General features: G+C 45.2%; 4 protein-coding genes across 7 annotated transcripts; 2 read left to right on the top strand and 2 right to left on the bottom strand.

Annotated features, from left to right (window-relative positions):
• The first annotated feature begins 29,661 nt into the window (after positions 1–29,661).
• Positions 29,662–50,905, top strand: nr2c2ap (nuclear receptor 2C2-associated protein). The gene is made up of 5 exons (XM_059638456.1): positions 29,662–29,758; positions 32,682–32,772; positions 37,818–37,923; positions 43,933–44,001; positions 44,841–50,905. The coding sequence occupies exons 1-5, from the start codon at positions 29,721–29,723 to the stop codon at positions 44,960–44,962; spliced, it is 426 nt and encodes a 141-aa protein (XP_059494439.1). The 5' UTR covers positions 29,662–29,720; the 3' UTR covers positions 44,963–50,905.
• On the bottom strand, positions 46,703–70,705 carry rfxank (regulatory factor X-associated ankyrin-containing protein). Of its 4 annotated transcripts, XM_059638453.1 has the most exons (9): positions 69,952–70,150; positions 66,237–66,587; positions 61,907–62,020; positions 57,890–57,955; positions 53,328–53,428; positions 51,732–51,857; positions 51,083–51,149; positions 48,334–48,414; positions 46,703–47,167 (listed from the first exon to the last, which is right to left on the bottom strand). In XM_059638453.1, exons 1-9 carry the CDS (start codon positions 70,070–70,072, stop codon positions 47,112–47,114), a joined length of 1,083 nt encoding a protein of 360 aa, XP_059494436.1. In that variant the 5' UTR covers positions 70,073–70,150; the 3' UTR covers positions 46,703–47,111. The 4 variants fall into 4 exon arrangements, with proteins under 4 accessions (XP_059494436.1, XP_059494438.1, XP_059494435.1 ...); XM_059638455.1 differs by lacking the exon at positions 69,952–70,150 and adding an exon at positions 70,672–70,705 and having other exon boundaries at positions 46,703–48,414; XM_059638452.1 differs by having other exon boundaries at positions 46,703–48,414; positions 69,952–70,152.
• A 145-nt stretch (positions 70,706–70,850) lies between these two features.
• ankle1 (ankyrin repeat and LEM domain containing 1) lies at positions 70,851–93,944 on the top strand. Its single transcript, XM_048560194.2, has 9 exons — positions 70,851–70,963; positions 73,386–73,538; positions 74,772–74,877; positions 78,000–78,126; positions 81,571–84,900; positions 85,814–85,976; positions 88,328–88,487; positions 90,293–90,422; positions 91,516–93,944. Exons 1-9 carry the CDS (start codon positions 70,905–70,907, stop codon positions 91,686–91,688), a joined length of 4,401 nt encoding a protein of 1,466 aa, XP_048416151.2. The 5' UTR covers positions 70,851–70,904; the 3' UTR covers positions 91,689–93,944.
• An 11,023-nt stretch (positions 93,945–104,967) lies between these two features.
• abhd8a (abhydrolase domain containing 8a) lies at positions 104,968–136,211 on the bottom strand. The gene is made up of 5 exons (XM_048559875.2): positions 135,901–136,211; positions 113,142–113,912; positions 109,629–109,799; positions 108,737–108,953; positions 104,968–106,379 (listed from the first exon to the last, which is right to left on the bottom strand). The coding sequence occupies exons 1-5, from the start codon at positions 135,903–135,905 to the stop codon at positions 106,215–106,217; spliced, it is 1,329 nt and encodes a 442-aa protein (XP_048415832.1). The 5' UTR covers positions 135,906–136,211; the 3' UTR covers positions 104,968–106,214.
• Between the last annotated feature and the right edge of the window lie 7,968 nt (positions 136,212–144,179).

The following is a 144,179-nucleotide window of genomic DNA, read 5'->3' as shown; positions in this document are numbered from 1 at the left end:
TACATCCTTTCTAGATGAGATTTTAAGCCAAGGCTCTACACACTTCAACAAATGAATTAAAAATAGTCCCAGTACCTAAACAAGAGACGAGAACGGCTTTCTTCCCAGTGAAATGATTTATCCCCTGAAATATCATCACACAAAAAAACACAACACCAGTATCTGGTCATTTTTCAAGTTTTTGTTGCATTCAAATTGGCTGTTATTCTTCCTGCATAATAATAGCAACTACACTTCAAAAAAGTGCTTAATTAGTTGCAAAGTGTTTTTAGGCTGTTCTGAAAGGCTGTAAATAAGTGTAAACCTTTCTTACTTCGTGACTCCTAACTTCTCCTTCTCATTATATGAACATTGCAATTTTATCTCATTAAAGGCAAGCTGTGTTTATACTTTCAGAATTTCTGCACCCTGGAGCTTTCATTGACTGAGTAAGCAAAGCTTGTTCTTCTGTTGTCAAAATTGAGTTTGCGGGTTGCTATATTTCTCTTGGCCCTTCTTCAAATGCCAGACAGCTGCCTTGCCCACAAAGTGCCTGGGGCATCTGCTCAGAGCTGGAGAGGAACTTTGCAGTGAGATGGGGAGACAGCCCGTCATTGTGGCGCATGTAGGTCCGAGACATGGGCAAGACAAAGAAGGTGGTTCTGTACAGTCAGATAGAGTGCCAATGCTAGATTCAAAATCTCCCCACCCCCCCAAACTCATCCCAAGACCAGACCCCCTCTCATCCTCGCCTCATTGACCTGTCCATCTTCTCTCCCACCTATCCGCTCCTCTTACCACACTGACCAATCCCCACACTACCTCCCTGCTGTCACCGCCCCTACCCCTCACTCCATTTATTTCTGAGGCCCCTTCCCATTTCTGAAGAAGGGTCCTGACCCGAAACGCCAGCTTTCCTGCTCCTCTGACGCTGCCTGGCCTGCTGTGTTCCTCCAGCTCCACGCTGTGTTATCTGTACAGTCAGATGATGGCTATCAAGGTGGCAAGGTTATCAGGGGTAGGCAGGGAGGTGGATTTGAGGTTACAATTAGATCAGCTCATGATCTTACTGAATGGCAGAGCAGGCTGAAGGAGCTGAATGCTTCCTCTGTTCCTTGTTCATATGTTTGCACATTCTACAGAAAAGCCCGGGTGTCTTGTAGAGACAAGAAACCCCATGACCTTCAAAAGGTACATAGATGAGCAGCTGCAATGGCATAACATTCAAGACCCTGGGCCAAGTGCTGAACGGTGGGATAGGTATAGCATGTCAGCACAGACTCAATGGGCCAAAGGGTCCTCTCTGAGCTGTATGAATCTGTGGCCCTGACTGTTTATCCAAATCTCATTTTCTTTATTAAAAGAAAGCTAGGCAAATAGAAAAATAACATTTTTGGAGCATCTTTCTCAACATCACTATATCCCAAAGTGCCTCATGGCTAATTAAGTATTTTTTTGCAGAGTAGTTAGTGTTGCAATGTAGAAAAGAAGCAGAAAACGTATGCACAGTGAGCTGCTGCAAACAGCAATGTGATAATGACCAGACAATTGTGTATTTTTTCTAGTGATTCATTGGTAAATATTGATCAAGAAATAACTCCGCCCTCAAATAGCCCTTTGGGATATATTCACCTAAGAAGAGAAAGGCCCTTGGTTTCATGTCTTATCTGAAAGACAGTACCTCCGACAGTGCAGATCTCCCTTAGTACTACACTGGCACTGTCTGCCAATCCTGGGCTGGATCTTTGCAGTGTTAGGTCAAAACTAGATGCTTTTAGAAATGGCAGGCAGGCCAAAACTCCTACACTATTCATGGTATTTGAAATTTACAGCAGCAGGGAGTTAGGGTGCAGGTTGTGAAGCTACTACATTCCTGACCAGTCAGTTCCATTGTTGGGGTCTTCATTTCATGCCCTCCATCGCCACCCTGTAACATCGACACAGTCGCATATTTTCTCAAGCACATGTCAGTTACAGCCCATCAGAGGACCCAGTGAGTATTGGAAAGCTATTTGTTGCTGAACTGCCTTTGCGAAGGGTGTGTTTATGGGATGTACCTATATCGGAACAGTTGATCATTATGGCTGACTAACGTATTATCTTGAAAAGTATTTCAATAAAGTTATGCCAATTCTTCTTTCTGTTGTATTTTAACTGTGCTGTAAGAATAAAAGGTGGCTTGATTAAGGCTTAGTGTTGGACCAATCAAGTCATATCTGGAACGCAGTACCTTACACTTGCATTTCAAAAAAGGTGCAGAGAATCTCCATAAACTCTTTGGGGGTTCAGGTCCAGTCCGTAACAAAGGTCAAAAGCTCATCATTGACTGTAAATCACTCGAGGGTATCCTGAGATGCTGAAAGGTGCTATCAAAATGCAAATCATTCTTTCAAACTTTACGAATCATGTAGCTGATGTACAGCCTTTTCAACATTCAATAGCACCTTCCAAACTCATGACCTCTACCATCTCGAAGAACAAGGGCAACGGATATATGGGAACACCACCACCTTCATGTTCTGTTCCAGGTCACCCACCGTCCTGACTTGGAAATATATCACCGTTCCTTCACTGTCGCTGGGTCAAAATCCTGGAACTCCCACCCCCAACGGCATTGTACGGCACATAGACTGCAGAGGTTCAAGAAGGCAGCTCACCACCATCTTCTCAAGGGCAATTAGAGATGGGGCAATAAATGGTGGGCCCAGCCAGCGATGCACACATCCCATGAATGAATGATAAAAAGTTCTGGGGCAGAATGTGCCAGCCCCTGAATGACATTGACAATGGTGAGAAAGTTGGGAGAATCATGTGAGATTGGCAATGAGGAGATTCACAATGCTGAGAGCAAAATGTCCCATCTTCCAATGAAATGTTGAACAGACTGACAAGATTTCTGCTTGTGAGCAGTGAGAGGTCTATTTGTATGCGCTAACATCCTTGTTATTACATATCTCAGCTCCCGATAAGCAGTCTCCCAATTTCCCAGCCACCAGAGACCAGACATTTTTAGTTGCCAGTATGAATACTAAAACAGGTACCACCTCACCACAAACTCCTCTAGCCTTCCATCTTGGGCATCAGGCTCCAAAATCTCAGGGCACACTCTGTAGACAATGCCCACACGGTTCCCACCTCCACCAGGATCCCCAAGGCCCCATTGGCAAAGCAGGTGCGAGTTTGTCACTGTCTAACATGATTGGGAAATTCACAGAGAAACACAGAAAATGGGTGCAGGAGTAGGCCATTTGGCCCTTCAAGTTTGGACTACCATTCAATATGATCATGGCCGATCATGCATTTTCAGTATCCCACTCCCACTTTCTCCATGTACCACTTGATCCCTTTAGGTGCAAGGGCCGCATCCAACTCCCTCTTGAATAAATCTCACAAACTGGCCCCAACAGCTTCCTGTGGGAGAGAATTCCACAGGTTCACAACTCTCGAGTGAAGGAATTCTTCATCATCTCAATCCTGAGTGGCTTACCCCTTAGATTCCTTGACAGGAACCATCCAGGATAGTTGCAGGTGGCCAATGCTCACCCGGATAAAGATGGCACCGGACACCAGAAAGCCCAGGAGGTCCCAGAAATGGTCACCTGTACTGACTGGGCACAATATGATGAGGACAGGGCAGCACAGAGACATGGCGCCTGAGTAACGAGGCATGGTTGGGAAGACAACACAAGAAAATTCACTGGGGCACATGGAGGGAAACCCTCCTACAACCCTCTCCTTAAAGGTCTTCCATCAGGCAGAAGATGAAGAAGCTTGAACACACACGCACCCACAGATTTGAGAACAGGTTCTTCCCTGCCGTTATTAGACTGATGAATGGACTCCCCCTCTCTCCCTATTTATTTCAGCACCCTCTTCCCCTCACCCTTTTCTGATGAAGGGTCTAGGCCCGAAATGTCAGCTTTTGTGCTCCTAAGATGCTGCTTGGCCTGCTGTGTTTATCCTGCTCCACACTTTCTTATCACTGGCGCCTTGCACTGGAGATGTTTTTTCCAGCCAATATTCCTTTAAATAATCTCAAGTTAAAATGGCATTTGTACCTCATGCAGAATAACTTCTATAACCCAACACCCATTGAACAAACACATACAGGCCGGCCGTAACCATTCTTAATCTCTAGTCATTGCAGCAACTTCTTTGCACAGAGGGACAAAGAAAGAGAAAGAGACATTCAGAGAGAGAAAGATGCACAGGTTGAGACCTGCAAGAATGTTGTAGTCACTGAATCCATTCTGTGTCAGTTTTAGCTGGAGAAAATTCTCCACTCTCAGAGAGACAGATAGAAGCAGAGAGAATGAGGCATGGAGAGACAGAGGGGGGCAATGTAAAGAGCTGGCTAATGATTCACTAAACAGACTGTAATGATTTAATTTTCGCTGCAGCCCCTGTTGAAGCCCCAGGGTCCTTAAGCCATTTCCGTGCTAAATTGAAATCAGTTTGACTTTCCCCTGCTCCACTCTCTGAGTAGCAGAAATATGCAAAGCCGCCAGCTGGGGCACACTGCCAGGGTGTTGGCACCAAGCCCCAGGGAGAGAGGCCGATGGTGGATCCACAGTGAAAAGAGCATCGACACTGAATTATTTTGTTCACTCAATGTGTGAGCCTTGGCTCCAGAGTTAAAAAATCCATCAATCTCAGTTTTGAAATATCAATTGACTCCTCCAGCCTCATTGAGCAGGGTCATTTTTTGGTTGCAGAAAGCTCCTGGTTTCCACAGCTTTCTGTGAGAAGAAGGAACAGAGAGGAAGATGTGAGACAACAAAGTGTGGAGCTGGATGAACACAGCAAGACAAGCAGCATCTTAAGAGCACAAAAGCTGGCGTTTCGGGCCTAGACCCTTCATCAGAAAAGCGGGATGGGGAGAGGATTCTGAAATAAATAGAGAGAGAGGGGGAGGCGGACCGAAGATGGATAGAGGAGAGTTGCAGTGGGAGAGAGATCCCCTGAGGAGGATGTGTTCTGATTTCGGCATACGCAGCTGAGAGTAAGGAAAGCGATCATCTGGGATGAGTTCTCCGGGAAAGGGAGAGTGTTGAGGAAGGAAAATGTTCACCATGCAGGAGCCAGGCAAGGACCACCTTCGACAACAAAGAAGAATATATCCACAGATTTCAAAAATTGAGATGTAAGACCATCAGTGGCATTGCAAGCTAAAGGTTTGCAATCACGAGATCCGAGTCAGGAACGGCTACCGTGGAGTTTAGACCAAGTTACAATAGCAACCCGAGATAACAAGATGTACAGCTAGATAAACACAGCAGGCCAAGCAGCATCAGAGGAGCAGGAAAGCTGACGTTTCGGGCCTACAACCTTCTTCAGAAAAGCTCCTGGTTTCCACATCGTTCTGTGAGAAGAAGGAGCAGAAAGGAAGACGTGTTTTGATTTTGGCGGAGAGAAAGGAAAGGGACCATCTGGAGTGAGTTCTCCGGGAAAGGAAGAGTGTTGAGAAAGGACATAGCAACCCTCCTGCTCTAACAGCTCCTTGCCACACATGCCCCTATCACAGCACCGCCAACTCTCTCAGTGCTCACTGAGGGCTCTGACAACTTTCAGGGCTCAAAATGGGGTTGCAGTCAGAAAGATTTTGATCCAACCTTCTCCCTGTGATATACCATCACTGAATGCACCTACTATCAACATCCTGAGGGTTACCACACATAATTGGATACCACACATAGACACAAAATTGGATCAAACAGAAGCACAAAATGAAGATCAAAAGCAGGGAATTTTTTTCTAATCTTTTGTATGAGACATTTACCTATTCCTAACTGCCCTTCAGATCTGGTGAAGGTTCTGCAGTGAGCAACTGTCCTCTTGACTCATACCCCACCCCTGCCCCCATAAAGCCTGTTCACCATTTACTAGGCACAGATTAGTAGTGTGGTGGAATATTCCACATTTTCCTGGATGATCTAAGCTCCAACAATGCTCCATAAGATGGACACCATCCAGGATAAAGTTTCTCAATTATCCAGCACTCCATCTACCACCGTCAACATTCACTCCCTCCATCATTGACACATGATGGCAGCAGTTTGTACTATCTGCATCTCAGAAACATACCAAGTGTTCTTCAAAAGCAAATTCCGAGTGCAGGAATAGCAGACGGGCAGCAGCTACATGGCAACACAACCAACTCCAGGCTACTCACCAATCTGACTTGGAAATATATCACCATTCCTCGAGTGTCACTGGATCAAAATCCTGGAATTCCCTCCCTAATGACATTGTGGGTCTGCCTGACATGAGAAGGATTGCAAATGGCTCAAGAAGGCATTTCAGTGCCACCTTCTCTAGGACAACGAGGGATGGACAATAAACAAAAACAGAAATTGCTGAAGAAACTCAGCAGCTCTGGCAGGATCTGCGGTAAGAAAGCAGAGTTAACGTTTCAAGTCTGCTGACTTTTCATTAGAACTTTTCATCAACAAATACCAGTCTCACCAGCAATAACATATCCCAAGGATGAATTTTTTAAAAAATGAATCAGACATAAAGATCAAACAGGGTGAGATTCGAAGCCTTGAGGTGATGGCAGACTGGTTGTTCTGATGACTACTCAAAAGCCGAGTTCCGGATATTGTGGTTTTAAGACCTATTCCCTAATCCTGAGCATAAACTCTAGGCTGGCACGTTTACAAACAGCTGTAAGACTGGAGATGCCACTTTTCAAAGGAGACTTAAAAGCCTTTCTGCTCTTTCATGTAGACAGGAGGTCCCTCGAATTGATGCAATTCATTGTCGTCACATGTACCTAAGTACTGTGAAAGGTTTTGTTTCTCGAGCAGGTTATAACGTACAGGTACATACAGACTTTAGGCTGCTTAGACAGAGTGGGCCGGCACGATGGCTCAGTGGTTAGCACTGCAGCCTCACAGCACCAGGGACTGGGGTTCAATTCTAGCCTCGGGAGACTGTCTGTGTGGAGTTTGCACATTCTCCCCGCGTCTGCATGGGTTTCCTCCGGGTGCTCCGGTTTCCTCCCACAGTCCAAAGATATGCAGGCTAGGTGGATCGGCCATGTTAAATTGTCCGTAGTGTTCAGGGTGTGTGGGTTATAGGGGGATGGGGTTGGGTGGGATACTTCAAGGGGCGGTGTGGACTTGTTGGGCCAAAGGGCCTGTTTCCACACTGTAGGGAATCTAATCTAATCTCACAAGATTACAGCTGCACAGGAGGTACACAAAATCAAGGTCAATATTAGATTTGAAATTAGAGAATCTATTCGGCAGTCTGATAACAACAAGAAAGGAGCTGTTCTTGAAGCTTTTGGTACATGTGCTTAAGCTTCTGTATGTTCTGCCTTACAGAAAAGGTTTTAAGAGATCATTACCGGAATGGCGAGATAACAAGGTGTAGAGCTGGATGAACACAGCAGGCCAAGCAGCATCTTAGGAGCAATAGATCCTTGATGATGTTGGCAGCCTTTCTATGGCAACGAGAGGTGTGGATGCAGTCCATGGATGGGAAGTTGGCTTCAGTGATGCTCTGGGCACAACTCTTTGTAGCTTCTTATGGTCCAGGCAGAGTAGTTGCCACACGAAGGCATTCAGCCAATATTGTGCAGAATTGGGTCTTTTCAGTCAGGGACTGGAGTTTGATATAGAACCAAACTGAGTAAGGATAACACAATCCTTCCCCTAAAGGGCATTACTGAACCAAGTGTGTTTTCAAAACAATCCAACAGACTCGTGACCACTCTTACATCAGCAGCTTTTTTAATCCGAGAGATCTTAAAAAGGATACAAATTTAGAAACTGCTATGTTCCTCTGGAATATTAGTTCAGTAATCACATAATTACTCCACAATAAACCACAGGATAATACCTGTAAATTCTAGCCTATTGGAAAGAAGGGTTAAAGTAAGGTTGTTTCAGAGATAGTAGGAACTGCAGATGCTGGAGAATCTGAGATAACAAGGTGTCGAGCTGGATGAACACAGCAGGCCGAGCAGCATCAGAAGAGCAGGAAAGCTGACGTTTCAGGCCTAGACCCTTCTTCAGAAAAAGGGTCTAGACCCAAAACATCAGCCTTCTTGGTCCTATGATGCTGCTTGGCCTGCTGTGTTCATCCAGCCCCACACCTTGTTACCTTAAAGTAAGGTTCACTGGTTGTGTGTGAGAATCAGACAGTACTGAGTGAAGAAACTGGCAAAGAAACAATAAGATAAAGTGAGGAGTTTCCTTTGAATGCAGTGAGCTGAAGCAACCAGGACTAGATATTTGGTAACAAAGTGTGAAGCTCGATGAACACAGCAGACCAAGCAGCATCTCAGGAGTACAAAGGCTGACGTTTTGGGCCCAGATCCATTATCCTAGATATTTGGTAATGAACTTGGTCAGAGAATTTGTTACATGACCCTGAAACAGCTTGGTTAGATATTTTGAACCAACCTGCGCAGATATGTTAAAAACAGCTACAGCCGGTGGGATAACAAACCGCGGGGCTGGATGAACACAGCAGGTCGAGCAGCATCTTAGGAGCACAAAAGCTTCATCAGATCTAGGCCCGAAACATCAGCTTTTGTGCTCCTGAGATGCTGCTTGGCCTGCTGTGTTCATCCAGCTCCACACTTTGTTATCTCGGATTCTCCAGCATCTGCAGTTCCCTTTAGCTCTGATACCTGGTGGGATGTTAGCTTGGCCCTTCTGAATCAGAGGTATGAACACTACTGCTGTAGCACATTTCATAGAATCCCTAGAGTATGGAAACAGTTCCTTCAGCCCAAACAGTCCACACTGAGCCTCAAAGCATCCCACCCTGCTATAGCCCACCTAATCTACACACCCCTGAACACTACGGGCAATCTAGCACGGCTGAGCCACCTGGCCTGCACATCTTTGGACTGTGGGAGGAAACCGGAGCACCCGGAGGAAACCTACGCAGACACGGGGAGAATGTGCAAACTCCACACAGACAGTCGCCCGAGGCTGGAATCGAACCCGGGTCCCTGGGGCTGTGAGGCTGCAGTGCTAATCACTGAGCCACCGTGCCACCCCAAGCCCATAAGCTTCCTGGGATCGTGAATCAACTAAAACAGTGTCAGCAGCAGATTCAGTGATAACGGGAACTGCAGATGCTGGAGAATCCAAGACAACAAAGTGTGGAGCTGGATGAACACAGCAGGCCAAGCAGCATCTCAGGAGCACAAAAGCTGACATTTCGGGCCTAGACCTCTCTGATGAAGAGTCTAGGCCTGAAACGTCAGCTTTTGTGCTCCTAAGATGCTGCTTGGCCTGCTGTGTTCATCCAGCTCCACACTTTGTTATCTTAGCAGCAGATTCAACAGCTTTCAAATTAGATGAATCCTTGAATGGGAATATTTTGTAAGGCTTGACGCCATCCCAAAGTATAGCACTTGATTGACATAGCATCCAAAAATGTTCATTCCCTCAAGTACCAGCACTCTGATGCACTGCAGAAATTCACTAAAGATCCTCAGGCAGCACCTTCCAAACCCAAAACCACTTCCATCTGGAAGGACAAGGGCAGCAGACACATGGGTACATCACCCCCTGCAAGTTCCCCTCTGAGTCACTCACCATCCTGACTTGGAAATATATCGCTGCTCCTTCACTGTCGCTGGGTTAGAATCAAGGAATCCCCTCCTAAACAGCATTGTGGGTCTACCAACACCAAATGGACTGCAGTTCAGCACAATCTTGTCTACAAAACCTGAGGACAGAAATACCCATCACCCTATACACTCCCATGAGCTCCAGCACCTCCTCCACTTTAATCCTTACACCTGGTGCCCCACAAGGCTGGGTACTCAGCCCCCTACTGTACTTCTTATACACTCACGGCTGTGCGGCCAAATTCTGCCCCTACTCCATTTACAAGTTAGCTGACCATAGATCGGATCTCAAACAACGACAAAACAGATTATAGGAAAGCGGTTGAGCGCTTAGCTGCCTGTTGTGAAGACACCAGTCTCCCCATCAATGTCAGCAAAATGAAGGAGCTGGTCACTGACCTCAGGAAGTGGAGTGGAGGGCACGCCCTTGTCTGTATCAATGCTGCTGAAGTGGAGATGATCAAGAGGGTCAAGTTGCTTGGAGCAATGATAACCTACAACCTGTCCTTGCACACCCACATCAACATGACGATCAAGAAAGCATAGCACTTTCTCAGGAGACTTCGGAAATTCAGCCTCTCCACGAGGACTCTTACCAATTTTTATAGATGCACCATAGAAAGCATCCATTTTTTACACAGAGAGTGGTTCATGCGTGGAAATGAACTGCCAGAGGAAGTGGTGAACGCAGGTACAGTTACAACATTTGAAAGGCATTTGGTTACATTCGTGAATGAGAAAGGTTTGGCAGGATATGGGCCAAATGCAGGCAATTGGGACTAGTTTACTTTGGGAACATAGTCAGCATGGACTGGTTAGACAATAGGCAATAGACAATAGGTCCTGGAGTAGGCCATTCGGCCCTTCGAGCCAGCACCACCATTCATTATGATCATGGCTGATCATCCACAATCAGTATCCTGTTCCTGCCTTATCCCCAAAACCCTTGATTCCAGTATCTTTAAGAGCTCTATCTATCTCTTTCTTGAAAGTATCCAGAGAGTTGGCCTCCACTGCCTTCTGGGGCAGAGCATTCCATATATCCACCACTCTCTGGGTGAAGAAGTGTTTCCTCAACTCTGTTCTAAATGGCCTACCCCTTATTTTTAAACTGTGTCCTCTGGTTCTGGACTCACCCATCATGGTTAGACCAAGGGTCTGTTTCTGTGCTGTATGACTCTATGACCTGCTCCTGCTGCTAACTCACATTCTAATACAGATGTTTGATCTTCAACAAGGCTTTGGAGTTGAACGTAGAGAGAAGGTTTATTGTTCAAAATATTTCCTGTACCACATCCAGAAGGATCTGTGGGACAATCGTTGCTCAAATTTGTTGTGTTTTTCTGACATACTACCTGCTAACTTTGATCATCGCCGTGGCAACACTCCCTGTGTTAGAAACCTAACACAGAGCGTGCATTGCAGGGAAGGTCTAGTGGTACCATCACTAAACTACTAATTCAGGGACCCAGGTAAGATTCTGGGTACCTAGAGTCAAATCCTGCCAAAGCTGATGGTGCAATTTGAATTCAACAAGAATCTGGAAAAATAATTGTTTAATGATGACCATGAAACCAGTGCTAATAACCAAGATGGGGGGAAAAAGCCCATCTACCTCACCTATGGCCACTTGTCTGGCCTACACGTGACTCCGGGCCCAAAGCGATGTTGACACTTAACTGGAGACAATTAGAGATTGGTAATAAATGCTGGCCCAGCCAGCAACATGCACATTCCATGACTGAGTCAGAAAAATAACTTCCACTTTCTCAGAGAAAAATTAAAAGGCCATTCAGCCGTTCTATCTGTTCCACTATTCGGTGAAAACACAGCAGTGTCTGAACTCCGCCCAGTAACTCTCATACCCTTGTGCAGCAAAACTGTCCGTGCCAGACATTAGGATATTAATTGAGTTAGCATTTGCTGAGTTTTTAGGAGAAGATTCCATGCTTTGTGTGAAGAAATATTCCCAAATGTTTTCTTTGTTCCAAATTCCGCGACCAGCAGAATTCACTCCTTTCAAACAACTGTTCACACAAAATCGCAGACTTAATCTCCAACGAGGAGATGCTTTGAAATGACACAGAATGGTACTAGTGTAAGCACATTTTTCAGGTGAAAGCCTTTGATGAATAAAATGTATTTTTGAGAACAATGTAATGGTTCTTCAGGTGTGGCAGTGCTGCCATCTGCTGGTCAGTTCCATTTTTTGATTCAATGTCAAGGTCAGTTTCAGGAATTTGAGCTTTCCCTTTGGAACTGCTCGGTGAGAAGTATTCAGGGAAGAAATTGGAAAATCGTGCAGTCCCAGCTAACCGCGAAATCAGGTTTATTTTGATTATTTCATAGGATGTGGACCTTGCTGTTCCCCATTTCTAACAGCCCTGGAGAAGGTGACGATGAGCTGACTTTGTTGAATTGCTGCAGTCCATGCTGTGCAGGTACATTTACAGCGCCACGAGGAAAGGGATTTTGACCCAGCGACAGTGAAGGAACAGCGATATATTTCCAAGTCAGGACGGTGGGTGACCTGGAACAGAACATGAAGGTGGTGGTGTTCCCATGTATCTGCTGCCCTTGTTCTTCGAGATGGTAGAGGTCATGAGTTTGGAAGGTGCTGCTGAATGTTGAAAAGGCTGTACATCAGCTACATGATTCGTAAAGTTTGAAAGAATGATTTGCATTTTGATAGCACCTTTCAGCATCTCAGGATACCCTCGAGTGATTTACAGTCAATGATGAGTTTTTGACCTTTGTTACGGACTAGACCTGAACCCCCAAAGTATTTATGGAGATTCTCTGCACCTTTTTTGAAATGCAAGTGTAAGGTACTGCGTTCCAGATACCAACTGATGTTACCATGAAAGAACAAAAACAAAGCTGCTGGAGAAGCTCAGCAGGCCTGGCAGCATCTGTGGAGGAGAAAACAGAGTTAACGTTTCGGGTCTGGTGGCCCTTCCTCAGAACTGAAGGTGGCTGGGAAAACGTCGGTTTATATACAGAAAATATGGAGGTGGGTGGAGTAGGGAGTAAATGATAGGATAGAGCCCAAAGAGAGAGAAAGACAGTTGGACAAACAAAGGAGTTGCTAATGATCAGGCTGGGAGGGTGAGTAGCTGTTAACAGGGGGCTGAAAGGAGGGGTCCCCTACCATGAAAGACTCTCCCTCTCAACCTCTTCCCTTGCCTAAGAAACAGTGATCATCGGGTTAAACCACCACTCTAATGAGACAGCAGTCCTAAGTTCTGGTAGGGCTATGGTGAATTTACCCTCACTGTGGGTTAGCAGGTATGGCTAAGTGGATAATAAAATGTGAGGCTGGATGAACACAGCAGGCCAAGCAGCATCTCAGGAGCACAAAAGCTGACGTTTCGGGCCTAGGCCTAGGCCCGAAACGTCAGCTTTTGTGCTCCTGAGATGCTGCTTGGCCTGCTGTGTTCATCCAGCCTCACATTTTATTATCTTGGAATTCTCCAGCATCTGCAGTTCCCATTATCTCTATGGCTAAGTGGATATTGCTTTCACTTCTGAATCAGAGAATTGTAGATTCGAGCCCCACTCCTGAGGTGGAGCCTTAGTGAGACCCTGTCAGGTGAAAGCAGGAAAATCTCTTGTTGTTACTCTAGGAAGAAAAACTGGTGTGGAATTGCTCAGCTGGTCATCAACCTGAAACATTAGCTCTGTTTCAAGAAGGTGGAAATGGAAATATTGAGTTCAATCATTTTAGGGCCTTATTCTCCCATTTTCTAGCCCCCTACCCCACACACCAGGCCTTGTTATCACAGTCTACCATGATACACTACCTATTGTTAATCACTAACAATCTCCATTAACAGCTATTCACCCTCCCAGACAAATCGTTATCAACTCCTTTGTCTGTCCAACTGTTCTTCTCTCTCTTTGGGCTCTATCCATACCTACCATTTACTCCCTACACCCTCCCCCCAACCTATCTTCTGCATAAAACTCAATGTCTTCCTCGCCACCATCTCTGAGGAAGAGTCACTGGACCCGAAATGTTAACTCTGATTTCTCTTCACAGATGCTGCCAGACCTGCTGAGCTTTGCCAGCAACTTCTGTTTTTGTTACTTATCGAGAAATTGATTTCCAATAGTGACTTACAGATTGCAATGGAAGACCAGGCTACATGCGTGGTTCAGCGGTTAGCACTGCTGCCTTATAGCACCAGGGACCTGGGTTCAATTCCAGCTTCAGGTGGCTGTCTGTGTGGAGGTTGCACATTCTCCTCGTGTCTGCGTGGGGTTCCTCCGGATGCTCCAATTTCCTCCCATGGTCCAAAGATGTGCAGGTTAGGTGGATTGACCATGCTAAATTGCCAATAGTGTCCAGGGATATGTAGTTTAGGTGGGTTATACGGGGGGGTAGATCTGGGCGAGATGTTCCAAAGTGGGGGCAAAGGGCCTGTTCCTACACTGTAGGGATTCTATGATCCTAGTCTTAAACCAGACCCCATAATATAATCAGGGAGTTGACAAATGGGAGACCAGATAAACAGGTTTATGGACCAAAGCCAAATCAAGGTTATATACGAAATGATGGAAACACAGGAGTGAAGTATAGCCTGTGATAATATCTGTGATTTCAAGTAGTTTATATGTAGAATAACAAATACAATGTAATGAGTTATAGACTGGAATCTGATCAAGGCGTTTCAGCTGGGGTTGGGAGAGGTTATGTATTGAATTACAGAATAACAGGAGTGAGCTACTGCCTGGAATCTAATTGAGATACCTAAGACATGTCATGCACAGAGAAGTTTGTATCAGGCTAGAGTTCTAGGCTGGAACGGTACTGCTATTTCCTGAAAAGATTATATAATGAAAGGATTTGAGATAGTACAACAGCTCGTGACTTTGCACTGAGCTTTCCTTCTCAACAACCTTCATAATAGTTAATCTTCTTCACAAGACTCCATTCTGTTAGTAGTTGAATAGCTGTGCTGGAACTAGGGCAGGTCAGTCATGGAGAGGATAAAGCTGCTTTGTGATGAGTTCTGCTAAGGAAGGATTGATCAGAAGAAGGATGGTGATCAGAAGAAGAATGGTGATTGGAAGGATGGTGATTGGAAGGATGGTGATTGGAAGGATGGTGATTGGAAGAAGGATGGTGATCAGAAGAAGAATGGTGATTGGAAGGATGGTGATTGGAAGAAGGATGGTGATTGGAAGAAGGATTGTGATTGGAAGAAGAATGGTGATTGGAAGAAGGATGGTGATTGGAAGAAGAATGGTGATTGGAAGAAGGATTGTGATTGGAAGAAGGATGGCGATTGGAAGAAGAATGGCGATTGGAAGAAGGATGGCGATTGGAAGAAGAATGGTGATTGGAAGAAGGATGGTGATTGGAAGAAGGATGGTGATTGGAAGAAGGATTGTGATTGGAAGAAGGATGGTGATTGGAAGAAGGATGGTGACTGGAAGAAGAATGGTGATTGGAAGAAGGATTGTGATTGGAAGAAGGATGGTGATTGGAAGAAGGATGGTGACTGGAAGAAGGATGGTGACTGGAAGAAGAATGGTGATTGGAAGAAGGATTGTGATTGGAAGAAGAATGGTGATTGGAAGAAGAATGGCAATCTGAATAAACAGGATGACATCATGGCACTGTTGTAAATATAGTTTCCCATCTTTTTCGTGCATTCTTCTTTTAAAATATTCCTCATTGATCAAAGGTTTGTGCTGAAAACAAACGTATGCTGAGGCTGAAATCAGGAATACAACTTGTTGCAGCCCAACTCAATTTGAAGTAAAACGAATTGCATTTTGTGTTTCTCTTTCCAATCATTGAAAGCACGCGATGGCTCAGTGGTGAGCACTGCTGCTTCACAGCACCAGGGACCCGGGTTCATCTCCCCCCCTCAGGTGCCTGTCTGCATGGAATTTGCACATTCTCCCCGTGTCTGCGTGGGTTTCCTCCGGGTGCTCCGGTTTCCTCCCACAGTCCAAAGATGTGCAGGTTAGGGTGAATTGACCATTGTGCTCAGGGGTGTGCAGGCTAGGTGGATTAGCCGTGGGAAATACAGGGTTACAGGATACGGGGTAGGGAGATGGGCACAGGTGGGATGCTCTTCAGAGGGTCGGTGTGGATCCATCTGGCTGATTGGCCTGTTCCCACAGTGGAGGGATTCAATGAAATTCTATCTTGGTGACTAAGTTCCAATTTCAGATTGGCTAACTGTGTTTAAATTCCACAGTGTGATGTGAAACCATTAGCATTAGAACAACTAAATTACGAAGACAGCAGTGCCACAGGCTCTCCCACCAAACAAATGTTCAATTCCATTCATCAAATTTCACTAAATTCTGACATTCCAGAATGGAAATTCTCCCACAAATCCATGATGAAAGTAGATCATTTCAGTGGCCACTTCAAAGCGGCTGTAATTTACTTCTCAGCGTTATCGCCATGGAAAATGTTGCCTTGGAACATGTTCAGAACTGACTCTCTGCTCTGCTGCATTTATACCAATTCTGTTCTCTGTTACAAAAGAACCTCAGATCAAAGCAAATTTTTTTTAAGTTAGCACTCGTTAAAGACTGGAATCAAAAACATCTTATCGCGCGAATAAAGGAATTGAATTGATCATTCAAGGCCTCAGGATGTTCCAAAGTGTTTCACAGCCAAAGGAGTACTTTTGTAACAATGTTATATTGTAGCAGTCAAATTGTGCACAGCAAGCTCCCACAAACAGCACTTAGTTTAATAATGCTGGTTGAGGAGTAAGCATTGGCTAGAACACAAAGGAGAGACTTTAAATAATGTTTTAGGACTTTTACCCTCCATTTGACCTCCCAAACGGGCCCGCAATAAAGTATTTCATTTGAAAAACAACATCAATTTTAATGCAGCACTCCACCCACCTCTGCATCCCAAAACCAGCCCAGCTCATCCCCGCCTGCCTAACCTGTTCTTCCTCTCACCCATCCCCTCCTCCCACCTCAAGCCGCACCTCTATTTCCTACCTACTAACCTCATCTCACCTCCTCGACCTGTCTGTCCTCCCCAGGCTGACCTATACCCTCCCTGCCTCCCTACCTATACTCTCCTCTCCACCTATCTTCTCGTCTATCCATCTTCAGTCCGCCTCCCCCTCTCTCCCTATTTATTTCAGAATCCTCTCCCCATCCCCCTCTCTGATGAAGGGTCTGGGCCCGAAATGTCAGCTTTTGTGCTTCTGAGATGCTGCTTGGCCTGCAGTGTTCATCCAGCTCCACACTTTGTTATCTCAACCAGGATACATTGTGCTCACGTCTCTGGAGTGAAACTTCAACTGTCATAGAGTCATACAGCATGGAAACAGACCCTTCAGTACAACCAGTCCATGTTGAACAAAGTCCCAGCTCCTGGCCCATATCCCTCCAAACCGTTCCTATTCATATATCCATCCAAATGCCTTTTAAATGTTGTAATTGTATCCACATCCATCATTTCCTCTGGAAGTTCATTCCACATGGGAGCCTTGCTCTGTGTAAAATATTTGCCTCTTGTGTCTTTTCTAAATCTCTCTCCTCTCACTATAAAAATGTGCCCCTCGTCTCGAAATCGCCCTTCCTGGGGAAAAAAACAACTATCATTAACTCTATCTATAACCCTCATTATTTTATCAACTTCTATAATGTCATCTCTCAACTCCCAATGCGCCAGTGAAAAACGTCCCAGCATATCCAACTTTTCTTTATAACTCAAACGTTCCGTACCAGCAACATCCTGGTAAATTTCTTCTGAGCCCTCTCCAGCTTAATAGTATCCTTCCTATAACTGGGCGACCAGAACTGGTCTTCTGACGACGACAGGAATAGTGTGACTCACTGAGCCACAGTCCATGTTGTGAGTAAACTACCCAGTGGCCCGGAGGCATACAGGTTCTGAGGTCAAAACTCATAGACTAATGGTTGGGATGTTACTGTTGACCTCAAAATCCATTGGATTAAGTGGGACAAAAGGGTGGGTGAGGGTCAGGGCAGAATTGTTCAAGATTTCTGTTACTTACCTACTGAATGAATGGTTTACTTGATTATTGTAGTTAGGTGAGGTCTACAATCAGGTGAGTGTACATTAACAGGCTTTATTAAATGTGAGCAAAGAGCTCTTTCTTCAGAAAGGGTGTACTGGCCCTGGAGGGGGTGCAGAGGAAGTTCAGCAGATTGATTTTAGAGTTGAGGGGGTTGGCTTGTATGGAGAGATCGGGTAGACTGGGAGTATACTCACTGGAATTTAGAAGAATTAGGGCTGATCTTATAGAAATATAGAAAATTACAAAATGAATAGATAATACAGAAGCAAGGAGGTTGTTTTCACTGGTGGGTGAAACTAGAACTAGAGGGCATAGCCTCAAAATAAGGGGGAGCAGATTTAAGACTGAGTTGAGGAGGAACCTCTCCACTCAAACGGTTGTGAATCTGTGGAATTCTGTGCCCAGTGAAATAGTTTGAGGCTACCTCACTGAATGTTTTAAGACAAAGGTAATTTTTTTAACAGTAAGGGAATTAAGGGTTATGGTGAGTGGGTGGGTAAGTGAAGCTGAATCCATAAAAGAGCAGCCATGACCTTATTGGCAGGGCAGGCTCGAGGGGCCAGATGGCCCACTCCTGCTCCTGGCTCTTATGTTCTTATGAACAGGTAGTAAGGGGAATAACTTCCAGAACTCTACAGCTTCAGGTTCTAGTTCTATGTCATCTGACGTCGATCCTTTTACACATTCTTAGTGCATATTCCTGGGATAAAGATGTTGTTGACTCTTTATTACAGAATTACATTGCCAACCTCATGAACAAATGTCCTGTTGTCACATCTAATGAACGCTTCCAGGTCACAATGGGGTGAATGGTCTCTTGCGACACCATAACAATTCTATGGTTCTGTGATATGAAGAACAGAGGAAGGAAATTGAGGAAGAAAATTCTAAAACAGTGTCCATACCTCCTGAAATGGGGAACAGAAGAAAACAAAGGGCAAGAATTTTTTGGAAGTCAATCAGCCTCTTGCGTCTCAGTCAGATAATGTTTATCTGTACATTAACACCATCTTGTCACACCGACTCTGTAATCTTTAATACCCTTACCTAACAAAGACCTAACAATCACACAGATTTGAGACTTTCAGTTGACCCCCCAGCCTTTTTGGCGACAGAATTCCAGGTCTCATTGTCGAAAGAAAGAGGCCAATCAGTCCATCATTTCTGTGCTTGTTCTTTGAAGTAGCTAAGCAATTATTCCCACACCCTGGCTCTTTGACTAAAGTCTTGCAAATTTAACCACAATCTGTCAAATGAAGAATTGTTTTTTAACAATATTGACTGTAATATTAAGGTCAAGCTGGCTTGCTCTAGATTTACAGACTACAACATCCAACAATTCGGCAGTATTGACCCATGACGGTAGTGAATTTAGATGCAGTGATGAACAAAGCAGTGACAAGGATTACTTTCTAATTGCAGTTTCTCAATCCTCAGCTTCTTCCTCTCCTGCAAACTCCTGTCTTCGATTGATCTACCTTTTCACCCGCACTGCCTGTGAGTTTTTCTTCAATGAAGGCAATTGAGGTCAACAATTTTTTTTCAAGACTTCCCGCAGTCAACCTGACATTTTACATGATTTTCCAGACTGCGATGCCATAGGTCCCTATCTTGCTCTTTACATAATTAACAGGTTTGAGATCTGGGGTGGGGGAGAGGTCATCTGTCTGTTTAGCCGACCTGTCCAAACATCAAGGGGACGCGTTACTATGTCTCTGGAATCAACCCTCTATATATCTGAGATAATATTATGTGAGGCTGGATGAACACAGCAGGCCAAGCAGCATCTCAGGAGCACAAAAGCTGACGTTTCGGGCCTAGACCCTTCATCAGAGAGGGGGATGGGGAGAGGGAACTGGAATAAATAGGGAGAGAGGGGGAGGCGGACCGAAGATGGAGAGTAAAGAAGATAGGTGGAGAGAGTGTAGGTGGGGAGGTAGGGAGGGGATAGGTCAGTCCAGGGAAGACGGGCAGGTCAAGGAGGTGGGATGAGGTTAGTAGGTAGATGGGGGTGCGGCTTGGGGTGGGAGGAAGGGATGGGTGAGAGGAAGAACCAGTTAGGGAGGCAGAGACAGGTTGGACTGTTTTTGGGATGCAGTGGGTTGGGGGGAAAAGCTGGGCTGGTTGTGTGGTGCAGTGGGGGGAGGGGACGAACTGGGCTGGTTTAGGGATGCAGTGGAGGAAGGGGAGATTTTGAAACTGGTGAAGTCCACATTGATACCATTAGGCTGCAGGGTTCCCAGGCGGAATATGAGTTGCTGTTCCTGCAACCTTCGGGTGGCATCATTGTGGCAGTGCAGGAGGCCCACGATGGACATGTCATCTAGAGAATGGGAGGGGGAGTGGAAATGGTTTGCGACTGGGAGGTGCAGTTGTTTGTTGCGAACTGAGCGGAGGTGTTCTGCAAAGCGATCTCCAAGCCTCCGCTTGGTTTCCCCAATGTAGAGGAAGCCACACCGGGTACAGTGGATGCAGTATACCACATTGGCAGATGTGCAGGTGAACCTCTGCTTAATGTGGAATGTCATCTTGGGGCCTGGGATAGGGGTGAGGGAGGAGGTGTGGGGGCAAGTGTAGCATTTCCTGCGGTTGCAGGGGAAGGTGCCGGGTGTGGTGGGGTTGGAGGGCAGTGTGGAGCGAACAAGGGAGTCACGGAGAGAGTGGTCTCTCCGGAAAGCAGACAGGGGTGGGGATGGAAAAATGTCTTGGGTGGTGGGGTCGGATTGTAAATGGCGAAAGTGTCGGAGGATGATGCATTGTATCCGGAGGTTGGTAGGGTGGTGTGTGAGAACGAGGGGGATCCTCTTGGGGCGGTTGTGGCGGGGGCGGGGTGTGAGGGATGTGTTGCGGGAAATACGGGAGACGCGGTCAAGGGCGTTCTCGATCACTGTCGGGGGAAAGTTGCGGTCCTTGAAGAACTTGGACCTCTGGGATGTGCGGGAGTGGAATGCCTTATGGTGGGAGCAGATGCGGCGGAGGCGGAGGAATTGGGAATAGGGGATGGAATTTTTGCAGGAGGGTGGGTGGGAGGAGGTGTATTCTAGGTAGCTGTGGGAGTCGGTGGGCTTGAAATGGACATCAGTTACAAGCTGGTTGCCTGAGATGGAGACTGAGAGATCCAGGAAGGTGAGGGATGTGCTGGAGATGGCCCAGGTGAACTGAAGGTTGGGGTGGAAGGTGTTGGTGAAGTGGATGAACTGTTCGAGCTCCTCTGGGGAGCAAGAGGCGGCGCCGATACAGTCATCAATGTACCGGAGGAAGAGGTGGGGTTTGGGGCCTGTGTAGGTGCGGAAGAGGGACTGTTCCACGTAACCTACAAAGAGGCAGGCATAGCTGGGGCCCATGTGGGTGCCCATGGCCACCCCCTTAGTCTGTAGGAAGTGGGAGGAGTCAAAAGAGAAGTTGTTGAGGGTGAGGACGAGTTCAGCTAGGCGGATGAGAGTGTCGGTGGAGGGGGACTGGTCGGGCCTGCGGGACAGGAAGAAGCGGAGGGCCTTGAGGCCATCTGCATGCGGAATGCAGGTGTATAGGGAACAGTCCCTCTTCCGGCCCTACACAGGCCCCAAACCCCACCTCTTCCTCCGGTACATTGATGACTGTATCAGCGCCGCCTCTTGCTCCCCAGAGGAGCTCGAACAGTTCATCCACTTCACCAACACCTTCCACCCCAACCTTCAGTTCACCTGGGCCATCTCCAGCACATCCCTCACCTTCCTGGACCTCTCAGTCTCCATCTCAGGCAACCAGCTTGTAACTGATGTCCATTTCAAGCCCACCGACTCCCACAGCTACCTAGAATACACCTCCTCCCACCCACCCTCCTGCAAAAATTCCATTCCCTATTCTCAATTCCTCCGCCTCCGCCGCATCTGCTCCCACGATAAGACATTCCACTCCCGCACATCCCAGATGTCCAAGTTCTTCAAGGACCGCAACTTTCCCCCCACAGTGATCGAGAACGCCCTTGACCGCGTCTCCCGTATTTCCCGCAACACATCCCTCACACCCCGTCCCCGCCACAACCGCCCCAAGAGGATCCCCCTCGTTCTCACACACCACCCCACCAACCTCCGGATACAACGCATCATCCTCCGACACTTTCGCCATTTACAATCCGACCCCACCACCCAAGACATTTTTCCATTCCCCCCCCCCCCCCCCCCCCCCCCCCCCGTCTGCTTTCCGGAGAGACCACTCTCTCCGTGACTCCCTTGTTCGCTCCACACTGCCCTCCAACCCCACCACACCCGGCACCTTCCCCTGCAACCGCAGGAAATGCTACACTTGCCCCCACACCTCCTCCCTCACCCCTATCCCAGGCCCCAAGATGACATTCCACATTAAGCAGAGGTTCACCTGCACATCTGCCAATGTGGTATACTGCATCCACTGTACCCGGTGTGGCTTCCTCTACATTGGGGAAACCAAGCGGAGGCTTGGAGATCGCTTTGCAGAACATCTCCGCTCAGTTCGCAACAAACAACTGCACCTCCCAGTCGCAAACCATTTCCACTCCCCCTCCCATTCTCTAGATGACATGTCCATCATGGGCCTCCTGCAGTGCCACAATGATGCCACCCGAAGGTTGCAGGAACAGCAACTCATACTCCGCCTGGGAACCCTGCAGCCTAATGGTATCAATGTGGACTTCACCAGTTTCAAAATCTCCCCTTCCCCTACTGCATCCCTAAACCAGCCCAGTTCGTCCCCTCCCCCCACTGCACCACACAACCAGCCCAGCTTTTCCCTCCCACCCACTGCATCCCAAAACCACTCCAACCTGTCTCTGAGATAATGGGAACTGCAGATGCTGGAGAATTCCAAGATAATAAAATGTGAGGCTGGATGAACACAGCAGGCCAAGCAGCATCTCAGGAGGACAAAAGCTGACGTTTCGGGCCTAGACCCTTCATCAGAGATGTCTCTGCCTCCCTAACCGGTTCTTCCTCTCACCCATCCCTTCCTCCCACCCCAAGCCACACCCCCATCTACCTACTAACCTCATCCCACCGCCTTGACCTGCCCGTCTTCCCTGGACTGACCTATCCCCTCCCTACCTCCCCACCTATACTCTCTCCACCTATCTTCTTTAATCTCCATCTTCGGTCTGCCTCCCCCTCTCTCCCTATTTATTCCAGTTCCCTCACCCCATCCCCCTCTCTGATGAAGGGTCTAGGCCCGAAACGTCAGCTTTTGTGCTCCTGAGATGCTGCTTGGCCTGCTGTGTTCATCCAGCCTCACATTTTATTATCTTGGAATTCTCCAGCATCTGCAGTTCCGATTACCTCTATATATCTGTCTTTTTTGTGAACCTTCTTCACCATTTTCTCATCCATCCCTTCTCCTTGTACCCTATCACAGCTGCACCACTCCTATCCAATCACTCCCCTCACCCCTTATTCAATAGCAGTTACAGCTCAGTTTGTTAACTTTCTCATCAACAACTCACAAGGAACTGGGTCCAAGTTCCGCCCTAGAAAGACAATAAAGAGCAGCAGAAGTAGGCCATTCAGCCTACTGAGCCTGTTCTGCCACTCAGTGAGGTCATGGCTGATCTAATCATCATTAACTCCACTTTCCTGCCTTTTCCGCATAAGCCTTTATTCCCTCACTGATTAAAAATCTGTCTATCCCTGCCTTGAATATACTCAATTGTACAGCCTCGACTCTAGTCAAGTATTCCACAAATCACAAATTCTACTGAATCCCCCATTATCAACATCCTGAGGGTCACCATCAGCCAGAAACTCAACTGGACTCACCACATTGACACATTGGCTACAAAAGCAAATCAGCTGCCAGGAATACTGCGGCGAGTAACTCACATCCTCACTCCGGAAAGCCTGTGCACTGTCTCCAAGGCACAAGTCAGGAGTGCGATGGAATACTCCCCTGCATGAGTTCAGCTCCAGCAACACTCAAGAAGCTTGACACTATGCAGGACAAAGCAATTCACTTGATTGGCACCACATCTACAAACATTCGCTCCCTCTACCAGCAATGCTCATTGACAGCAGATTGTACTGTCTGCAAGATGCGCTGCAGAACTTCACCAAAATCTTTAGTCAGCACCTTCCAAACCCACAACCACCTCCATCTAGAAGGACAAGGGCAGCAGATACATGGGAACACCACCCCCTGCAAGTTCCCCGCCAAGCCACTCACCATCCTGACTTGGAAATATATCACTGCTTCTTGAAAGTCGCCAGGTCAAAATACTGGAATTCCCTCCCTGAGGGCATTGTGGGGCAACCCACAGAACATGGACTGCAGCAAGTTCAAAAACGTAACTCAGCACCACCTTCTCAAGGGGGAATAACTGTTGATCCAGCCAGCGACACCCACAGCCCGTGAGTGAATAAGTAAAAAAACCTTCTGAGAGGTAAAATTCCTTCTCATCTCTGTCTTAGGTGTGCAATTCCTTACTCTGAAGTTCCATGCTCTGGTCCTAGGCTCTCACACAAGGGGAAACAAACTTTTGGTATCTACCCTGTTAAATGCACTAAGAATCTTGCATGTTCTAACTGAACACTCATTTTTTTCTGGGATTTGAGTGTCACTGGCACATTAGTATTTATTGCCCATCATTAATTGCCCGGACAGCATGCAGACCAGACCAGGAAAGGATGGCTGATTTCCTCTCCTAAAGAACTTAAGTGAACCAGATGGGGTTTCCCCCTGACAAACGTCAATGGTTTCATTGTCCTCATTTGGCTCTTAATTCCATTAAATTCTTTTAATTGTTTTAATATTCCACGATCTACAGGATTCGAACCCAGGTCCCCCGAGCAATACCTGGGTCTCTGGATTAACAATCTAGCGATAATAGCACCCAGACATCGTCTTCCCCTTTCTCGTTTACAATTTCCTCAGAGCCAGGAGTTCTGGTTCCTTCATTTCTAAATGGTAGATTTGTCTTCAATCCATTTCCATAGCAACTGCTTTGGAAAAGGAGAGCTCGCTCCATCATGTGATGTGCTGAACAATTAACAACAACATGGTGTTACTGGTTTCTGAATGGACCACACTGACTGTTTTTGTGCAAGTAGATGAAATTCCTTTAACTAATGACATGGATGCGCAAACACAAAGTGTTGGTGTTTGTGGAAAGGAGCCAAGTTTAATGGGGGTGGTGGGACCAGTTGCAAAGAAAATGCAGCCCCAGAGGCTTCCTTGCCCACTCTTTCTCTCCATCACAGCCTCATCATACCCCCTTAATTTTTTTTAATTCATCCACAGGATGAGGGCTTCCCTGACCAGGCAGCATTTATTGCCCATCGCTAATTGCCCAGAGGGCAGTTAAGAGTCAACCACGCTGCTGTGGGTCTGGAGTCACATGTAGGCCAGACCAGGTAAGGAAGGCAGTTTCCATCCCTAAAGCACATGTTCCAGATGCCTGTTCATTCTGTCCTCCCTCACCACTAATGGCCTCCTTTTTCCTTTCAACTATCCATTCAATCAGAATATCCCCATCACCTTGTTGCTCAGCTATCTATCGGCTCAACCTAAATCTTCCATCCCTCACCCTGACTCTCACACCGCCCCCAACCCTCTGGCTGATGTTAAGACAGTTGAAGACCATTAGATATAGGAACATAAATAAGCCATTCGGCCCATTGAGTCTTTTCCACAAGGCCCAACTCAGGGCTTTGTCATATTAATGTGCAGCCTTAAGCCCATCATACTCTCATGTGACCCTGACCCCACCATGACTCTGTCATGAGTCCATGTGAGTGTGGGCCCTTGGAGAATGCAGCTGGCGAAATTAGCAATGGGTAGCAGGGTAACGGCAGATAATTGAAACCAATGTCTTAGATTAGATTTAGATTTATTGTCGCATGTGTATTAAAAATATATTGAAAAGTGTTTTTCATGTGTTATTTGCAAAGTGTCACCACACTCTGGCACCATCTTAAAATACGGAATATATAATGTGGGAATTTACTGGAGTAGAGTTTTGGTCAGCACAGACCAGTTTGGGCCGAACAAGCCTGTGTGTGTGCTGTAGGACTCTATGACTCCAGAGTTCATCTTTCTCTCTTCTACTTGCTCCTCCTCCACTGATCCTTCAGTCACTGCTTCACGTCAGCTCCAATCTCTGTAGTGGACCCTAGGGTCTCTGAAACAGGCATCTGTTGACACCACAATCCTAACTGCTGTGTCTGAGCTGGAGCCATGTGCTTGGGGATGCACAGGCTTCAGTTTGGAGCCCCTGTTTAGTTTTTTTTTAGTAGAGGCATAGAGCCCTACAGCACAAAGGCGAGTTCTTCGGTCCAAACTGGTCCATATTGACCAAAATATCCATCTACGTTAACCCCACTTACCCGCATTTGGCCTGTGACTTTCTAAACCTTTCCTATCCATGCATTCATCCACATGCCCCTTAAATGTTGGTTTACGTACCCGCTTCAACCACTTCTGCTGGCAGCTCATTCCAGATGCATATTACCCTCCATGTATTCTTTCCCCTCTTAGCTTAAACTGATGCCCTCTAGTCCTCAATTCCCCAACCCTGGGAAAAAGACTCAGTACCTTCACCCAATCCAAGACTCTCATGATCTTATACACTGCTATAAGATCCTTCCGCAGTCTCTTACACTCTAAAGGAAAAAATCCTAGCTTGTCCAACCTGTCTCTATAACTCAGTCCCTTGAGCCCTGGCAACATCCTTGTAAATTTCTTCTGCATTTCCTTTCTAAAGTAAGGTGACCAAAACTGAACACAATACTCCAAGTGCAGCCTCACGTCCTGTACAACTACAAGATAACTTCCCAACTTCTATACTCAATGCCCTGACTGATGAAGGCCAGTGAGCCAAAAGCCTTCTTCACTGCCCTATCTACCTCTGATTCCACTTTCAGAGAACCATGCACCTGAACTCCAAGGTCCCTATCTTCCACTACACTCTTTCAGGCCCTACCATTCAGTATGAAACTCCTACCTTGATTTGACTTTCCCAAATGCAACACCTCACACTTATCTATATCAAACTCCATTTGCCATTTCTCGGCCCTCTTCCCCAGCTGATAAAAATCCTGCTGCAATTTCTGATAACCTTCGTCACTGTCCACAATTCTGCCTGGTTACTAATCATAATTATACATTCTCATCCGAATCATTGATAATGATAGCAAACAGCAATGGGCCCAGAGCCAGTCCCCAAGGAACACCAAGAGTCATAGGCCTCCAGTCTGACAAACATCCTTCCAGTGTTACTCTCTGCTTCCGACCCCTCTGTGTATCCAATTTGCCGGTTCTCCCTGGATTGCATGCGATCTAACTTTCCAGATCAGCCTCCCAAGTGGAACCTTGCCAAAGGTTTTAAAGGGGCTGCTTTGAATTTTTGGATGCACTTCAGCCCCAGGCCCTGATCAACGGCGTCCTGCGTGGGCGAGGGTGCTGAGTGGTTTTGAGGGCTTCCTCATGGACCTGTGCCTGAGCCAAACCCAGGTGACCGTCAGTAGGTCCAGGTGGTGGGCCATGGAGGGGATTGGGGGGTGGTCAGAGCACCCAACAACCTACCCCTCCTCCATGGTTACACCCACACCAATCCTAACTGCTTAATTCCAGATTTTCATTGATTTCAAATTCTACCATCTGCTGTGGTGGGATTTGAATCCAGGTCTCCAAAACATTATCTTGGTCTCTGGTTAAACAGTCCAATGATAATACCACCAGACCACTGTTTTCTTATCAGAATGACATTCTGATTTCATTCTGATTAGCTTCCATTAGTTTTCCTTGACCTTTTGGGTTTTCTTTTTGTTACAATGCTTTATCAGGTGCCTTCTGACCTGTGATCAGAGATAATGGGAACTGCAGATGCTGGAGAATCCAAGATAACAAAGTGTGGAGCTGGATGAACACAGCAGGCCAAGCAGCATCTTAGGAGCACAAAAGCTGACGTTTCAGGCCCAAAACATCAGCTTTTGTGCTCCTAAGATGCTGCTTGGTCTGCTGAGTTCATCCAGCTTCACACTTTGCTATCTCACCTTCTGACCTGTCTAATGTTTACTTGAAAAAAGTAGAAACCCAACTCAATCTCAATTAATTTTGCTCCACTCCTCCCTGCCCTTCCTTTCTCTTTAGATCATCAAGGCTTTGCTTGCTTTCAAACTTCAACCTTAAAAGAAAAAGAAATCAACTAGAATGAGGAAAGAAACATTACATTTTTCTTTCTACTTTTCAACTCCCTTTCTATCCCATATGTAGGCAAATTACACTAACCTTTTCTCAGTAACAAAACAAAATTCAATTTGGATTTTTTAATAGAAAAATTGAAACAACATTACAGTTAAAATTATAATTTTACTCCAAATTACCAACATATCTAAAAGCATTTTACAGTCAGTGAAGTGTTGAAATGTACACACTTGTTATGATATCAGAAATGTAGCAACCATTTGTGCACAATGGGATCTTTTAAGACGATCTGAGAATACAGACGCCACTTTGGTTTATTGTCTCATTTAAGAGGGAAGCTCCGACTGTGCAGCATTCTGTTAGAACTACATTGGAAGTATCAGGCTGGGTATTGGGCTCATGTTTCCAGAGTGAGACATCAAACCATAATGGGCTGACTGAGAGGCAAGAGTGCAATTGGTTCTTCACCCTTGCGTCAAGGTAGATCCAAGAAACATCCTAAAATTATCGTTGGGCCTTGATGCACAGTGGCTCAGTGGTTAGCAGTGTTGCCACACAGTGCCAGGGACCCAGGTTTGATTATACCCTCAGATGATTGTCTGTGTGGGTTTCCTCCGGGTGCTCCGGTTACCTCCCACAGTCCAAAGATGTAAAGGTTAGTTGGGTTGGCCATGCTAAATTGCCCGTAGTGTTCAGGGATGTGTAGATTAGGTGGCTTATAGTGGTACGAGTCTGGGTGGATTGCTCTGAAGGTCAGTGTGGACTTGTTGGGCCAAAGGGCTTGTTTCCACATGTAGAGGAATGGAGGATTTGAAAATTCAGACAATCAAGAGGTGATACACACTACACCCATCTGTAACATCCCAATTTCACCTTGTATCAACACCCAGGGGTGTTGGGGTGAAGGATTGTGGGAGAGGGGATATGGAGTGCTCCCATCTCAGGTAGTCATTGACAGTCACATGTCATTATGTCAAAGAGGAGCAGTTCTCCTTGATGTCCTGGCCAATATTTATCTCTCAATCAATTTCACCAAAAACTCAAGACATTATCAGATTCCTGTTTTTGTGATCTTACTGTGTGCAAATTGGCTATTGCATACATTATAATGGTGACTTCATTCAAAAAATATTTAATTGACTGCAAAATCCTTCAGGAATTCCTGTTGGTGCTACATCAATGCAAATTCTTTTCTGCTTGTCCCATTTTTTGAGTGACAAGATACAGAATGCACCGGTATCAGTCACATTGTCTGAGGTGTGGGCTTAATCTTGGCTAACGCTTCAGTATAAAAACTGCAGCAAGGTTTACGTGATTGATTTTTTGAAATGAAGCAAATGAACCATTTGTCCATTTACCGGGATGCAAAAGACCCCATGGCACCACTTAAAGAACAGGAACATTCTCCCTGGCGAACATCTATTCGTCAACTGCCAATACAGTGAAAATCAATTCACAGCTGTTTACCTGGAACTTGCTTGTGGAACCTTGCTGTGCACAATTAGCTCATAGCTCCGTCACCATAACAACAGTGACTATATTTTAGTGCAAGAATTGTAAGGTGCTTTAGGATGTGTTGAAACACTGTTAAACCACTCTCCGAACATAAGCTGCTAATTCATTTTGTTCTCCTCAACTACAAAACAGAATCAATAAAATCTCATTGCATCAACTATAATTGGTAATAATAGGTGGAAAATTGCATGTATATTATAAATATATTTCTAAAACGTCTTCTCAAAAACTTTAAATGGCAATATTTAGCTAACTGAGCTCCTGCACGGGTCTGTAAGTAATATTTGTATAAAGTCAGGATATAATCCCAGGTTTTGATCTTGCTCCTGTCTTGTTTGATTGACAGGCACTGCTTCGATCCGCATTACGGCGCTTGCCCAAAGTGTCGTGAAAGCGTTGCCAACACTGTCGTGAAAGGCAGCGGTAGGTTGAGTTCGTTTTCCGGCAAGATGGCGGTTTCGTTGGTGTGTGAGGAGACGGGGTCCAGGTGAGGGACCGGGAACTGGGGAAATCAGAGATAATGAAGGACCAAAGGATCGGCAGGGACCTGAGCTCAGGCCGGGAGAGCGAGGGAAGGAAAGCTGTGGCCGAAGGTCCATGTGGTTGATATGGAGAGGGTTTCTGCTGTTGCTGTGGGGCAAGGGTCTGTTGTTGACATAGATCCATGTGGTTGCTATGGAGAGGGGGTTCATGTGGTTGCTGTGGAGAGAGGGTTCATGTGGTTGCTATGGAGAGAAGGTTCATGTGGTTGCTATGGAGGGTGTAATGTGGTTGCTATGGAGAGGGGGTAATGTGGTTGCTATGGAGAGAGGGTTCATGTGGTTGCTATGGAAAGGGGTTCATGTGGTTGCTATGGAGAGGGGATCCATGTGGTTGCTATGAGTTAGGGTCCATAAGACCATAAGACATAGGAATGGAAGTAAGGCCATTCGGCCCATCAAGTCTAAAGGGAAGCTGTCATTAGTTGCTATGGGATGATTGTGGCTGCAGTGGGAAATGGGTTTCTTGATGCTAAGGGCTCAATATGGTTACTCCAGGAGGGCCTTCCTGTGGGTGGTATGGATTGGGGTTTGTGCTGTTCCTTTTGGGGAAGGGTGTATGTGGTCACCAGTGTTGGTGCTGGGATTAAGAGGACTCCAGGTTTAAATGCATAAGCACAATAGACATTTCACAACCCCTCACAGAATCAATGCACGTTATGCCTGCACCTGTTCTCCAAATGAGCAAGTCACCTAGTGCCATTCTACTGCATTCTACCTCTTAATGCTGCACATTCCTACTTTTCAAATTGCAGCCTAATTCCCTTTTGAAAGCTTTGTTTTGTTTTTTATTAATCATTCACATGAAGTGTGTGTTGCTGGTTGGCTAGCATTTATTGCCCATCCCTGGTTGCCCCTTAAGAAGGCAGTGGTTAGCTGCCTTCTTGAACCGCTGCAGCCCATGTGCTCTAGGTACACTCACAGTGCTATTGGGGAGGATGTTCCAGAGTTTTGACCCAGCAACAGTGAAGGAACGGCGATATATTTCCAAGTCAGGATGGTGTGTGACTTGGCGGGGAAGTTGCAGGTGGTGACATTCCTGTGTGTCTGCTGCCCTTGTCCTTCTAGATGATAGTGGTTATGTGAGTGGAAGGTGCTGTCTAAGGAGCCTTGGTGAATTTGTGCAGTGCATCTTGTAGATCGTGCACACTAATGTTGCCGAATGTCGGTGCCAGTCAAGTGGGCTGCTCTGTCCTGGATGTTGTCATGCTTCTTGGATGTTGTTGGGGCTGCACTCATCCAGGCAACCTGACTCTACTGCAACATCAGGCAGCATTTTCCAAACTCTAACTACTCACTGTCTGAAAAAAGTTTTTCTTTCGATCATATCATTTTTGCTTTTTTGTATGACCTTTCATACTTTGCTCTTTCACAAATAGGAACATTTTTACCCCTATCTACTCTGTTTCGACCTCTTGTAATTTTAAATACCTTGTTCAAGACCCCGCTTGGCCTTTGTTTTGCAAATCTATTTTCATAACTGAAGTCCTCATTCTGGAGCAATTATTATGGATCTTTTCTGCATTGTCTGCAAAGTCTTCACTCTTCTTAAAGATGGTGTCTAGAACCGGACACATTACTCCAGCTGGGACCAAAATAGTGTCTTAGACAGGCTCACAACAACCTCTGCTCTGGATTCTACAACTCTATAAACAAGGCTGTATACATTATTAACCACTCAACCTTTCCTTCCACCCTCAAATCAATTATGTTGCAATACATCCAGGCGTCTCTGCTCCTGTCCCCCTTCTTAGAATTGCATTCTTCATTTTATGTCAGAACCTGCCCTGCTATTCAGTACGAATATGCCTGCTGTTCAGTTTCAACTTTTTCCTCTCCTTCCTGCTCCCATATCGTTTGATTGCCTGAGAGACCACAAATCTGCCTATCTCAGCCTTAATATAAATTTAATGATGGAGCATCCACAGGATAGGAACATAAAAAATCTATTCTTCGTCCTGAGATAATAGGAACTGCAGATGCTGGAGAATCAGAGATAACAAGGTGAGGAGCTGGATGAACACAGCAAGCCATTTTCTGATGGAGGGTCTAGGCCCGAAATGTCAGCTTTCCTGTTCCTAAGATGCTGCTTGGCCTGCTGTATTCATCCAGCTCCACACCTTGTTATCTCTACTCCTCATCCTGAAATTGGCCACCAATGTTCTAGGCTCCCCAGTCAAGAAGAACAACTTCCCAGTGTCTACCCTATCAAGTACCTTCCGAATCTGAATGTTTCAATGAAGTCACCTCTTATTCTAAACTCCCGGGAGTATAGGTCCAATGCTCAACCATCTCACCTAAGAAACCAATCTAGTGAACTTTTGCTGCATTGCCTTCAAAGCAAGTATAGACTTCTTTAGATATGGAAATAAGACTGCACTGTGGTCTTACCATAACCCTATACTATCGTAGCAAGACTCCTTTACTCTTATATCCTAATCCCTTGGAATAATGATCAGTCAGTCATTTGTTTTCCTTATTACTTTCTGTATCTGCATACTAACTATCTGCATTCCTTGTATAAGTCCACCTACATCCTCATAAACATCAACAATTACAAGTTTTGCTTGTCTTAAAAAATATTTTGCCTTTTGGTTTTTATACCAAAGTGAATAACCTTGCACTTCCCCATATTAAACTCCACTTGCAACGTTGTTTCCCACTCACCTACACTCTCTCTAACTCCTTACAGCTTCTTTCAGGCAACTTCACAGCTTGCAGTTCCACCTCACTTTGTGCTGCAAAAGGACGTGATTGGCTATGAAGTGCTTTGGGATGTCGTGAGGTCATGAAAGGTGTTAGATAAATACAGACCTTCCTTTATAATTTCTGACAATTTTGTCAAGCCTGACGTCTTTTATTTGTCCACAGAGTGAGCTCAGTCCTTAACCGTGATGTGAAGCAATTTGGAAAGAAATTCTTGTTTGATCGTAATGAGGACACCTGCTGGAATTCAGATCAGGTAATAATTAGTGATGGCTCGGGAAGAGATGGAAGCCCATGGAACTGCTCTACATTGCATTGTCAATTGTAGTGAACTTAGTTTAGGAAAAATCTTGGATTTTTATGTACTATTTAAGAGCTACGAATATCCCAAACACTTTATAGCTGATCAAGAACTTCTAAAATGCAGTCATTGTTGCAACTTAGGAAAGGTGGCAGCTAATTTGCACACAGCAAGTTCCCACAAACAGCATAGCGATAATATTCAAGTAGTTGTTCCCCTGATCTTAATCGAAGGATGGAAATTGGTCAGAACACAGTATAACTGACCTGGTCTTCTTCATTGTGACTTGAGGGGACAGACTGAGCCTTTGTTTAATGTTTCTTTCGAAAGGTGGAAGAAAAATTATGTTCAACTACAATATCTAACTGCACGGCCCAGCTTATCACCCACCCCACTATTATTACCAAGCTAAGGTTTCAATCCTGGCTCAACAGAGAGTGCAAGAGGACATTTCAGGAACATACCTAAAAGGTGTCTTCTTGGTGAAATTACAACACAAGATTCAGCGCCTACCAAACATGCAATTGACAGCACTAAGTGATCCCACACAATCAGATCAAAGTTGTGCACTCGTGCCACATCCAATCATGAATCGTGATGAACAATTAAACAACTAAAAGAAGGAGGAGAAAGCTCCACAAATATCCCATTCACCTTGATGATGAGCCCAACACATAGTGCAAAAGACAAAACTGAAGCATTTGTAACTCTCTTTAGCTGGATGTGCCAAGTGGCTGATTCAGTGTGGAAAATCACCCGGATATGTCTTATCCACAAAAAGGGCAGAACAAATCCAATCCAGCCAAATGCTGGCCCATTCAGTGTTCTCTGAATCATCTGCAAAATGATGGAAGGGCTCATCAACAGTGCTATCAAGTAACACTAAAACAGCAATAATACACACACCAATGTCTAATTTCAATTCTGCCAGACACACTTAGCTCTTGCCTCATTACAGCTTTGGCCCAAATATGGACTAAACAGCTGAATCCCAAAGGTGAAATGAGGGTAACTGACCTTGATATCCAGACAGCATTTAACTGATTGTGGCAAAATTAAAGCAGTGTAAATCAGCGGGAAAACTCTCCATTGGGTCGAGTTATAACCAGCACAAAGAAGGATGGCCGCGGTTGTTGGAGGCCAAACATCTCAGCCCCAGGACTTCATAGCAGAAGTGCCTCAGTGCACTTTGTCCAATCATCTTCAGCTGCTTCATTCGTGACCTTCCCTCTGCTATAGGCTCAGAAGTGGGGATATTTGCTAATGATGCACAATATTCAGCACCAATTGCAAATCCTTAGATACTGAAGCAACAAAACCTGGACAGGATGCAAGCCTGAACTAATAAGTTGCAAATAACATTTGCACCACATACTTGCTAGGCAATGGCCATCTACAGCAAGAAACCATTAAACCATTCCATGGCATTACATCACTGAATCACCACACTCAATATCCCAGCTGTTACCATCAAACAGAAACAGAATTGGACCAGCTATAAATAAATGCTATACAATTTTAAAAATTTTATACTCAACATACAAGAGCAAGTGAGAGACGGGGAGTTACGAGATGAGTAGCTTGCCTCCTGACTGTCCAAAGCCTGTCCACTGTCTACAAAGCATAAGTCAGGAGTATCAATACTCCTCTTGTCTGGTTGAGTGCAACTCCAACAATTGCTTCACAACCTGCATGCTATGTCAGCAGTGTGTTCCATGTACCAGATGCATCTTCTAAACTCATGGTGACTGCCATCTGGAACAAAAAGGGTAGCAGATGCAAAGGAACATAGCCATCTCTAGGGTCTCCAAGACAAACACTGGCCTGACATGAGACTGTATTGTTGTTCCTTCCCTGTCACTGAACAAAATGCTAACAGGTTTACTGCACCAAGTGGACTGTAGACTCACCATCTTCTCAAGGACAATTAGAGATGAGCAATAAATGTTGGCCGAGTCATTAACAACCACATCACAGATTTAAAAAAAACAAGCTGCACTTCCTGCTTTGCATGTTGAGCTGAGAGCTGCTGGGAGAACCAAAGTGAATCTCTCTGATGTGTGACAGATAATGGGAACTGCAGATGCTGTGTTTTGTCATACTTACACAACTCCTTAGAATAAAAAATTAGGGGAGAGGTGACATAGGCGTTCAAAATTACAAAGAACATTGAAAGAACAAATAAAGACAGTTTTCAATGGTAGAATTGAATTCCTAACGTGAGCTATTGTGATTTGGAATGTTCTGTCCGAAGAAGTGTTAAAAGCAACTTCAGTGGTGAAATTTGGAAAGAAATTGGACATGTATTATTTAAAAAGATAGTAAGATTGAATGTCTATTGGGAAAATGTAGATGAATGGGACTATTTGGTTGGTAATTTTTTCCATACACCAACACAGCCCTATTCAGCCAAACTGCTTACCTTCACTATGATTTATTCTGAAGCTTGATCAGCGCTCATTGCAACTTCAGTGGCAGCCACTGAGAGGCGCATGACAGCAGCCAAGCTTCCACCCACATCAGGTCTTAACTGAAATCATATCATATCAGTGATCACACTGTAAGTAAAATAACAGAAAACGCAGAGCAGGCCAGGCAGACTCAAAAGATAAAAGGCAGGTTCATATTTTTAGCTGTGCCAATTTTCCTCAAAGTGAAAATTGAAAAATAAATGGCAAGAGAGCAACAGAATTTTTGTTCAGGTTTTTGAACCAAATTGTTACGTTTCATCAGTTTCATATGCCTGTCCAAACTGTGGCTCATATTTGGCACCCACACACATTATTTGTTTTATTTTTGCCTTTTCTGCTTTGTTCTGTTTTGAATTTAATTAGCCCTGTGACAATTCGAAAGAGCAGTCTGTTCTTCTACTAAGTGTCAAATCCCAGTTCAACACCCATCATTTGTAAGAACTACCGATGCTGGAGTCAGAGATAACACAGTGTGGAGCTGGCTGAACACAGCAGGCCAGACAGCATCAGAGGAGCAGGAAAGTTGACGTTTCGGTAAGGACCCTTCTTCAGAAATCCTGAATTTCTGAAGCAGAGTCCCAACCTGAAACATCAACTTTCCTGCTCTGATGCTGCGTGGCCTGCTGTGTTCATCCAGTTCCACACTGTTACCCGAAGAGTTGTTGGTGTGAATAAGTTTGTATGTTTGATAACTAAAGGATTGATGCGCAATATAAGGTACGGTACACATCTGAGCAACCTAGGACGGCACAACTCTGAATGCTCCTACAGTATGGCGCCGGAGGGGATACCGAGAAAGTTCACTAGGTTGATTCTGGAGTTGAGCGGTTTGGCATATGAGGAGAGATTGAGTACACTGGGACTGTACTCATTGGAATTTGGAAGAATGAGGAGGGATCTTACAGAAATCTATAAAATGATGAAGAGAGGAGGTAAGATAGAAGCTGGGAGGTTGTTTCCACTGGCAGGTGAAAACAGAACTAGGGGCTACAGTTCAAAATAAGGGGGAGCAGAGTTAGCAGAGTTGAGGAAGAAGTTCATCTCCTAAAGGGTGGTGAATCTGTGTAATTCCCTACCCAGTGGAGCAGCTCAGGCTACTTCATTGAATGTTTTTTTAAGGATTATTTTTAAACAGCAAAGGAATTAATGCTTATGGTGAGTGGGTAGTTAAGTAGAGCTGATTCCATGACCTTATAGAGTGGTGGAGCAGGCTTATTGGGCCAGATGGCCTACTCCTGCTCCCGTTTCTTACGTTCTTATGACTTGGCAGACAGAGCTTAACTCAGTAAACCAAAGGACCACACCTTCATCCTTTTATTAAACATCTATCTGTTTTTTTAAAAATTAATTTATTCAGGGAATGTTGGGTGTTGCAAGTAGAATTGGCATTTATTCCCCCTCTTTGTCACCCTTGATAAGGTACGGAAGTCTGTGATCTGAAGGAGTTTCCCCACAGTGTTGTTAGGTAAAGAATTCCAAGATTTTATTCAGCAATAGTGAAGGAATGGCAATACATGTCCAAGTTTAGAATTGTATAAATTTTAGCATTGCCTCTTCTGTCTGCCTTCCTCCACTGAATCCTGACTGTGTCAACCTAATTATGAATTAAAGCTCGAAGACAGATGGGGAACCAAATCCACATATTTGTTTAAAGCTGTTTCCCCCTAGCTATCTTACTTCGCTTCATTTGGAAGAGTTATTACATGAAGTGTCAACCATTGCCTCACTAGCTATTCTCAGGAGTTTGCAGAACCACGTCACACACCAGAAGCTTCTGCACATGTCTAGTTTGACTTTAATGTGTGGTACTGAGGGAGTGCTGCACTGGCAGAGGTGCTGTCCTTTGAAAGAGATGTTAATCTGCGATCCTGTAAAAGATCCGTCAGCAATGTTGTAAGAATAATTTTCTATCCAACATCAGCTACTGAACCAGTATGACTAAAAGCAGATTGTCTGTAATACATAAATATTGGAAGAGTAAGCCACTCAGCCCCTCAAGCCTACCCCGCCATTCAATAAAATCCTGGCAAATCTGATTACTCCACATTCCACCACAACCCTGATAACCTTTAACCCCACTGCTTTTATCAAGAATATTTCTATCTCTCCCCTAAAAGATTCAACACTCTGCTTCAGCCACTTCTTGAGGAAGAGAGTTTCAAACCATCTCAGCCTACTGTGAGGGAAGAAAAACACTCACTTTGCTGATTTTTGCATTGCTGTTCATGGTGACGTGGCGCACCCAAATTGCCTGAGATAACCAGCTGTAGAGCTGGATGAACACAGCAGGCCTGTTAGATTTTAACACTGTAAAACTATTTAATTTGCTGTGAAGTACTTTGGGACATCCTGAAAACACAAAAGACACAATAGAAATGTAAGTCTTTCTTTAACCGTTACATTTCCAGTTTGTTCTCTACCAGCTCTGCACTATTAGCTTACATTGCTCTTTCAGACTCAAACTGACCCGCCATGCATTTGTGGTTATTTTCAGTAATTCTTTCTGTGTTTTATCTCCCCTTGACACAGGGCCCCTCTCAGTGGGTGCTGCTTGAGTTCCCTCAGACCGTAAGGGTGACTGAATTACAGCTGCAATTCCAAGGTGGATTCACAGGCAGAGCATGCAGACTCGAAGGTAAATTCAGGCTGACTCAAGTAGCCACATCCCAGTCTCTCACAACTTTGAGAATCTCACAAGGCCCGTTTTCTGTCATCAGCTCATAACCTCACATCATGATATGGGGCCCTGAACAGGGATTCCTAGCAATAACACCAGTTCACCTTTTCCTTCAATCCACCTGCATTTCTAACTCAGAGTCTCTGAAGCCCAGTAAGATCCTCTGTCTATATCCTGACTCAGATCTAATATCTCAGTAGATCAATCCTTGGATTAACATGGGTATTGTTCTTTTGAAAAATCAGGATTGAGATCAAAGGCACAAAAAATTCAAGTTATGATCTGGAAGCAGATTCAGTAATAACTTTTTGGAATGTAAGTCAAATAAATACTTGATATGGCAAAATTTACACAATACTGCGGAAAGAACAGTGTGATAATTGGGTAAGATTTTCAAAGAATTGGAAAAGATATAACACATAAATGGCATCCTCCTGTGCCATGTCATTCTGTAGATGTGCACAGCTTGGTATTTAGTTTGAATTTTCTGAGGAAATTTGTCGCAGAAACGCAGAGGTTTCTTTGTTGACAGCATATCCTGGAACTTGCTGCCCATGACGTGCAGTAGGTGTTGTTGACGTGGATTTTAGTAAAGCTTCTAACAAGGGCACACCTGGCAGACTGCTCAAAAAAGTGAAAGCCAATGGCATTCAGGGTAAAGTGTTGAATTGGATCCCAAGTTGGCTTAGAAACAGGAAACAAAGAGTGATGGTCGATAGCTACCCTTGCAAATATAAAACTATTTGGAGTGGTTGTCCTCAGGGGCTGGTGTTGGGACTGGTGTTGTTTGTTTTATTCATTAATGATTTGGACTTGAACTTGGGGGGGCACAATTGGGAAATTTGCAGTCGACACAAAAACTGGCCATGTAGTGTAGAGGATGGCTGTAAGCTTCAAAATTATCTAAATGAATTGGCAGCGTGAGCAGGAAAGCAGGGGATGGAGTTCAACTCTGCTAAGTGTGAGTTAATGCATTTAGGGAGGGCAAATATTAAAAGGGAATACACAATAAGTGGGAATATACTGACAGGGGTAGATAAGTGAGAAATCTTGGTGTGAAAATGCACTGGTCCCTAAAGGTAGATAAGGTTGTCAAGAAGGTATATGGAACACTCTCTTTCATTAGCAGAGATAGAGAATACAGAAGCAGAGCTATAACGATGAAGTGAGATAACAAGGTGTAGAGCTGGATGAACACAGCAGGCCTTGTTATCATAGACTGATAACACCTTGTTATCTCAGATTCTCCAGCATCTGCAGTTCCTACTATCTCATATAACAATGAAACTGGATAAGACACTGGGAGACCATAACTGGAGTATTGTATACAATTCTGGTTGCTACATTAGAGGAAGGATGTAATTGTTTTGGAGATAATGCAGAGAAGATTTCCTAGAACGTTGCCGGGACTGGAGAATTATAGCTATGAGGAGAGATTGGAGAGGTTGGGATTGTTTTCCTTGGAACAGAAAAGGCTGAGAGGTGACATGATTGAGGTGTGCAAAATTGTGAGGGATGGAGATGAAGTAGGCAGGAGGAACCTTGTCAGAGAGTTCTCATCCCTTGGGAGAGAGTTTAAAAACCAGAGGTCATAAATTTAAGCTAAGTGGCAGAGGATTACCGGAGACGTGAGGAAAACATTTTTATGCAGAGGGTGATGAGTGTCTGGAATTCGCTGTTTTGATTGGTGGTAGAGGCAGAGACCCTAATTCTTTTTTTTAAAAAGTACCTGGACCTGAAGGTTAAGCACTGTAAGCTGCAGGGGTATGGGTCGCGTGCAGGAAGGTGAGATTAAAAAGGGCATCTCGGTATGTTTTAGTTGGTATGGATAAGATGGGCTGAATAGCCCCTGCTGTGCTGTATCATTTCTATGGTTCTGTTAGGGTGGTGCAAATGGAAATAATTGAATTTTGGAGGTAAGTTAGAGAGGAACTTGAAGAAAACAAATTTACTAGCCTACAGAGACCACGTGGTGATGATGGAACTGACTGGATTGCTCTATAGGCAGCAGATATAGTCTGAATGGGCAGAATGGCTTTGTTCTACCAATCAATTACATCACAGACCTGCAAGTTCAAAAACAGTATTGAAAGGGAGAGAGATAATGGGAACTGCAGATGCTGGAGAATCCAAGATAATAAAGTGTGAAGCTGGATGAACACAGCAGGCCAAGCAGCATCTCAGGAGCACAAAAGCTGACGTTTCGGGCCTAGACCCTTCATCAGAGAGGGGGATGGGGTGAGGGTTCTGGAATAAATAGGGAGAGAGGGGGAGGCAGACCGAAGATGGAGAGAAAAGAAGATAGGTGGAGAGAGTATAGGTGGGGAGGTAGGGAGGGGATAGGTCAGTCCAGGGAAGACGGACAGGTCAAGGAGGTGGGATGAGGTTAGTAGGTAGATGGGGGTGCGGCTTGGGGTGGGAGGAAGGGATGGGTGAGAGGAAGAACAGGTTAGGGAGGCAGAGACAGGTTGGACTGGTTTTGGGATGCAGTGGGTGGAGGGGAAGAGCTGGGCTGGTTGTGTGGTGCAATGGGGGGAGGGGACGAACTGGGCTGGTTTAGGGATGCAGTAAGGGAAAGGGAGATTTTGAAACTGGTGAAGTCAACATTGATACCATTAGGCTGCAGGGTTCCCAGGCGGAATATGAGTTGCTGTTCCTGCAACCTTCGGGTGGCATCATTGTGGCACTGCAGGAGGCCCATGATGGACATGTCACCTCCCACCCACAGCCTCCAACCTCATTGTTCCCCAACCCCGCACGGCCCGTTTCTATCTCCTTCCCAAAATCCACAAACCTGCCTGCCCTGGTCGACCCATCATCTCAGCCTGCTCCTGCCCCACCGAACTCATCTCCACCTATCTGGACTCCATTTTCTCCCCTTTGGTCCAGGAACTCCCCACCTACGTCCGTGACACCACCCAGACCCTCCACCTCCTCCAGGACTTTCAATTCCCTGGCCCCCAACACCTCATCTTCACCATGGACGTCCAGTCCCTATACACCTGCATTCCGCATGCAGATGGCCTCAAGGCCCTCCGCTTCTTCCTGTCCCACAGGCCTGACCAGTCCCCCTCCGCCGACACCCTCGTCCGCCTAGCCGAACTCGTCCTCACCCTCAACAACTTCTCTTTTGACTCTTCCCACTTCCTACAGACTAAGGGGGTGGCCATGGGCACCCGCATGGGCCCCAGCTATGCCTGCCTCTTTGTAGGTTACGTGGAACAGTCCCTCTTCCACACCTACACAGGCCCCAAACCCCACCTCTTCCTCCGGTACATTGATGACTGTATCGGCGCCACCTCTTGCTCCCCAGAGGAGCTCGAACAGTTCATCCACTTCACCAACACCTTCCACCCCAACCTTCAGTTCACCTGGGCCATCTCCAGCACATCCCTCACCTTCCTGGACCTCTCAGTCTCTATTTCAGGCCACCAGCTTGTAACTGATGTCCATTTCAAGCCCACCGACTCCCACAGTTACCTAGAATACACCTCCTCCCACCCACCCTCCTGCAAAAATTCCATCCCCTATTCCCAATTCCTCCGCCTCCGCCGCATCTGCTCCCACGATAAGACATTCCACTCCCGCACATCCCAGATGTCCAAATTCTTCAAGGACCGCAACTTTCCCCCCACAGTGATCGAGAACGCCCTTGACCGCGTCTCCCGCATTTCCCGCAACACATCCCTCTCACGCCCCGCCCCCGCCACAACCGCCCAAAGAGGATCCCCCTCGTTCTCACACACCACCTCACCAACCTCCGGATACAATGCATCATCCTCCGACACTTCCGCCATCTACAATCCGACCCCACCACCCAAGACATTTTTCCATCCCCACCCCTGTCTGCTTTCTGGAGAGACCACTCTCTCCGTGACTCCCTTGTTCGCTCCACACTGCCCTCCAACCCCACCACACCCGGCACCTTCCCCTGCAACCGCAGGAAATGCTACACTTGCCCCCACACCTCCTCCCTCACCCCATCCCAGGCCCCAAGATGACATTCCACATTAAGCAGAGGTTCACCTGCACATCTGCCAATGTGGTATACTGCATCCACTGTACCCAGTGTGGCTACCTCTACATTGGGGAAACCAAGCGGAGGCTTGGAGACCGCTTTGCAGAACACCTCCGCTCAGTTCGCAACAAAGAACTGCACCTCCCAGTCGCAAACCATTTCCACTCCCCCTCCCATTCTTTAGATGACATGTCCATCATGGGCCTCCTGCAGTGCCACAATGATGCCACCCGAAGGTTGCAGGAACAGCAACTCATATTCCGCCTGGGAACCCTGCAGCCTAATGGTATCAATGTTGACTTCACCAGTTTCAAAATCTCCCTTTCCCCTACTGCATCCCTAAACCAGCCCGGTTCGTCCCCTCCCCCCACGGCACCACACAACCAGCCCAGCTCTTCCCCTCCACCCACTGCATCCCAAAACCAGTCCAACCTGTCTCTGCCTCCCTAACCGGTTCTTCCTCTCACCCATCCCTTCCTCCCACCCCAAGCCGCACCCCCATCTACCTACTAACCTCATCCCACCTCCTTGACCTGTCTGTCTTCCCTGGACTGACCTTTCCCTTCCCTACCTCCCCACCTATACCCTCTCCACCTATCTTCTTTTCTCTCCATCTTCGGTCCGCCTCCCCCTCTCTCCCTATTTATTCCAGAACCCTCACCCCATCCCCCTCTCTGATGAAGGGTCTAGGCCCGAAACGTCAGCTTTTGTGTTCCTGAGATGCTGCTTGGCCTGCTGTGTTCATCCAGCCTCACATTTTATTATCTAGTATTGAAAGGGAGATTGGCTGTCACCCTTTGTACACCTGATGCCTTTTGCAAGAAAAATGTCCCGTTCCACAGAATCTTACACATGCACCTGAGAACACAGACATGGCTTTGTTTGAATATCTTTTTAATGAATTGTTGCTCATTATCACCTTGAATGTGTGAACTGCACTATTGGAAGAGGCCAAATCTTAAACGTTTGGAAGGGAGGTATTCGTGAAATTACTCCACAAAGGCCAGTATCCCGTCACCAAGTCATCCTTTATTTACATGTGCATGGTATGTGACACTGACCAGCAAGCACGGAGCCAACTTCTAGACTGAGCAGAACTCCTGTCACTCCAGTTTATATGTCAGCCGGGGCTCCTTGATTGGACCAGGTTAGCAGCCTCAATCAGGGAACTCATATTCTATGAGGTCTGCCTGGCTAACCTCATTATAATCACTACAGTTAGATTGGAGTCTGCCCTCATCTATTTTGTACAAATTAGAAACAGCCAGATATTGTAATTGGAAATGTAGGATCTCCGTCCGTTTACTCGAATGCAGGAAGATCCCGGTGTTTTAGTGCTGAGCTATGGATCACAAAGTTTTAGACACTGCATATGGTATTAGAATTCTCAACACCTTTAATTTGATTTGATTTATTGTAGTCACATGTACTTAAGTACAGTGAAAAGTGTCCACTGAGCAAGCTGTTGAAAATGTCAAAGTGCTAAAAGCACTTACGTGACACTTCTCGTCAACACCGAATGTCACCAAGTATTTTAAAGTGAAATTGAAATGCTTCTTGAAGTTAAGTCACTTGTAATGTAGGAAATGCAGCAACGAATTTGCACCAAGCAAACTCTGACAAACAGCAATGTGATAATGGCCAGGCACTTGTTTTAGCACTGATTGAGAGATAAGTAATGGCCAGGGCACGAAGGATACCTCCCTTGCTCTTTTGAGAATAGTGCCATTGAATCATTTACTGCCAACAGAGCAGGCAGGTGGGAGTTCTTTTTTAACGTCGCATCTGAAAGACTTCACTTCTCACAGTGTAGTAATCAAGACTTCCCCAGAGTGTCAGCCTAAAAAATTTGTTTATGCTGCAAAACTGAATAATGTTACAGTTTTCCATTGTTTTACTCATATTGCAACTAGCTCCGTGACTAAACTTACATATGTTATGTTTCTTAGGTGGAAGAAAGGGATCCAATTTGGTGAAAATAGCTGATTTCTACCCTGAAGACACAAACTGCTTACAGATATCCTTCAGAGACTTTGCGACAGTAATAGATTCTTGCAGAATGCTGTTGTATTGGATTTGTCTGTGTTATGATCTTACAATATGTGAGGACCAAGACTGTCTCTATGAGCATCATTATTTCTAAATTGGGTTACTCGGTGAGATGCCTTGCAAGTGTGAATAAGAACTTAAGAAGTGGGAGGCCTTACGGTCCTTCGAGACTGCTCCAATATTCAGTAAGATCATGACCCTTCATCTACCTCAAGTCCGCCTTCCCTGGAATTCCCCATATCTTTAGATGTTCTGGGTATCCAGAAATCAACTAATCCAAGCCTTAAGTGCATTACCAGTGAGTATCCGCAGCTCTTTGGGATAAAGAATTATAAAGATTCACAAGCCTTCCAGTAAAGAGATTCCTCATCATTTTAGTCTGAATTTGGGGCCCCATGGGTGATTCTAAAATACTGGATCATGCCTTTGTTCACTTGTCCATCCACTGTGCCCCAGGAATGCCTTTTAATTATTAAATATTTACTTTTTGTGACTATAGGAAAGCGTTTCTCTAAATTATACTACAAATAAATTATATTTTTCTTCCTGAATAACAACACATTTGCTGGAAAAGCTCAGCAGGTCTGGCAGCATGTGAAGAAAAAAATCAAAGTTAATGTTTCGGGTCCGGTGACCCTCCCTCAGAACGGAAGGATCACTGGACCCGAAGTGTTAACTCTGATTTTTTCTTCACAGATGCTGCCAGATCTGCTGAGCTTTTCCAGCAACTTTGTTATTTTTCCTGATTTACAGCATCTGCAGTTCTTTTTTCGGTTTTTATATTTTTCTTCCTTATCTGTGACTCACAGATTCTCCATCCATGAGGAATCCGTCACTGATAGATTAAAAATTATTTTTGAGGAAAGCACAGACTTCTTTGGAAGAATTGTCATCTATCATCTTGATGTTCTTGGTGAAAAATTGTCATAATGTATCTGACTACTCTTGCTGCCTGGAGAACTAGAAACCAGCTGGACCTGGGGATTCCCACACACCCCGGCAGTGCTTCATGATACGCAATCTCTAACATGATGCATTCCCTGGTCTCCGCTAATTCAACCTGAAACTTGCCTTCGATCAGTGAGAAAGGGCTGAAGAACTTTATATTAGACAACTACAGGAAACATGTCTTGATCACTGGTATTTAAAATATAAATTAGGACACATTATTGTTACAATTTATCACCTGATTTTTTTTGTTTGCCTTTGGAATCCAATGATCAGTATTCTATAAGCAGATATCCTGAGCAATAATAAGGAAATTCTGAGGCTTGTTTTGCTTTTGGATATAGGCCATTGGCCAAGAGGCTGGAGAACTCCCATACAGACAAACTGTTTGTTTCTTCGAATTGCAAAGCAAAGCAGGTGGCTATCTTGATTATCTTTGCAGACACAGTCCATTTTTAATTGCTTCTTTCAGATCGAAGAGTTGATCTTCTTTTAACCTTCCCTCATAGTTCTGTTCCCTGACAGTAGGGATTAAACATCTGGCTATTTGCATTATAACTACTTAATGAACTCACAATGAATCCTGTTAGTAAAATAGAGTTGATCTGTTTATTAAGACAATTTATATTTATAGTGACATACCTTGGGATCTGTTTGAGGCTAATTGCTGCTAGACACATTCAGAGATTGTCTGGAGATCAATTGCTGCTAGGCCTCTGCAGGGGTCAGTGAGAAGCTTAAATGTTCTGAGGCAAGTCCAAGAGCCATCATTGTCTAAGAGATCTCTGGTCAATTGCAAGACCCATCAGACTACTGCTGAGTTCTTAGAAGTACACTGCCGAGACATGAGCACTTACGTGTTTTCATTAGTTCAGACTTCTCAACATAGGTAATGTTGTTACATCTGTTAAGTCTGGAGCATTATATGAGCCTTAGCTCTTGTTTCAATTGGTAGCCCTCTCCGTGGAGTTAGAAGGTCATGGGCTGAAGCCCCACCCACAAAATGGAGACAATAGAATACAGGCTGCCTGGGCTGAGAGAGTGCTGAATTATTAGAGAGGACCATCTGACTGACCAGATGAGGTGTAAACCAAAGCCCTGTTATTCAATTGGGTGGTATTTTAAGAAGAAAAGGAGAGTAATGGGCCCTTACCAACAGAATTAGAACATAATTGACAATTATTTAAATACTGTGGGTGAGATCTTACTGTAAACAAATTGGCTCCTGCTTTTGCTTGTGCAACAACAATATCTGTGAACCACTTTGGAATATTCTAGTATTGTGAAACGTGCTAGATGAGTGTTTGAAATATTACTATACTAGTATTCTAGGGACGGGACACTGATGATCTAGAGACCCAGTCAAATCCAACAACAGCAGCTAAGAAAATTAAATTCAATAAGTAAGTAAAACTTGTAATAAAATAAGTAATGCTAATCATTTCAGATGATTGCAAAAAATATATTTAGGGAAGGAAATCAACCATCCTTGCCCAGTCTGCGCTAAGTGTGACTCCAGACTACTTGATGTAGTTGACTATTGACTGCTCTCTGAAACAACCAAGCAAGCCCCTCAGTTGGTACCAGGGATTCACAATAAATACTCAGCTTGCCAACGATACCTTTAAACTGTGAATGAATGAAACAAAAATAGATCTTTGTTTGACCTTTTGATACTGATGATAATTGACTGCACACTTTAAAAAAAATACAAGTCAGATATCTGGAAAAAAAAACTTTAATTTTTTTAAAATTAATGTCTTTACACTGTGGAGATTTACAGGCAGTCCATTCCGAAACAAACCCCCAGACTAACTTGTAAAGTTTAGTCAGATACCAGTGCCGATTTAAAGAGCAGTTTGCTAAAACAGTCACAATTACATCAGTAACCGGCCCACTCATTTGGTTTGCCATTCACTAGAAACCATCTTCAGTTGTTTCCTATGATCTTACTGTGTGTTGAATTTATTTTGGACTGAGATAGGGTGGAATGGGATAGCAACCTGTGCTGCTTCAAATGAGCTTCTTGCTGCAGAGTTCATGTAGTCTGTAGAGCAGGAGAGCCTTGACTAGTGTTTGTTCACTGGCTCTACTTCACCCTGAGGCTGGTTCCATTGCTTCCACTTCATGATCACTCTTTGTTGTTCTGAAGTAGCTTCAATACATGATTTTCAATTACTTGTTGGACTAAAACACAAATAAGAAAAGCGTGTTTTTTTTCAGAAATCATGGATAAGGACACTTACCTAGTGGTGTGATTTCATTGAGAGTGTTCGAGACAATACATCTTTAAAAATCAAAAGGGGCTTCACCCTGGCTTAGTGGTTAGCACAATTGCCTCAGCGCTAGGGACCTGGGTTTGATTCTCGACTCGGGTGACTGTCAATGCAGAGTTTGCATGTTTTTCCCATATCTGTGTAGGTTTCCTCCCACAGTCCAAAAATGTGCAGGTTAGATGGATTGGCCATTGTATAAACCCCATGCAAGGTTATGAAGGAGGGTCTGGGTGAGATGATCGTTGGATGGTTGGTGTAGATCTAATGGGGTGAATGACCTCTTGCTGCACCCTAGGGATTCTTGAAGAGATGAGGAAAGGAGAAGAAAATGAAGTTGTGGTGGACAATCATCCATGATCTTATTGAATGATCGAACAAGTTCAAGGCACTAAACTGCATACTCCTATTTGCTATGTTCTTGTGCTTTCCCTTTCCTCTGTCCTTCCTCCTCTCCTCTCTTTCTTAAAGAACTGACATAGGAACAGAAATAGACTATTCAGCTCCTTAGCAGTAATTAGCCATTAACTTTGATCAAGTCTGATTTGTTTCTTAACTCCATGGGTTGCCCACCTTGGATACCTTTGCTGAACAAAAACCCATCATCCTCAGTTTTGACATTTTCCAACTGACCCCCAGCCACTAGAGTACATTGGGCAAAGAGAGTTCTGGCATAAATCATAGCACATTTTCCATCTGGACACCAGGCCCAGCATCAACTGCCAAGCGATTCTCATAAGTGACCAATGTGTAAGTCTTGCTATTTGATGACAGTTATTGATTCGTGCCCAGCTCATTTTAGCCCCAGTGTGCTCTCACCTCACACACATCCCTCCCAAAACAGGATAGCAGGCAAATGGTAGAATTCCTGGCTGATTCAGTTTCAGCTGCACCATTGGTGGGGCATCCCAGCTGAGGGGAAAGTTAACAAACTCCCATTTCAAACCATCTCAAATGCAGGCCTCACTATGGAAAGTGAATAGCCCTGTCTGTAGAGCGTAAGTCTTCAAGAGAGAGAGAAGAAAATTTGATGGGGGAGGGGGCCACTGTCAATGAGCTGAAAGGAACAATGAGCCTTGCCTTTTTTAAAGCCCAGGGCCACAGCCAGATCCATAGGGCTGTAACCAGAGTCTGCCTCCATTGTTAAATCTGCACCTTTGGCTGTTGATTCAAAAAAACAAAACAAATATCAAAGTCAACATCAATCTAAAACCAGCCCAGCTAGCCCCTGCCTCCCTTACCATTCCTCCCATCTCAAGCCCCACCCCCAAGTCCTATCCACCAACCTCATCCCACCTCCTTGACCTGTCTGTCCTCCCTCCCTGGACCGCCCTATCCCCTCCCTAACTTCCCACCTAAATTCACCTTCACTGGCTCCAACCCCACCTCTTTGACCTGGCTATTTCCTCTCCACCAATCTTCTCTTTTATCCATCTTCTATCCACCTCCACCTCGCTCCCTATTTATTTCAGAATCCCCTTCCCGTCCCCCATTTCTGAAGAAGGGTCTTGACCCTAAACGTCAGTCTTCCTGCTCCTCTGATGCTGCTTGGCCTGCTGTGTTCATCCAGCTCCACACCTTGTTATCTGAACAAATATGCAGTTTCGGTATAATTCTCTGTAGAAGTGAGACTCTTCTTAAGTCTACATAGAATTAAGATTATGAATGGAATTGACACACTGATTTCTTTGCTAAAGGATTTCTATTCTGGGGACCTGGAGTTAATATTCAAACACTACCCAAAGAGACATTTTCCTGATTTTTTTTTAAAAGACAGTTGTTCATGATTTATCTTCTGTTGTTTGCAACAATAATCGACAGATTAATTTTCAGTTCTGGAGATACCAGGGCATCCTGGCACCCCTTTCCCAAGTGCACAGTCTATTCCTCCGCCAAGTTTCTCTGCCCTCACTGTTCCTTTCCCTGACCACTTGTGGCAAAATATTCAACTATCTTGGATTGACTCTGATGGTGTGTATTAGCAGTGTCACTTGGTTATTAATCCAAAGACCCAGGCTGATGCTGTGGGGCCAGAAATTCGAATCTCACCTGATTCAGAAACCTGATGGAGTTTAAATTCAACCTCAGCGAATAGGCCAGGACTTCTCTCAATGAAATGTAGGAGATTGAGGGGTGAGCTTATAGACATTTATAAAATCATGAGGGGCATTGATAAGGTCATTTCCCTAAGGTGGGGGATTTCAAAAGTAGAGGGCATATTTTAAAGGTGAGCAGAGAAAGCTTCGAGGAAGCCCAGCGCAGACTCCTGGCCCTGAGGTGAAGCCCAGTGCAGACTCCTGGACCTGAGGTAGCCCAGCACGGACTCCTGGCCCTGAGGAAGCCCAGCGCAGACTGCTGGCCCTGAGGTGAAGCCCAATGTGGACTCCCTACTTTAGGAGGGCTGTAATGCTTAACCTATACCTTTACTTCTTTATTTTTCCAATTTATACCAAGATTTTGTACCAAGGTATCTTTGCACCTTGCTTTATAGGGACTGTAATGCTGATCTTGTAACTATTATTTTCATCTTGCTAATTTTATACCTAAGATTTTGTACCTAGGTATCATTTTGCTGGAAATGGCAACTTTGTACACTTTTCATGTATTCCTGTACTTGCATAAATGTGACAATAAATTAATTCTAATTCTAAGATACAAAAGGGACCTAAAGGGGAACTCTTTCTCGGAGAGGGTGGTTCATGTGTGGAATTAGCTGCACAGGAGGTGGCAGCTGCAGGTACAGTTGCAACATTTTAAAGATGTTTGGACAGGTACATGAGTAGGAAGGGTTTAGATAGATATGGCTAAATACAGGGCAAGTGGGACTCGTTTGGTTTGGGAAATTTGGTCAGCATAGGCAAGTTGGACCATGCTAAATGACTGTATGACTCTATCATCAATTGGTTCACCTTTTGAGAAAGAAATCTTAGATCCTTACCCAGTCTACCCTACATATGATTCCAGATCCAAATCACTGAAAAACTGAATTGTCCTTTGAAATGGCCCAGCAAGCCATTCAGTTGAAGGGAATTTGGTTGGATGCCACAAATGTTGGCCTTTCTGACATCTCGTGAAAGAATAAATCAACTGACTTCTATCATCCTTGGTATCATCTTAGTTAAAAAGTCCACTGTTCTCTCCAAGGTTTTGACATCCTCAAGTGTGGTGCTCAGAATTATATACCAGCCGAGGTCTCAGTGGGGGAGCTCAGAAAGGTATTGTATGACTTTCTTCTTACATCAAATACCCGCTTTTTTTAAACAATGACAGGTAACCAATGTTTTCTTAACAGGCATATCTTGTCCTGCCACCTTCAAAGATTCCTAAGTCTGCATCCCAATTCCTTCTGTCCCTGTCCCCATCAAAATGGTACAATTTAGATTATATTGTCTCTCCATGATTTTCTGGCAAGCTAAGTCCCATTCCAGGACTTGTGTGAAAATCAAGGTTGACACTCCAGTGCAGCAGTAGGGGAGCACTGCACTGTTGGAGGTGACACCTTTCGGATGAAACGTTAAACCCTCTCCTGTTTGTGAGGGTGTAACGGATCCCCGGTATTCCTTGATGCTCATATTGATTACAACCACTTTTAATGTACAATCTCCATATTTCTGCAGCCATTTTGTACTCAGCATAATTCCACAAACAATAATAAAACGAGTGACAACTTCATCTGCCTTTTTATTAGAGATAGTTCCCGAAACAGGATGTGAGTGGGATACTAAGACACTCTTCTGAAAAGCACTTCAGTGAAGCATTCCCACCTCCTATTCCATGCACACTTTCAACCCACACGCACATTCCCTCCCTCTCGCTGATTCAGACTTACCTAATAGAGCTTCCACACACCGCACATGATTCCCATGCACTGCATACAGCAATGGAGTTCCACCATTCTGGGGAAAGCAGATAACTAGGTTATGAGAGGCTCAATATAAGGGGCTCTATGGAGACACATAGCTATCCCCCTTAACACAGAGGTCTCCCATTTATGGTCCAATGGGCTATCGTAGGTACATTCAAATGGAGGGTGAATGAATACACAAGGGAATAAGAAATAGAAGAATATGTTGATGGGGTTGCATGAAAAGGAGTGACAGAGCATAAACATCAACCGAATGACCTGTTGCTGTCCTTGAAAAGGTGATGCATTATTGCTAAATATATCCAACATGCATACACTTTCAGTATTCGCTCTCATGTTGTCTGTGTACCCAAGCAGTCAATTCATCAACTAGTGTAGGCTGACTTAAACAGTTTTAACAACATTTGGAATAGCCAAAGGGGTCTACAAATTTTCTATTATTTTAATTTTTACGTACAGACCCCAAAGACAGACAAGGCTCACAACACTTAACAGACTGTTGTTTAAAGGTGGAATACCACAGCAACATACTTTGCCTGTACGCCCCACAGAAATCATAACATGAAAGCCAAAGGCATAGACATCAGGCAGTCTAGCTCAGGTATAACCTCACCCAGTCATAAATGTTGACATCCACACCATGGTCAAGGAGTAGCTGGACAATATCAGTGTATCCCTGAATGCTAGCCAGAGACAGCGTGCTCTCCCGTTCCTTCGCCAGAGTGTGTGGGTCAGCGCCCTGTAACAACAGCAAGTGGGGCTCACGTCAAAGTTTCAAGTAAACCCTTCCACCCAAGACATTCTGTTTATTCACGTGGATCGGTTATGCATTGGAATTCTAATGTTGCTCTTCTTTATGTACAGTTCCATTGGGCAGTGTCTGGTTACTTACTCCACTGGTTAATCTCTGTGTCTTTGTGTCAGCCTAGCTGGTTAATTGACTCAGTATGTCAGCATCAAACCTGATCCTGTACCACCAATTTCTCAGGTATTTTGTCCAGTAGAGCTCACTGAGTTGTTTATCATTAAATACAAAAATAGAAAGTGCTGGAGAAATGAGGGATGGCACAGTGACTCAGTGGTGAGCACTGCAGCCTCACAGCAACAAGGATCTTAGTTCAACTCCATCCTCAGGTGACTGTCTGTGTTGAATTGACACATTCTCCCTGTGTCTGCATGGGTTTTCTCCAGGTGCTCCAGTTTCCTCCGACAGTCCAAAGATGTGCAGGTTAGGTGGATCAGCCATGCTAAATTGCCTGTAGGGCCCAAGGACGTGGAGACTATGGCTGCTGGACTCTGAATAAACTTGGCATCTTCATGGTCTGACCGGTTTATTGAGCTCTGCTATTTAGCAATGTTAGTGGAAGCAACAAAAGGCTGTTAATTCTATGCATTTGGCAGCTCAACAGATAGACATGGAACACAGAGAGATCCAAACCTCAGCTCTTGGGTGGTGGGGGCATCAGCAATAAGCCTGTTAGGTGTGGTTTCCCAAGGAGGGAGCTCAGCCCACTCTTGTTCCTGACCTGGGACTGTTTAATACTAACATCGCCCTACAATGGAAGATGTCCTGTCCTTCAGAAACAACAACTTGTACTTATATAGTGCATTCAATAATGTGAAAGGTCATGAGTTGCTTTACAGAAATGCTACCAAACACATTTTCACATTAGGATGCTTTTAGGGCAGAACCTTTAGGGAGTTTCTTGAAGGAGGCAGAGAGATTTAGAATGCCTATTCTAGGGTTTAGGACCTTGACAACTGATGAAACAGTCAGTGGTGGAACATTTCAATGGGTACATGAATAGAAAGGGTTTAGAGGGACATGGGCCAAATGCTGGCAAGATGGGAGTAGATTAATTTAGGACATTTGGTCAGCATGGATGAGTTGGACTGAAGGGTCTGTTTCCATGCTGTACATCTCTATAACTCTAATTAAAATCAGGAATGCTCAAGAGAACAAGGTTGGAGGAGGGCAGCAATCTCAGAGGGTTGGGGATTCAAGAGGAGAACTGCAGAGTTGGAGAAATGTTTTGGTTGGCAGGAGCAAGAGCATGTGAGACAATAGAGGGACTTAAAAACAAGGATGACAATTCTTCAATATCTCAAATTAATGAGTGCAGAATTGCACATTGTTATCATCTGCATCTCCCCAGTGCCTTTTACAAACAGCAGAATGAAGCAGTGGATAATGTTCTCTGGGTCTTACCATCTGGAGCAAGAACCTCACAACAGCCATTTCTCCAAATGCTGCTGCCCACATGAGTGGTGTGAAGCCTTGTTCATCTGCTATATTGAGCAATGAGCTCCCTGTAAAATACAGCAGATTGGGTGAGTTTGTAGCATCATTTTACAGGAAGATAGAAAACATATTCAGCCATTTGGCCCATTGAAACTGCCCATGCCATCTTTATCACCATTTTAGGTGCTGGCTCTCATGAGTAGCAATTATGATTGGAACATCAAATAATCACAACTATTTTTTATTCATTAGATGTAAGCATTACTGACTGCTATCAGTTTGAAATCACATGTAGACCAGACAAGGTAAGGGCCACCAGTTTGCCTCCTTAAATAGACCTTGATTGTTAGTTGTTGTAAACAGTATGGAATGAATTTCGAACAAAAATATACATCATATCTTAAGGGCTGCTGTCATGTGGTGGTAGTGTCCCTGCTTCTGAGCCAGGAGACCTGGGTTCAGGTCCTTTCTGCCCCAGAGGTGTGTAATAATATTTATGAACAGGTTGATAGGGAAAAATGTAATAATACACTTTCTCTCTCAAGTGCTGTTGTAATGCAGCGGTAGTGTCAATACCTCTGACCAAGAGGTTGAGATTCAAGTCCCTCCTGCTCTAAATGTGTGTTATGACAAACCTGAACAAGTTGATTCCCTAAAGGGCATTAGTGAACCAGATGAGGTTTTCCAGAAGACAACAAGGTGTGAAGCTGGATGAACACAGCAGGCCAGGCAGCATCAGAGGAGCAGGAAAGCCGACGTTTCAGATCTGGATCCTTCTTCCCGAAAATGACGAGAGTTTCATGGTCATCATTAGGTTCTTAATTTCAGATTTTTACCGAAATCAAATTCCACCATCTAGTATGATGGGATTTGAACCCAGGTCCGCAGAACATAACCTGGGTTTCAGGATTAATAGTCTTGCGAATAACACCATGAGGCCATCAGCTCCCTAAATGCAGACACAGCAAGAGAAAATAAGGAAGAGAAAGATGAAGGAGGTAATCAACCTTTTCAGAAATGGATTTGAACTTGGAAATCCTGGTCCAGAGGTAGGGACATACTATTGCACCACCAGAGCACTCAGGGAAAGGAAGCATAATTTTGTTACCAGGGATAATGAGGCACCCCAGTGAAGAACACTCCTTTCTAAAACAGTTTTAACCAACTTGTTCAGGTTTGTCATAACACATTTAGAGCAGAAGGGACATGAACCTCAGCCTCCTGGGGGAGAGGTATGGATACCAGCACTGCATTACAGTAGCACATGAGAGAGAAAGTACATTTTTGTAGTTTGTCCTAACTAACCTGTTCACAAATATTATTACACACCTTGGTGCAGATAGGATCTGAATCCAGGTCTTCTGGCTCAGAAGCAGGGACATTACCACTGCACCGAAGCAGCCCTTAAGAAAGGAAGCATAGTTTTGTTTCAAATTCATTCAATACTGTTTACAACAACTAACAATCAAGATCTATTTATGCTGTTTACAATAACATTCACAATACAATTCTCAAGAGAGGAAGTCCAACATATCCTCATAGACGTGAGAACAGAAGTAGGCCATTAAGCCCCTGTGTCTGGTGTGCTATTCAATTAGATCATGCTTGATTTGAATCTCAAATTCATCAACGCCTAGTTGCTCCTGTTGCTGAGAAATCAGAACACAAAGTGGGTCATGTGTTCCTTGGAGTCTAACGCCTTTCAATTAAAACATGGTGAGTCAAATTTCCCATTTTCTTTAAGTGTTCAAAATTTACCAATCTCAGCCTGAGATATTTTTAACAAACTGAGCAACGACAGTTCTCTGCAGTACAGAATAACAATGATAAGCAATTATCAGAGTGAAGCAATTTCTTTTCAAATGGCCTAATCTGTTATCCAGAAACTGTGAACCTCTGAGGTAACAATGTGTGGAGCTGGATGAACACAGCAGGCCAAGCAGCATCCCAGGGGCATAAAAGCTGACGTTTCAGGCCTAGACCCTTCGGATGAAAACATCAGCTTTTGTGCTCCTGAGATGCTGCCTGGCCTGCTGTGTTCATCCAGCTCCACACTTTGTTATCTCAGATTCTCCAGCATCTGCAGTTCCCATTATCATCGTGAACCTCTGGCCAGGTGAATGGTCTTTCAGGATTTTACCAAATCAAGCCCTCCAAAAATGTTACGTTTCAATGTAATCATATAAACTTTGGAGAATATATGGAGTTAGTGGCACAGTGAGAGGATTAATGTACATTTGAATTGGGTAGGATAGCATATTGATGCTATTGTTGGACCAGTAAACCTGAGGTCAGGACTAGCAATCCAGAGAATGAGTTCAGATCCCAACAGGGTTATTTAAGAATTAATACTCATCCACACAAAAAGTACTAAGTTGATATCAGTAAAAGTGATCATGGACCTATCTGATTATTGTAAATACCCAGCTGGTTGGCTGATGACTTATAAGAGAAGGAAACCTGCTGTCCTTACTGCTGCCCCACACCGACTGGAATTTTAACCCGCTTAAATGTGTATTTCAAAAAAACAAAACCCACTATCACCTGTAAGGTAGGCAATAAGTGGCAGGCTTCTCCTTGGTGTCCAGATCCCAGGAATGAATGAGAGTCTCATACAGTCATACAGCACGGAAACAGACCCTTCAGTCCAACCAGTCCATGCCGAACATAACCCCAAAATAAACCAGTCCCACCTACCTGCCCTCGGCCACCTCGCTCCAAACATGTCTTATTCATGAACTTATCTAAATGTCTTTGTAACTGTACCTGCATCCAACACTTCCTCTGGAAGATTGTTCCACATACAATCTACTCTCTGTGTGAAAAAAAAATTGTCCCCATGTCTTTTTTTAGATCTTTCTCCTCCTTAAAAATATGCTTCCTTGTCTTGAAATCTACCACCCTAGGAAAATGACTTTGCTATTCACCTTACTTATACCCCTCATTATTTTATAAACCTCTATAAGGTCACCCCTCAACCACCTATATTCCAGCCAAAAAAGTCCCTGCCTATCTAGCTTCTCCTTATAACTCAAACCCTCCATTCCTGGCAACATCCTGGTAAATCTCATCTGAGATAATAAGAGAGATAATAGGGTCTAAACTCGAAACGTCAGCTTTCTTGCTCCTCTGATGCTGTTTGGCCTGCGGTGTTCATCTAGCTGTACACCTTGTTATCTCTCCTGAACCCTCTCCAGCTTAATAATATCCTTCCTACAACAGGGAGACCAGAACTGGACACAATATTCCAGAAGAGGCCTCACCAATGTCTTCTACCACCTCAGCATAACATCCCAACTCCAATACTATGTCTTTTAGACGAGGAAACTTGCTGTTCTTACTTCAGCCCCACACCAACAAGAGTTTTAAAAACCAAAGGAACTGTGGATGCTGTAAACCTGGAACAAAAACAGAAGTTGCTGGTAAAGCTCAGCAAGTCTGGCAGCATCTGTGAAGAAAAAAATCCGAGTTAATGTTTCGGGTCCAGTAACCCTTTCTCAGATCCAATGGTGGCTGGGAAAATGTTGGCTTATATGTAAAAAATAGGGAGGGGGATGGGGTAGGGATTAAACGATAAGATTGAGTCTAGTTGGACAGACAAAGAAGTTGATAATGATCTGGCTGGGAAGATGAATAGTTGTTAATGGAGACTGTTAGTGACTAACATTAGGTAGTGTGTAATGGCAGGCTGTGTGGTAACAAGCCCTGGTGTGTGGGGTGGGGGGGCTGGGACATGGAGAGTTTAAGCCCTAAAATTATTTAACTCGACACTGAGTCCGGAGGGCTGTAGAGTCCCCAAGCGGAAAATGAGGTGTTGTTCCTCCAGCTTGCATTAAGCTCGCTGGAACACTACAGCAAGCCAGAGACAGAGATGTTGGTCAGGGAACAGAGTAGTGTGTTGAAGGGGCAGGCAACAGGTAGCTCAGGGTCTTTATTGCGAGCTGAATGTAGATGTTCTGCGAAGCGGTCATCCAGTCTATGCTTCATTTCCCCAGTGTGGAGGAGACCATATTGTGAGCAGCGAATGTAGTAGACTAGATTCTGGGAAGTACAGGTGAAGTGCTGCTTCACCTGGAAGGTACGTTTTGGCCTGTGAATAGTGGGGAGGGAGGAGGTGAATGAGCAGGGGAAGGTGCCACGGGGCTCTGGGGGAATTTTAACTCCTCTCAAATCTGCATTCCAAGAAAACCCTTTATTCATCTATGGGATGAGGGCATCACTGGCCAGGCAGCATTTATTGCCCATCCCTAATTGCCCAGAGGGCAGTTGAGAGTCAACCACATTGCTGTGGGTCTGGAGTCACATGTAGGCCAGACCAGGTAAGGATGGCAGTTTCCTTCCCTAGAGGACACTAATGAACCAGATGGGGTTTTCCAAACAATCGACAATGGATTCATGGTCAATAACCTACCATAAGTGACAGTCTTTCCCACGGTGTCCAAATCCCACAACGAACGGCATAAGAGTAGAATTTGCTCAGAACCTACACAAAGAATTTGTAACAAACCAGCTCAATTTCAATTGCTCACCTTGTTGAAGATTTGACATTAGTTGGGCCAGGTCTCCCTGAGCAGCTAGCTGGTGAATTGATAGTGCTGTAAGGAGAGCAAAGTAAACGTTTGTAATGTTGAGTACGAAATGGCAAGTGGGTTTGTTTCCAAATTTTGTAAATGGATCCGAATTGTTCTCTTCTGGAATTTTCTTCTCTCAGATTGAGGTTTCAATCCAGCCCGACTGGTAGCAGGTGTCTGATCCCTCAGATCTCCGTGGGTAACCCTGCCTGAGTCAGAGGTTCAAGAATTCAAATTCTGCTCCCAAGGCCTGAGCACAAGACTAGGCTGGCACACCATAAAGTCATACAGCACAGAAAGAACCAGTCAATGCTGACCACAATCCCAAACTAAACTAGTCCCGTTTGCCTGTGTTTGGCCCAGATCCCTCTAAACCTTTCCTATTCATGTACCTGTCCAAATATCAGTGTAGTATTGACAGATTGCTGCAATGGATGTGAGTTTGCTCGCTGAGCTGGAAGGTTAGTTTTCAGAAGTTTCGTCACCATTCTAGGTAACATCATCAGTGAGCCTCCGACGAAGCGCTGGTGTTATGTCCCGCTTTCTATTTATCTGGTTGGGTTTCCTTGGGTTGGTGATGTCATTTCCTGTGTTGGTGATGTCATTTCCTGTTCTTTTTCTCAGGGGATGGTAGAGTGGCTCCAAATCAATGTGTTTGTTGATGGAGTTCCGGTTGGAATGCCATGCTTCTAGGAATTCTCGTGCGTGTCTCTGTTTGGCTTGTCCTAGGATGGATGTGTTGTCCCAATCAAAGTAGTGTCCTTCCTCATCTGTATGTAAGGATACGAGTGATAGTGGGTCATGTCATTTTGTGGCTAGTTGATGTTCATGTATCCTGGTGGCTGGCTTCCTGCCAGTTTGTCCAATGTAGCGTTTGTCACAGTTCTTGCAAGGTATTTTGTAGATGACGTTCGTTTTATTTGTTGTCTGTATGGGGTCTTTTAAGTTCATTAGCTGCTGTTTTACTGTGTTGGTGGGTTTGTGGGCTACCCTGATGCCAAGAGGTCCAAGTAGTCTGGCAGTCATTTCGGAAATGTCTTTGATGTAGGGGAGAGTGGTTATGGTTTCTGAGCCCGTTTTGTCTGTTTGTTTGGGTTTATTGCTGAGGAATCGGCAGACTGTGTTCACCGCTGCCAATTCCTCAGCAATAAACCCAAACAAACAGACAAAACGTGCTCAGAAACCATAACCACGCTCCCCTACATCAAAGACATTTCCGAAATGACTGCCAGACTACTCGGACCCCTTGGCATCAGGGCAGCCCACAAACCCACCAACACACTAAAACAGCAGCTAATGAACTTAAAAGACCCCATACAGACAACAAATAAAACGAACGTCATCTACAAAATACCTTGCAAGAACTGTGACAAACACTACATTGGACAAACTGGCAGAAAGCTAGCCACCAGGATACATGAACATCAACTAGCCACAAAACGACATGACCCACTATCACTCGTATCCTTACATACAGATAAGGAAGGACACCACTTTGATTGGGACAACACATCCATCCTAGGACAAGCCAAACAGAGACACGCACGAGAATTCCTAGAAGCATGGCATTCCAACCGGAACTCCATCAACAAACACATTGATTTGGAGCCAATCTACCATCCCCTGAGAAAAAGAACAGGAAATGACATCACCGACACAGGAACATCACCAACCCAAAGAAACCTAACCAGATAAATAGAAAGCGGGACATAACACCAGCGCTTCGTCGGAGGCTCACTGATGATGTTACCTAGAATGGTGACGAAACGTCTGAAAACGAGACTTCCAGCTCAGCGAGCAAACTCACATCCAGAACCTCAACCTGAGCTACAAATCTTCTCAAAACTCGCTAGATTGCTGCAATGTTGGAAGCGCTGTCTTTCGACTAGGATGTTTAATAAAAAAAACACGATTTATGATCAAGAACGGACTATTTGGCCCTTCAAACTTATTCTGCCAATCAATAATGTCATGACCGATCTGGTTATGCTATCAATTACACTTTCTTGTCTGCCCTTTTTACTGTCCTCTCTATCAAAGACCTAACTCTATTAGCATCTAATAGGTTTTGGTAATAGATGTTAAATACATAGTAATTGAAAGTACTAAAATAAACAGATATTAGGTATCGATCAGTAAATTGTACTTTGTAGAGCTACATTTGTAGCACAAGGGTACTGTCCCTACCTCTCAGTCATGACATCCAGGTTCAAGATCTGCGCCCCACCCCCCCCACCCAACCAAACAGACTCCAGAGGTGTGCAATACCATCTCTAAACAAGTTGATTAGAAAATATCTCCTTGATAGGCCCAGGTAGATCTTGTGACTTAGTTGTCGTGTCCCTACCTCTGAGCCAAGAGACCTGGGTTCAAGTCCCACCTGCTCCAAGATTGTGTCTTAACATCAAGAAGGGAAGGAGGCAGAAGACAGGAAGCTGTAGGCCAGTTAGCCTAATCTCTGTCATTGGTAAGATTTTTGAGACAATTGTTAAGGTTGAGGTTGAGGAATACTTGGATGTGCACTGTAAAATAGGGTGGAGTCAACACGGCTTTTTAAAGAGGACTATGTGCCGGACAAATCTGTTAGAATTCTTTGAGGAAGTAATGAGCAAGTTAGACAAAGGAGAACCAGTGGATGTGATCTATTTGGATTTCCAGAAGGCCTTTGACAAGGTGTCACACAGGAGGTTTCTGAGTAAGATAAGAGCCCATGGTGATAGGGGCAGGTTACTAACATGGACAAAGAATTGGCTGTTTGGCAGAAGAGGGGATAAAGGGTCTTCATCGGGATGGCAGCTGGTGACTAGCAAGGTTCCACAGGGGCCCGTGCTAGGACCATAACTATTCATATTACGCATTAAAAATCTGGAAAAAGGAACTAAGGGCATTGTTGTTAAGTTTGCAGATGACACAAAGATAGGTGGAAGGACAGGAAGTGGGGAGGCTGCAGGAGGACTAAGACAAGGCTAGGAGAGTGAGCAAAGAAGTGACAGATGGAATACAATGTGGGAATGTGTCATGTTATGCACTTTGGTTGGAAGACTAAAGGCATAGACTATTTTCTAAATGGGGAAAGCCTTCAGAAACCTTAAGTGCACAGGGACTTGGGAATCCTGATTCAGGATTCTCTTCAGGTTAACCTGCAGGTTCAGTTGACATTTAGGAAGGCAAATACAATATTAGCATTCATTTCAAGAGAACTAGAATACAAGAGCAGAGATGTACTGTTGAGGCTGTATAAGGCTCTGGTCAGACCACATTTAGAATATTGTGAGCAGTTTTGGGCTGTGCATCTAAGGAAGGATGTGCTGGTGTTGGAGGGGGTCCAGAGGAGATTTACAAGAATGATCCCGGGGATGAAGGGCTTACATTTGAACAACAATTGTGAAGTCTGAGTCTGTACTTAATGGAGTTTGGATGGATGAGGAGGGAATCTTATTGAAACTTACAGAATACTGAGAGGCCTGGACAGAATGGATATGGAGAAGATGTTTCCACTAGTAGAAGCGACTAGGATATGAGGGCACATTCTCAGAGTGAAGGGAGGGCCCATTAGAACTGAGATGAAGAGAAGGTTCTTCAGCTGGATGGTAGTGATTCTGTGGAACCATCTGTGCTCAGACATATCACAAATAAGCTTGCAGGTCCTCTAACAAACCAAGCTTTGAATAATTTCAGTGGCCCAACCTCCACTGTTTTCTGGGGAAGAAAATTCCACATTTAATTGGGATCCTACCTGCTCTGACAGGCAGACATAACCGGTCTCATGAAAACATTTCAAAGAAGAGTAGGAGGACTATCTCTGTTGTCCTGGATAACATCTATTTCCCATCCAACTTTGGTACATAAAAGATATCTGAGTTATTATTGTATTGCTATTTATGGAAGCTTGCTGTGTACAAATTGGCTGCCATTTTTTGTACATTAGATCAGTGACTATGCTTCTTAATGAGTAATATAAACCAGGGTACTCACTATCCAGGTTTGCCGGGAGTGATGAGATCTCATTTCCTCGCTGCCTATTTGTGAGTGTTGTGGCGTACTTATACACAGTGCTGGATTTCTCTGGGAATGAAAGTGGTACTGGTTCTGGGGAAAGAGAAACATAGAACAGTAAAGCACAGGAACAGGCCCTTCACCCACCATGTCTACCTCAAATGTGATGCCATTCTAAACTAATCCCATCTGTTTGCGCATGGTGTATATCCTTCTATTGCCTCCTTGTTCATGTGAATGTCTAAATGCCTCTTAAACAGTGCTGTTGTATTTGCTTTTACCACCTCCCCTGACAGCACCTTCTAGGCACTTACTATCCTCTGTGTAAAGAACTTGCCTTGCACATGTCCTTTAACTTTCCCCCTCCCACCTTAAACCTATGCATGCTATTATGTGAAAAAGACTCCAACAGTCCATCCTATCCACGTCTTATTATATGCTTCTATCAGGTCACCCCCACTGCACACCACACACACCCCCGGTACTGCAGCAAAAACAATCCAAATTTGTCCAACCTCTCCATATAGCTAATAAACTCCAATCCAAGCAACGTGCTGTTAAACAAGAGATAACAAGGTGTACAGCTGGATGAACAGCATCAGAGGAGCAGGAAGGCTGATGTTTCGGGCCTCAACCCTTCTTCAGAAATTTCTGATCGCCTTCATAAACTAACTGGGCTTCTCTATATCAGAGATATGACCACTCTCTCCGTGACCCCCTTGTTCGGACCACTCTCTCCGTGACCCCCTTGTTCGGACCACTCTCTCCGTGACTCCCCTGTTCGGACCACTCTCTCCGTGACCCCCTTGTTTGGACCACTCTCTCCGTGACTCCCCTGTTCGGACCACTCTCTCCGTGACCCCCTTGTTCGGATCACTCTCTCCGTGACTCCCCTGTTCGGACCACTCTCTCCGTGACCCCCTTGTTCGGACCACTCTCTCCGTGACTCCCCTGTTCGGACCACTCTCTCCGTGACTCCCCTGTTCGGACCACTCTCTCCGTGACCCCCTTGTTCGGATCACTCTCTCCGTGACTCCCCTGTTCGGACCACTCTCTCCGTGACTCCCCTGTTCGGACCACTCTCTCCGTGACCCCCTTGTTCGGACCACTCTCTCCGTGACTCCCCTGTTCGGATCACTCTCTCCGTGACTCCCCCGTTCGGACCACTCTCTCCGTGACTCCCTTGTTCGGACCACTCTCTCCGTGACTCCCTTGTTCGGACCACTCTCTCCGTGACTCCCTTGTTCGCTCCACACTGCCCTCCAACCCCACCACACCCAGCGCCTTCCCCTGCAACCGCAGGAAGTGCTACACTTGCCCCCACACCTCCTCCCTCACCCCCATCCCAGGCCCCAAGATGACTTTCCATATTAAGCAGAGGTTCACCTGCACATCTGCCAATGTTGTATACTGTATCCATTGTACCCAGTGTGGCTCCCTCTACATTGGGGAAACCAGGCGGAAGCTTGGGACCGCTTTGCAGAACACCTCCGCTCAGTTCGCAATAAACAACTGCACCTCCCAGTCGCGAACCATTTCCACTCCCCCTCCCATTCTTCAAACGACATGTCCATCATGGGCCTCCTGCAGTGCCACAAGGATGCCACCCGAAGGTTGCAGGAGCAGCAACTCATATTCCGCTTGGGAACCCTGCAGCCCAATGGTACCAATGTGGACTTCACCAGCTTCAAAATCTCCCCTTCCCCCACTGCATCACAAAACCAGCCCAGTTCATCCCCTCCCCCCACTGCATCCCAAAACCAGCCCAGCCTGTCTCTGCCTCCCTAACCTGTTCTTCCTCTCACCCATCCCTTCCTCCCACCTCAAGCCGCACCTCCATCTCCTACCTACTAACCTCATCCCACCTCCTTGACCTGTCCGTCTTCCCTGGACTGACCTATCCCCTCCCTACCTTCCTACCTATACTCTCCTCTCCACCTATCTCTTCTCTCCATCTTCGGTCCGCCTCCCCCTCTCTCCCTATTTATTCCAGAACCCTCTCCCCATCCCCCTCTCTGATGAAGGGTCTAGGCCCGAAACGTCAGCTTTTGTGCTCCTGAGATGCTGCTTGGCCTGCTGTGTCCATGCAGCTCTGCACTTTGTTATCTGGGCTTCTCTATATGCCCTATTTCCCATTTGATGCACCAGCTACAGCCTCCACTGCTCATTAAGGAAGGAAGGGCTTTGTGTTTATAGCCATTTCCAGTGGCAGGGGGTTTGTCTAGCAGAGTACACACTTAAGATCATTGGTAAAAAGAACTAAAATGAAACTGCGATAACAGGATGTCGAGCTAGATGAACACAACAGGCCTGGCAGCATCAGAGGAGCAGGAAAGCTGATGTTTCAGGTTGGACCCTTTTTCTGAAAAAGGATACAGACCCAAAATGTCAGCTTTTGTGCTCCTGAGATGCTGCTTGGCCTGCTGTGTTCATCCAGCTCCACACTTTGTTATCTCAGATTCTCCTGCATCTGCAGTTCCGACTATCTCTGAAACGTCCTGGTAAACTTTTTTTGTACGTTCTCCAAAGCCTCCTATAGTGTGGTGTCCAGAACTGCACACAACTAGCCATAACATTTTGTACCACAGGAATATTGTTACATAAGAAATAAGAGCAGGAGTAGACCATATAGCCCCTCCCCATTAAGCAGATTTACAGCTGGCCTACCTGAACTCCACCTCCCTGCCCAACCCAATAAACCCTAAGGATTTCCTTAGGTTCCAAAAATCTATCAAGTTTTGTCTTAAATATACTTGATGCCTAAGCAGCTACTGACCTTGGGGTAGAAAATTTCTAAGATTCCCAACCCTCCGAGTGAAGAAATTTCTCCTCAACTCAGCTTCAAATAGCTGATCACTTATCCCTGGCTCTGATCACTCTGGGAAGGCAATGGCCTGATGGTATCACCCAACCATTAAGCCAGAGAGCCAGGTAATGTCTCGGAAACCCAGGTTCAAATCCGGCAGACGGTGGAATTTAAATTCAATTTCAAAAATCTGGAATTAAGAGCCTAATGATGATGATGAAACCATTATTAATTGTTGGGAAAAACCCACATGGTTCATAATGTCATTTAGGGAAGGAAACCGCTGTCCTTAGCCGGTCTGGTCTGCATGTGACTTGAAACCCACAGCATGTAAGTGACTCTTAACTGTCCTCTGGGCAATTGGGGATGGGCAATAAATGCTGCCCAGCCAGAGACGCCCACATTCCATTAGTAAATAAAAAAAACTCCATCCCTCCTCTCCAACCGGGGGAAATCATTTCAGCATGTATCCTGACAAGCTTTGGAAGAATTTTACACCTTTCAGTGAGGCTGTCTCTCATTCTTCTGAGCTCCAGACTTTTGAACGTATCAATAAAACAAAGAACTGAAGATCTGAAACAAAAACAGACTGCTGTGCTGAAGAAAGGTCACTGGACTCAAAATGTTAACTCTGTTGTCTCTCCACAGATGCTGCAGGCCTGCTGAGTTTCTCCAGCACACCCTGTTCCAGAGAACATATGCCTGCGATTAACAGGGCAGTTCTGTTATGCCAGCAATCCATCCCTGTTCCTGGATGAGAAAGGAATCGGAGTTAGCACGCTGCTGGCATCTGCCCTCACCTTGTGCCAGGTGACGAGAGGGTAAAGATGTAAGTTTATTTGCAAACCAAGCAAATGTAAAATGAGGAAAGCCTTTTTGACACAGCACTCAGCTCATCGAAGTACTTTTTAAAGGTTCCTGCCTGCCTCACCTACTATCCCAGGCAGTGCATTCCCACCACCCTCTGGATGAACAAAATCCTTAAATCCCTGCTAAACCTTATATATTTAACATCATAACCACCAGCAGCCCTGCTCAGTGGGCCCAACTAGTCTCGAGGCAATATTTATACTTTACTACAAGGTTCGTCTGACTCCTCTTCATCTTGCCCCATCAGCATATACTTCTATTCCTTTCTCCCTCAGCTTCACGTTAACCGCATCTATACTTCCAGTACTAGAAAGTTCCACATTTTAAAGATCCTCCTGAAATTGCTCTCAAGTTAATTTGTGGCCCCCTAGCTTTGGTGTTGCCTGCAAGCATCTTCCCTACCTCCATCCTCTGATAGTACACGACCTCTATCGGGTCAAACCTTGGTCTCCATTTTTCTCAAGAAATGAGCTACAGACTGTTCTAATAATTAACACGTCTCCGTTCTGATATTCCAGATGTGAACAGCCCCACTTCCTCTCATCATTTCCCAGAGCTCCTTCCTCCAACACCAAGGATAACTTGGTGAGTCCCCAAATTGGTTTTCAGCAAGCTACTTCCCACATGGCTTACCATTGTCCACTGTAGAGATCGCTTCATGGTCAGGCGTCATTTGATCCTGCTTCTGCTCTTGGGTGCTTTCAACTCGGAGTGTTATAACTTGCTGTAACTGATCGTTGACCTGCAGAGTTGCACACTTTATCTGAACAATGTTGCTTGGTGCAGCCTCTACTGCTGGTTCCTTCTTGCTAGTCTTATGTGAAAAAGTGTTCTGGTTCCTGTCGTGATCTTCATTATTGCATGGCAATGTTTCATGATGAAATCCTTCCCTGTCATTGCTTTCCACAATTCTTATGGTTCCAACCTCACCCTGGTGTCCGTTCCGTTCCTCGTCATCCATTTTGCTGTGTATCGCCTGATACACTAAACAAAGAAGCACAAAACAACAACATTCAGCAACAACATAACATGTCCACTGGTTGGTTTCTGTGTTCAGTAAGCAAGATATTCCACCCTCTCCCAATTCCGCCTCATACACCAACCATTGCTTTGGCAGTAACTGTTAGTCTGAAACTTCCATTTCAGGCATGACACAAATTAGATTGGACATACCTCCTTCATGCATCCACTTCATACATACATTGGATACCATACTGGCCTTAAGGTTGTGCATTCAGACCCTGCTGTAGAGACTTAAAAAGGAGACATGTATTTATGGAGTTAGATATGGTTCTTAGGGTTAGCATGATCAAAAGGAGTAGGGAGAAATTAGAAACAGGGGACCAAGTTGGATGATCAGCCGTCATCATATTGAATGGCAGAGCAGATTCAAAGGGCTGAGTGGCCCACTCCTGCTCCTATGTTTTATATCACATCTTTACAACCTCATAATGTCTCAAAATACATTACGGCCAATGAAGTGTCAGCTTCTTCTTAAGCAATCCGTGGGGACTGAGAATGACTTTCATCCACTCTGGAATTGGGGTCTCTGAGATAACTGAATATTTCAACAGTGAATCTGCACACCCTGCTACAGGTGGAGCAGGAGTGTCTGAACAAGTGAATGAGTGTCATGCTCAGGTTTTCACACACTCCTCTTGCTGCCCCAAGGTGTAATCACTGTGGCAATGTAGGAACTTGACAGCATAGTAGATGTGAGCACAAAGTCTATGCTAAACCTTCCAGTGCAGTCCTGGGGTAGCGCTGCATTGAAAGAGGTGCAAATCAGGCAAGGCATTGAAGAAAGGGCACTGTCTACCACATCAGGTGGATATGAAAGATCCTGTGGCACTGTTTTCGAGAATAACAGCAGAATCTCCCCAGTGTTTGATTAGATTAGATTAGATTCCCCTACAGTGTGGAAACAGGCCCTTCGGCCCAACAAGTCCACACCACCGCTTGAAGCATCCCACCCAGACCCATCCACCCATAACTCACTCAACCCTGAACACTATGGGCAATTTAGAGTGGCCAATCCACCTAGCCTGCACATCTTTGGACTGTGGGAGGAAACCAGAGCACCCGGAGGAAACCCATGCAGACACGGGGAGAATGTGCAAACTCCACACAGACAGTTGCCCAAGGCTGGAATCGAACCCGGGTCCCTGGCGCTGTGAGGCTGCAGTGCTAACCACTGAGCCACCGTGCCACCCCAGTGTTCCGGCCATATTGATTTTCCATTCCAGAAAGTGGGTTATCCAGTCAGTATCAAATTGCTATATGTGGAGAGCTTGCTGTGTGCAAACTGACTGTTGTGTTTCCTATGATAGTGTCTGGCTTTCAAACAGAACATCACTGTCTGTAAAACACTTCGGAATATCTTGAGCTTGTGAAATGCGCTATATAAATGTATATTGTTCTTATCTTTAACAGCATAGAATGTCATCATGGTTTCCTATGCAACATGCAGCTCGATTGCCCAAACAATTGTCCCTTCAAAATTTACGAAGGATTCTTGTCAATGTTGTTTTATTTTATTCCACCTCTAGCAGGTCCAGCACATTGGCCTGCACATAAAGGATGGCAAAAAAAGTTCCCATCTTTGAATTCAATTAACAGCTCTAACATTTGTATGTATGGTTACTGGAGAGCTGGTAGGTTGTCTATTCATACAAACTGTACACTAGTCCCTTACCCAGATACACTCTTGGAATGGCTGTGAGTCTGGATTCAATTTGCTAGTGGCTCCTGAAAGCATTCCAGGAGTTTTTAAACCAAAATTGAAGCATACACATCGATATTCACAATAATACATACACAGAAGCTCATAACTAATTGTTGATCTGGTTGTGTAATTGGCAGTGGGGTGATGTAAGTCCTAAACTGGTACAGACATGGGCTGTGCTGCGTATTAGACTCATGAAAGTCATTACCTGATGCAAGGGAAGAAGGTAAAAGAACCAGACACTGGGCTGATGAATAGAAAAGTTACACAGCTGAGCCCAGAAAGTCTTTCCATGCCAAGACTCGAGGGAAATTGGGCACTACATTTGGCCCTAGCAAGGGTTTTGAAAAAAAGGAAACTGCTGTGCAAATTTATGGGAAACTTGTACAGCAAGCTTCGGCCATTACGAAGTGGGCTTTTGCAATGGGTTTGAGAGGCCTCTCTGATACCACCTTAGAACCTAGTCACATCCCACCACATTGGAAGGATATGTTGCGCTTAAAGGGAGTGCAGTATAGGTTAACATAAACGATAGCTGAACTTCAGGGGTTAAGTTACAAGGAGTAGTTATACAAATAAGCCTGTTTTCCCCTCAGAATTTAGGGGGTTAAGGGGTGATCTGATCAAAATTTTCAAGATATTAACAGGAAAGGACACGGTAGATAAAGATAAGCTAAGCTATTTCCACTGGTTGGGGATTCTACAACTGGAAGGAATACTCTGAGAATTAGGGCCAGACCATTCAGGAGAGATGTTAGGAAGCACTTTTACACACTGAGGGTGGTCGAGGTTTGGAACTCTCTTTCACAAACTGCAGTTAATGCTGACAGCACAGACAGCAATGGTGAGGTAATTAATACCAGGAATGCTCACCTGGACATTGAAAAAGCACTAACACTTCAGCAGGTCAGGGCCATTGTGGGGCTGAAGGAGATTGGAAAGAGAGAAAAAGGAGAGATTTTCACACGGGAACCAGGCAGCATTTTTTCAACTTCTTTGAGGCTTTTTTTGAGGCTGAGAAACCTCAAGATCCAATCAAAAGGTCTTACCTTCTGCTTTTTCATCCACTGCCATGACTTAAGTTACTTTGTCAAAGCTGTCAGGCCTATGCTTGTTGTTCAAAGCATGATACCCAGAGCTTTCTAATCATTAAATGCAGTCTGGGAATCTCAACAGTAATACAGACATAAATCTTTAACATTGATGATTGTGTTGTAACAGTTTTCAGCAAGCAAACTCGTATGGCAACTACAGAAACTCAAAATGCATTTCCGAGTTCTAGCACTGCTGTATCTCAATACAGTATTTCAAATATAGTCAACCTTCCACAAATGTAAAATACTGCGGATGCTGAAAATCCGAAATAAACACAGAAAAATGGGAGAAACTCAGCAGGTTTGGCAGCAATTGTGAACAGAGAAACAGAGTTCACGTTTCAAGTCGGTATGACGCTACCTTAAAACTCACACTGGACCTGAAACGTTAATTCTGTTTCCCTCTCCATAGCTGCCTCCAGACCTGCTGAATTTCTCCAGCATCCTGTGTTTACATTCAAGCTTCTACCCGATACTATTCCAATTAAAGCGTTTCTCAAAATATAATCTTAAATTGCATACATAATACCTTGTAATGTAAAGAATCTTTGCAGCCTACTAAAGCGTAGAGATATAATGTAATGCCTGAACAAATTTCTCATGTACTGCAGTCGACACTTCCTACTAAAAGTGAAAGTAGCTCGAAACATCCCACAATGCAATTGAGCAGATTTTAATTTGTGATTTATTGCAAAATCATCAATACGATGTCAGATAATTTAATCCTTCCAAAAAGACCCGTACACTGGTACGCTGCACAAACCTATTTTCCCCTACTTTTCACCACCCCTTTCCTGACACCAACCAGGGGTGATGGAAGAAACCAATTGCACGGTGCTTTTAAACTACAGCCAATGCAAAACAAGCAGAGGTGGGATTTAAATAAGCTAAATTGAATAGTAAAAGAGGTCTTTGTTTGAAATAAAACCCCATTTCCTATGTGAAATCACCATTAGCTAGTTTTAGAGGCAGGTATTTATAGTATGCCAACGTGCTGTGAAATGCTTTTCCTGAAAATATCTTGTTGTTTGCTGCAACAAATGTATTTCCGGGAGTTGCTCCCAGGGACCTGTCAATCAGACACAATTAAAGTTAAATTTGGGGGGGATCTGCAGTCAAGTACTTGTCTCATCATTACAAAAGCCATTATATTCTTTATTGGATTATTACACGTTCGATATTATTTTACACTTAGTTCACATCTTTAACATGGATGTGTGTCTCATTTAACTTCGTTATTAATAATTACTTGCGTGCCTTCCTCCCTCAGCCTTTAGATAATGGTAGCGCTTGGGTCCAGCATGTGGGCGGTGCGGCGTCTTGACGGGCAGACAGAGCAGCGAATCAGCGACCGCAGTTGGGTGACGTGCATTTCGGTTGGGTGTTGTGGGAGGAATGGGCGGGACGTGTTGGTAACGCGGGAGGTGGTGGCATTTTCTGAATGGAGTTGCGGGGATAGTGGCTTTATCAGTCTGAGGGAGGATGAGCAGGGAGTTGCTGGCCAGGCATTTGTACCGGGCCATAGAGGACGAGGATGCTGTGTAAGGATGGATGCATTTATACATTTCAATGTTGCATTTTATCATGTATGTTTCATTTTAGCAAGCGCAACAAGTTAGGGCATGTTCTTCACTGGAGGCAGATGCTGATTAAGGATGCTCCTGGATGTATTTTGTTACATTTTATTGCCCACTTTCATTTCAGTAGGGGCAACAATGCTTTTGGGGATTATCCAACAAAGTTTTTTTGTCCCTTTAGGGTAAGGTGTACACAGCACAAGAGGGCTACTCTCTTAGTAGAGGGTCATCACACCTCAATGAGTGGAGAGGCTGAGAAGCATCTCCTTTTGTGCTAAGTTCAGCTTGGTATGAGAATTGAACCCACGTTTTCAGCGTTACTCTGTACTGTGAACTAGCTGTCCCTCAGGTTCAAGAACAGCTTCTTCTCTGCTTTTGTTAACTTCAAATAACGTTGATCTTGCTTTGCAGTCATAACCTTGAATGCCTTGCTCTGTCTGAGCACCCTATGGTCTGTATGTACTTGTTTGCTATGATCCACCTGCTTGCAAAACAAAGCTTTTCACTGTACTTAGGTACATGTGACTACATTAAATCAAATCAAATCCAATTAACAGAGATGACACAGTGTGAAGCTGAATGAACACAGCGAGCCAAGCAGCATCAGAGGAGCAGGAAAGCTTGATGTTTTGGGTCAGGACCCTTCTTCAGAAATTAACAGAACCCCTTCAAACTCTAACTCCTCACTTTGAGAAAAGTGTTCTTATTCCCCTCTCCTTTGCAAAACACTTTAAATCTGTACCCCCGGTACTTGGCCCTTTTACAAGTGGGAACAGTCTCTCTCTATCCACTTTGTCCAGATCCCTCATGATTTCTTTCAAATGTTCTAGTCTATCCTCCAAAGAAAATTATCCCAAATTTTCCAATCTTTCCTCATAACTGAAGTTGTCCATCCCTGGAACTATTCTTGTAAGCTGAGGGGAATCATAGAATCCTTACAGTGTGGAAATAGGCCATTCAGTCCAACAAATCCTGTGCAGAGTGTCCCACCCTGACTCATTCTGTTTGTCTAACCCACCTAGCTGGGTCAGGCAATTTAGCATGACCAATCCACCTACCCTGCACATCATTGAACTGTGGGAAGAAACTGTAGCACCTGGAGGAAACCCACGCTGACATGGGGAGAACGTGCAAACTGCACACAGATAGTCATCTGAGGATGGAATCGAATCCGGGTGCCTGGAGCTGTGAGGCAGCAATGCCAACCACTGGGCCACCGTGCTGCTACTTTAAGCACTTTTCATAAAATCCTACCATTTTACAGTTTGCTTTTGCATTTGTTTGGGAAAAAGGCAAGAACAGGATACTGATTGTGGATGATCAGCCATGATCATAATGAATGGTGGTGCTGGCTCGAAGGGCCGAATGGCCTACTCCTGCACCTATTGTCTATTGTCTAACGATGCCTGTACTTTTTATTTCATTTATAGACATTGTCCATCAATTCCTGTGTTTTTACAACTTGTTTTTGCACCAGCTTTAGAGAATGCCCATTAATTTGTCTACCTTTCTTCCAGTTCAAATGAAAAGCTCTCAACATTGACACTGTTTCTCCCTCTTCCCGCACATTGCCTACTATACTGGGCCATCTTCTGGCATCACCACAGTTGCTGATCTTTGATTTTCGATCTTGACATGACTTCCTCCCTTCCTATCTCTGTAATCTTTTCTGAGTTCCTTCACATCTGACCTCTTCAGCCAGTGATCTTAATTGCCCTGGCAATGTGACTTCAGCTTTTCCTTCGCAGATGGAAGGTAAATGTTGGTGGCAGGTGTGTATGTTTTTGGCCAGTCTGTAGTTGCCCTGGAGAAGGTGGTGATGAGCTGCCTTTTTAAACTGCTGCAGCCCAATTTGCCTGAGTACGCCCATGGTGCTGCTAGGGCTGGAGTTCCCGGTTTTTGCTTCAGTATTAAAAAGATTGTTCCAATTCAGGATGGTGTGTGACTTGAAAGGGAATGGACAACGGTGATAGCTCCATGCATCTGTTGCTACTTCTCTTCCAGATACTAAGATCTGAAATTCCCAGCCTTCCACCACTCTGCCATTCTGTCTCCTTTACAATTCTTCCTAAAACCTACCCCTTTGACTGAACCTTTGGCCACCTGCCAAAGTATCTCCTTATATGGCTTTGTGTCAAATGTTGGTAATGCTTTGTGAAGTACCTTAGGGATTTTGCTCCTTTAAAGGTGCTCTGTAAATGCAAATTATTTGTGTGTCAGGTTTCAGACTTTGCTGTAACACCTACAAATATTTAGGGTTTTAAGCTCTTAGTTTGAGGGCCTTCAGGCTAATTCCAATAATCTTCCAAAGATGTCTCCAGTCAGCATGTTGTCTGATGATGCCTTTGAGCTCATTAGATTCCATTAGTGCTTTCTGTCCTCTCAGTTCTTTAGAAAGGTGGTTGAAGGAGAGCGCTGACCCCAATCTGGTCTTACCTGATGGAGTAGCAGCTGTTCATCTAGCATCTGGGAAGGACACAGAAGGTGGAATTCGATGTTTAAAACTACTTCTTCAGCACGGGGCAAATCCGAATGTCAGGTTAGTGGCACTTTATTAGTGTGACTTAACGTGCAGATTTTTAAACAGAGGTCCTAAGTCTCAATTTTCAAAGTGCTAGTTGTTTCCCTGTCAGTAAAACGACATTTTTATAAAGTTTCCCATTGAAATGCCGTTGGGGAGTATTCTGCCACACGCCTGAATTGTGCGTTATAGATGGTGGATAGACAGTTGCGAGGCAGAGTGTGAGAGAGGGCACTTTCTCCTGTTTGTTCCAATTACAAATGCACCTCCTCAGCTCTGTAATGGAAAATCTCTACAATACAGCTGTCATATTTCTATTTAAGTTCATCATTTCCAAGCTTGTTAATTTTCACCTGATGTTTTTAATTTCCATTGTGTGAGACTTATAAGGTGGAAATCAATGTAGATGCCTGACTGGGTGGTGTAGTTTAAGGGAGGTGATGGCCTAGTGGTATTTTTACTAGACTGTTAGTCCAGAGATCCAGGTAATGTTGCTGGGACCCGGGTTCAAATCCTGGCATGACAGATGGTAGAATTTAAATTCAATAAATATCTGGAATCAGGGGTTTAATGATCACCATGAAACTGTCATTGATTGTGGGGAAAAATCCATCTGGTTGGTTAATATCATTTTGGGAAATGAAACTGCCATCCTTACCTGGCCTGGCCTACACGTGACTCTGGACCCACAGTCATGTGGTTGACACTTAACTGCCCTCTGGGCATTTAGTGACTTCTCATCCTGTTAATGAATAAAAGTAAAGTGTCAGTGACCTTTTATAAAATGCTCATTTTGATTCAGACAATTTTGTTTACTCCACCTTAGTCTCATGAAGCTAACCTGTGGTCAGCTAATTGATGTCACTAATTTAAGACTGTGTTCATTTTTAGTCCATGCAAGTCTCAGGTAGTAACATCAGATGGTGGAAACTAAAATCAACGTCCATATGTTATCACTATCATGTCACTTTGTGCAGAATTCCTCGCTGATTATGTTGGTATGTGCAGTGCAGTCCTGTTGTATATTTTAGTATTGTATGATCTGCTTCGGTGTAAATTTAGCCTTTGTTATTTGCACCATCAATGAATGGCCTGTACTCACCTGCATTTTAACCCAGTTATACAGACACTGTCCTCTAGCTGCCACTGTTGCACAGTGAAAGCCTCGTGATACTTCATTGCATTAGTGCAGACTGTGAGCAGACTAATGTGGTTGCAAAGTTTGGAAATTCTATCTTTTTCATTATGTAGATCTACAGAAGATCTCACTCCATTGCATGTAGCTGCCTCCTGGGGGTGTGTCAAGAGTTTGAAACTGTTGCTCAGGAGTGGAGCAGACCCGACTCTCCAGGACCAGGTAACTAAGTAAAGGAGCTGATCTCCGAAAACTAATTGGGCTTCTCTATATGCCCTACTTCCCATTTGATACGTCAGCTACAGCCTCCACTGCTCATTAAGGAAGGAAGGGCTTTGAGTTTATAACCATTTCCACTGGCAGGGGTTTGTTTAGCAGAGTACATACTTAAGATAATTGGCAAAAAGAACAAAAATGAAGCTGAGATAACAGGATGTAGAGCTGGATGAACACAACAGGCCAGGCAGCATCAGAGGAACAGGAAAGCTGACGTTTCAGGTCTGGACCTGTTTTCTGAAGAAGGGTCTAGACCCAAAACGTCAGCTTTCCTGCTCCTGAGATGCTGCTTGGCCTGCTATGCTCAAGCAGCTCTACACCTTGTTATCTCAGATTCTCCAGCATCTGCAGTTCCTACTATCTCTGAAATGGAATTGAAATTCTTAAATTCAGTAAATTGTTGTGATCTGAATGTGCTGCTTGAAAGAGTCACAGAAACAGAGTCGATAATAGCACACAAAAAGGCCATCCTGTCGACATTCAAGCACCTTTCTATCCTACTCCCATTTTTCTGCACTTGGCCCATTGCCTTGTCTGCTGCTTGTATTTCACAGGTCCTCATCTAAATACTTCCAAAATATCTTAAGGGTTTTTGCCTTTACCAGACAGTGAGTTCCAGATGTCCACCATTCTCTGGCTGGTAGAGATTTTCCTCCAAACTTCCTGCTCCTTTGTAACCACCTTTATCAATGTGCCCTCCTGCCTTCAAGGGTGTGTAGAAATGCATTCCAAGGACCCCCTGGTCTTCCTCTGGTCCTACCATTCATCGTGCACTCCCTTCCCAAATGGAACCACCTGTCACTTTTCCACATTGAATTCCATTTGTCACTGGCTTGTCCCTCTCAATCGTCCTTTCGTTTAAGATCCACATTATTGACAGCACCACCGAGTTTTGTGTCATCTGTCGACTTACTGACCATACGTTCTGTATTCATGCCTCGATCATTAATTGGAAGTAAATTCAGCCATTATGTTCAGAAGGGAATGAGGTAAATACTTGTTGGGAAAGGTATGCCGGGCCATGTGGAAAAGCAGTTGGCATCGGGTCAGTTTAATAGCTTGTTCGTATATCCAACCTGGAACCTCGTGCACAATTTGATTCTATAATTCTCTTGCACTTTACGTGGCTGTGGGAGGTAGGGAAAGGCCAGTCATTTCCCAGTCAATTATTTTTGATGTGCCAAATTGTTTTCATAGAATTTCAGTGTGATTATGACAGAATGATGGCACTCAGTGCAATCTGTCCACGTAATTTTATTTGAGAGCTCCATCTGGTTCATTCCACTCTCATCTCATTGAATGCCTCCAGTGTGGAAGCAGGCGATTCAGCCCATTGAATTCACTCTGACCCTCCGAACAGCATCACACCCAGACCCTTATCCTATCCCTGTAACCCTGCCTATGCCATGGCTAATCCACCTAACCTGCACATCACTGGGGCAATTTAACATGGCTAATCTACCTAACCTACAAATCTTTGGACCATGGCAGGAAACATGCAGGCAAGGGGGCGAATGTACAAACTCCATATAGACAGTCAACCAAGACTGGAATCAAACTCAGGTCTCTGGCACCGTGAGGTGGCAGTGCCGACCACTGAACGACCGTGCCACTCCATGCCTGCAAATCTATTCCTGCAAATTTTGCCTGTGCAAATAATACCCAACTGAAACTCATGACTGAATCTCGCTTTAATGTGGTGTATTCCAGATCCCATCTAATCGCTTCATAAACACAATTTTCCTCTTGTTGCTTTTGGTTCTTTCACAATTCACCTCGATCTTGTGTCCTGGGATTCTCAACCGACCACCGATGAGAAAAGTTTCATCCTATGTATCTTTCTAGACTTCTTGGGATTTTCAATGTCTCCATCAAATCTCATCAAGATTCTTAGACAGCTTGGCAGGAAGATGCAGATAGGTTGTTTCCCCTTTTAAGTATATTGTCATCATATGTGGACACATTAAAAATGGAGGTGAGGAGGAATTCCTTCTTTGAGGCTTATGAATTTGAGGTATTTTTTACTGCAGACTGCTGTTGAGGTAGGATCGTGAAGCGTGTTCAAGGCTGAGGTAAACAGGTTTTTTCACTCAGTAAGAGAATCAATGTTTATAGGGATAAGGCAGGAAAGTGGAGCTAACTATTATCAGATCAGTGATCTCATTGAATGGTGGAGTAGACTCGATGGGCCGAATGGCCTGCCTGTGTTCCTATATCTTGTGGCCTATGCTGAAATGCTTTTCACTGAAATGTCTTGACCTCAAATCTCTTCTGTACCCTCCCTGAAGCCTTCATGTTCTTCTGAAAGTGCAGTCAAGAATTGGGCCCAATATTCCTGTTGAACCTGAACTGGTGTTTTGCCAAGTTTCACCCATAATGCTCTTTGCTTTTGAACTCTACCTCTATGTACAAAGCCCAGAATTTTCTCTTCTAGGAAGTTTTGCAAATAATGTGCATGCAGCGAGGTTCCACAGGCAACAAAGGATTAAATAACTCGATCTTTGAAATTTGTTTAGGTCATCTAATTAAGAAGTTTAAATGAGAAATAGGTATAGAATTGTACAGCACTGAAACAGATTCTTCGGTCCAACTCATCTATGCCAACCAGATATCCTAAATTAAGCTAATCCATTTGCCCAGATGCCTTTTAAATGTTGTCATTGTACCAGCCTCCACCACTTCCTTTGACAGTTCATTCCATACACACACCACCTCTGTGTGGAAAAAGTTGCCCCATAGGCCCCTTTTAAATCTTTCCCCTCTCACCTTAAACCCTCTAGTTAATGATGATGAACACAGAAGCTAGTTCTACCGATGATGGAATCCAAAACAAATCATCATGATCTTAAAATTAGAGTTAGATCAGTTCAGTTGAAAATAGGAAGGTGTTTTTCATGGGAAGGGAGGAGAAATCTGGAAAACCTCCCTCCGGGAAACCCTTCAGAAACTACAGGTTGCTGAAACCTTTGCAAAGCACAAATTGAAATGTTTCTTTGAACTCTGTTTGCGTATCCTGTTGTCAGGCATGCAACACTTGACATCAACCTCTGTTTTATTTTAACATCTAGGATGGATTGACGGCCCAGGATTTAGCTGACGAGCAAGGAAATGTGAAATGCCGTCAGATTCTGCAGGAGTATTACAATGACAGTCTGCTGGAGAATACAGAGGAGGAGCCTCCCATGTACCAATATGGTGAAAATCCAATTCTCTCTCCCCATTGTTTTCAAACCCTTTACCAAATGGTTAGCGGTTATGTATACAATTTGGGCTGAGAGAGAGTCTGGAGGTGCAATCCCCATTCTGCCCCCGTCATTAACAGACTCTGCTCAGGTCATGATTAGTTTCCTAAGTAACAGTGGTCCCACAAAGAGTGTACAACACAGAAATAGGCCATTCGGCCCAGGTGGTCTATGTTGACGTTGATCCACCATGAATACCTCCTTCTGCTTTACATTATCTAACCCCGTCAACATATCCCTCTATTTCTTGCTGCGTGTTATCTTATCGACCTTCATTTCTGGTATTCATCTCTACCAATCCCTGAGGTCGTCAGTTCCATGTCCTCATCTCTCAACGTTCTCCTAAATTCTCTATTAAATTTATTGTACTTCTGTCACCTTGTTTGGATCTCTTTTCTTCTCATTATATACCCTATCAAACCCATCCATGATCTTAAAAGCTGCAATCAGGTTATCTCTCTGCTTTTTCCAAACTAGAGCCCCCATCCTGTTCAGCCTGTCCTAAATAAGCATGGAAAGAAATTGGCCATTCAGCCTCTCAAGGCTATTCTGCCATTCCACATTGTGACTGATAAGTTCTCTCAAAGCCACTTTCCTGTGTAAACGCCATATCGTTTGAGATCATTAGCATCTGAAAACATCTCTGAACATTGCCCAAGACTAAGCTTCCACTGAGAATTCCAAAGATTCACCAGCCACCGAGTGAGGAAATGCCTCTGTCCAAAATGGCCTATCCCTTATTCTGATCCTGATTCTAAGCTCCCCAGTGAGGGGTAAAAAACACTTTGGCATCCACTTTGTTCAACTCGCTTCTGAATTTTGTATTGTTCAATGATATGGTATGCCTCTCAATTTAATAGAGAGGAGAAGGGAGGATTTAATTGTGGAAAAGAATCCAAGGATGGCCATTGCACCAATTATACCGTTGCAATCTAGCGCTGTCCCATACTATCAACTTAGCCCTTCCTCACACCTCTGCTATTCACATTAGGTGGCCAAGTTGAAGATGGGTTGTTGTGGCACAGAAAGTGTCCATTCCAACATTAATATCTATGTGTTAACTCTTCGATAGAGCAAACCAATTAATCCCACTCCACTGCTGTCTCACAACAGCACTGTAAATTCTTATAATAACTGCATTGAGGCCAATATCCATTTACGTGTGTACGGTACGTGGGCTCTGACCAGCCAGCTCAGAGCCAGTCCCCTGAGCTGAGGTGATTCTAAATCCCCTGTTTATATCTGTCAGCCAGGACTCCCTGATTATCCCAGGTTAACAGCCCCAATTTAGGATTTCAGAGCAATGAGATCCACTTGCCCCTTGTTCAGATCACTACACTTTTATCCAAGTCCTCTTTGAAGAAAAACAACTCTGCCTCTGGCGACCTTTTTATGAGATCTGTTTTCATCGTTCAGCTGGCACTCCGAGTTTCAAACTCTTGATTCAACACATTTCCCCTTTGCCAGGAATTAACTGGAGTTCTAAATTTTCCAGATGTTGCTCATTTACTAAAGAGGTGGTCTGCTGTTCCACCTTAGCAGCCTAGCTCCCAGTGCCCAAACTCCACAACACCTGGAAATCTTCCGAGAATGGCAAAATATCATGACAATGTCTTCCAGATCATCGTAACTCACTGTGTGTTTAGAAACAGTTTTCTTATGTTCCCGCTGGCTCTTTCCCTGAAAAGCCTTAGATTGTTGTCATCTGGTTCTCCATCTCATTGTCCCTGGGAGGCAGCTTGTATGTTTTTATTCAATCAGCATTCCGGAATTGGGCTGAAAATCATCCAAATCCATTTTTCTTTGGACAGCTAGCCAACAGGCAGATTCCGGTTCCATTCATCTAAAATTTCAGTTGGATGAAAGAATCTTTTCTCGTTTTGGAAGGGCCTGCATTCCACAGGAACTCTGTGTTCTGTCATAATCGCAGTGTCGAGCAGCCATTGTTTCCTTTCTTTCCATCTGAACTGAATTAATTTTATCATTTGCATTTAGCATTATAGATTCAAACATTTCCCCATTCATTTTATTTCCAGTAAAAAAAATCTTTGTTGCTGCTGCTATCACTTGCCATCCCCTTTAATAGCACTCAATATTGTCTCAAATTCTCTCTTCCTCCTGAATCCTTGAGGAGCTCCTGGGCTGAGTTTTACAACCCACCTTTTTAGCCACTTTAGTTTGGGGCTGCATAGGCATTTGTCACAAATAGGGCGATGGAGTTAACAATAACACCTTGCATTTATGTAGCAAACTTAACATAGTAAACCAAGACAATTTCACAGGAGTGATTATCAAAGAAAGGGCAACATCTTATTATAAGATCTTATTATTGAGTGGTACAGCAGATCCAAGGAGCTGAATAGCCTATTCCTCATGATACTATCAGTACTGACGTGAAACAAGAAAAAAGCCCCATGTTATGATGAGCAGGCAATGAGGAACTTGGCCAGCTGACTTGTCATGTGACAACCTGGCCATGATATTTTGCCATTCTCGAAAGATTTTCAGGTGTTGTGAGGTTGGGTGCAGGGAGTTCGGCCGCTAAGGCGGAACAGCAGACCATCTTGTTTGTAAATGAGCAAGTCAGGAGAATTTAGAACTCCGGTTAATTCCTGGCAAAGGGGAAATGTGTTGAATCAAGAGTTTGAAACTCGGAGTGCCAGCTGAACGATGAAAACGGATCTCATCCAAGCTCAGCTTAATTCTCCCTTCGCCCAACACTTCCTCTTGAGGAGGAACAAGTGAAGAGATTTTTGCAGCACTGCAGTTTGGTTAGATGCTGAGAGGGTGGTTACCCTGGTGGGGAGATTTAGAAGCCGGGGCAGTTTGGAGCATAAGACATAAGAGCAGAAGTAGGCCTTGCAGCCAGCGACTCTGCTCTGCCATTAAATGAGGCTTTAGTTGATTGGATAATCCTAACCTGCACTTTCCTACCCTTTCTCCTTAATCATTCATTCATTGCTGCACTGATGAGAAATTTGTCAATCTCAATTTAAAAATAAAGGTTTGTGCCATCCCAGATGGTGGTGAGGAGGATTTCTTTCTCTGAGGTTGGATGATCTTTAGATTGTTCTGCCCTCATGAGCAATGGAGGCTGGCTCAGTGAATATATTCATGTCTATATTAGACTGGGTTTTGCTGTAATAGAGAGTTCAGGGCTGTGGGGAGGTAGTGACAGCATGGATGGATCGGGGGGAGCAGGGTGGAAGCAAGGCCACAGTGAGATCAGTTAATGTCTTATTATTGGATGGCAGAGCCGATCCAAGGAGCTGAATAGCCTATTCCTCATGATCCTATCAGTACCGATGTGAAACAAGAAAAAAAGCCTATGTTTGTGTGGATCAGATTTATTCTGAGTGTTACTAATTGCTTGGTTCTGCTATTTGGATTCTTGCAGTGTCCTATCGAAGAGTCAGCACTGGATTCCATTTCTTCCCTGATCTAGTTGAGTTTGGCATCACAGAGAGCCACACGACTGGCCCACGACCTGGACGAAGTAACAAATCTCATTCAGTCCACCGAACCCAGCAACCCTCAACTCTCGAACAGTCGGGCCTCAATGCCAGTGGCCCAAGTGCAATTGGTGACAGACTGCATAGCCACCCGATGGAAATAAATCCAAGGTGTGGTCCTTTAGGAGACGACACATCGATCTGGTCTGAGTCACTGAGGCCCCAATCTCTATCAGGAACAATGAAGCCACAGGGACTAGGGCATCATATGGGTATAGCTGAGGACAAGAGTAAATATCACACCGTTGGTGAAACTATGGACGTAACCCTTGATGACTGTATATTGTCAAGCACTCATGTGGAGACCTATGGAAAGTTTGTAGAGCTGAGCTCAAATGAATTGAGTTCTGCGACTGACTGCACTGAGTACCATACATCAGTTGGCCAAGAGCTACCCCTTCAGGACGATGAGAGCTTTTCTTTTGTGTCTGCTCCCCAGCCGCCTCAAGCTCTAGGCCACAGGCTGAACGTCTCCATTGATGATGAGAGCTTTTTGCCTCCATCAGCCTCTCAACAGTGTCCAGCTGAGAACTACAGACTGAATAGCTCAACCAATCATCTCCCACAAAACAAACACTTCCTCATTGAACCCCTCTGTGCCCAGCGTGGCCTGTATGAAGAGAAGGAAGTCTTTAAAGATGGTGATGTCTCCGTTATCGCCGAATGGCTCTCTGAATTGGATTGTAGTTGCACTTTGGAGGAAAGACCTGGGTCCAGCGAATCTCTGTCAAGCACTAAGCTCAGTCTTGCCAAACAGGCAGAATTTTGTGATTCTGAGCTTTTAATAAGACCATCTAAACGACAAGGCATTGACATAACCTCGCCAGATCACATCTACCTCTTTGAACACACACATTTGACAACTCAACACGAACTGGATAAAACCACTGCGGTTCTCTTGGAGGATACCTTAAGCTGTACCATGGAGATAGTCGATGCTGGGTCTCCTCTCAGCGCTAACAGTGCCCAACATAACGGAGGTGATCCGAAAGCTTCAACCTCCATTTCTGACTCAAGCAGCACTCTCTACTGTAGCTGTGAAAGTGGGTCTGAGTGTTTCCCTAATGCAGCTGGAATGTTTGAACGAGCACGTCGAACAGAGCAAGTTCAGGCAGACACAGGACCTTGTTTGGCCCGGGAAACTCAGAAGCAGGAAGAACCTGAACCAGTTTCAGCGTGTACTGGTGAGGTTGCAGCAGTCGGCATCCATGTGGTACACTCCAGAGATTTGCAGACTATTCCTTTTGAAGACTCCCAGTTCATCATCAGGAGAATGTGTAGAGACAGTCCTTTGCGAACGGACAGCGAGGGACCCCAGTGTCGCACTCCAAGGCAGTGCAATGACTCCAATAAAGGTCATCTGTACACTCACACCAGCACAGACTGTAGTGACATCCTGCAGAGCTCACAGGCAGAGCCTGTGTATGTGAACAGCTGTGATAATGAGAAACAGACAACTGTAGCCAAAAGTAGCCTGAAACAGTTGGTGAATCTCAATAATGAGATTGGATCAAGCCTGGATGTGTTATCTGCCATGAATGCAAACATCCACAATCACAAGATAGAGCATTTTATGGCAGAGGCTCCCTCAGACCATATGGAGGATGAGGATTTTCTGGGTTTATTGAGACCATCTGCCAAGCAATCCTCATCTTCCACTGTCCCAATGGATAAAGCCAACCTGCAAATACTACATAGGGGTTCTGCTTCCACTGACAGTGACATTAGAAACAAAACCAAAATGAGCCTAACTGAGGAATGTTCATCAGCTGGGGGTGAGAAAGAAGATGGTGGCGCAGGGTTGGAAAAATTATTGCAGGACATCAAGTTGGGAAATGAGACGGGGCTGTCTGTGCAAATCGGTGGCGACGGATTGTCACCTTTTGTTACCCCACGCACCAAGAGTCGATTAGCCAACTCCGCATCCAGGAGCTACAATTCCTCACTTTTTGAGCAAACCATTGTCACGCCAACAAGAGTTCGCCGAGTCCGCAAGCAGCAAATGGTAGATGCAAGAAGTCCATTTGGCGCTCTCGGCCATGGTGGCGCAGTTTGCCAGGGCGTAGAGGATGAAGATGAAACTTGTTCCTTTGCTCACAGTCGAGATGATGAAACAGCAGATTTCGACACAGTCCCCTTCGTTCGATGGAATAATAACGAGAAAGAGACTGTTCAGCCATTGGCCCCTGGATGCTCCGAGCAGGGAGATGCAGACTTTGACACTGTGCCATTCCCAAATCCTAATTGTGAGAAACAAACAAGCCGATCTCCATCCCCAATGGATGATGCAAACAGCAACAAACAGTGTATCCACATAAACCGTCAAATGAATGCCAGTAGCAGAAGCCAAACAGTACCACTTCCTAAAAACCTTGAGCAGGGAGGCATCAGCCAAGATGATTGCTTTTGCCCACCTATGAGGCAACAAGAGGTTGCCCATCCCAACGTAAGAGTCAATTATGTCAGCCGAAGGAGGTCCTGTAACTCTTCAGAAAATAATGACTTGCAAAGCGAGCTGGGAATATTGAAGGAGGGACACGGAGTGAATGGTGCTGCAGAGTTGTCCTGTGCTCTCCCACAATCTCCTTCTCCGTGTCCTAGTCCGGTGCTGTTAGCTGTTGACCCCGAGACTGACAGCAGTGACCGTCCTCTAGACAGCAAGGTGTGTGAAAGCACAAGGCTGGAGGACACCGGTTTGCCCCAGGGAACTCCAGGCCAAAGGTGTAGCTTCTCCAGGTGGCCTGGCGCAGGGCGGCTTTCAAAAATACCCAACCACGATGGGGAATGGCAGAGCCTCATGGGCGACCTGGAGCTGCAACTTTCGCCTGGTGGCCGCCCGGTTAATGGCGGTGAAAGTGAGATGGTGGAGTATCTGTACACTGACACCGAGGAGGGTCACACTTTCATAGAGCGCCGTTACCCTTGTACAGATGTGAGTGTTGAGAACCTGAGCACTTCAGGCTCTGAGGAGACTGTCATCTATGACTGGAGGGCCTACAAGAACGGTGATGTGCTGCGTCCTGAGGAGAAAGAAAACGAACTGCCAAAATTGTCCCCCCGCCTCCAACTCCTATCCAACAGTCAGATACGAAGGCAGCTTAAAGACTATGGAGAAGACCCTGGACCAGTGACAGACTTCACCAGGAAGGTTTATCTGCATTCTCTGAACAAGATCAGAAAGGACCCCTTCTCCAAGAAGCCACAACAGCCAACAAGTAAGTTGGATGCTCGAACCTTCCATGTTAGTTGGAGATACTGATCCTGATCACTGTCATGACTCAGGATTATGGTCATAGTATTAGCCTTGTACCCAGAATCTATCTAAATTGCCCAACAGAAACATAGCAAGCCCGTTGTACCCAACTGCACAGATATGTGCTGTCATAGATTGCACACTCAAACCCAGAGTCAGAGGGACCTATGCCCTGCTCCTGAGATGTGAGCGCCAAATCTCAGCAGACTCTCCTAGAAATTTCAGATAAAACATTAAACTTCTGCCTATCAGTTCTCTCTCGTGATTGTAAAGAAAGATCCCACAGGCACATTTCTCACCAATGACCTGGCCATCATTTATCCCTCAACCCATGTCACTTTTTATTGGTGCAGAGCACAAATTGGCTGCTATTTCCAACACAACAACAGCGAAACCACTTCCAAAGGTGAATTTAATTGAATTGACTGTGAAGTTATTCCTTTTTGGCGTCTAACTAATTCAGCAGGTTGCTAAGACGGAGCTGGTCTTCTGTCAATGAAATGTCTTTCTGCTGCAAAAATTGCTTTTCTAGAAACATTTTCCGTACAGAAGGAGGCCACTCAACCCATTGTGCATGTGCCTGTTGGGGACTCTAGTATAATTTCATCATCCAGATCTTAGTCACTAAAGTTGTTTGTTACAGCACTTACTTGGAGTGCTTTTCTAAATATGTTAATACAGTCCTAACAGATCCCTTCAGGAAGTGAGTTCCAGATCCCCACACCTCTGGGTGGGGAAAAAAAATCTCTGTACTCCTTCCTAATCCTTCTGCCAATCACTTTAAATCCATTTTTGTACCTGTGAAGGAGATTTCATTTCAGGCAAGTATCAAACCAGCTTCTCTCTGCTAGCTGTTTTTGTTCTCTGTAATCTAGGTTACAGTCCAGAGCTGTGTCGGAGTTTGGAAACATTCGTCTTCCCAGATTGCAGTCAGGATGAACTAGCTTTAGTGCAGCAATTTGAGCAGCCAGACCAGAACCGGAAATGGAGGGAGGGCCTCCTCAAATCCAGCTTCAATTACTTGCTCCTTGATCCCAGGTACAACCTTTCCTTGCCTTCAACTTAAAATCAAGTGTAACCATACTGAGGCTTAGGAATAAAGTAGCCCCACGTTAGGGACCTGTTGTTGGCATCAACTCTCCCCTGGAAAGGGTCAGCATGGGGTTAGATGGAGTAAGTTTCTCCCTACATCAAACACTCGCAGGACAGAAACAACACAGAGTTGGATACAGAGTAAAACTCCCACTACATTGTCCCAGTCAAACACTCCCAGGACAAGGACAGCAGAGGATTAGGTTTTTGTTTTGGCTAAAAGCAGAAATTGCTGGAAAAGCTCAGCAGGTCTGGCAGCATCTGTGCAGAGAAATCAGAGTTGACGTTCCGCGTTGAGTGGCCATTCCTCAGAACTGATGGTAGCGAGGAAAAGCTAGAGCTTTCTCTTCTCTGTTGAACTGAAGGTAAAGCCTGTCACCACTGTTCCATCAAATATCAAACACTCCCAGGATAGGTACAGCACTGAGTTAAATACAAATAAAATGTTCCCTCTATACTGTAAAGCTGCCTTGACACTGTCCCTATCCAACTCTTCCAGTATAGGGACTACATGGGGTGAGATAAAGAGTAAAGCTACCTCTGTACTGTCTGAGAATTTCAGTTCCAGAGTTTCACTTTTATGAGATTGTGTTCCACTGAAAGCCCCCTGGATCACCCAGCCCCTGGCCATGATTGAATTTACTTCAGCTGTAGTTTTCTTCGTCTGTTTCCTGGTTACTCTGCTGCATTTTGGGCCCAGGAACTGAAACCCCTGATTCCCAAAATCCCAAGTCCAGGGTCTGATCTGTGATGGGTTTCCTGGTCTCAGGCAGGGCAATAGTCACTCCACTGAATTTAATCACAGAAGGAAGCCATTTAGCCCATTGTGCTGTGCCAGCATTCTGCATGAACAACTTGCCCAGCCGTATTCCACAGTCTGTTCTCTGTAGGATATGTATGTTTTTCATCTTCAGATAATAATTCAATTCCTTTTTAAAAGTCAAAATTTAATCCACCTCTCCTGCATTCCCTGCAGTGCATTCGAGATCCTAATCACTCAATGTGTAGTGTGGAGCTGGAGGAACACAGCAGACCAGGCAGCATCAGAGGAGCAGGAATGCTGACATTTTGGTTTGGGACCCTTCTTCAGAAAAGAAGAAGGGCCCCGACCTGAAACGTCAGCTTTCCTGCTCCTCTGATGCTGTCTGACCTGCTGTGTTCCTCCAGCTCCACACCTTGTTATCGCTGACTCCAGCATCGGCAGTTCTTACTATCTAGTGGTGACTTACTATCTCTAAACCCAATCAGTGTATAAACCATTTTCCCCGTCATATCCCAGTTTCTATTTATGTTAGTCCAACATCCTCTGGTTCTTGAATTTCCTACCAAAGAAATGTTTCTCTCGCTGTACTGTCTTGACCCGTTATGGTTTGGAATACTGTATTTAATTTCCTTTCAACTTTTAGAGTATAGCAGTTGATGTAATCTACATAGACTTCAGGAAGATGTTTGACAAGTCTTGCATGGCAGGCTGGATAAGAAGCTAAGAGCTCATGGGACCCAGGGCAGTATGGAAAACAGGATCGAAAATCAGCATAGTGATAGGAGGTGGAGGGTGATGGTCAAAGCTGGTGTTTTGGGAATGCGGGAGGTCTTGTATCATCTTGAGGCAGGTCTGGCTATGTGGTGTGGCCTTCAGGATCAAGCGGAAGAGTTGGGCTCTTGACGAGTCGCAGCGGGTCAGGGAAGAGGGGGTAAACCATTTTGGCTGGGCAGCGGGAGAGACAACAGAGGAAGTTGTGCATTTGGCATGCAGGGGAGTGTGATTGGGGTAGGAAAAATCATCGTGGGTGGTGGAAATAAGGGCTGACACTTAAGTACGCAGGAGTTGGAGCAGATCTTAACTCTTCTGATTTTTCCTGGGTACCTGTTCAACAAAGTCAGTCAGAACCCTCCAAAGTCTCTGACTCTAACCCAGAACTGAGGACTTATCGGAAGGTTCCACAAGTTGGTCAGGAATCATACAACACCAGTTTATAGTGCAATAGGTTGTGATTTCTAGTATCATGTGATTTCTGACCTTGTCCATCCCTGCCCAAAACTGGCACCTCCACATCACGACTGCCAGAAGGTGGGTAATGGCATATTTCAACTTCCAGGGCAGTTCCCTGAGAATTTAGCTCCTGCAATAACTCTCTTCTTTTGGAAGATCTGGGCCAGTGTTGGTTTATTTTGCAATTTAAACTATGTACAATGAAGAGATATAAACTCTGAACAATTTTTTGAGTTATCTGTTATTTTTAATCTTTTCTCCTCTTACTTCCCCCCGCTACCATCCCTCCGTCCCCAATTCCCAGGGTCACGAAGAACCTGCCCATTCGGTGTCACACTCTGAGCTCTGCTGAATGTTTCCGCACCTTTGTCAGCTCTATCTTCTATGTGGGAAAAGGGAAACGCTCCAGACCATACTGTCACCTCTATGACGCACTCACACACTTTAAAAACATCAATGATCAGGTAAGGAGGCTTCAGTTGGCTTGATTTAATCTTGTAACCTTCTTGAAGTCTACATGTCTGCATCTTTCCTTTGTCAGGGGAGAGCTTGCCAGCTACCAGCTTCAATCCCAGGGGCTCTTTAACAGTCTCAAAGTTGTGACTGGGCACACTTGCCCCTGATGTCTGTCCAATTATCTGAGCCTCTCCTGATGCTGGCCTCTGTGGATAAATTGCACTGCAGGCCTGGTCCGATGGGTGGCTGAAAATATGAAAAAGAAGAAAGGTCTTGCATTTGTATAGCACCTCGTGTGACCTCGGCATGTTTCAGAAGTGCTTTGCTCCATGTGAAGTTCCTCTCTGAAGTGTAGTGATTGGTGTAAAGCAGGAAATACAGCAGCGAGTTTCCACACAGCAAGATCCCACGAACAGCCATGTGGCCATGATAATCTGTTTGAGCAGTGGCAATTGGGGAGCAAACGTTGCCAGATGAGCTTCTCTAATTGAAAAGGGGACTATTGGTTTTTATTGCAACTCTCCCATGTCTCTGTTTGATCGTCCAGCTGTCTTGGAGACCTCTCAGTTTTCCTTCTCTTTCTCTTGCACTATCTTTATCTATCTATTTGCCTATCTATGTATCTCCTTGTCCCCCCCTGCCTTTTCTGCCCCACCCACCTCTCCCCTATCTCTCTGCACCCCAGCATCCCCATCTCTGCCTCTCTGCCCCCCCCAACCTCTCCCCATCTCTCTGCCTCTCTGCCCCCCCCAACCTCTCCCCATCTCTCTGGCCCTCTGCCCCCCCATCTCTCCCCTATCTCTCTGCCCCCCCCATCTCTCCCCTATCTCTCTGCCCCCCCCCACCTCTCCCCATCTCTCTGGCCCCCCGCCTCTCTGCCCTCTCCTCTGCCTCTCTGCCCCCCCATCTCTCCCCTATCTCTCTGCACCCCCGCCCCCCTTCTGCCTCTCTGCCCCCCCCCCACCTCTCCCCTATCTCTCTGACCCCCCCGCCTCTCTGACCCTTCAGTATCAATCTCCTGGCTGCAATGCCCTGTTTCCGTGCTGTGGATGCTTTGTAGATTGCCCTGATGTCCTGTGAATAACAATGAATTTAGCTTTAATTCTGTTAACAGAAACCCATAAGTAGGACCAAAGTTTAAAGAAGAGTGCAGAAACTGATCATCAGAGCTTTTTCCTGAGCGTGTGAGTGTGAAGTCTGGAACTAAGCTGTCAGCCTCCCAAATTGGGACTGCTGATACTAGCACAACAAAATGGAGAAAGGAAGAAGAAACAATGTTGTGTTGAGGGTGTTGCTGGCCGTGCTGGCATTTACTGGCCGTGCTGCTTTGAACGAAGTTCACTAGAGCACTCCAGTAACCACTGAGTCAACCATGCTGATCGGACTGGGGTCGTGTGGGGGGCTCAGTCCAGGTTCAAATGGCCCCTGTCAATGAAGGACATTGGTCTTTAATGACCGATCAGTCCTGACCACCTTCAATTGTGGAACAAGTCGAGAGGCAGAATAGCTTCTCTCACACACAGCTTTGTCATCTCTTTCTGTTTCCGTATTTTTGTTTTAAAATGCTGCTTGCAAATTCTCAATTCCCCACGAGGAATGGATTTGGATTTGTGATCCATAGGTTGTTAGTCCGTGGACGTGAATCACCGTCCAGTATTTTAGAATATAGAACAATACTGAGCAGAACAGGCCCTTCGGCCCTCGCTGTCGCGCCGACCTGTGAGCTAATCTAAGCCCATCCATTTTGCAGGTTAATGTGTCTTTAATTCAGTTTTTCTCCTGAGTTCAGCGTTTCTTCTCTCCTTGTATTCAGGTGAGTGCAAAACTGAAGCAGATTCTGGATATCTGGGAGAGTGGCCTGGGGGTGATTTCTCTGCATTGTTTCCAGAATGTTATTCCTGTCGAGGCATACACCAGGGAGGCATGCATGGTAGATGCACTGGGTGAGTCAGACTGCCTGGGATGATAAAATACATTATAATTCCATCTTGTCCCTAGACCTGACTATGCTCACCTTCTGTAAATGCAAGCTTACTTCTCCTTGCCCTCACCAGGCCCGTTTCACTCATCAGTCACCTTCATGCTCGCCACCCTCCCAAATAAGCCACACCCTGGTTTTCAACAAAAACGGAAATTGGCTGGAAAAGCACAGCAGGTCTGGCAACATCTGTGGAGAAAGAGACAAGAGTTAATGCTTAGCGTACAGTGACCCTTCTCCAGACCTAGGAATAGAAAGGCCACTGAACTCTCAGTGTTAACTCTGCTTTCTCTCCAAAGATGCTGCCAGACCTGCTGAGTTTCTCTGACGATTTCAGATTTCCAGCACCTACAGATCTTTGCTTGATTTTTACCTTGATTCTCAAATTCTCTTCCTTGTTTCAAATCCCACATGACCCTGACATTCCCTACCTCCGTCATTTCCTGCAGTTTTACAGCATGCTGAGATTTCCACACTCTTCCCATCCTGGCCTCTCTCTCACACCCTCCCTTTTTATCGCAAGTGGCCACTCTATCAGTTGCCTGGGTGTATGCTCTGGAGTTGCGTTCCTAAATCTTCCCACATCTCCACCTCGCTGGCCTCCATTCTCTAGTACTTACCTTGGTCAAGTTGTTGCTGAGTTCCCTATTAAATTGATTAGTAATAATCTTACCTTTATTCATTCATTCATTCATGCGATGTGGGCATCGCTGGCTGGGCCAGCATACATTGCTTATCCCTCATCCTCCTGGAGAGGGTAATGGTGAGCTGCAGTGTCCAACGACACCTTTAAGCCTGTTTTTAATTGTTTAAGCTTCCTTCACCATTGTTTACGCTCCCTTTTCTGTGTGTGCAAACATTATCTCCGTGTTTGCCCCCTTCAAACCTCTTTGTTACCTGTTTAAGGTCTTTCTGGTTCCCGCTGAGGCCTCTCTTTGCTAAGGAGGCTCTTTGACTTAAGCAAGTGGCCATAAAGGGCTTGGAGACCCCCCACCCCGCAGAGGTGATGGAAAGCATGAGCTAATTGTGAGTTGTTTGTGTCTGTCTGTTTGCTGCAGGCCTGCAGATGTTGACAAACAAGAAGCGGGGCGATTATTATGGCATCGCTGCCACCTGGCCGCTGAGAAAGCGGAGACTGTTGGGGGTCCACATGCTCCGCCGGGCGCTGCAGATCTTCCTGGCGGAAGGGGAACGGCAGCTGCGCCCAGCCGATATTCGGTCAGGGCAGTGACGAGCCAGGGCACGGCTCAGACTGACCCCTGACCCTGGCAACACGCGACAAACCCCAACATCCAAGCGGAAGATCTTGCGTGCACTGTCCTCGTCAGTCGAGTAGCATGTGCTGGTTTCGGTGCCCACCCCCTGCTTTCAGTAGATCGATGTCCAACCATTTTGCTTGGTGTGCCAGCGTTCCACAGAACCACACTGTGAGCATTCCCGCATGGGTGCCACCTGTTTCTGATCGTGGGCATTGGTGCCCTTTGGAAGAGAAGGTGGTATTATTCCAACCCACATGTCCACAAAGGACAGCAACAAGGACTACTGGCAGAAAGGTCACCACCCAGCGACTCATTTGCACCTCCTGCAGGTGTGTTTGAGCGTTGCATTGCAGAAACATTGCGTTCAGTTGGATGGACAGCTGCACTTTTCATAAAACTCTCCAGAAGGGACGTAAATTGTAAAGATGCAATCTCTGCTTGAAAAATATTCTGAACAATTATCCTTTATATTCAAAACTACAATTATCTCCCAACTAAACTTTCTCAATCCTGTGATCTCTTGAAAAGCTTGTAGCAGTCAAAATATGTTCCTGATTAACATGTCATACCAATCCATATACAGGGGCTCCGAGGGGGGAATGGGGCAGAAATGTCCCTGCCTTTCCCTCACTGGATGATCCACGATTGAGGAATATTGGTCTTGGGAAATAGGTGAAAATTTCTTCATCATGCTATCATGGTGAGTTAGGTTCAAGGTGTAATTTTGCCTAATCCATCTCTTTTTAAGACATCTTTTTAATACTGATTTTAAAATGCAGTCTTCTGCTGACCTCTGGAGGGCGTTGTTTGAGGAGTTCCTGACCAGGTTGGTGTCTGGCATGAAAAGGTTCTGCTGTGTGCTCCAGGTACCAATGTCTGGGCATTCCCTCGCATCCTTGGAGTCCGTAACTCCACAAAATGATTTCTCCCCACAATCTGACCAGGACTAAATGGATTACATTTCTGTTTTAAGATTAATAAGTGCAATTGTTGATGGCCTGGACCCAACTGGCATTGCAGGTTTTGGGAATTTCACCATGGTGGGTCAGGACAGCATATTGAGTGAAACCTGGTGATTTGTGGCCTGTCAACAAAAGGAAATAACCATGAGAGGTTTTATGAAAAAAAAGTATGTTTACACAGTGTGTAATGATGTGAAAATCCAATGCCCCAATAATAATTTTCAAAAAGGGGAGTAGTCGCATAAGCACTTGAAGATGGAGTATTTGTAAGGCCACTCAAATTGGACTGATTGGATCCTTTCTTAAGTGCCAACAGAAACCTAAAGGGCCCAATGACCATTTTCTGTGCCACACCATGCCTTGCGGATAGTGTGCAGCTTGTGGTATAAGAAGATCCATGATCTATTGAATGGCAGAACATGATCAAGGGGCTGAATGGCCTATTTCTGCTTCTATTTTCTCTGATTCTAACATCCTCTAGGGAAGAAGCCGCCATGAGTTGCTGCACTGCACATTACAGCTGGTACACATTGCCACTTTGGGGTTGGTTAAGAGAGTGATTGTTAAAGGTCGTGAATGGGTGCCAGACAAGTGGAGAGTATCCCCTCACAGCCCTGACTTATGCCATATAGGTGCTGGACTAGAGCTGAATTCCTCACCACAGAATTTCCATTCCCTAACCTTCTCTTATAGCAAAGGTATTGACATAACTACTCCAGTTCAGTTCCAGATCAATGGTAACCCCTCGGTTACATCAATGAGATGGTAATCTCAATGAAATGCAAGAGGACATGGTCATATTCTCTCCTGTTGGAGATGGTCATTGCCTGGTACTTGTGTGGTGCAAATGTTATTTTCCACTTACAAGCTCAAGCCTGGATATCGTTCAGATCTTGTTACATCTTGAATCTCATGAGTTGCAAATGGTGTCGGACATTGTGCAATCAGCAGTAAACATCCCCACTTCTGACCATATGAAGGAGGGACAAACATTGAAACAGCAGAAGAAAGCTAGGCTCGTACACTACCCTGGAACTCCTGCAGAGATGTCCTGGAGCTGACACGATTGATCTCCAGCAACCACAACCCATCTTCCTATGGGTCAGGTATGACTGCAGCCAGTGGAGTATTTTTCTGTCTGCCCTGCTTCAATGGGGCGGTAACTGATCAGATTTTATTTTTCCTGCTTTTGTCAATGAAACGTAGCTGGGCAATTTTGCACGTTGCTAAATAATGTACTGGAACAACCTAAATGTGGTCAGAGTATTGCACATGTATTTTAGATTTGTATTTTTGTTCCAACATTGGATAGTAAAATATTGTTTGGTCAAAACTGTCGCTTTGTTCTCTTAGATCCCCTGGATCTCAACTTTTATCTAATTAGAAAAGCTTTGGTTCCCTCACCAGCTTGTAACATAAATGTGACAGTCAGGTCTAAAATTAAAACAGTGTTGTGGAGGTAGGTTTGAACAACACATTCAAGAGTGAATTGAATTATTATTTAGAGGAGAAGGATACACAATATTATGGATAATAGAGCTGGGGAATATGTGTGTGACTCATTCAGAAAGCCACTGCACATGAGGGGCCAAATGGCATGAAACAATTGTGATGAATGTTTTGAATGAGTTTGGGAGCACATTGGTTTGTATTTCTTTCTGGGGCATTCAGACATTCATTCTGAACCTGAGTGAGTCTGACCATGAGGAATAACTGCTGGCCCTCGACCTGATGTGTGTAAACATGCAATCTCTGTCTCTCACACACACACATGCGCACACATACACATGTGCGCACACAGACTTATTGCAAGAAATAACTGGTTCACAGTCTAAAGCAGGAGCCTTGACTGTGGGGCATTCCTGCTCCCAGTAGTGCCATGCCGTCCGGAGGGGTCAGATCTTCAGCTGCAGTACCTCTGATTGAGTCGACTTTCACTCGTCTTTGTTGTCAACTGACCCTTAAAGAGGCTCCAAATGGATTGACTTTTTACTTTGGTCATCCTTCTGCTGCACCAGTAAGCTATCAAGTGAGTCTGTTTGAAAGGATTCATACTGAGTGATAGCAGAAGGAGACCGTGTTCTGAATGTTGTCTGATTGCTCTTAATGCTGCATTGTTTTTATTGAGGGGAGGTGGAGAGAGACAAATAGGCTTTGTATCTTTCAGAAGGCATTGAAAAATTGTGTACATCTAGGTAATTATAATATTTGGATCACGAGATATTTCTGATCTGTGTTTGCAGTTACCAGTACATTTTGTAAGGTCAGTTTAAATGGATTATTGATCTGATGTTGCTTGCCACCACGCAGCAACCTCTCATTGTTTTCATAGCAGTTAACCTGAGCTCTAAGGGATGGTGAAAGAAATGAGAGAAAATACAAGCATCTTTATAAGATGTGCACAAATCTCCAATGGAGGCATCAAGGTTTCCTGCATTAGCAGTTAACATTTCTTGATGCTTTCTTCCAAAATCACTGACTAAAAATGCCCTTATTTTGTCAAATTAATAAGGAATTTGCAAATACCACTTAAGCGGTGGTGCTGAATATTTTGTACGATACAAGGATTCCATTCAAGTGCTTTTCCCATCTCCATCTTTCCTTCGTGTATCTATCTCTCGCATCTTCCCATCCTCCTTCCCTCTCTACTTTCTCTCTCTCCCTCTGTCCTCCTTGCTTCCCATCTGCCCTGCATGTTTCCCCATTCTCTCTCTCTCTCTCTCTCTCCCCCTCTTGTTTATTCCTCTCACTCTTGTTCGTTTTGTTGAACAATTAGATAATCTATGTGGAGTTTGCATGTTCTCCTGTGTCTTCATGGGTTTCCTCTGGGTGCTCCAGTTACCCCTCAAAGTCCAAAGATGTGCAGGTTTAGGTGGTTTGGTCATGCTAAGTTGTCCCCTAGTGTCCTGGGATGTCCAGGCTAGGTGGGTTAGCCATGGGAAATGCAGGGTTACAGAGATAAGGTAGGAGGCTGAGTCTGGATGGGTTGCGCTTCAGAGGCTCAATGTGGACTCAATGGGCCAAATGACCTGTTTCCACATTGTAGGGTTTCAAAAACCACTTCCAATTGTCATAGAAACCCCTCTGTTTTACAAACACCCTTTTAGAAAAAAAAACTGTCTTTACCCAGTGTGTTCCACATAACTCCAGTTCAACTGCACTGAGGTTGACTTTTAACTACCTTCTGGAAAATTAGGGATAGGCAATTAATTCTGGCTAAGCCAACAATGCCCATATTTCAGAAACGTGAAACAAAAAATGCTGTCCTCAGCAGCAACGTCAGAAATACCTACACTGACAACCCCAGCTCAATCTCACTATGGCTTTGCCTGGCTCTTCTTCCCACATCTGTCTCTAGTTTGTCCAGTTGCTCATCTGAAATCCATGGCTGCTTGAACAGAAAGTTCCTCCAGTTAAGTTTTGCGAAGTGCAGTTACTTTTGGTCCCTGCCAGAAACACACTTTCCTGCTGCCAAGTGCTAATTCAGGCTGTTTGCATGCTTGGGACAGAGACAAACAGTGCTAACATTTCAAGTCTGGTACGACTCTACAGAACCTTACTTCTGACAGTCATACTGGACTCAGTATTAACTCTGTTTCTCTCTCCACCTGTTGACTTTCTCTACGTGTTTGTTTCAGAGTTCCAGTATATACAGTATTTTACTTCTGTTTGCATTCTTGGTTTCTAACACAATGTTCCTTTCAGCACTTCTCTTGCCAATGTCCTAACATCAGGTCATGTTCACACATCATCTGCATGCTTACTGACCTATGTTAGGTTACAATCCAATGAGACCCAACTTTACATTTTCATTTTGTTTCCAAACCATAACATTGGTTGGTCTTATTTATGTTTCAGTTTCCGTATTTCAATAAGATGTTGATGTCACTGGCAAGTTTGATGCTTGTTATCCATCCCTATTTGTTACTGAACAAAGTGACCATTTCAGAGGTCTTTCAGAGTCAATCACATTGTTGTGGGTCTGGAGTAACCTTTAGGCCAGCCCAGGCACGGGTGGCAGATTTCCTTACCTAAAGGATATTAGTGAACCAGGTGGGTTTTTACAACAATTAATGATAACTTCATTGTCAACATCACTGAGACTTGCATTCAATTCTATATTTATTAACTGAATTCAAATTCAATCAGGTTATGTGTTGGAACCCATATCTCCACAGCATTTATCTAATCCAGTGACATGTTTGCGTTACCACCATCTTCCAAATCCTAATGCACTATTGGTAGCCGTGTCTCTGGCTGCCTAGTTCCTAACAAATTTGTGTTTATCTAAGTGTTAACTAGCCACTTCCTTCCCTTTAAAATGCTTCTTAAACCTATCCGTATGACCGATGAGAACTTTAGAGTCCCGATGTCCGTTTCCTGTTGCTCTTCATAAAATCTTTGTGACCTCATCTCATCCCCTGTTGATGCACTTTCCATTACAAAGAAACCCACTTCGCAGAGGTAGAACTGGGGAGCAGGGTTTGTGTGTGGAATTAGACAGAATTTACAGGCCATTCAGTCCACCATGTCTTCAATGTCATTGTCTCTGACCTTGTTTCATCTAATTCGTATTGACACATCCTACTCTTTCCTCACTCATTATCTAGCTTTCCCCTCAAATGTATTGATGAAATCACCCTGAACTGGTCCTTCTGGCAGTGAGTTTTGAATTGACATTACTTGGTATGGAGTAATACAGCATGGAAATATACCTTTTGGTAAAACCAGTCCACACCAACCATTATGCCAATCAAAACTAGTCCCACCGGCCTGCTCCTGGCTCATATTTCTCCAAATCTTTCCTATTTGTGTACTTACCTAAATACCTTTTAAACATTGTAACCACCTGCATCCACCACTTCTGCCAGTTCATTTTACATGCAAACTACACTGTGATTAAAAAAAAATGACCTCTCATGTCTTTTTTAAATCTCTATCCCCTCAACTTAAAAAATGTGAGCCCCAGTCTTGAAATCCCCCATCCTAGGGAAAGGATAATTACCATTAACCCTATCTATACCCTCCATAACTGTATAAACTTCTATAAGGTCGCCCCCTCAACCTCCTGCGCTCCAGTGAAACAAGTCGGTTAAACAATTTTGAATTCCTTTTCAGATTTATGATTGATTATCCATCTCCTGTACAGGCTTAATCAACTTCACTCTATCAACCCTATCAAAACCTTTCATTGTTTTGAAGACCATTTTAAAGAGACCAGTGACCACTCAATCTCTTCTAGTGGGAAAGGCTCAGCTTGTCTTATCTCTGTGGCTTGTTAATACCTCTCCAACGTTCCAAGTCTTTTGTGTACCTTCTACAACACTGCTGTCACACATTGGAGTGTATAAACAGAAAGCAAGTACTATCCGTTGCAATTCATGGGTCATTATTCAAACTCTCATTGGGAGCAGCTTATTTTTATTCAACTGTTTTCAGTTTTATACCACAGTGAGTCATCACAAATAATACAGAATTATTAATAAACTCCCATGAATTATTTTTGTGCCCTCACTGTGACACACAATATGTTAGTATTGAGCAGTATAGCAGGTAGTACATAGCTCCTTCACTGAATCACAAAAATATATGCTTATATATGTATGTACATACTGGCATGTGTGTATATATAGAAATAGAGACAAGAACAGTGGGCCAGCAAATTTGATTGTGACCGCAACGGTTGTACAATTCTCCAGGGGGTTTGTTTCTCCCATAACCCCATTAAACAAACTGCAGAAACTTAGGATGTTCCTCTTTGAAATAAAGAAATACTTCTATTGATATCCCCACTTTCTCCAGCCAAATATGTCCCAATGGATTGAAAGCAGTGCAAAAGTGTTTCCAAATTGTGCATGATTTTGATGGAGTAGGTAAAAAGAAATCATTTTGACTGGTAGAATGGTCGGTGAACAGAACATTTAAAATAAGTCTGCATAAGAATTAGAGAGAGCATGAGAAAGTTTTTGAAGTAGTGAGATGGGATGCAACTGCACTGCCTGACAGGGTGTGGGAAGTCAATTCAATAGCAGCTTTTGAAAGGGAATTACTTGGATAAATAGCTCAAAGGGAAATTGTTGCAGTGCTAACCCAAAATGAGCAGGTGACAGGGACAAACTGCAAGGTGCTTCAATGAGCCAGCACAGGGAATGATGGGCCAAATGACCTCTCTCTGTATGACTCTACATTATTGCCAAGTGCACCAAAACAAAACTTTCAGTTTTTAAGGTTCTGCCGAAGCAGCTGTGGAAAATGAAACACCACAGAAGAGGGCAATGCAACGATCTATGTTCAAATGTTGGCTGGACAGGTTGAAGTGTTCCCAGTTACATTAAAGCTGAGGTTGTACATGACATTTTGTGAGGCCTGTTCTGGAGTACTGCGTCTGATTCTGGTCTCCCTGTTACAGGAAGGATATTATTAAGCTGGCAAGGGTTCAGAAGATTTTTACCAGAATATTGGTGAGTATGGAGCATTTGTGTTCTAAGGAGAGACTGAGACTTTTTTCACTGAAGTGTAGGAGGTTGAGGGGTGACCTTATAGAGGTTTATAAAATCAGTGGGGGGGGAAAAGCAAAGTGAATGGCAAGTGTATGTTCCCGAGGACAGGGGATTTCAAAACTAGGGGACATATTTTTAAGGTAACAGCAGAAAGATTTTTTAAAAAGACATGAAAGGCGATTTCTTTCACAGAGAATGGTGGATGTGGGTTCAGTTACAATGTTTAAAAGACAGTTAGATAAGTAGACAACCAGAAATGTTTGGACCGATATGGGCCAAGAACAGGGAGGTGGCACTAGTTTAGTTTGGGTTTATGGTCGGCACAGGCTGAAGGGTCTATTTCCACGCTGTATGACTCTATGATACTGTAAATACAATACTGCTTGGACTGGGATCGGCTAACGTTGAATTGTCTCATTACTGCAGCTCATCTGAGCGTTAAGAACATGTTCCAATGTGAATCTAAGACACTAATATTGTGGAAATATGGAAGTCTAATTCTAATGAGGGCTGTAGGAAATCTGGTAACATCAGAGCAAACTAAAGAAAGGCAAACTTAGGGGATATCTGGAAATTCTGCTTGAAAAGAACTGAATGTCCTTCCTTCTCTTTCAATTCCCCATGTGTGTGAATACAGTAATGTCGACAGAGGTTGGGAGTACAGAAATGCCCATTTATAAGCAGCATCGACTAGTTTTACTGTAGTCAATGGAGAACAATCCCTGAGTCTGTCAGCTTGCACTGGTTCCATTTTGGCACTCGAGTCACAGCAAGGAAATTGTAGGAGGACAGTCATGTGTCCTCCGATTAACATTCAGTATAAATGTACTGAATATAACCTGCCTGTGAAATCGAGACGCAACAACACACTGCTCACCCAACTTTGGAGATTTGTTCCTTCTCAACATTGGACTCATCAAAATATGGAATGTTTGTGCGCACGTCTTATGGCAAGACTAATTCTGACATTGAAGCAGTATTCTGGCGTCTAGATTGTAGAATCTATCTAAACCTAATTAACTGATTAGACAACGAGTTTGAAATGGGCAGGCAACCCTCTTCAACAGATTACGATCCAAGTGATATTGAAAAACTAGGGAACACGGTTGTAAAAGTACGAGGTTCCCCCTGCAAGACAAACATCTGGGGAGATGTTCTCTCTCAGAGGGCCATTGCAATTAGAATTAGAATTTTCTTCCCTCGAGAGCAGTAGATGATAGATCTTTGAATTTATTCAAAGCTCAAGAGGTACACTTTTGATAACAATGGAAGTCAGGGGTTATGGGGGGAGGGGGTAGACAGGGAGGTGGATTTGAGCCTACAGCCAAATCAACCAGTGTGGTAGAGAATGTTCACAGGCTGAATGGCCTACTCCTCTTCCTAAATCCGACCTTTCTGTGTTGATGATAAAACAAATCCTACCTTGAGTCAGTGTAACTCCCAACATTAATAAACCAGAATAATGTTTCTGATCTAAGTCTCATCCCCAAAAGCAGGACAGCTTAGTTCTGTTCTCTATTTTTTCACTTCCTGGAAAGAGCCACATTCTAAATAAGACTGCAATCTGCACTGTGGCAGGATATTTTTGTGCTCCTGGTCTATAGCCAGCTGAATGTTGTCAAACTGGGCAGCCTTGTCCCATCAGGCAACAACGGATGGAACATGAATCCCAGCAGAGTTGAGTTTAAGATCTGAACCAGACCTCACAGGACAATAAGACCCCGTTAGAAAAATGTCTAGAGAGTCAGACAGGGAGGGTAGCATTGCTGAATCATTGCATCTGGGAATTCTTCGCCTATCTGAATCTCCAACACTGGGGAACACCACGCAGGATAGATTTGAGGACACATTAACTTAGAAAATGTGTAAAAAGTATATGATCCATAAGCATAATCTACAAAAACTGTACACAATACCAACCAGGCATAACATATCAAACTATCATGTTTGAAAAGAAAAGACGGGGGCTGGGGTGCATAGTTACTTGGTGCATAATTCCACTCTTGGATATAACATGTGGAGGAGAGAGGGAAGACCAAGGGAGGTAAAGAGCTCTTCAGAGCTGGGGAGGACTGAGTTCAACAGCAGAGTGTGGTGTGAGACAGTTTGGTTTCTAATACTGAAGGAGGTGGAGCATTTACAGAAGATTTGGAGCTAAGAAAATTGTTAAATTTAGGCAGGAACAGAAACAATGGATAAAGGTCATATGTTGGGGAATGAACCCGGCCAGGTGATTGAAATTACAGTAGGGGACTACTTTGGAAATAGTGACCACAATTCTGTAAGTTTTTACAATATTTGCATAACTCCGGGACTGCTGATATGTAACAAGTTTACGTGGCATAGTTGTATGTGATATTTATGCAACAAAATGCACAGTTTGCAAGAAATCTTGGGAATTTTACAATAAGATGTTGCAGTCTTCCACTTCAATCAGATATCTTGTCAATTAAAGTATTTCCTCTCCCAAATGTTCTTCTTTGAAGAAAGACCTGAATTCCGCCAAAGACAGTTCCCTGTATCTCTTCAGGATCATCATTCACTGAGTCAGCCCAGAGCACATATGTACTGCTATGCAATTCCACTGTGAGCTGCATCACACCAAAGCTATTTCGGTATTTCAGTACGTGACAATAAAAACAAAAACCAAAAATCAAAGCTCAATCCTGTCTTTAATAGATGTCCCCACCTTCCAGCCACTAGAAAATAATCCAGCATTAGTGGCCTTCTTCCAGGTCACACTCACAGTCTGTAGCATGTACACTTTGTCAGCCAATTCAGCAGGGATCGATGCTGGGATCCTTGCCTGGACAGCATTCCAACCACATCCAACTCCAGAGGAGGCTGGGAGTCACAGGGTCACCATGAGCCAGCTCCCCCGGCACAGTAAAGGAGCAGCAGGTTATAAGTGAACAAAATCGACCTCACAGACTGCAGGGAAAGGCACTCCAATCCAGTCCTGCAAACAATCAGTTCAAACCTTCCCAGATCCCTGCCTCCCCTCCCATGGTGTCCTGGGAGATTCAAGGACCAATCAATTGATGGTGATTACAACCACATATCACAAAGTACTGATCAAACACTTATACAAACGTGTTTTCTTTCAAAATTCTTGGGATATGGGCAGCATTTGTTACCCATCCATAATCGCTCTTGATTGGAGTGGCTTGCTTGACCATTTCAAAGGGCAGTGAAGAGCTGACCACATTGTGTGGTTCTACAGTCACATGTAAACCAGCTTAGCAGATTTTCCCTCCCTAATGGTCAGTAGTGAACCAGGTGGGTTCTCAGAACAATTCATGAGTGTTTCATACTCATCATCACTCAGCCTGAAATCTGGAATTGAAAGCAACTTCCACCAGGTGCCCTGGTAGGATGTGAACCCATGTGCCACGTTATCATCTGCGTCTCTAGTCCAGTGACAGTCCCAATATGCCATCACCTCACCCGAATATTATCTGCTTTACTTGTAAAGCTGATTAAAATGCATCAATTACCAGCAAAAAATTGTGAATTCTAGAAGCAAGCTGTTCTGTACTGATTTATAGATCACAGAATCCCTACAGTGTGGAAGCAGGCCATTAAGCCTATTCAGTCCACATCAACCCCCTAACCAGACTCACCCCAACATTGTAACCCTGCATTTCCCAAGGCTAATCCACCTAACCTGCACATCCCCGGCTACTATGGGACAATTTAGTATGGCTAATCCACTCTAACCTACACATCAGAGATAATGGGAACTGCAGATGCTGGAGAATTCCAAGATAATAAAATGTGAGGCTGGATGAACACAGCAGGCCAAGCAGCATCTGTGGGAGGAAATTGGAGCACCCGAAGGAAACCCATGCAGACATGGGGAGAATGTGCAAACTCCACACAGACAATCACCCACCCGAGAGTGAAATCAAACCTGGATCTCAGTGCTGTGGGCATCAGTGCTAACCACTGAGCCACTATGCTGCCCCAAAACTAAAATCATAACCATCTTCTTGGCTGGGTTTCAAACTCTCTCACATTGTGGAGTGATCTTTAGTTCCACTTGTGCTTCAGTAAATGCACCCTCATACTTCCATTTCATACCCATTTTACTTATTAAGCCTGGAAATTAGATGCAAGATAGTGTTGTCATTACCAGTTGGGATTAATTGTTAAAAATAATTCATCTTTTTCCCAAAGTAAAGTCACTGCTGCCCACCACCGTGTGCTTTACAAGTGGGACCCTCAATTCTGGAGACTGAGCCACCATAAATATTCAACAAATATATAAAGTGCAGATACTGAGAAGTCAGACACCTAGAAGTAAAACTGTAATTCAGACTGATTTAATATAGAATAACAAATATTTAAGAATTAGTTGGAGGCTACAGTTTATCACTCCTTTGAGAGATTTGATGTAGGACAGCAAACACTTGGGACTGAGTTATAGATTGAAACCTAGTTGAAGGGTTGTGGGAGTTAATATTTAGGACACGAACAAAGGAACAAGTGTAGGCCACTCGGCCCTTCAAGCCTGCTCCCCCATTCAATAAGATCATGGCTGATCTGATTTTAGTCTCAACCCTACATTCCTGCATAGCCCTGATTATCTTTCACCCCTTGGTCATCAAGTATCTATCAATCTATCTGCCTTAAAACTATTTAAAGACTCTGTATCTATTGCATTTTGGGAAGGGAATTCCAAAGACTCACAATCCTATGAGAGAAAAGTGTTTTCTGTCTTAAATGGGCGACCACTTATTTCTAAACTATGACACCCTGGTTATAGATCCCTCAGGATCTAATATGTTTCAAATTAAGTCACTTTTGACTCTCTAAACTGCAGGGGATGCAGGTCTAGCCTGTCCTCAGAAGGCAAACCCTTCATTCCAGACATCATTCTAGGAAAACCTCTCTGCTTCCAGTGTATCAACATCCTTCTGCAAGTACAGTGACCAGTACTGGACACAGTGTTCCATGCATGGTATCACCAACACGGTTCATAACTAAAACATGACCACCCCACTCCTGCTTTAAATCCCCCTCACAATTTACCACAGCATGAATGACTGGATAATGTCTGATATCGAGTTAAAAGGTTCAAATATTGTAGAGTGCATCGTGAGGGGCATAGACAGGGTGAATAGAAAAGGTCTTTTCCCCATAGTAGGGGAGTCCAAAACTAGACAGCGTAAGTTTAAGATGAGGGGGCAAGATTTAAAAGGGACCTAATGGGCAATATTTTCATGCAGAGAGTGGTGAATGTATGGAGTGAGATGCCAGAGGGATGGTGAAGGCTGGTGTAATTAAAACATATAAAGAACACTTGGATTGTTACATGAATCAGAATAGGATAGAAGGATATGAGACAAATGCAGGCAAATGGGACTGGATTAATTAAGGATATCTGATTGGCATGGAGGGGTTGAATCAGAGGGCCTTTTTCCCTGGTGTACACCTCCAGCCGAGAAGTCTGGTTTCAAGTCCCACTTGCTGCAGAGATGTGTAGTAGTACTTGATTGATTAGGAAATTATCTAGCTAGTAGTGAGTTGTGGTTTGGTGGTACCATTCCCATCTCAGTGCCAGAAAGACTGGGATCAAGTCCCAGCTGTCCTGGAGGTGTGTCATAATGTGTCTGAACAGGTTGATTAAAAATATATTTGTACAAGTTGCTCTGATTGCAGGAATGTGCTGGTTTAGTTTTGGAATAACAGATATCCATGAGTAAGTGACAAGCTGGAAATCAATCAAAGGGCTAAGTAAAGACTGTTTAAAATGATTAAAAGCATTGTATCAATAGCTTTCAGAATTCCTCCGGTGAATCCATTTTTTTATAAAATAATATATCCTGTGGAATCTTTGGGACCAATATATTCCATATTATTATCTGTGTATAATATAAATAACAGTCCATGTTACATAATACTCACTGAATTTATACAATAAATAACTAACATTCTATATATTATATAACAGTTCATTGCATTTACCAATGTAAAATGCACGATAACATATTACAAGGATTGTCTTGTGGCACAAGGCTGTTAATGTTAAGGATTCAGTCAGTCTCTGTTTCCAGAAGGGACACATTTTTGGACAGTTATGATAAGGGATTGAAGCATCACTCAATGCTACAACAGATCAGGCAGCCAGACCAGCAGAAAACCAGAGCATAGCTAGGTGAAGACTTTGAAAAAATTGGATGACAAAGAACACGTGTAATCTCATCAAAGCATGTTAAAATGTAATGCCCCAAGTGTGGGGAAGGAGAGTTGTAATCACCTGGCAATGCACACAGTGTCCTCATTCCTCCTGCTTCCATTCCCCATCTTCCACCTACATTCAGAATGCGAATCGTGGAACAGCCAATTATAAATTTGGATATATGCACTAATTGCAGCTACAAATCGTATGCATTGGTAATGTGGTCACTGAATTGTCCAAGGAAAAGCAGAATTCATGGAGGCTGACCCATGTTCTTTGCCTGGACTGTGGTTCTATATGCTTGAGATCTCTGGTCAGTGAGGCAACTTCGTGACTGGTTCACCCTCAAAACACTGGCCACCCGATCTGTCCACCTTTGCAAAATCCCACCTTCGGACCGTCACCTGCAAAATAACTCGACTCTTCGTTAAGCCCCTGTATGACTCCGCTGTTGATTGTCAATTCCCCAACACCTCAAAACAATCCTTAAGACTTGTCAACCTCTGCTTCTTGCAACACACTGTCTGAACCCTTGCTCTTTCTGTTAATGCTGTTTCAGATCGTGTGGTGATTTGTTTTGTTAAAAAAAAAACACGACTGATGATAAAAACCACCACATTTAGCTGCCGTTAATCAAAATATACATTGTACAGGTTTTCATTCTCTGTGTTGTCGTAGGGAACCCAAGTTAAGGCCCAGACACAGATAAATCCTCTTGACCACTTCAAATGGCTGCAGCGACACAGCTGCTTATTACAATCAGCCTCAAACCATTTAGAATCTCAGACAGCTTCCGTCTATCGGCACTTCTCTCAAAGTTCGGAGATAAGTCATTGTACCGTCTGTACAGCTTTACTTGTTTTCTGTTGTCTGTTTGGCCTCTGTTTGCTCAGTTGCAGTGATCTCCGGTTCCCAAAGCAGGAACTCATGCAACAATGTGTTCACCGTCTCTGGGCACTCCATCATAACCATATGGCTCCCCTCGTCGATGACTTTCAGGAATGCAATCAGCAAGATCTGTTTGGTAAAAGACTGGGTGATTAATCTATTGAACATCGCTTTTAAACAAGTGCACTCTCCTTTCCAACCAGCTTCTAGAATAACTGAATCCCTATAGTGCAGATAATAAATCTCTATTATATTATATCTATCATTGATATATATCTATGATTTAGATCTATTGATAACTATTGTAATTACGACAAGAGCTCCCTTCACTCCTGGGCAGATATTCAGCCCATTCAGTCCACAGTGAGCCTCTGAACAGCATCCCACCTAAACCCAGCTCCTTACCCCATCCCCATAACCCTGCATTGACCATGGCTAATCCACCCACCCTGCATAACTCTGTTCCCAGCGTGGGTTTTACTAGCAAGGCCAGAATTTGTTGTCCATCTCTTACTGCCCATGAACTGCTTGCTTAAATCATTTCAGAGGGCTCACTGTGACTCAGTTAGGTAACAGTCAACCCGATTGCTGTGGGTCTGGAGTCACATGCAGGTGAGGACAGAGATTCCCCTCCTTAAAGGACATTGGTGACCCAGATGGATACTTACAATAACTAATAGTAGTTTCATGGTCACTATTATGGAGTCTCGTTTTCACCTCCAGATTCATTCTAATTAAATTTAAGTTCTGTACTGCCAGGTTTGAGCCCATGGCTCTAGAGCATCGGCCTTGGTCATTGGGATATTGTTGCAACCAAGCCCTAAGACATTCCACATGCCCCTACCCTAACATGTCAGGTAGATGATTTCTGTTACTTCCTGTCTTCCCTAGTTGGGTATGTTTCACTGCTGGGTCTAATCAGTGAGCAAAGGGAAGCAGTCACATCCCTCCTGGCCCCGCATACATTCCAGCAGGAGTAGCTACGGAGCTGTCAGGAATAGAACTCCTGTCAGATCTCCTAACAGTCAAACCCTGGAGCACCATAGGGATCTGTAATGTCCTGTCTTTACAGTACCAACTCCCTCAACAGTATCAGAGATAATGGGAACTGCAGATGCTGGAGAATCCAAGATAACAAAGTGTGAAGCTGGATGAACACAGCAGGCCAAGCAGCACCTCAGGAGCATAAAAGCTGACGTTTCGGGCCTAGACCTTTCATCAGAGAGGAGACCGCTCTGATGAAGGGTCTAGGCCCGAAACGTCAGCTTTAGTGCTCCTGAGGTGCTGCTTGGCCTGCTGTGTTCATCCAGCTTCACACTTTGTTATCTTCCCTCAACAGGATTTCTGGATTCATCCTGGGATCTTCCTGCAAGGTCAGGTCCACACCCAGCAGTGCATGCATTGATTTAGCCTCTGGGGTCGTACAAACACAGGAGCAGAGCAGACCATTCAGCCCTTCACACCTTTTCTGCCATTCAATTAGGCCAGACAACTTGCATTTATATAGCGCCTTTGACACGATCACAAAGTGTCCCAAATAATATAAACCACTTAGAGGTTTGACGCTTGGGTTGGTGACTATTAGCTTGACCAAACAGGAAGGCTGCTGGGCTGCAGAGGTTTCAGGAGGCAATTTTAGAGACTTTGGCTGTGGCTGCCACGGTGGAGCACAGGATATCGTGGGATGGGCAAGAGACAGGATCAAGGAACAGCAGAGAACTCAGGAGGTTACAGGGCCAAGGTAAAATCAAGGAGGAATTTAACATGTGCAGAAGAATTTTTAAGTCACTGTGTTGCTAGACTGGAAGCCAGTGTATGTCAGGGAGCAAAGGAGTGACAGGTAAACAGGACTCGGTGTGAGGGAGGACACGGGACAAGCGAGTTTTGAATGAACTCAAGTTTGTGGAGTGTGGAAAATGAGGGACTTCATTCCAGAGATGTGTGGTTTGTCTAATGGAGAAAGATTGAGTAGTTTAAGGCAGTACTCTGGAGTTTATAACAATGACAAGAGATCTAATTGAGGGATATAAGATACTAAAGGGGACTGACAAAATACGGACAAGGCAAGGATGCTTCCCATTGTGAGACAATCTAGAACAAGAGGTTATAGCTTTAGGAGAATGGGTGGCATATTTAAAACAGATGTGGAAAGCACTACCTCAGAGTGTGGTGGACACCAGTACACTGAAGGAGATCAAAAGATTTTTGATGAGTAATGGGTATGAAGGGCTACGGAGAGCAGGCAAGAAAGTGGAGTTGAGGCAGAGATATGATCAACCATGGTTGTACTAAAAGGCAGAACAGGCTCGAGGGGCTGAATGGCCAACTCCTGCTCCTAGATCTTATATCCTCGTGATATGTTAGTCAAGGCTTGACCTAAAAAAAACAGATGAGGGTTCAGGCAGGAGTGGACACAGGAGACATCATGGAGATAGATACAGATCGTAGTTGATTCTGAGCATGTGTAAAAATGGAGAGTTTGTTACCTCAGCCATACGCTGGTCTTCATCCACAGGGACAAACTTGTCGTGCATTCCATGTACCAGCAGGACAGGCACTGTCAGTTCAGCGTGGTAGACCTCATCACCCTCAGGCCAGTACTGCCCACTCATCATCGCCTGCAACACAAAGGAGGTCACCTTGAAGGCATTCCCCTCCTTCAACAACTGTTTCTCTCTCGCCCCCTGTCGGGCAAACGCCGCTCTAAAGGGATGTCAGGAACAAAGCAGAAAAAACACGCATCAATTAATAAACAATTTGAGCAAATTTCCCATGGCCTCACCTGTTACAAGGCCAACATCAGAACAGAGAGATTCCAGGAAAGACTAAACCAGCTGGGGGCTTATTTCTTTGAATGTAGAGTGGTGGCCGGGTAGAGGGCTTCAAGTTTATGCAAAGTTTTGATAAGGTAGCTGCAGAGATGCGACAGTGGAATTCATGACCACAGGCAGCAGTCAGTGCCAAAACACTGTCTGATTTTAAGAAGGAATTGGATGTAGCTCTTGGAGCTAAAGGGATTAAAGGATATGTGGGAGAACCAGGAAAAGGCAATTCAGTTGGATGATCAGTCATGATCATAACAAATGTTGTAGTAGACACAAAGGGCTTAATGGCCTACTCCTATGTAAGAGTCATACCAAACCCGAAATGCCAACTATTTCTTTCAGCACAGACCTGCCGAGTTTCTCCAGAATTCTCTGTGTTTGTTTCAGATTTAGTCAGATTTTGCTTTTATTTGGGAAGTGGTGACCCTCCAAACAGAAGAGTCCACCATTCTGGACAGAAATCTGGGTCCCAGAGGTAAAAGGTCAGCGTCTAACCAAAGCCCCAGCCAGTTTGGACAGTACTGCCTCGAAACATTCGCCAAATTGTCCTTACTTGAGGAAGCTCCAGACGAGACAGGGCGAGAGGCAGTGTAGGACACAAGTGGGCAGGTTGAAGATGGAGCACAAACTGGGTTCCAGTGCAGTCGGACCTCCTCCATTGATCATCACCACCTTGTGTACTTGATCAGGATACTCATGGGCCAGAAACGTGCAGAATGAGACCCTGAGGAAGAGAGATTCCCAGTAAGATGCCAAGCACACCCTCACCTGACAAGAGACCCCTTACAACTTCAAAATTCCGTCTCACCATGAATACCCTCCTTATACAGCCCTGCAACATTACTCAAGTTATCATTCTGGAAGAACATGCCCGAGGGTAGGGGGGGACCAGGGCGACCTCGACGTTCCCCACCATCGTGGCACAACGGGAGGCGGAGGGAGATTTCACCAGAAACCAGGGCAGGGGGCGGGGGCGCCTTTGAATACAGGACAGTGACTCCACGTGACCTCTAGCAGAAAGGGTATTAGGGATGTGGCACTTAGCGTGAAATGCCCCAGGGAGAGGGGTATTACCCCAGGGGGGAGGGAGGACTCTGCTCAATGGGTATTGCCCCGCAGAGAAGCCTTAAAGTGGGAGTTGCTCTGGGGTGCAGGGGGTGCGTGGTGGGACGAGCCTCAGGGAGAGAAAGGTCCCACAGAATGGGATTTACCCCAGGGGAGTAGAGGGGGTACACAGTGGGATTTAGTTCAGGGGAGTAGAGGGGGGACAGAGTGGGATTTAGTTCAGGGGAGTAGGGGGGGGACAGAGTGGGATTTAGTTCAGGGGAGTAGGGGGGGGACAGAGTGGGATTTAGTTCAGGGGAGTAGGGGGGGGACAGAGTGGGATTTAGTTCAGGGGAGTAGGGGGGGGACAGAGTGGTATTTAGTTCAGGGGAGTAGAGGGGGGACAGAGTGGGATTTAGTTCAGGGGAGTAGGGGGGGGACAGAGTGGGATTTAGTTCAGGGGAGTAGGGGGGGGACAGAGTGGTATTTAGTTCAGGGGAGTAGAGGGGGGACAGAGTGGGATTTAGTTCAGGGGAGTGGAGGGGGGACAGAGTGGGATTTAGTTCAGGGGAGTAGGGGGGGGCAACAGAATGGTATTTAGTTCAGGGGAGTAGAGGGGGGGACAGAGTGAGATTTTCCTCAGGAGAACGGAAGGGAACACAGTGGGATTTGATCCAGGGAACTCCCTCCCTAAGTGTGCTGTCAGGGTCCCTACAGCATTTGGACTACAGCAGTTCAAGAGGACAAGAGAGAAAAGGGGGGTAGTGATGAGATCGTACACAGAGTGATCCTCCCCACAACCCTCTGAGGTGGCACAGTCATGAACTGGTGCTCTTGTTCTCTTTACCTCTAAATGTATCAGGATAGTTCAGCAGGCAGCATTCCTGCTTCTAGGTCACAAACAGATTCACTCCAAGTCTAGGGATCGCAGGACAGATCTCGAGAGCCAGACCTCAGTGACGCACCGAGCGAGGGCAGTTCTGTCAGAGGGGCTGCTTTTTTTCAGATGCAACATCAAATTGGAACTGCTCGGGTGGATGTAAATGATCCCATGACAATAATCTGAAGCGGAGCTGTGAGTTCTCCACTCTGTCCTGAGGCAGTCCCTCAGTGAGCACCACTAAAACAGATTATCTGGTCATTGTTACATTGCATTTTGTGGGATCTTGTTGTGCTCAGATTGGCTGCCACATTTGTTACGGGACAACAGTTCATTCAGACTCACCTGACGGACTGCAAAGTGATTTGGGGCACTCTGAGGTCACAAAAGCTCTTATATAAATGCACGTCTTTCTCTCTCTAATGTACACCTGACTTTACAGAATCCCTATGGGTGCAGGAGCAGGCCATTCGAGCCACCAAGTCCAAACCCCCTCCCCCCCCCACCCTATCCCAGTAACCCTGCATTTTCCATGGCCAGTCCACCTACCTTGCACATCCCTGGACTGTGGGAGGAAATTCATGCAAACACAGGGAGAATGTGCAAACCCCACACAGAGAGTCGCCCGAGGGTGGAAGCAACCCCAGGTGCCTAGGGCTGTGAGGCAGCACTGTACTGCCTGTAGCTGCACAATTTTAAAGTAAACTATCCTGGAACATCCAAACAGCAAAACCCCACATCTTTCTCAGCCTTAGCATTACCCCCACATCCCCATCCCTCAACAGGCTTTAGGTGTCAACGAACCCCACAATCATTCTTTCACCTTTCCCTTCACCTGTCCAGTTCTGAATTACTGGATTTAGTCTCGCATCTGGGTTTAAATTTGGTATTGTGAAGAAAATCACACAAATTAAAAGTATATGTTAAAAAATAACAGAGATTGAGGGTCCTCATAACAGGCTTCAAAACCACTTTGAAACAAACTCCCTCTTCCGTCATAATAGCAGAGTGTGGAGCTGGATGAACACAGCAGGCCAAGCAGCATCTCAGGAGCACAAAAGCTGATGTTTCGGGCCTAGACCCTTCATCAGAGACAATAAATGCTGGAGCCAGCCAGTGACACCTATGTCCCACAAGAGAACAAGAGAGAAAAAAAGGCGGGGGCTGGGGGAGAGTGATGAGATTGTACACAGAGTGATTTTCTCCACAACCCTCTGAGATGGCACAGTCGTCTCTCTGATGAAGGGTCTAGGCCCGAAACGTCAGCTTTTGTGCTCCTGAGATGCTGCTTGGCCTGCTGTGTTCATCCAGCTCCACACTTTGATGTCTTGGATTCTCCAGCATCAGCAGTTCCCATTATCTCTCCCTCTTCCTTCACTTTGTCTTTTTCCAATGCGGACAGTGAGAGGCAGATTTCCAGGAGCATTCCACAGTCTCGCAACCCTTCAGATAACAGACAGCCTGGACATCGATACTCAACTTCAGGAGGCATCACAGTCGCATTTGACCCTGTCCTCTCAAATGACCTGGATGGTGGGCTGGGGAGGGTGTTTGGTGCCAAGGGAAGCAATTAGGTAGAGGGCACACAGAAACATCGAAAATTGAAGCAGGAGTAGGCCATTCAGCCCTTTGAGGCTGCTTTGCCATTCACTATGATCGCGGCTGACCCTCCAATACAGTACTCGCTCTCAGTTCCTCCCCCACACACTTTAGCCTGCAAACTGTACCTAGCTCCTTCTTGAAAATATTCAACTTTTGGACTCAACCACTTCCTGTGGCAGAGAATTCCACAGGGTTCCCGTTCTCTGGGAGAAGATATTTCTCCTCATCTCAGTCCTACACCATGTCCTTAAACTGTGATCCCATGGTTCTGGACTCCCCCACCATTGTGAACATTCTTCCTGCATTTACCCTGTCTCTTCCTGACAGAATTTTACAGGTTCCTATGAGCTACCTCCCCGTTCTCACTCTTTAAAACCCCAGTGAACATAATCCAACAGATCCAGTCTCTCCTTCACACGCCAGCTCTGCCATCCCAGGAAAGTGCACCAACTGAGGGCATTCAGGGGCCTCTCATTGACCCTGTTGGCTTAGCACCAACATCAGTTGGCAAGTTGACGGGCAACCGAAGTGAAAACCTACCCATAAGAGTGTCCAATCAGGATATTGCGTTTCTTGCCATAGCGCCTGAAGATGGCTCTCATGTCCTCAGCAAGGGCGTAGAAAGTGTAGGCAGCGCCGATCTTTGGCGCGGTGCTAGAGCCATGCCCGGCGAGATCTGGGGCCACCACCTCGTATCCCAGCTTGCCGAAGAAGTCCAGCTGCTCCTTCCAAATGTCCAGGGAGCCCCCGACGCCGTGGATGAAGAACAGCACCACATCCGAGTGGGTCCCCTTGCAGCTGGTGATCCGCTTCTTGCAGTCGATCACCAGCGTCTTTTTCGGCTTGCGTTTGCGCCGCTTGGCTGACCCCTGCTCCGGGACTGCGTCACTGGCCTGCAGTGAGGTGACGTTGGCATCGGAGAGTTCAATCTCCACAGTGCTACCAGGCTCAGTGTTGCCATTCTGGCAGTGCAAGATCTCCGAGCGGATCACGTCGCCGAGGTTCTCGATCACTACCTGGCCGTTGCGGTAGATAGAAATCTTGCGCTTGCAGTGCACCACCCCTTTACCGGACATCTCCCCTCCCTCCCCTTCCTCCTCCATTGCCACAATCTCCTTCCGCTCCTCCTCTTCCTCAGCCGCGCTCCGGCTCGGCACTATGTGTTTGACTCGCAGGATCCGCCCGGGCTTCACCTCGATGTAATCATAGCCATCACTGGACTCCACGCTGTCAATGGCTCCCACTACATTCAGTGCCCTCCCAGTGATGCAGCACATGATCCCATCGGTTATGCTGGTCAACATGTTGAACCTGAGAACGGGCAAAGATTGAAGACAGAGGCGTTAGCAAAGCTTTCCAGATGTTCCATCACCATTCCTGAGTATATCCCATTGAGCAAATTACATGCAGAGGAATCAGAGGAGGCCATTCAGCCCTTCGAGCTTTTTGCACTATTCGGTGAGATCACAGCTGACCTGATTTTAACCCCAACTCTACATTCTTGCATGTCCCCTGTAACCATTCACATCCTGGGTCACCAAGAATCGAGCTACTTCTGCCTGAAAAATATTTAAAAGATCCTGCAACTACTACCTTTTAAGGAATTCCAAAGACTCTCAAACCTCTGAGACAAAAACAAAGTTTCCTCCTCTCTGTGTGAGGGCAACCCCTTAGTTTTTAAACTCTGACCCCTGGATCTAGATTCTCCCACAGCGGAAAGATCCTTTCCATGTCCAAGTCCTGGTCAAGTTCCCTCAGGAATTTGCATGTTTCAATTTAGTCATGTCTGACTCTCTAAAAACCAAAGGTACAGTCATGTTAGCCTTCATCCATAATACAATCCATTCAGTGTTCTATTTCTACAGGAAAAAGGAGAGAAGCAGATAATCTTTGAGACCTGCTACATCGTCTAAGATGATGACAACCTAACTCTATAAAGGTGGGAGGGGGGGCCTGCAGTAGCTTAACCTTTATCCCTGTGGGTTAGGAATCCAGCCACCCAGGTAGTGTTCTGGTAACATGGGTTCAAATCACACCATAGCTGATGGCTGAAATCTGAATTCAATAAAAATAGGAATTCAAAAATAGCTGGCCTAATTGTGACCATGTAATTCCTGTAAAAACCCCACCTGGTTCACTATTATCCTTCTAGGGAAGGAAATCTGCCAATCTGCCAGACTGGCCCACATGTAACTCCAGACCCAGTGCAATGCGGTTAACTCTCCTCTCTTAAACTAGACAACCTGTTACAACTCACATCTGGGGCACGAACTTGTACCCTGTGCTTCTGACCAGAAGGAGAGACACCGCCTGCACATTAAGGCATTTTCTTGTCAAATTATTCAGAGATTCTTATATTCACTGACGAGACATGGCCAGGCCAGTATTTATTGGGCACACTTAGTTACCCCTCAGAAAGTGGTCGTGAGCTGCCTTCTATAACCACAGCAGACCATGTGCTGTAGGCTGATCCACAATTCACTAATTCCAGGATTTTGTATCCGCCACACTGAAGGAACGGTGATATGTTCCCAAGTCAGGATGGTGAGTGGCTTGGAGGGGACCTTAGAGGCAGTGGCATTCCCACGTATCTGCATGTACCTTACACACCTCTGGAACAGGTGGGACTCGAACTCTGTCCTGCGGCCTCTTACATAGGGACACTCTTACCAATATGCACAATAGACCTGCCAAAATGTGGTTGTCTCTTAACTGAGCAATTAGGGATGGTCAACAAATTTCAACCCATTCAGCAAAGCACACATCCTACAAATGAATACAAATAAATAAATAAATAAATAAACAAACACACCTTTGCCTGTGCCTCTTTGGTTCAGACATAGTTATTAATCACAAATTTAAAAATAACAATTGATCTTGCAACAATCATTACTTGCAGAAAATTTTAAATTTCTATGACCCTGTGTGAAGAAAAGCACCCTAATTTCGCTCTACACATGCCTCCAAACGGTAGAAGTTATTTCTCTGTTGTCCCACACTGTTCCCCTTTTTTTTTAAACAAAACTTAGATCTAATCATCCCTGAAGCTTCTAATGTTCAGGGTATATCGATGTAAAAATCTCATCCTTTAATCACTGGATCCACCTCTCATGCCTTATCTTGATGCCCACTTTCAGCCAACACTTTTTGAACTGTAGTCACTATGTTACGGCAGTGAAATGGGATAAATAATTTGTGCACAGCAAGCTCCCACAAACAAAAATGAAATGAATAATCAAAGCATGTGCTTTGGATGTTGAGAGATAAACACTGGGCTGCACACACTTAGAAAATCGCCTTAGCTTTTGTTTAAATAAAGCCCCTTATAGGGCATCTGTAACATTTCTATAAAATGGCACCTCTGACAGTTCAGTGCTCCTTCACTGAACCATCGGCCATCAGTGCTACAGTGATAATGGAAACAGCAGATGCTGGAGAATCCAAGATAATAAAGTGTGGAGCTGGATGAACACAGCAGGCCAAGCAGCATCTCAGGAGCACAAAAGCTGACGTTTCGAGCCTAGAACCTTCATGAGAGAGGGGAATGGGGTGAGGGTTCTGGAATAAATAGGGAGAGAGGGGGAGGCGGACCGAAGATGGAGAGAAAAGAAGATAGGTGGAGAGGAGAGTATAGGTGGGGAGGTAGGGAGGGGATAGATCTGTCCAGGGAAGACGGACAGGTCAAGGAGGTGGGATGAGGTAGTAGGTGGGAAATGGAGGTGTGGCTTGAGGTGGGAGGAAGGGATGGGTGAGAGGAAGAACAGGTTAGGGAGGCAGAGACAGGCTGGGCTGGTTTTGTGATGCAGTGGAGCGAGGGGACGAGCTGGGCTGGTTTTGGGATGCAGTGGGGGAAGGGGAGATTTTGAAGCTGGTAAAGTCCACTTTGATACCATTGGGCTGCAGGGTTCCCAAGCGGAATATGAGTTGCTGTTCCTGCATCCTTCGGGTGACATCATTGTGGCACTGCAGGAGGCCCATGATGGACATGTCATCTAAAGAATGGGAGGGGAAGTTGAAATGGTTCGCAACTGGAAGGTGCAGTTGTTTATTGCGAACCGAGCGGAGGTGTTCTGCAAAGCGGTCCCCAAGCCTCCGCTCGGTTTCCCCAATGTAGAGGGAGCCACACCGGGTACAGTGGATACAGTATACCACATTGGCAGATGTGCAGGTGAACATCTGCTTAATATGGAAAGTCATCTTGGGGCCTGGAATGGGGGTGAGGGAGGAGGTGTGGGGGCAAGTGTAGCACTTCTTGCGATTGCAGGGGAAGGTGCCGGGTGTGGTGGGGTGGAGGGCAGTGTGGAGCGAACAAGGGATCACGGAGAGAGTGGTCTCTCTGGAAGGCAGACAAGGGTGGGGATGGAAAAATGTCTTGGGTGGTCGGGTCGGATTGTAGATGGTGGAAGTGTCGGAGGATGATGCGTTGTGTCCGGAGGTTGGTGGGGTGGTGTGTGAGAACGAGGGGGATCCTCTTGGGGCGGTTGTGGCGGGGGCGGGGTGTGAGGGATGTGTTGCGGGAAATGCGGAAGACGCGGTCAAGGGCGTTTTCAACCACTGCGGGGGGGAAAGTTGCGGACCTTGAAGAACATGGACATCTGGGATGTGTGGGAGAGGAATGCCTCATCCTGGGAGCAGATGCTGCGGAGGTGGTGGAATTGGGAATAGGGGATGGAATTTTTACAGGAGGGTGAGTGGGAGGAGGTGTATTCTTGGTAGCTGTGGGAGTCAGTGGGCTTGAAATGGACATCAGTTTCTAGCTGGTTGCCTGAGATGGAGACTGAGAGGTCCAGGAAGGTGAGGGATGTGTTGGAGATGGCGCAGGTGAACTTGAGGTTGGGGTGGAAGGTGTTGCTGAAGTGGATGAACTGTTCGAGCTCCTCTGGGGAGCAAGAGACGGCGCCGATACAGTCATCAATGTACCGGAGGAAGAGGTGGGGCCTGTGTAGGTGCGGAAGAGGGACTGTTCCGTGTAACCTACAAAAAGGCAGGCATAGCTGGGGCCCATGCGGGTACCCATGGCCACCCCCTTTGTCTGTATGAAGTGGGAGTGACACCACCACCCAAGACATTTTTCCATCCCCACCCCTGTCTGCTTTCCGGAGAGACCACTCTCTCCGCGACTCCCTTGTCCACTCCACGCTCCCCTCCAACCCCACCACACCCGGCACCTTTCCCTGCAACCACAGGAAATGCTACACTTGCCCCCACACCTCCTCCCTCACCCCCATTCCAGGCCCCAAGATGACTTTCCATATTAAGCAGATGTTCACCTGCACATCTGCCAATGTGGTATACTGTATCCACTGTACCCGGTGTGGCTTCCTCTACATTGGGGAAACCAAGCGGAGGCTTGGGGACCGCTTTGCAGAACACCTACACTCGGTTCGCAATAAACAACTGCACCTCACAATCATGAACCATTTTAACTCCCCCTCCCATTCCTCAGACGACATGTCCATCCTGGGCCTCCTGCAGTGCCACAATGATGCCACCCGAAGGTTGCAGGAACAGCAACTCATATTCTGCTTGGGAACCCTGCAGCCCAATGGTATCAATGTGGATTTCACAAGCTTCAAAATCTCCCCTTCGCCCACTGCATCCCAAAACCAGCCCAGCTCGTCCTCTCCCCCTACTGCATCACAAAACCAGCCCAGCCTGTCTCCGCCTCCCTAACCTGTTCTTCCTCACACCCATCCCTTCCTCCCGCCTCAAGATGCACCTCCATTTCCTACCTACTAACCTCATCCCACCTCCTTGACCTGTCCGTCTTCCCTGGACTGACCTATCCCCTCCCTACCTCCCCACCTATACTCTCCTCTCTCCCTATCTTCTTTTCTCTCCATCTTCGGTCCACCGCCACCTCTCTCCCTATTTATTCCAGAACCCTCTCTTCATCCCCCTCTCTGATGAAGGGTCTAGGCCCGAAACGTCAGCTTTTGTGCTCCTGAGATGCTGCTTGGCCTGCTGTGTTCATCCAGCTTCACACTTTGTTATCTTGCCATCAGTGCTACACTGCCTTTGGGCTTTAATTTACAACATTCTGTGCTCCTGTGTAAAAGACTAAACTGACTGAACCTCAGTTACACAGAATGAGGTGGGTTTATTAGAACCTTGGCTGCAGCTAAAGAACACAGACTTTAATGTTTAAGAATTGACCATTCATTTCCAAACAGCAAGACTAAAGCATAGCGAGTTTCCATGGTGCTTAACAAAAATGGATCATCCTGAAACTCGAGGGCCCCTAAGCTCTGGAATTGCTTCCGTAAACCTCTCTGCCTTTCTCTCCTCCTTACAGATACTCCCCTCTGGCTACGTCACTTGTTCTAATCTTTCTTTGTATGGTTCAGTGTCAAATTTAATCCTCATAACACTCCTGTAAAGCAGCTTGGGAATGTTTCATCACTTTACAAGTGCAATATAAATGCACATTGTTCTGCTTGAGGGTCTATAGACTAATGGTTGTTCAGACATTGAAAATGGCTGCCAGTTAAGCCTTAATATGGATCATTCAGCAAAGAAATGCTGGATTTTCAGGTGCATGAATTCAAATATCACAATGTACCATCCCAGTTGACATAATACTGCATTCCAGACACTGCTCTCAGAGAACTTTGTCCTTTAATTCATAATTTATCTCTCACTTCAGCTGCAGGACTGAAAGCTGCTTATCAATTATTTACACCTGTTCTCTCACAAACTCTGTGATTCAGCAATAAAAGGAGACTTTTTTTTGCTCATCTGTAATCAGGGGAGAGCGCAAACGCTGATCTTTCCCGTAGCCCTAGTTGCAGTTGAGTTTCCTACATTCAGGGGCTCACTTGGCCATCCAGAAACAGAAACAGAAGTTGCTGGAAGAGCTCAGCAGATCTGGCAGCATCTGTGCAGAGCAATCAGAGTTAATGTTTCAGGTCCGGTGACCCTTCCTCAGAACTGATGGTAGCTAGGAAAACAATGTTTTATTTTAAGCAGAATGGGGGAGTGGTTAAGGAGTAAACAGTAGGTGGAGATAGAGCCCAAAGGGACAGAAGAACAGTTGGACAGACAATGGAATGGATATTGGTCAGCACAGGAGAACGGATAGCCACTAATGCAGAATATCTGCGGCTAACAATGGCTTGTGTATTATAGCAGACTGTTGGGCCCCCAAGTGGAAAATGAGGTGCTGATCTTCCAGCTTATGCTGAGCTTCAGTGGAACACTGCAGAGATTGTAAGAAAAACCGATGCTAGAGGCAGAGGTAACAGTGGCACTGTGTCATAGCTGGAACACTGCAGCAAGCCTGAGGCAGGGATGTTGGCCAGGGAACAGGGTGGGGTGCTGAAGTGTCCATCCAGGCCTTGTCCTATGAAGGCCTATTTCTTCCAAAGGCATACTTTATTCAGAAAATGCACCAAAATCCATTTGAAACACATGAACATTACAGGAACTGTAATAGAATTCAACTTTTACCTGTACAGCATGTTCCATTCTGAGGTGCCTCAATATCATTTTGATGTTTTTGATAAAACATCAGTTCTGAGGAAGGGTCACCAGACCCAAAACATTAGCTCTGTTTTTCCCTTCAAGATGCTGCCAGACCTGCTGAGCTTCTCCAGAGACTTTGTTTTTGTTCTTGATATTTTTGATGCTCACAATGTACATTCTATATCCAGCCCATTGCCTCAGGTACAGTGTCTCAGTGGTTAGCATTGCTGTTTCACACTGCCAGGGACCTGGGTTCAATTCCAGCTTCAGTTACAAGAGAAGGTCAGAGACTAGGAATACTGCAGTGAGTAACTCACCTCCTGACTCCCCAAAGCCTGCCCACCATCTGGAAGGCATAATTCAGGAGTGTGATGGAACACTCCCCACTTGCCTGGATGAGTGCAGCCCCAACAACACTCAAGAAGCTTGACACCATCCAGGATAAAGCAGCCCACTTGAGTGGCACCACATCCACTCCCTCCACCACCGACGCTCAGTAGCAGCAGTGTGTACTACCTACAAGATGCACTGCAGAAATTCATCAAAGATCCTTAGACAGCACCTCCCAAACACGGCCCCACTTCCACCAAAGGTTAGGCCCAAATTCACAAACCCCGAGCTTCTATGTATGGCTCATGACACAAAGGCCAGAGAAACTCCAATGTGAGGCACTGCGAGAGGGTCCATGAATGTAATTGTTCCCCTGCACTCCACAGTCCCAAAAGAGGGCAGACTGGAGTGAGGGACAACCTGATCATACAGTCTCAGATATAGCAAGAAAACTGCAGATGCTGGAGTCAGAGACAACAGTGTGGAGCTGAAGTAGGGCCCCGACCCAAAACATCAACTTTCCTGCTGCTCTGATGCCACCTGGCCTGCTGTGCTCATTCAGCTCCACAGTGTCGTGTCGTTGTAGAGTCTGCCAATTTCACTCTGAAATTAACCAACAGTGAGCCCCCGTTGCTTGTATCAGAGTTCAATAAGTTTTCAATCTGAACACCTTCTTCTACATCCTCTACCTACCGCAACACCCTAGACCTTGTCATGACATGTGCAGTTTTCAACACGGCCGACCCATTTCACCTACTTAAGGTCACAATTATCTGCTTCTCTTCCTCCTTGGCATGTGATCATCCATCCCTTTGTCTGCCTAACCTTCTTTCTCTCTCTCTCTCTATCTGAGCTCTGGCTCCAGTTATCCACCAACTCCTTCCCACTCCCACCCCAGCCCGTCTTCAGCATAAATATCACATTTTCCAGCTACAATCATTTCTGAAGAACGATCACTGGACCCAAAAACATTAACTCTGCTTTCTCTCCACAGATGCTGCCAGACCTGCTAAGTTTCTCCAGCAATTTCTGTTTTTTGTATCAGATGAGTTTCTGTCTTGGGCTTGTTGCAATGCTCCAGCAAGGTTTGATACAAGCTGGAGGAACAACACCTCATCTTCCACCTAGGAACCTTACAACGTTCAATGGTGAACTGAATAGTTTCACAGTATAACATCGCCTCACCCCACATCTCCAGGTCCTGTCATGGAATGGGGTGCTCTCAGCTCAGCTGGGCAGATGATGGCCCTAGTGGTATTACCGCTGGACTGGTAATCCAAAGACCCAGGTAATGGGAATCTGGGTTCAAATCCTGCCACGGCAGCTGGTGGAGTTTAAATTCAATGGGAGGAAAAAACTGTTGGAATTCAGGTTCTAATGATGACTGTGAAACTGTTAGTGATTGTCAGGAAAAAGCCATCTGGTTCACTAGTGTCCTTTAGGGAAGAAAACTACCATCCTTACCTGGTCTAGTGTTCCAGTGACTCCACAGCAACATGATTGACGCTGAACTGCTCTTCAGGCAGTAAATTCTGCTCTAGCCAATGATGCTCTCATGCTGTGAATGGTTAATAAAAAACCCACTCAGAGTCCCCAATAACAGCTATCCAGCTTCTCTGCTCCCCTGGCTTACCATCAATAATTCACATGCCTACCCTCTCTTCTTTCCATTTGGGGGTCCATCTCCACCCATCTGCTCATGACTTTTCCCCCACCCTACCCCTGCCATCAGCATAAACACTGCCCGTTCCTAGCTGCCAATAGTGCCCGAAACATTAACTTTCTCTCTCTATCTCCCCCCCCACTCTCTCTCCTTCCCTCTCTCCCTCTTTCTCCCTCTCTCTCTCCTTCCCTCTCTCTCTCTCCTTCCCTCTCTCTCTCTTCCCCCACCGTCTCTCCTTCTCTCTCTCTCTCTCTCTCCCTCCCTCCCCCTCCTCTCTTTTCTGCTCTCTCCCTCTCTCTCCCCCCTCGCTCTCCTTCCCTCGCTCTCTCTGCCCCAACCTCTCTACCCCCCCTCTCTCTCTTTCTCTCTCCCCCTTCTCCCTCTCTCCTTCCCTCTCTCTCTATTTCTGTCTCTCCCACTCTCTGTCTCCTTCTCTCGACCCCCCGCCCCTCTCTCTCCCACTCTCCTCTCTGCCTCTCTCTCTCCTTCCCTCTGTCTCTCGTTCCCTCTCTCTCTCTCTGACCCCTCCCTCTCCCCCCCCACCTCCCTCTCCCCCTCCACTCCCCGCTTCTCTCTCTCTCTCTCTCTCTCTGTCTCCCCCTCTCTCCCCACCATCTCTCTCTCCCTCTCTCCAGCTCTCTCCTCCCCTCTCTCTCCTTCCCCCCTCTCCCTCTCTCTCTCTCACACACCCCCTTCTGTCCCCCACCTCTCTCGCACCCCACCCCCGTCTCTCGCACAGATACTGCCTGGCCCACTGAGTTTCCAGAGCACCTCCTTCTTTTGCCTGTTTGTATCAGGTGTGAGGTTCAGCAGAAAGTGTTTCGTTGTTTGGAGAAAGCTGAGGAACAAGGCTGAAAGAGGTCCTTAAACAGCAGCAAGAGAGTCAGGGAGCGGAGGTGAGTGCAGTGGCCATCACTAAGGGGAAAGTGCTGGGGAAACAGAAGGTCTGAAGGTCAAAAAATTGTGCAGATAGGATGGACCACACCCCAAAGTTCTGAAGGATACAGAGATAACAAGGTGTGGAGCTGGATGAACACAGCAGGCCGAGCAGCATCAGAGGAGCAGGAAGGCTGATGTTTCAGGCCTAGGCCCTTCCCAAAACGTCAGCTTTCCTGCTCCTCTGATGCTGCTTGACCTGCTGTGTTCATCCAGCTCCACACCTTGCTATCTCCACACCTTGCTACAGGATTCTCCAGCATCCGCAGTTCCTGCTATCTCTGGTGGATACAGTAGAGGAGATTGTGGAGGCATTGGGGTGATCTTTCAGGACTCACTGGAGTCACGGAGGGTCCCAGAGGACTGGAAAATTGATAATTTAATGCGCCTTTTTAAGAAAGGAGGCGGAAGACAGGAAACTACAGGCCACTTAGCCTGGCCTTGGTCATTGGTAAGATTGTAGAGTCCATTGTTCAGGATGAGATTGTGGAGTACTTGGAAGGGCATGGTAAAACAGGGCAGATTCAGCGCAGTTTTGTTAAGGGCCGGCTATGCCTGACAAATCTGCTGGAATTCTTTGTTGAGGTAATGAGCAAGTTAGACATAGGAGAGCCAGAGATTGTGATCTATTGGATTTCCAGAAGGCCTCTGATAAGCTGCCACACAGGAGGCTGCTAATTAAGATAAACCGAATCATAGAATCCCTACAGTGTGGAAGCAGGCCCTTCGGCCCAACAAGTCCACACTGGCCCTCGGAGCATCCTACCCAGACCCAGCCCCCTATAACCCACCTAATCTACACATCCCTGGACACTAAGAGTAATTTAGCATGGCCAATCCACCTGGTCTGCACATCTTTGGACTGTGGGAGGAAACTGGAGCGCCCAGAGGAAGCCCACGCAGGCATGGGGAAAATGTGCAAACTCCGCACAGACACCCAAGGGTGGAATCGAACCAGGGTTCCTGGCGCTGTGAGGCAGCAGTGCTAACCACTGAGCCACCGTGCCGCCCATGGTGTTCGGAGCAAGGCACTGTCTTGGATAGAGGACTGGCTGACTGGCAGAAGGCAGAGGGTTAAGACAAGGGGGCTTTATTCAGAATGGTAAGTGGGGACTAGTGGAGTTCCAGATGGTCAGTGTTGGGGCCACAACTATTCATGTTATGCATTAACAATCTGGCTGAAGTACCTGAGGGCACTGTTGCTAAGTTTGCAAATCACACAAAGAAAGACAGAGGGACAGGTAGTGTTGAGAATGCAGAGAGAATGCAGAAGGACTTGGACAGACAAGGAGAGTGGGCAAAGGAGTGGCAGGCGGCATACAATGTGGGTCAGTGCGAGGTGTTGTGCTTGGTGAGATCAAATGTTAAGAAAAAGTAGACAGTTAATGGCAGGACCCTGAACAGCACTGATGTACAGAAGGATCTTGGGGTTCGAGTCCATAGCTCCCTGAACGTGGTTACACACGTAGACCGGGTGGTAGAGAAGGCGCACAGCAGGCTTACCTTGATTGGTCGGGGAACTGAGTACAAGAGTCAGGATGTCATGTTGCAGCTTGTTGCCTTAAATTATGGTTGCCACATTACAGGAAGAATGTGAAGGCTTTGGAGAGGATGCAGAAGAGGTTTACCAGGATGCTGCCTGGATGAGAGGGTATTAGCCATCAGAAGAGGCGAGAAAAATTCAGGCTGTTTTCTCTGGAGCAGCGGAGGCTGAGGGGAGATTTGATTTGAAGTCTACAAAATTGTGAGACATATAGATAGGGTTAGCAGTCAGACTCTTTTTCCCAGAGCTGAAATGTCTAAAACTAGGGGGCATGAATTTAACGTGAGCGGGGGAAAGTTCAAAGGAGATGTGAGGGGTAAGATTTTTTACAAGGAGAGTGGGAGGAACATATTGCCGGGGATGGCGGGGGAGGTAGATACGATAGGGGCATTTAGGAGGCTTTTAGATAAACACATCAATATGCGAGGAATGAAGGGATATGGACCAAGGGCAGGCAGAAGAGATTAGTTTCATTTGGCGTCATGTTTGGCACAACATCGTGGGACAAGGGCCCGTTTTTGTGCTGTACTGTTCAATGTTCTATGCTCTACGACTGGAATACAAGAGCAGAGATGTACCACTGGGCTGCATAAAGCTCTGGTCAGACTGTACTTGGAACTCTGTGAGCAGCCTTGAGCCCTGTATCTAAGGAAGGATGTTCAGGATCGGAGGGAGTCCAGATGAGGTTTAAAAGAATGAACTTGGAATGATGGAGTTTAGAATGATGTGGGGGGGATCCAGGCAAAACTTACAGAATACTGAGAGGCCTGGATAGAATGAACTTGGAGAAGATAGCAGGAGAGACTGGGACCTGAGGGCACAGCCTCAGGATGAAGGGACAACCATTTAGAACAGAGATGAGGAGGAATTTGTTCAGCCAGAGTGGGGGGGGGGGGGGGGGCGCGAATCTATGGAACTCATTGTCACAGAGGGCTATGGAGGCCAAGTCACTGAGTGTGTTTAAGACCAAGATAGGTTCTTGATGAGTAAAGGGATCTAGGGTTACAGGGAGAAGGCAGGACAACGGGGTTAAGAAATGTATCAGCCATATCTGAATGGAGCAGCCGTCTTGATGGGCCAAATGGCCTAATTCTACTCTTATATTGTATGGTATTCTGGAAAGGATTGGATAGTGCAGATGTACAAAAGTTTCAACCTTCCTGACTAACAAGTAGGGGACTTCGATATAAGAGAATCACAAAGAAATCCAATCAGGAATTCTGAATTCATCACAGAATGGGAATGAAATTATGGCTGCAACAAGTAGTTGAGGCAAGTAGTCTAGAAGCAATGGTGGGGAAGCTGGGTAAGTGTATGACAGTAAAATAAATGGAAGGTAATGTTGATCGGGTGAGAGGTAGTAAAGTGGGACAGACTAGAAATATAAGCATCAGGAATGAGTACCTGTGCTGAATGGCCTGTTTCCACACCATAAATATTCCCAGCCTATTGTACTGTATCTCTGTAGCATGGTTGCCCAGAGGATACTGTGAAGTATCAACTACTTCCCATCTTACAGGTATGACTGAAATTGTTTTCAAGAAGGGGAACTGGTTGACAGTACAGGTATGATGACAGTTGCCTGGAGACTGAAAGAAATGCCCAAGGCTCATTTCAGGATCAGGATAAATGTGTTTAGCCCACTGGGCCATCCTGTAGTGAGGACCAGGTTGCCAAGATGGGAAATGGTAACGCACCAAATCTTGCCACAGAATGTGCCGGTCACTATAACACACTGTCCGGTGTAATGATTATAGGACCATGGGGAAAGATCCCAAAATTCTTACATAAAACTCTGACGTGTCATCACCTACGTCTGGCAGTACATCCACAATGCTGTTCAGGAGGGTTTCCAGAATTTTGACCCAACAACAGGGAAGGAAAAGTTGTAAACTGCCAAGTCAGGATGGTGTGTGGCTTGAGGTGGAATGTGCAGCTGGTGATATTCCTGCGTATCTGATGTCTGTATCCTTCTCGATGGTACAAGCCTCAAGGTTGGAATATCTTGTTGAAGGAGATATGTTGAGCTACTGCAGTGCACCTTGTAGATGGTACACATTGCTGCCACCGTCTTGACTTAATGAGAGGAAGATTATTTTTGAATATAAATGGTTAGATTAGATTAGATTCCCTACAGTGTGGAAACAGGCCCTTCGGCCCAACAAGTCCACACCGCCCCTTGAAACATCCCACCTAGACCCATCCCCTATAACCCACACACCCCTGAACACTACGGACAATTTGGCATGGCCGATCCACCTAGCCTGCATATCTTTGGACTGTGGGAGGAAACTGGAGCACCCGGAGGAAACCCACGCAGTCACGGGGAGAATGTGCAAATGCCACAGACAGTCGCCCGAGGCTGGAATCAGACCTGGGTCCCTGGCACTGTGAGGCTGCAGTGCTGACCACTGAGCCACCGTGCCGCCCCGTTATATACTCCTTGCTCCACAAACTGTGAGCAGCATAATTAACACATACAAAGACAAAAATTGCTTGACTGAACTGAGGAAGGGTCACCAGGCCCAAAACGTTAACTCTTGATTTTTTTTCTTCCCAGATGCTGCCAGACCTGCTGAGCTTTTCCGGCAACTTCTACTTTTGTTCCTGATTTACAGCATCCGCATTTCTTTCAGTTTTCACTCATTGAAACAAAGAACTTGGATTGATGGGAAAACTTCACAACTCTCAACTCAAGTCTAAAGTTCCCTCACCTGCCATTCAATACTGGGGAGGGATTAAATGTCTTTGTTGTGCACTCTTAAACTGGCGACTATTCAAGCTCAGTGTCTCCTAACCATTACATCTCAGTCTATCCCATCTGTGCTCTCACTGACTGGCCCATTGCCAAGATGTATATCTTCTCTGCTCTGTGGCTCTGCTTGGGGCTATCACATAAGGACTGTCCTAGCTAAGCTCAGCTCTGGCCAAAGATTTCTTAGGCTCAAGGCCAGACACTCTGCTCCTAGAGTAAATTATCCACCAATGTCCAGATCGTATTTCCCAATTTACAAACAAGCCCCTTTGCCCTCTCCAGCCCACCTCTGGACTTTCCTTCTTGTTGATATTCTACAAGTTCAAGATGCTCTCTGCAATCTATTCCAAGCAATCAATCTTCCTGGTGTGAATCTGTGAGAGAGGCTGATGGGCTATTCGACTACAGAGGGATGACACAAAGCCAATTATCTCTTCACCCAACATATACACATATGTGATCAGGGATGATGGGAACTGCGGATGCTGGAGAATCCAAGATAACAAAGTGTGGGGCTGGATGAACACAGCAGGCCAAGCAGCATCTCAGGAGCACAAAAGCTGACGTTTCGGGCCTAGACCCTTCATCATAGATGAAGGGAGTAGGCCCGAAACATCAGCTTTTGTGCTCCTGAGATGCTGCTTGGCCTGCTGTGTTCATCCAGCCCCACACTTTGTAATATACACAGATGTACCTTTGAGTGAGTGCTCTGGGGTCTGTCACGAGCTATCTTTGACCAAGGCCTCCCTCTGTATCTGCACTAACAAGGAAGGGTATGGTTATGGGGGCAGGTTGGAAAACTAAAGTTGAGGCACCAGTCACATCAGCCTTGGGTTTGTTGAAAGAAGGGGCAAATTCGAGCGACCGAATACACATGATAATCTGTTCAAAATGTGTTGAAGTGAGTGCTGATGGCTTTACTCGCAGCCACCCTAAGCGAGTCAATGATGGGGCCTTTGCAACCAGAAAGCTCCTTGTTACTGAGATATCAAGGCGTGGAGCTGGATGAACACAGCAGGCCAAGCAGCAACGGAGTAGCAGGAAAGTGATGTTTCGGGCCTAGACCCTTAATCAGAGAGGGAGATGGGGAGAGGGTTCTGGAATAAACAGGGAGAGAGGGGGAGGCGGACCGAAGATGGAGAGAAAAGAAGATAGGTGGAGAGGAGAGTATAGGTGGGGAGGTAGGGAGTGGATAGGTCAGTCCAGGGAAGACGGACAGATCAAGGAGGTGGGATGAGGTTAGTAGATAGGAAATGGAGGTGCGGCTTGAGATGGGAGGAAGGGATGGGTGAGAGGAAGAACAGGTGAGGGAGGCAGAGACAGGCTTTTCCCGCAACACATCCCTCACACACCCGCCCCCGCCACAACTGCCCAAAGACGATCCCCCTCGTTCTCACACACCACCCCACCAACCTCCGGATACAACGCGTCATCCTCCGACACTTCCGCCATCCACAATCCAACCTCACAACCCAAGACATTTTTCCATCCCCACCCTTGTCTGCTTTCCAGAGAGACCACTCTCTCCGTGACTCCCTTGTTCGCTCCACACTGCCCTCCAACCCCACCACACCCGGCACCTTCCCCTGCAAGCGCAGGAAATGCTACACTTGCCCCCACACCTCCTCCCTCACCCCCATCCCAGGCCCCAAGATGACTTTCCATATTAAGCAGATGTTCACCTGCACATCTGCCAATGTGGTATACTGCATCCATTGTACCCGGTGTGGCTTCCTCTACATTGGGAAAACCAAGCGGAGGCTTGGGGACCGCTTTGCAGAAAACCTCTGCTCGGTTCGCAATAAACAACTGCACCTCCCAGTCACGAACCATTTCCACTCCCCCTCCCATTCTTTAGATGACATGTCCATCATGGGCGTCCTGCAGTGCCACAATGATGCCACCTGCAAGTTGCAGGAACAGCAACTCATATTCCGCTTGGGAACGCTGCAGCCCAATGGTATCAATGTGGACTTCACCAGCTTCAAAATCTCCCCTTCCCCCACCGCATCCCAAAACCAGCCCAGTTTGTCCCCTCCCCCCACTGCACCACACAACCAGCCCAGCTCTTCCCCTCCACCCACTGCATCCCAAAACCAGTCCAGCCTGTCTCTGCCTCCCTAACCTGTTCTTCCTCACACCCATCCCTTCCTCCCGCCTCAAGATGCACCTCCATTTCCTACCTACTAACATCATCCCACCTCCTTGACCTGTCCGTCTTCCCTGGACTGACCTATCCCCTCCCTACCTCCCCACCTATACTCTCCTCTCCACCTATCTTCTTTTCTCTCCATCTTCGGTCTGCCTCCCCCTCTCTCCCTATTTATTCCAGAACCCTCACCCCATCCCCCTCTCTGATGAAGGGTCTAGGCCCGAAACGTCAGCTTTTGTGCTCCTGAGATGCTGCTGGGCCTGCTGTGTTCATCCAGCCTCACATTTTATTATCTTGGATTCTCCAGCATCAGCAGTTCCCATTATCACAGAGACAGGCTGGGCTGGTTTTGGGATGCAGTGGGTGGAGGGGAAGAGCTGGGCTGGTTGTGTGGTGCAGTGGGGGGAGGAGACAAACTGGGCTGGTTTTGGGATGCAGTGGGGGAAGGGGAGATTTTGAAGCTGGTGATGTCCACATCGATACCATTGGGCTGCAGGTTTCCCAAGCGGAATATGGGTTGCTGTTCCTGCAACCTTCGGGTGGCATCCTTGTGGCACTGCAGGAGGCCCATGATGGACATGTCGTCTAAAGAATGGGAGGGGGAGTGGAAATGGTTCACAACTGGGACCTGCAGTTGTTTATTGCAAAGCGAGCGGAGGTGTTCTGCAAAGTGGTCCCCAAGCCTCCGCTTGGTTTCCCCAATGTAGAGGAAGCCACACTGGGTACAATGGATACAAGTATACCACATTGGCGGATGTGCAGGTGAACCTCTGCTTAATGTGGGAGTCGGTGGGCTTGAAATGGACATCAGTTTCTAGCTGGTTACCTGAGATGGAGACTGAGAGGTCCAGGAAGGTGAGGGATGTGCTGGAGATGGCCCAGGTGAACTTGAGGTTGGGGTGGAAGGTGTTGGTGAAGTGGATGAACTGTTCGAGCTCCTCTGGGGAGCAAGAGGCGGCGCCGATACAGTCATCAATGTAACGGAGGAAGAGGTGGGGTTTGGGGCCTGTGTAGGTACGGAAGAGGGACTGTTCCATGTAACCTACCACAGCTACCTAGAATACACCTCCTCCCACCCACCCTCCTGCAAAAACTCCATCCCTTATTCCCAATTCCTCTGCCTCCGCCGCATCTGCTCCCAGAATCAGGCATTCCACTCCCACACATCCCAGATGTCCACGTTCTTCAAGGACCGCAACATTCCCCCCGCAGTGGTCGAGAACGCCCTTGACCGCGTCTCCCGTATTTCCCGCAACTCCTCACATCCCGCCCCCGCCATAACCGCCCAAAGAGGATCCCCCTCGTTCTCACACACCACCCCATCAACCTCCGGATACAACGCATCATCCTCCGACACTTCCGCCATCTACAATCCGACCCCACCACCCAAGACATTTTTCCATCCCCACCCTTGTCTGCTTTCCGGAGAGAACACTCTCTGTGTGACTCCCTTGTTCGCTCCACACTGCCCTCCAACCCCACCACACCCGGCACCTTCCCCTGCAAGCGCAGGAAATGCTACACTTGCCCCCACACCTCTTCCCTCACCCCCATCCCAGGCCCCAAGATGACTTTCCACATTAAGCAGAGGTTCACCTGCACATCCGCCAATGTGGTATACTGTATCCATTGTACCCGGTGTGGCTTCCTCTACATTGGGGAAACCAAGCGGAGACTTGGGGACCGCTTTGCAGAACACCTACGCTCAGTTCGCAATAAACAACTGCACCTCCCAGTCACGAACCATTTTAACTCCCCCTCGCGTTCTTTAGATGACATGTCCATCATGGGCCTCCTGCAGTGCCACGAGGATGCCACCTGAAGGTTGCAGGAACAGCAACTCATATTCTGCTTGGGAACCCTGCAGCCCAATGGTATCAATGTGGACTTCACCAGCTTCAAAATCTCCCCTTCCCCCACCGCATCCCACAACCAGACCAGCCTGTCTCTGCCTCCCTAACCTGTTCTTCCTCTCACCCATCCCTTCCTCCCATCTCAAGCCGCACCTCCATTTCCTACCTACTAACCTCTTCCCACCTCCTTGACCTGTCCGTCTTCCCTGGACTGACCTATCCCCTCTCTACCTCCCCACCTAGACTCTCCTCTCCACCTATCTTCTTTTCTCTCCATCTTCGGTCCGCCTCCCCCTCTCACCCTATTTATTGCAGAATACTCTCCCCATCTCCCTCTCTGATGAAGGGTCTAGGTCCAAAATGTCAGCTTTTGTGCTCCTGAGATGCTGCTTGGCCTGCTGTGTTCATCCAGCTCTACACCTTGTTATCTCAGATTCTCCAGCCTCTGCAGTTCCTACTAGTTCCTTGTCACTGAATACAATGACCTATTCAAGCACAGACTCAAAACTAATCATCAGGTCATTTCTTCTGCAGAATGCCAACAGAAACGATGATGCCTCTCACTTGCAAATCAATGTAAATGCATAAAGTATAAATAGATGCCTATCCACATTATGATAGCCAATTCAACACAAATCAAACAGGCCATGCTGAATTTAAAACTTGGCCTCTGTTTCTCTCTCCACGGATGCTGTCAAACCTGGTGAGTTTCACCAGCAAATTTTTGTTTTTTTAATCAGTCAACCTGACAGATGTAAATTTCATGTAAAATCTTTCAAAATTATTTATAGCAGACAACTGATCAAGTAAAGCTGCATTTTGCATGTCTCTGGAGGATGCTCATAACTTGCTTAAAAATTATACCATTCACACTGTACAAATAAATCTAAGCTCTGGCAGCATCTGTGAAGAAAACATGTGAAAAAATGTTGAAGAGTTAATGTTTCGGGTTCGGTGACCCTTCCCCAGAACACAGTTACCTCCGATTGTTCACAGATGCTGCCTGATCTGCTGAGCTTTTTCAGCAACTTCTGTTTTATTACTGATATACAGCACCTCTTTCGGTTTTTAAATTGAAGTTCTTTCATTCCAAAGGCCCCCTCTACGCTGTACCCATCAAACACTCCCAGGACAGGGACAGCACGGGTTTAGATACAGCGTAGAGCCCTCTCTACTGCACTTGAACATAACAGGATGTTTACAAAGTTTACAAAATTATCACAGGCAATGGATAGAATGGGTTTGAAATGTCAATGACTAGGGGCATAGGTTTCAGGTTAAAGGTGGCAAGTTTAAAGGAGATTTGAGAACCAGGTTTTTCACACAGAGTGTAATAAGTGCCTAGAATTTACTGCCTGTGAAGGTGGTGGAAGCAGATACAATAGTAACGTTTAAGAGGCATCTTGATACATACATGAATAGGTTGGGAATACAGAGATATGGACCACTTAGAGGCAAGGGGCTGAAGGACCTGTTTGTGTTCAGTACTGTTCTTTGTACTCCTTCCCCACTAAAGGCTCCCAATACAACACAGTGTTAAATACAAAATAAATCCTCCTTTACCCCATTACCTGCAAACATTCTCGGGTCAGAACAGGTAATGACAGATGCTGTATATACTGTATTTAATAACCATACCACTTATCACTTTGTTCGGGTCTTCGTTTGCCCAATCACTAAATGCATCATTCTACATACGTTTTCTTCCAATACCCGCACTGTGTCTAATCAGATTGTCCCCAGTTTCAAAGATGACAGGCACCCCTACCCTCACCTTCTTTCTGCTTGTCAATGAGAGATTAAATTTACCACCATCTCAGGGAGACTAGATCAAAGCAGAGATTCCCCACCACTCCCCCCCATAATATTTATCTCATAGTCAAAACCCAAAACAGATCACACTACCTATATCATATTGCTGGCTTTTTTGGCACTTTACTGTACATTTTTCACACTATAATTGTAAGTGCACTTCAAAACAGAACATCATTGGCTGTAAAGGCATTTTTGGACATCCTGAAGTTGTGAAGGCACTATATAAATACACAATTCGTAGATTTTGAAAAGCCTACTCCAGCCCTATCTGATCAATGCAATGTTGTTAATCTTCTATCTCTCCCACTCTATCTACTACGCACTGTGTCCCAATCCACGAAGGCAGGTTCCTCCCCATTCTCGATGGTAGCAAGGATCAACAATAAAGGCGATAATGTCCTTAGACCTCTGGGCAAGCAACTCCAGGTTCGAGTCCCACAGCTGGACTTGTTGTACGTGGAAGGTTCATTTACAATGTGGTCAATTTGTATAACTGTCAACCTGTAAATTCTTCCAATACAGGCAACAACAACCAGTAACAGAGTCACCCGGTCAGCTGTCCTGCTGATGGAAACTGTCAGTCACAGCCATACTTTGTCAGGTGTGCAGATCAACTCAATGGAAGCCAGTGGCCTAACCCTTGCACATCAGGGTGGGCTAGACCAATAAAAGAAACATTTCTCACTCTATCCCACATGGAAGCAAATGGGGAGTTTGGTAATGAGTAATCATTTTGTCAAAGTAACAGTATACTCTGAACTAACAGTAAGGCTGACACGATAGTTTACACTATGTACAAACAAAGCGTGGCACTGTACTATACAATACATACAAACAGTGTGACACTACAATATACACAAACAGGAATGTGACATTACGCCATACCCTACCCACAAACAGTAAACCAAAAATATTCCTCTGGAAATATCGTTAATGACAGCAACTCAAAACTACTTCATTAGTTGTGAGGTACTTCATGATGACATGAAGTCAGGAAGGATGTTAATAGCCATGATCTTTCCCCTACACCGTCCCAGTAAACACTCCCAGGACAGGGACAGCAATGGGCTAGATACAGAGTAAAGTTCTCTCAACACTGTCCCCATCAAACATCTCAGGACAAGTACGCAGGTGCTTAGATACAGAGTTAAGCTTCCTCTACACCATCCACAACAAACAATCGAAAGGCAAAGACAGCGAAGGGTTAGATATAGAGCAAAGCTCCTTCTGCACTGTCCCCCATCACACACTTCCCAAGACAGGGACAGCAAAGGGTTAGATACAGAGTTAACCTCCTTGTGTACTGTCCCCATCAAACACTCTCAGGGCGGGGAGAGCACGGGGTTAGATACAGAGCAAAGTTCTCCCTCCATTGTCTACACTCCCTACATTGTACGTCTCAGTCCCACCCTCAGTGGAGAGCACCCCCTGTTTTACTGCCGTGATAGTTCTACTGGCCACACGGCCGCTTCTGGTCGCCACACCAATGAAAACTGCAAGTTTCATGGCAAGATAATAAAATGTGAGGCTGGATGAACACAGCAGGCCAAGCAGCATCTCAGGAGCACAAAAGCTGACGTTTCAGGCCTAGACCCTTCATCAGAGAGGGGGATGGGGAGAGGGAACTGGAATAAATAGGGAGAGAGGGAGAGGCGGACCGAAGATGGAGAGAAAAGAAGATAGGTGGAGAGAGTATAGGTGGGGAGGTAGGGAGGGGATAGGTCAGTCCAGGGAAGACGGACAGGTCAAGGAGGTGGGATGAGGTTAGTAGGTAGGAGATGGAGGTGCGGCTTGGGGTGGGAGGAAGGGATGGGTGAGAGGAAGAACAGGTTAGGGAGGCAGAGACAGGTTGGACTGGTTTTGGGATGCAGTGGGTGGGGGGGAAGAGCTGGGCTGGTTGTGTGGTGCATGGCAGATTCGCGCCAGTTTTGTGCCATTGTGATTCCATGCCATTGGGAACGGGAACTAGCACTGACTGTGACTCATTTACACCAAAATCAGGGGGTTCATAAAACAGTCAGAATAACAACACATTTTTGAATTTTTAAAATTTTTCACCTTGACATCCGAACTGCAGTGGGGAACAGCAGAGGTGGATTACAACGGTGAGTGGTCAGTTTCAGTACAGACACGGCTGCAGGTCAAATTCCCCCGTTCGCCCTGTCAATATCTATATTTACATTTACCCGAGTCAGATACGCCTGGAAAACATATGCATTTGTTGCCCAGCTTCGGGGTATCTAATCTACTGATTCTATAAAGCCATGATCAACTATAAATGTGCTCGATTCATTGGCAAATATTCCTCTTCCTGCTATCTTCATACTGCAAGTATTTTCCTAATCCCGGGAGATTTACTCAATGGCGTTTTAATCCTACCGCCTAAGACATCGATGTTGCTTTATAAATATACTTGTATTTAAAGCCTAAAAATGTTTTAAAACTATACAATGCACAAACCGTGTTCATGATATGAATGAAAAAATGCAGCAGCATTGAACGATGCAGGGAAACGCAGGCTGTCCGTGAATTTTGTGAATTTTATGCTGAACTGAAATATTTTGATACATTTCCAGGTCTCAAATTCTAAGATACATTTTATTTTCACATTCAAGCAAATGCACTGATTTTTTTTTTTGTTTTGCATGACTGGATCAATCAGAAAGATGAATGCAGCAAAAGCCCATTCACATACCCGGGACACAGATGGCAGTTGGAGCAAAGCGTGGAACCGACTGGATTTCTGACAACCTGGGGCGAAAATAAAACGGAAAAATTTCCCCCTTACCTCATTCATTAAAACGAACTCCGGGCGCTCTTCAAAGATATTACAAATGCGGGTGTTCTCATTAAGATGTGCTGAAATATTGCAACACAAATTTACAAAATGTCCCCAATTTGGGACCAATTCCCCCTCCAGTTTGCTACTCTACATTATGTCCTTCCAGTTTGCAATCCTTGCTCCAGGGAGAAATTGTTGGGGATACTGTATCAATCCCCTGTGTCCCGCTGCGCTGAAGATTGGATCTCCAGGTTATTTGCAGGACGTCGCTGTGTGTCCTTGATCGCTGCAAAAGGGAAAAACTCCAATCAGCTCTTCCCCGGTGCCGCCCCTTTCTAGAATGGCACCTTGACTAGCCATTAGCCTGTCCCAGATCCTTGTTGATCTGCTTGTCAATCACAGTAATTCAGAGGGACTGCTCCTCCTCCATAAAACGAGAGTGGTTGGGGGAGCTCAGGAAAATGCGTCAATTGTACAGTGCAGACTTGCTTGCAGTCTACCTTGCTGTCCAGAAATCGACTGAGATGTGATTTGACACATGTCACCCCTGGCTGACCTTCCCCCTCTCTCAGCTAGGGTAAAAGCACCAGACTACTGCTGAAGCTAGCAGGCTAGCAAATATACTTGGCAGAGCAAGGGAAGAAAAATTGTTTCCATCTAGCAAGAAGGTCAGTAACCAAGGGATACAGACTGGAAATGATTGGCAAAAGAACCAGCGGGGATAACAGAGAGAAAAAAAAATGCAGTAGGTTATTAAGTACTGTCTGGTAGGATGGTGGAAGTATATTCAATAATATACATTGGAAGAACAAATTCAAAGGAGACCCAATTATTCCAGTAAAGGAAAAAAAATTGCTATCCTGTTGGGAGAGAATGTGTGAATTATGGATTGGAGCAGACCATTCAGTCTCTCAAGCATTCTGCACCACGCAGTTTGATCATGGGGTTACATTCCTGCCCAGCTCCCTCATAAATTTTCACTCCCACCTTCCCCCTTGCTTATCAGAATCTGTTCACATCTGCCTTAAAAATATTCAAAGACTCAGTTCCCATCACCTTTGAGAGAGATTGTTCCAAAGACTCGTGAAGACATCACTGTCTCTAATAGGTATTCCCACATTTTAAAATATTGACCCTCAGTCCTCGATTCTCCCACAAGAGAAAACATCCTTTCCACAGCCAGTCTGTCAAAACTCTCACAATTCTGTATGTTTCAAACAAGTTGCTTTTTGCTCTTCTAATTCCCAGCAGAGACAAGGCTACCTTTCCCTGTAGGACAACCTGCCCATTCAAACCTTCTCTGAATTACTGACTGATTATCTTGTCCCTTAAGAAAGGTGATCAGTGCTGTATACACTGTATTCTAAATGTGGTTTCACCAGTACCCGACATAAATGAATCATATAATCCTTAGTTATTCATTCAATTCCCCTTGCAATAACGATTACAATCTATTTGTTTTCCTAATTGCTTGCTGTATCTCCACACTATTATTTTGCAATTCATACACCAAAATGCCCAGATCCCTCTGCATCTCAGTGCTCTGCAGTCCCTTGTCATTTGAATAATATTTTTTATTTAAAATTCTTCCTGCAAAAATGGACAATTTCACTTTTTCCCACATTATACTGCATTTGCCATATTTTTGCCCCCTCGTTCAAACTATCTAGATGCACTTGCAGCATCCTTATGTACCCTTGAAAATTTACTTTCCTACCTATCTTTCAGTCATCAGGAAGTTCAGTTACCACATCTCTGTTCTTTCATCCAAGTCATTTCTGTAAACTGTAAAAGGTATAGACATTAGCACTAACCCCTGTGACATACCACACATTACATCTTGCTGACCTGAAAAAAAGACACATTAATTCCCATTCAGTGTATGCTATTAGGTAACCAATTTTCTAATAATGCCCGTGTATTATCCGCCAATACATGCATTTTTGTTCATTATCTGCAATAGTCTTTGCTGTGGCATCTTATCAAATGCTTTCTGGAAATCTAAGTAGATGCTGCTTGGCCTGCTGTGGTCTTCCAGCTCCACGCTTTGTTATCTCGGATTCTCTAGCATCTGCAATTCCCATTATCTCTGATACAATTGTAACTTCACTGTGAAGCCTCTTCCAGGGATGCCTAACCTGAGGAAGTTACTCTCCTCCATCCGGACAAACCTCAGGGGATCTCTCGCCCACTGCAACTCTCTTGCACCTGTCCATCGTCCCTGGACTGACCTATCCCCTCCCTACCTCCCCACCTACACTCACCTCTCTGGGCTCCATCCCTGCCCCTTTAACTTGTCTGACTCCTCTCCATCTATCTTCTCCTCTATCCATCTTCAATCCACCTCCCCCTCTGTCCCTATTTATTTCAGAACCCTCTTCCCCTCCCCCTTTTCTGATGAAGGGTCTGGGCCCAAAACGGCAGCTTTTGTGCTCCTAAGATGCTGCTTGGCCTGCTGTGTTCATCCAGCTCCACACTTTGTTATCTCAGAGTACATCCACTGGTTCCCTTTTATCCAGAGCACATGTTACTTCTTCAAAGAACTCCCTGCAGTGGTTAAATATGATTACCCTTTCACAAAACGATGTCAATCCATTGCCTCTTTAACATGCCACCCTGGCCCCTGCCCAACATCTCTGTCTCAGGCTTGCTGCAGTGCTCCTGCAAAGTTCAGTGCAAGCTGGAAGAACAGCACCTTATTTTCTGCTTGGGAACTCTACAGCCTTCTGGACTCAGTATCAAGTTCAACAGTTTTAGGGCTTAAGGCACTTTCTGCTTTGTCCTTACCCCAACCCTCACACACCATGTCTTGTTATCACATGGTCTGCTATAACATACAGCCTACTGTTTGCCATCAGCAGCTATTCACTCTCCTAGGCTGACTGTTATTCAATCTTTTGTTTGTCCAACTGGTCTTCTGACTCTTTGGGCTCTATCTCCACCTATCAGTTACTTCTTAACCGCCTCCCACACCCTATCTTCTGCACAAAAATACAACTTTTTCCAAGCTACCATCAGTTCTGAAGAAGGGCCACCTGATCCAAAACATTAACTCTGATTTCTCTCCACAGATACTGCAGACCTGCTGAGCCTTTCCACCAGTTTCTGATTGCCAGCATCTGCAGTTCTTTCTGTTTTTGCCATGTTGATTTTGCCTGATTAGCTTTAATATCTTAAAACACTTTCCCTGTGATAAATGTTAAATGAAGTGGTGTGTAGTTTCCTGCTTTCTTTCTCCTTCCTCTTTGACTGAAAGAGTTCCAGTCACTATTTTCCCATGCAATGGGAACTTCTTCTAAAGCAGGGAGGTTTGGAAAAATCAGGAAGCTGTATTAATCAGTTTTTACTTTTGAACAACTAAATAGCCTAATTCTGTGCTGCATCATTCTATAGTTCTTTGGTGCCATTCATCTGACCATCTTCCAAAACTACCTTCCAGAACCTGCTCTTCAGTTTTGAGTCCAGACATTGAAGGTCATCGGGGTGTCACACTTGGAATATTATGTCCTGTTTTCTTCTCCTTACTTTAAAAAAGAATATACCTCCCCCAGAGAGAGCATGATGATGTGTTAACCAGACTGATCCCTGGGATGAGGAGATATTAAGTTAACAGATCCTCTGCTCCTTGAAATTTATAAGAATGAGAGGTGATATGATTGAAATATATGAAACTCATAAAGGGTTTAACAGAGCAGATGCTGAGGAAAAGTTTTCCCTGGATGGCGAACATACAATATGGATTTGCAATGTCAGATTAAAGGATTGGCCCTTTAGGATTTTGAGAAAGAGAAATTTCTTCATTTGCAGGATTGTAAATCTTTGTGGTGCTCCGTCATCGATTATATTCAAACCAGAATTCAATAGATATTTGAGGATTAAGGGATATGGGGATAGGGTGGAAAGTTGGGAGTTGAGGTAAAAGAAAAACCAGGGTCTTAATGAATAGCAGAGTAGGTCAACATGCCGAATGCCAGCTTCCTGCTTTTATATAAGATCACAAGGTGCAGAGCTGGATGAACACAGCAGGTCAAGCAGCATCAGAGGGGCAGGAAAGCTGACATTTCGGGCCTAGACCCTTCTTCAGAAAATCCCTACTATCTTCCTACTATCTCCTGCCTTTATAAATTGTGTTTTGTTCAACCATGGCAGACAGTGACCATCTGCTCCAACAAACCTTGAAAAAAGTACTCCACTGAGTGTCATAATGCTATGGGCCTAGTGTGGGAAAGTGAGACTGGTCTAGGTAGTCATACAGTTTAGGCAGTACATACTCAATAGGCCGATGTTCCTGTTCTGTACTGTATGATTCTATGAAAGTTCACAAGTTTGCCATCGGGAAGAGGAACCTGGTTGATCACCTCTGGTTGTCGAAGCTAATTGTCCCCTCCTCCTCACTGGCCAGCTGAAGTAGAGTAACCGAGCACAGACTTTCTAAAATGTGTGGCTTAGCTGCTCCTAGATTAAGGTACCTGTGAGGAGAATATTGGATTGGTAGATCTGAGAATATAAAATCTATGAAGAAAAAAGGCTTACATAAAATTATCTGGACATGTGGCAGCAGATCTGGCTGCATCTGTGGAGACAAAGCAGAAACTAAATTCTGAAGAAGGGTCACTGGACCCAAAACATTATCTCTACTTTTTGTCCACAGATGCTACCATACCTGCCAAGATTGGTCAATGCTAGTGTTTATCCTGCACATAAGCCTCCGTCCATCGTTCGCCATCTCAACCCAACTCTTTGATGGTTGGATCATATTTGGTCCAGAAGAAGATGTTTGATGTTGTTGGAGGTCAAACATCTCAGCCCCATAACATCTCTGCAGGAGTTCCTCAGGGTAGTGTCCTTGGCCTAGCCATCTTCAGCTGCTTCATCAATGATCTTCCTTCCATCATAAATCCAAACTGTAGATGCCTGATGATTGCACAATGTTACACTCCTACTCCTACTGACGCAGTCCATGTTCAAATGCAGCAAGACCTTAGTATCCAAGTCTGGGCTGAAATATGGCAAGTAGCATTTGCTCCCCACAGATTTCAGGCAATTATCATCTCTAATAAGAGAGAATCTAACCATTTCACATTGACATTTAATGGCAGTACAATCACTGAATCTCTTACTATAAACAGCTTTTCATAATTGTAACAACCTCTTTCTGGTCTACCTCTCAGTCTTTTCTAAAGAAAATAGTCCAGTCTTTACAACCTTTCCTAATAGGTAAAGTTCCTTGCATTTATATAGCATCTTTCATGATCTCGGGTCATCCTAAAGTACTTTGTAGCTAATTAATTTTATTGTTTGTAATATATTCTTACTGTTGAAATGTCCAACATCATATTCATATCTGTCTATGTTCCTAGAGTTGTTTGTACTTCCACATAGATTAAATTCATCTCTGAGTGTGTCACTTTTACTCTTATCTTCATCAATCCATCTAGCAAGGCTCCATAAGCAACACCAACACTCAGAATAAAAGCAGAAAATGATGGAAAATCAAATCGGACAGCATCTAAAAGATTATGCTTAATGTTTTCGTAACATTTTTCACAGAATGCTAATTGTTGCTGTAACACTGAACCAGTTCTTTTCCTGCACCTAATATCCATACTGCTGTAAATAAACAGAATAAATTTTAGATATTTTTGTATTTTATATGTTATTTCTTTGTTCTATGTGCCCATCCCCGCTTCTTTGTGTCTATCTAAACTTCGATTCATCAATAAGCCTTTATATATAGCTATCTTGCAAAGCTGTCTGTCTACAATCAATCAATTTAATTACCCACAACAAGTTGCATTTATATAGCACCTTTCGTTCAGTAAAGCATCACAAGGCAATTCACAGGAGCAATTATCAAGAAAAATTTGAAAGCAATTAAACTCCATAATATAATTTTACTCTAAATAGCAACAAGCTTAGTAAGACAGGTAAGTTTTAGGGAAAGATTTAAAGGAAGAGAGGGTCAGGAAGACGATTTCAGAGCTTAAAGGACTAGACATTCAAAAAAGGTAATGGCAGGACTATTACATTTAGGGATTGCCCAAGAGGCCAGAAGTGAAATGTGCAACAAACATGAACAGAAATTGCAGGAGAATCTCAGCAAGCCTGGCAGCAAGCCTGTGGGGAGAGAGAAGTGTCACTGAGCTGGAAACATTAACTCTGCTTTCGCTGTCCACAGGTGCTGCCAGACCTGCTGAGTTTCTAAAGCAATTTCTGTTTTTATTTGCTTGAAATCTCCAGCATCCGCAGTTCTTTGTTTTCCTTTGGTGAAAATGTGCAGTTGTCTCAGAACATTGCAGAGCTGCACAGACTAAAGGGAAAATGATGAAGCTACAGATGATTGTGAAGACTACAATGAGAATTTTAAAATTGATGTATTGCCAGAGGGGACCTTCTTCAGGTGTTAGTGAGAGGAGTAGTATCAGACACAGAATTTATAAGTTTAAGATCAAGGGTTTCTACCTTTGATCTTTATAAATTCCGTGTCTGACACAACCTCTCTTGCTAACACCCGAAGAAAGACTGAGACTCCAAAAGCCTGTGATTTCACATAAAACTGTTGGACCATAACCCAGTGTTGTGTGATTTCTGAATTTGTCCACCCCATTCAACACTGGCACCTCTACATCAGAGGGGACCTAATACAGCTTCTGGAGCACAAGGGTGGTGGGTGAACTCATTAATTATTGTTTTATATATCTTAGAATTAGCTAGCTTCCGGACTCCCAACCAGTGTGTCTATTTATTCAGCTCTCACCTCTCAGCATGTGGAGGATATTCATTCAATGGAAAATTCCTGTCCCTGGGGTGCGTTACTTTCAGCTTTACTGAGCTGAAAAAACAAACCTAGCAGCTTGCTAATAGCCCCAGCATGATTCTCTTGACTTTCTCAGGCCCTTTAATTGCACAAGTCTCTCCTTCTTTCCAGCCTGCTACAGTAGCTCAATCCACAATGTTCTGTGACTATCATAGAAGCTGACTGTGCAGTTGGTGGCCATTTGACCCATCACCTGTGCTGCCCTTTAACAGAGATACCCAGTTGGTCCCACTCCCCAATGTATCTGCACCTTGCCTGTGGCTCAGTTGGCAGTGGTCTCACCTCTGAGTCAGAAGGTTTGACTTCTGGGAACCATAGTTAACATCTGAGCCATCAAAGGGAATAGGTAGCGTTTGTTTGATTTTAACGTGAATTTCTGATTGAAGTTTAGGTTGAGGCTCTACCGCAGTAGACAATAAACCAAACAACTACGGATGCTGGAAATCATAAACAAAATCATTATTTGCTGGAAATACTCATCATCTCATAGTCATAGAGATGTCCAGTATGGAAACAGACCCTTCAGTTCAACTCGTCCATGCTGACCAATTATCCTAACTTCGTATAGCCCTATTTGCCAGCATTTGGTCAATATCCCTTTAAACCCTTCTTATTCATGTACCCATCCAGATGCCTTTTGCATGCTGTAATTGTACCCTCCTCCACCACTTCCTCTGGCAGTTCATTCCATACAGGCACCTCCCTCTGCCCCTTGGGTCTCTCTTAAATCTTTCCCCTCTAACCCAAAACTTATGCCCTCTAGTGTTGGACTCCCCTACCCGGGGAAAAGTGGGTAGGGTTCTGTGGAGACTCAGTTCTGAAGAAGGGTCACTGGACCCAAAACATTAACTCTGCTTTCTCGCCAAAATGCTGCCAGATCTGCTGAGTTTCTCCAGCAATCTCTAAAGCAGTACCAAGGCAGTGCTGCAGCCCCAGAGGTGCTGTCTTTTGGATGAGATGTTAAGCCAAGCCCTCGCTTGCCATCTCAGGTGAATGTGATAAACCCTGTTGCACTAATTAGAAGAAGAATGAGGAAAATATTTAATGTCCTGAACAATGTTTATCCCTCAAAAAAAATCACTGTAGCAGAATATCTTGTCATTGCCACTTTGCTATTTGCAGGAGTTTGCTGTGAACTAATTGGTTGCTACAATATATCTGTGAATGTACTCCAACCTGCAGAAATGTACTTATCATGTTTTTGAGGATGCTATAGGAATGCAAGTATTTGTTTTATTGTCCTGTAATATCTTCCCTCAGAGTATTTAGCCAGTTTTCATTTGGAAGTTAATATTTAATTTCCAACCAGCATCCTTTCAGACAAAATAACTCAATATATTATTGCAGTGCACTTTCTATTTGAATAATTGCTTCAAGCAAATAAAAACTTAGTTTCAGAGTACAACAATAGCTGGTTTTTCAATCTGCTGAAAAGAGGGATAGATGCACAGTGAAAACCATTTCTGGC

Source organism: Stegostoma tigrinum, chromosome 30 (assembly GCF_030684315.1).
Source record: "Stegostoma tigrinum isolate sSteTig4 chromosome 30, sSteTig4.hap1, whole genome shotgun sequence".
NCBI classification, from domain to species: domain Eukaryota; kingdom Metazoa; phylum Chordata; class Chondrichthyes; order Orectolobiformes; family Stegostomatidae; genus Stegostoma; species Stegostoma tigrinum.
The sequence above is the reverse complement of the archived record's forward strand: the minus strand, read 5'-3'. Positions and strand labels throughout refer to the sequence as shown.

Coding starts and splice junctions, on each gene's coding strand:
- nr2c2ap (XM_059638456.1), top strand. CDS start 29,721: ATGGCGGTTTCGTTGGTGTGTGAGGAGACGGGGTCCAG. Junction 32,773..37,817: donor CCTGCTGGAATTCAGATCAG/GTAATAATTAGT, acceptor CCCTTGACACAG/GGCCCCTCTCAGTGGGTGCT. Junction 37,924..43,932: donor CAGAGCATGCAGACTCGAAG/GTAAATTCAGGC, acceptor TATGTTTCTTAG/GTGGAAGAAAGGGATCCAAT.
- rfxank (XM_059638452.1), bottom strand. CDS start 70,072: ATGTTTCGAGCTACTTTCACTTTTAGTAGGAAGTGTCGACTGCAGTAC. Junction 57,956..61,906: donor ACTCCCGGCAAACCTGGATA/GTGAGTACCCTG, acceptor CTCTCCTTACAG/CACTATCAATTCACCAGCTA. Junction 51,858..53,327: donor TGAGGTTCTTGCTCCAGATG/GTAAGACCCAGA, acceptor CTGTTGTTACAG/GGCGCTGACCCACACACTCT.
- ankle1 (XM_048560194.2), top strand. CDS start 70,905: ATGAGCAGGGAGTTGCTGGCCAGGCATTTGTACCGGGCCATAGAGGAC. Junction 73,539..74,771: donor GGGGCAAATCCGAATGTCAG/GTTAGTGGCACT, acceptor TTCATTATGTAG/ATCTACAGAAGATCTCACTC. Junction 78,127..81,570: donor GCCTCCCATGTACCAATATG/GTGAAAATCCAA, acceptor GGATTCTTGCAG/TGTCCTATCGAAGAGTCAGC.
- abhd8a (XM_048559875.2), bottom strand. Junction 109,800..113,141: donor CTGATTGGACACTCTTATGG/GTAGGTTTTCAC, acceptor TCTCTTCCTCAG/GGTCTCATTCTGCACGTTTC. Junction 108,954..109,628: donor CTCGTCTGGAGCTTCCTCAA/GTAAGGACAATT, acceptor ACATCCCTTTAG/AGCGGCGTTTGCCCGACAGG.